The 144,179-nt window shown below is 41.2% G+C and overlaps 7 protein-coding genes across 9 annotated transcripts in view; 6 read left to right on the top strand and 1 right to left on the bottom strand.

The window, feature by feature from the left end:
• The window catches only part of LOC124146900, a 20,266-nt gene extending 1 nt beyond the window's left edge, over positions 1-20,265 (top strand). Inside the window, exons 1-3 of the mRNA XM_048381566.1 lie at positions 1-168; positions 13,801-13,938; positions 18,586-20,265. The exon at positions 1-168 is cut by the window's left edge and continues 1 nt beyond it. Coding sequence (XP_048237523.1) covers positions 13,810-13,938; positions 18,586-20,265 — 1,809 coding nt within the window. The 5' untranslated portion in view covers positions 1-168; positions 13,801-13,809. The remainder of the gene's footprint in view (positions 169-13,800; positions 13,939-18,585) is intronic.
• Positions 20,266-43,868: 23,603 nt separating this feature from the next.
• Positions 43,869-51,889, top strand: LOC124149337 (glutathione S-transferase A-like). Its single transcript, XM_048391879.1, has 6 exons — positions 43,869-44,141; positions 45,058-45,123; positions 46,243-46,323; positions 47,529-47,606; positions 49,104-49,172; positions 50,676-51,889. Exons 1-6 carry the CDS (start codon positions 43,974-43,976, stop codon positions 50,889-50,891), a joined length of 678 nt encoding a protein of 225 aa, XP_048247836.1. The 5' UTR covers positions 43,869-43,973; the 3' UTR covers positions 50,892-51,889.
• Positions 51,890-62,548: 10,659 nt separating this feature from the next.
• On the top strand, positions 62,549-71,598 carry LOC124149344 (glutathione S-transferase A-like). Of its 2 annotated transcripts, XM_046520878.2 has the most exons (7): positions 62,549-62,809; positions 63,707-63,772; positions 64,865-64,945; positions 66,144-66,221; positions 68,027-68,095; positions 70,437-70,672; positions 70,924-71,598. In XM_046520878.2, the coding sequence occupies exons 1-6, from the start codon at positions 62,642-62,644 to the stop codon at positions 70,650-70,652; spliced, it is 678 nt and encodes a 225-aa protein (XP_046376834.2). In that variant the 5' UTR covers positions 62,549-62,641; the 3' UTR covers positions 70,653-70,672; positions 70,924-71,598. The 2 variants fall into 2 exon arrangements, with proteins under 2 accessions (XP_046376834.2, XP_048247820.1); XM_048391863.1 differs by having other exon boundaries at positions 62,550-62,809; positions 70,437-71,598.
• Positions 71,599-76,311: 4,713 nt separating this feature from the next.
• On the top strand, positions 76,312-87,121 carry LOC124149361 (glutathione S-transferase A-like). The gene is made up of 6 exons (XM_046520901.2): positions 76,312-76,566; positions 77,380-77,445; positions 83,466-83,546; positions 84,220-84,297; positions 84,711-84,779; positions 86,012-87,121. Exons 1-6 carry the CDS (start codon positions 76,399-76,401, stop codon positions 86,225-86,227), a joined length of 678 nt encoding a protein of 225 aa, XP_046376857.2. The 5' UTR covers positions 76,312-76,398; the 3' UTR covers positions 86,228-87,121.
• An 816-nt stretch (positions 87,122-87,937) lies between these two features.
• Positions 87,938-97,779, top strand: LOC124149351 (glutathione S-transferase A-like). Its single transcript, XM_046520892.2, has 6 exons — positions 87,938-88,300; positions 89,236-89,301; positions 92,575-92,655; positions 94,355-94,432; positions 95,979-96,047; positions 96,714-97,779. Exons 1-6 carry the CDS (start codon positions 88,133-88,135, stop codon positions 96,927-96,929), a joined length of 678 nt encoding a protein of 225 aa, XP_046376848.2. The 5' UTR covers positions 87,938-88,132; the 3' UTR covers positions 96,930-97,779.
• Positions 97,780-99,831: 2,052 nt separating this feature from the next.
• Positions 99,832-106,211, top strand: LOC124149332 (glutathione S-transferase A-like). The gene is made up of 6 exons (XM_046520844.2): positions 99,832-100,203; positions 100,881-100,946; positions 101,929-102,009; positions 103,877-103,954; positions 104,078-104,146; positions 104,932-106,211. The coding sequence occupies exons 1-6, from the start codon at positions 99,943-99,945 to the stop codon at positions 105,145-105,147; spliced, it is 771 nt and encodes a 256-aa protein (XP_046376800.2). The 5' UTR covers positions 99,832-99,942; the 3' UTR covers positions 105,148-106,211.
• Positions 106,212-112,119: 5,908 nt separating this feature from the next.
• LOC124149318 (sodium/potassium-transporting ATPase subunit beta-1-interacting protein 3-like) lies at positions 112,120-143,218 on the bottom strand. Of its 2 annotated transcripts, XM_046520823.2 has the most exons (7): positions 143,015-143,218; positions 135,283-135,420; positions 124,225-124,305; positions 123,378-123,590; positions 122,807-122,867; positions 118,203-118,229; positions 112,120-116,936 (listed from the first exon to the last, which is right to left on the bottom strand). In XM_046520823.2, the coding sequence occupies exons 1-7, from the start codon at positions 143,084-143,086 to the stop codon at positions 116,569-116,571; spliced, it is 960 nt and encodes a 319-aa protein (XP_046376779.1). In that variant the 5' UTR covers positions 143,087-143,218; the 3' UTR covers positions 112,120-116,568. The 2 variants fall into 2 exon arrangements, with proteins under 2 accessions (XP_046376779.1, XP_046376787.1); XM_046520831.2 differs by lacking the exon at positions 118,203-118,229 and having other exon boundaries at positions 143,015-143,217.
• Between the last annotated feature and the right edge of the window lie 961 nt (positions 143,219-144,179).

Here is a 144,179-nt window from a genome sequence, read left to right as displayed (position 1 = left end):
TTGGCATTGTCTCGCACAACGCTACCCCAGATTCATGTATGCATTAAACATGGGCGGCGTAACGTATTTCATTTGTGGGAACCAAGGGGTGTAACGTATTTCATCTGTCGGAGCCACTTGTGCGATATCCACCAAGTGTCAATTTCTGATGCCAATGTCGAGGTGGAGGTGAGTTGTATATGTTTTCTAGAAACCAAAGAATATAATTATTTCTATTTCATATTCACATCACGGTTGACAATATTCTTGTATACACGACTGATGTTTTAGATCATATGCGGAATTGATGTTTATAGCATTCCAAACGCTTCTAATTTCACGCGTCTCAATGAAAGAAACAATGGAAAGTTGTATGTGTTTTCTCTTTAGGTAGAACATTAGTCAGACATGCCAGAGAAAGTCTTTATATAATATAGGGATGGCAGCATAGTTAAGATTTGTGAACTTGATAAAAGCATATATATAACTGATGTTCGGCCTATTCTGCTCAGTCTGAGCTTATAGAAGTTCTACCATACTCGTGCTCATGGGTTTCACCAATTGATAATTTTCTTAAAACGTCTATCGGGTAACTTTGTGCTTTACTCTCACACGAGTCTGACGCATATGCATTAATACTATTCAAAGCAGCGTTTAAGCAAATCATTGGTTTAGTCACATTCATATTGTTATTACCACGACAACCCAATGTCACAAGAAGGTTCATTGGAAATACCTGCACATACATCCACGACACAGATCTACTGATGTAAGAATGTACTGTGTATAACGTCACGTAGGATATCTGGCACTCCTTTCATTGCGAAGCTGTTTTTTTTAAACATACAAACGCGAAATATATAAATATATATTGAAGTCTTTTAAAGGTATTTAGAAGTGATAGACATAAGGAAGAGAAAGTATGAATGTCAACTTCTTTATAATGAGGAACACAACGTTTACTTACGCCTTCATCAGTTGAATAAATGCTATGAGGTCACCTGATGAAGGTGTAAGTATATACTCCGAAACGTTGTCTTCCTCATAATAAAGAAGTTACATCCATAAATTCTCCTCCTTATATAAACTGACGTCCAAAAGAAACTTTACCAACCGAAAATATAAATTTCAGACAAAGTATAAATTTTTTTTCGGTGAAGTCTATCTAAAACACATAACCTTAATACAACAATAGTGTATGCAGAAAATGTTAATCGTCTGTTACATGTTTGCGAGATAACACGCGAAAAAGTGAAAAACACGTGCACCACGGACAACTGCAAATGCACGTGCGGGTAAGGGTATAAAACGTTTGCTACGGCAAGTCAGACATCCACAGTGATAAAAAACACACAAAAGAAATGCCACGACTCACAGTCGAACAACGTGAACGAGCCTTGGGTATGGTACAGATGGGAGCCACCCACGCCCATATTGCACGAACCTTCGGTTGCTCCCGTGTTGCCGTTACCAACTTGATGCAACGTTACACACAGACAGGGCGGACCGCTGACAGGCCAAGAACAGGCAGACCCAGGGTGACCACGCCCCATGATGACCGGTACTTGCGTACCTTGCACCTCCGAAATCGCTTCCTGACAGTGACGTCATCGGCGACAAATGCCTTAGATCACAGGGTTAGTCGACAGACTGTGGCCAGGAGACTCAGGGCTCATGGAATCAGGGCTTTTAGACCATACAGAGGACAGCTATTGACAGCGCAACATCGTCGTCTGCGATTGAGATTGGCCCGGACTGTACGACGTTGGCAACGACGTGACTGGCAGAGGGTTGTCTTCACTGGCGAAAGTCGATTCTGTATGTTTAGGGTTGATGGAAGACAACGTGTTTACCGCCGAAGGGGTGAACGAACGGCGGCGTGTTGCGTGCAGGAGGTCGTAACATATGGTGGAGGGAGTGTCATGGTGTGGGGAGGGATCTGTGGGCAGGAGAGGACACCGCTGGTCATCGTTGACGGATACTTGACAGCTCAGCGTTACATGGATAACATTCTTCGTCCAGTTTTCCTACCATTTCTCCAACAGCAGCCATGTGGTGTCATTTATCAGCATGACAACGCTAGAGCCCATACAGCCAGAATTGTCACTAACTTCCTCGCAGCCAACAATGTCAACGTCCTGCCGTGGCCTGCACGCTCACCCGACATGTCCACCATAGAACACCTCTGGGACTTGATGGATCGTCGTGTTCGACAACGACCACACTCTCCAGCCAACCAGCAAGAACTGATCTTTGCCCTCCAAGAAGAATGGCGTCAAATCCCACGTGACCTCATCAGACGACTGACTTTTTCTGTGCGTCGAAGAGTTTTTGCGTGTATTGAGGCATTTAGTGGTCACAAACGCTACTAATGACTTGTCATTGAACGTGAGCGATTGTTTATGTACTCTGCCTCTTGTCCATGATTCTGAAAGCTCGAGTATTGTACCACACCCAACTTTGGGGGGCTCTGACGTCATTCTCGGTCGCGGTATGATTGTCATTTTCAGTGTTGATTATGTTGATATATTGATCTTCTCAATACACTTTACTTCATGCATGTGTGTTTTGTTGTTTATGAGCAAGAGTGATTTCAAACTCTGGTAAAGTTTATTTTGGACTGTACAGGAAGTGAGACGTAAATAAACAACTTCTCTCTTTCCCCCTGCTTGATATGTCTATCTTTGGAAAGTAAAAGCAAATTGCCGGTTCCCCAAAGTTTGTCCTCTGGTTTTGAGAAAGAACGATATTTCATTGTCATTGTCATTGAACGTCATTGATCATAGTACAAGCTGGATGCAAAAAAACATATTGTGGGTCCGCAGATCTGGTGTATCTACCTCTCAGAGATGAAATATGTATGTTTTGAAGCGCTGACTTTCGTCCGGTTGCGCTTAAACAGTTCATGACGACATGAAATGTGTCTCGTACCAAAGTACAACGATTTATATAACTTAAACCCCAAAATAATAATATTCGGCCTTAAATCGTGTTGCCAGTAGTGCACATGTTATTGGTTCATCGGTGTCATACAGATATAGTAATCACTGAAATAGTTTACACGAATCTATAAAACGCGTTATTCGTCCTTGTAGTTTTGTTCATTATTTTTTTTAAAAACGACAAGTGGGAGTTATTTATCGTACAATAAAACACTGCAGGGAGAATAAACCATGAGGGCCTCGGTACGATAAATAACTCCCTCATCGTATATTTCTTATATGAGATATCAACATTATGTAAAGTCTCTTTAAGGATGTTGAGGGCCAAGGGTCTCAATTCTGAACAGCACGCCTTTGACCACTTGAACACTCGTGCCCCTTAACTTCCATTTACGTTAATAAAACAACAGTTCTTAATTCAAACTCCCAGACAGTTAGACGTATTAGTAAGGATTAGACACAGTTCCATATCCTTTAAGGTACAGAGTAGAAAGATCGATCTTCATCGGAATAACCCGCATAAGGCACGGCTCGTTATTAAGTCCTACCCAACACAAATACCTTACTTAAACAGAAATCTAAAACTGTATTATGTTTTCTCATTAATCCTGCTTTCTTTCGCAAGGTAGCGTTAGATCTTAATTTGATTGTTGACATATTCTCAATCACTGATCAGGCCATACTGTAGTTAATATCAACCTGTCGATAAATCAATTACACTCCTCCCGGCATTGAGACGGGTTTACAGCAATGTGCTACCGCTTCTCTCAACGGTCGCCCAGCACAAGGAGATTTATACCGTACCTGAGTGTTCGCGAGGGTCGCACGAGAGCGTTGTATGACGTTCCAGGCCACGGATGAGAGTTCGTAAGCTGTATTAAATTTTCGGGGGTTGCAAGAAAGTCTGTTGTGTGACATAGGATTCAAAGTGAATCTGTATGTCATTGTTTTAATTTATAGTTATTTGTAAGACACTATTTATGTGTTTCTTGAAAGTAAAACATTTAACAATAGGACATTGTTAGATTGTTGTTAGATTTCATTGGATAATGACGTCACTGATTGGAATGTCGATATGGGGACTGGTTTGTATTCAGATTACTGTACAGTGATTAAGACTGACGGAGCAGTGACACTGTAACGGAGGGGATGTTCACTGCAGCAGTTGTAGATGATGAAGGGAACGCTGTAGTCGTTGCTCTGTGGCAGGGATGTGAGAAGTTAGACAGAACGACTTGTACGTCCGTGTCAGGTAGGTGCCGTTCATTTTCATAGTAGGTGAGGTGAGGTGAAATTGGGTTTAACGTCGCGTCCAAGATTATTGCACTTATATAGCGACGTCTATGCACGTGTGTGTGTGTGTGTGTGTTTGTGTGGCTGCTTGTACTAGTCCGGACTGATGCCGATTTATAGTGCTAGCCCACTGAGATATCATGCCGCAGTTTAACATGAATACCCCACTCAGACACAGTATACTGACTCCGAGCCGACCAGTCCTTGCTTTAGCCCCTTAATGCCAAGTGCCAGACAGGGTAACAACAAGTACCATCTTTTAACGTCTTTTGGTATGACGCGGTCGGGGATCGAACCCCGGACCTTCCGCTCTCCGGGCGGACGCTCTACCACTAGACCACGTAGGCGATATTTTCATAGTAGACTTTGTTTGACGTCTATGTTTGATGTTTGACACCGCAATATCCCAGCTATATCCAGGCCTGTACATAATCGAGTCTGAACCACACACACCAGTGATTGTCAGGGTGCGATGACACGCATTCAACCGAGTCATCGAACTTTTCCAGCCGATCCATTTAGCTACGACCAGCATAGATTGCTTAATTGGGACCTTCTCTAACCCGGAATCTCCACGGAAGCACTGTAGACACTTTTTACGAAATGTAATTAATATACCTTGTTATATTGTATTCAAACATGTGTTATTGTCAGCATAATAAACTATATTTTAACTACACTGTACATGCTTGAAAAGTGTCTCGTAATATTGGCTAGGTGCTCATAGTTTTGAAACTGTGAAATTACTATTGATTTATGTGCACGTGGAACTATTATAAACTCTTCTTCTTCTTCTTCTATAACTTAAATCCTCGAATAAACGCCTGTCTTGAATCAATGCCGGGTCGTATTTTAGTGTACGCTTCCCTGAAATTTTGAAGCGTGAAAATACCGTGAATCCTACCAATTACTGTCTGTAGGGGTCCCTGTCGTGTGGATGAGGGTGCGATACAGGACGTGAGAGAAAAAACCAAGGCTTTCATGTAAAAATTAAGTACAAATCCTCTTCTGAGACAAATAGACGCCAGTCTTGAATAAACACCCAGTCTCGGGATCTTCCGCAAAAAATAAACGCCGGTCGTTTGTTCAAGGATTTACATATTACCTAATGCTACTATCTTACTCAATGTTTACATTCCTGAAGTCATTTGGCGATCAGTGTTCACTACTACTATCATGTTGACGACAAGACGTGCGTTATAAGCAAGACAACCGTCTGAATATGGTTTTGGCTATTTCTCTATTACATAATAAATACATTGCACGTGATTCCGTGGCATTTGATCAGCTTCCCAAGCAATGTTTCAGTAAACCGAAACCACACCCACTAACAGACTACTGATTGGCCGATAATAGAATGGGCGGGGTTTATGTTACATTTTTGCACTGAACGATATCACTGTTCTTTTGTGTGTTAATGATCTGGCGAGAAAGCACTTGAAATATCAAAATTTACCGTAGCAATAACGATGTAGTACCGTCTTTCCCGTTGTTCTAGCGTTGTCCTACCGATGTAAGACCCGATGTGCTACCGAATACCACTTTTCTGTCACCTTAGTGTTTACCGACGCGCCGCCGATGTTATACCGATGTACCACCGTTGGCCGGAGCTGGAGCGGAGTGATACCGTTGCGCTGCCGATGTGACGGTGGAGCTCCGGTATTCGGTGGTATTCGGTAGTACTACAGTATCACATCGGTACCAGTATGGTACACACTGAGACCACCGGAGAGCCGCCGATCCATTCCGGGACGCTACCGGTGCTCTACCGACATTAACGAAGCCATACCGGAGTACTGTCGTTGTGCTGTCGTTGTACTGCCGTTGTAGTCCCATTGCTCGCTCCGGCAGCGCAACGGCGGACATGTTTGAGCATGTTAAAAAAATTCTACCGTCGCCTGCCGTTGCCAATTTTTTCGCCGATGATCTGACGATGTCCTGACGATGTACTACCGTTCTTAGCGATATGATACCATTGCGTTGCCGTACTGGTACCGATCCCCGAAAATCGCCAAATTTGTGCTCCGGCATAGCTCCGGCGACCCAAATCGCCTGGGAGTGACAGGCCCTTAACGCAAATAATACTGACGTCAATTCTTAAATGAAATATTTCTTAAGAAAATATTGAGCTACATTGTATATCTTTGGGCAGCAATAATGGAACTTCCTCGAAGAACTCATCGTGATTGAAGCGGGATCATGACTTATTATGTCAGTATTTATCTGTATGTTTTTAGAAGAACACCGGGAGTTGTCGAATCCATACCGCTATCGGAGTATCCTTCATTGCTTTGACACCATTGGTGTTTCAACGCAGATGCGTCTGTTAGTTTGTAATTTGAAAGTCAGGATACATCAACCGTTTAGGTTTATATGGTTGTTATTCCTCCTATATCGACAATCATACGAAATCTAAAAGCAGACTCCATTTTACGATTACGATTATACTATACACCTGTGTTTATGATTCACTAACAATTAATGATGATACCAGATATTCGCACAAAGGAGAACGCATCGTGCCCCACCGATGGCACCCGTAACAAACCCATGCAAAGACAAGTCAAGTATTCCTCTGCACAAACACGGGGACATATGGTACAAGTCAAAACAGGGAATTAAATCGGACATCAAGTTGGTCACTGATGCCTCAAAGTTGGAAATGTTCTTTTGAGGACGGCCAATATTGCCCACGGACGTAGGTATGCGTGGTGGCTTCCTAACTACATTTCATTACACATATACTTTCCTTATCATTCAACAAGTAACAATAAATTCATACGAAGCACACATGCATTGTTGACGTAATATGTAATGACGTCACAGTAGACGACGATGTCTTATCATTGTTATTGTTGACAATTTATCGACACAGTTTCAATAATTCCGTTCGTAAAAGGTCCCGTAAATCGGCCTCATCATGTTCTCTCTGTACTTGAAAAATCAGCATGACACGAGCGCAGTGAACAGAAATTAATGTATCATTATCATTGACATTCTTAACACCATCACTGACACAATCTCCAATGACGGTTATCGCAAGCATCCGTGCCTTGTTCGCAAAATACAAAATAATTTGTGACATATCTTCGTGAAGCTTGAGAATACTTTCAACTGCATACCAGCTAATATATTACGAAAATTGTAGACACGCATGGATCAGTAGTCTAACGCGCCGCAATTCGCAATGTAGAGGTGCGTCCCTTTGGCGTACCAGACACTTATAATTCACCCTTGGTCTATCAACCCTGAAGGGATTCCGGGTTAGAATTGGTCCTCAGCAATTTTATGCTGGTCGTAGGGGTCGACCAGATGGATATATAACTGAAATTCGGTTCGAATCGGCGTTAAACATCAGAAGGTATTATGCAAATGTATATAGTATACCATATTCTGTAAGGGGGGGGGGGGGGGGGGGGGGGGGGGGTCGGGGCCTAGAGGTAAAAGCGTTCGCTCGTCACGCCGAAGACCCGGGTTCGAATCCCGATATGGGTACAACGCCGTGATATTGCTGGAATATTCCTAAAGGCTGCGTGAAACATACTCACTCACTCGTATTATGTAATGGAAAGATTATATTTTATTGTGCAAATGCGTTTACCATATCCTGTAAGTAAACAAACTCTATATATATCTGAAAACGTTTTCTCTCACATCCAAGGGGCTAACGCACGTTTTCCTTGTGCAATTCATATGCAATGAACTTTCCCCCCCCCCTTGGTGTAGTGTTCCCTATAGTTGGTTGTCTGACGTGCGCGGTGGATGAGAAAATACTTCAGAGCACGGAATATGGCATGCTAGATGTTCATGCTTCAACAACGCTTCTCTAGATCTGACAGAAGATTGGAGATTCTATCTGTAGATCACAAAGGTGCTCAGATTATCAAAGGCGTGATAGATAAGGATCGATTTACTTCTTGTGATAATATTACATTACGTACATACATATATTCTTAATAATCTGGAGTGTTCCAGACACATTGTTAGTATCACGTAGATTCGATTTCGTTATCTCGAACCCCGTTATCTCGAAAGTACCGATTTATCGATCTAACTCTCTGGTCTCGACCGCCCCTCTATATAGATACATAAATCATAAATGTACCCACTTATCTAGAATTCGAGAAAAAAAATACATAGCGCTATCTCGAACCTTGAACTCGGTCCCAACTTGGACTTAACTATAGAATTTTGTACTTTATCTCGAAGTTGCCCTTTGCCCACAGATCGATGTATCTTTAAATTCAATTGCAATGGTTATCTTTATTGACAAAAACAACATCGCGAGTAGACATGAGCAAAAAGAGGACGGCACATCAAAAAGTGTTTATCGGGTTGGATTAAAGGAATCAAAGCCGAGTGACGCAATATCCAAGATATGAATTAACAAGCTTGAGGCGATAGTGGCAATTTGTTGTTTTTCACGCGGACAGGCTAAATAATGATTGCGGCTATGCCAAATAAGGTACATGTACATGGTACTTTGATTATTGCCGACGAAATACATTTCATTTTGTCATCGCATAAATGTACAGAGCTCTTTATACCTTGTTTGTGCAATCGTATTGCTATGTATCTATAATACTGTTGCTTGATCTGTCTGGATGTACATGTCTTGTTATCTCGAATGTCCGAATATCTTGAAGTTACAACACGGCCCCGCTAGGTTCGAGATAACGGGCTCGACTGTATAATATATACTTCTTTGAAACATATTCATGAAACAATACCATATAATAAAGACTGAAAACTCCTTGAATGAAAATAAGTCGATATTTTGTTGATATAAGCCATTACAATCCAAACCCAAGATAAATAACATTCGCTACTGTTCAAAATAAACGCCCACCACATCGCGACCGTGACGTGAAAATTACGCGTGGCGGTCGCGATTGTTGGTGCGATTGTTTTGACGAGTAGTGCAAAAATACGTACAACTTGCTGGAAGTGTTACTTAAGGTTTTTTATTAAACACCGGCGTGTTGAAATCATACCACTGTGTTGTGACTTATAGAATGTACAGTACTGTTCAAAACAAATGTCCCCTCAGCCGCGACCGTGGGGCGAAGTGTTCGCGTCCCGGTCGCTGCTGTTCTGATCATACGACACCTGGTGTTTACTTGTAATATATAACGTAACCTTCGTATTTCGGGAGTTGATTATATTGCTTGGCGCCAGACAATTTATAATAAACTATGCTTAGTTTTATTCAAATGCGTTTTGATGGTTAAAAAGACGTCATCTTGACGGATTTGCATATGGAAACCTTTTTCATAATCATAAGAACTCTCCGCTAAAAGTAGAGTCCACTGTGCGATTCTGACTGTATCATAAGCCTGTGTTTATGAATCACTATCAAATAACGATGATACCAGGTGTTTGCGAAAAGGTGAGTGTATCCTGCCCCACCAGTAGCACCCGTAACTTATTTACAGAAATACTGTCATTGCTTCAAATAAAATTAAGTCTTCTAAAGTGATTTGGTCAATTGGGTTTTACGAAGTTTTGAATGAACACTATTTAAGTTGTGTCGGATCGTAACAGCTTAATGTTGGAGGAAAGTGAAAGTAACACAGGTCTTAGATCCAAGAGCACGGTATGGTGTTGACCTAACTAGAGACAATATCAAGGCGAATCTGAGACTCAAACCCGCGACCATTGGATTAAGACGAGCATGTGATACGCACTGCGAATTGCAATGTCTCAGATGACTGGTCCACCTGTGACTCATATTCTGAAATAAGAGAGGCTGAAATGCACAATGGAATTTTTCTCAAATACATATTCACTATTCACAGACAGATAACGCACCAGAACTATTAAGACGTTATTGCAGTATTGAAAAGTAATACATGTCAATAATCTGGAATGAATGAGATTGCTGAAATATCGATTTCAATCAATATTTTCAATAGATAGCATCTACATATTTCTAAAACGAGGTCAAACTGAACCGACAAGATTACATTGTATATATTGTAAGTACTCGAAATCAATACCTATCCAGACCCCCCTCCACGCCCCTCCAACCCCCAACCCCCAACCCCCAACCCCAAACTATGTATCATGCGGGGACGCCCTTTATGGAGTTCATGTGTACGTGATACAACAGGCTGAGTTTTATAGGACTGTATGAAGGACGAGGCCTTGGCCAGATATTGACAGTTGAAGGGTTGACAGTGGTGATAAGATTATTCAGATTAAAGGATCCCGTGACTATCTTAGTGTGGAGGGAGACAGATTATATCAGGGACTAGATTGACAGCACACGGTTAAATGGGGTCCGTGAGGGTCTACATGCGTCGGTGACATTTTGAAGAGGACATGTTTGAGTATTAGCACCGTTGGATAAACCTTGTCGATCTACAGTCATTAATGAAAGAGTTGGGGACTTGAGGACTTAATGCATTTAATGCAGGACGTGTGTCGTGGCATTTGGATGAACATTCCTGTTATGCTAGGCTATAAATTGCATGTTCACGAATGACATGGTTAAGTGCATCGTGATACATGTCAAGGCACAAAACAGCTACAAATTGTAATCGGTATTCATCAACAAGTGTATGCTTCCCAAATGTCAAAATATACACAAAATCATCAACACAAAATCGTAGAACCAATCCAAACACGAATTCATCATTTAATCCTTACCAAATTCAACCTACAAGGAAGGACCAAACGATTGAGGCCACATCCAGCACCAGCACCAGCACCAGCACCAGCACCAGCACCAGCACAACCAGTAATGGTAACGTCAACACCAATACAACCACCAATGGTAACGTCAACACCAATACAACTACCAATGGTAACGTCAACACCAATACAACTACCAATGGTAAAGTCAACACTAATACAACCATCAAAGGTAACGTCAACACCAATACAACCATCAATGGTAACGTCAACACCATTACAACTACCAAATGGTAACGTCAAAACCAATACAACCACAAATGGTAACGTCAACACCAATACAACTACCAATGGTAACGTCAACACCAATACAACTACCAATGGTAAAGTCAACACTAATACAACCACCAATGGTAACGTAAACACCAATACAACCACCAATGGTAACGTCAACACCAATACAACCACCAATGGTTACGACAACACCGATGCAACCATCATGCTAACGTCAACACCAACACAACCACCAATGGTAACGTCAACACCAATACAACCACCAATGGTAACGTCAACACCAACACAACCACAAATGGTAACGTCAACACCAATACAACCACAAATGGTAACGTCAACACCAACACAACCACAAATGGTAACTTCAACACCAATGCAACCGCCAATGGTAACGTCAACACCAAAACAACCATTAACGCTAACGTAAACACCGATACAGCCATCAATGGTAACGTCAACACCGATACAACCATCAATAGTAACGTCAACACTCAAAAAACACCAATGGACGTTAACACCAATACCGCCATAAACATATTCACCTACACATCTTACAATAGTAAAGTTGTGTGTAATTTATACCAACTACACGCACGGACAGTCATGTGCCGGGCCTTTTAAAACGATCTTAGTGCCAAGGTCATTGTAACTTTTACATATTATCATAAACTTAAAGCTAAGGTTTCTTTGTGCACGTGTTCCCTGTGTAACTGCATATAGTATCGCAATTTGCTGAGTAACTGTTTCTCATTCCCAACACGAGTTGCCAATTAGATCATTCACTACTCCACTGAGCTCTGATGCGTTATCGTACCCCCAATGTCACTGATACCCTATCACCGACCTCAGACAATGATACAGGTGTCCGCGGTGTTCGTCTCGACATACCTGGATGGTCGACCAAGTCGGTAATTACATACCCCATTGTTAAGAAGACCTCGACACTGGGGATTACTGTTACTATGAACGTGGGCTACCATACAAACATTGATATCACCGCTGTTGAATAAACAACTGGAGATTGGATCATACTGTTAAAACGGGTTTCTAAATATACTGTGTGGATTTTGTTTCCCTTGCTACATACCTGTGCCTTTCATTAAGGAAATGCTCACTGCAGCTTTATATTAATACGCTGGATTAATGCCTCTGTTATGGGGGTTCGTCATGCGATCGAGTACAGAATGCTACGTTGTAATAACGCTGTCTCTGAATACCTGCTTGCGTTTGTTCCAAGGCATCATGCCGTGAAGACTTGCAGTAACGGTACTGAAATCGGAGCTTACACTCAACTAAACAACCTTGCGGTCATAACTTGTTGATGTTTGGAGTTAATCAATTGTCAGTTACCGTGAGAAGCTGAAGTGGATTTACCGTTTGTTCTTGGTCGTCACGGGGTAACGTTGGACAAGATAGTAAATCGTGGATCGTTTATAACCCTGGATGAACTTTAACGATTTGAACACGTCGACAACCTCGCTTGGGATTGCATATTAGCTTCCTGGGCACTTGGCATGGGTGATAAGATAAGATTATTCTCACGACATGCAAGTTGATAAATTGCGTGTATGGTTGCAATGCGGAATTTGGGATTAATGATTCATATCACGCTGCCTTTTGCAATATAAGCTGGCGTTATTCTTCAGCACCTGTACCCTGTAGGTCACACTGCCTCCAATGTGATCCTTCCGTGGCTCATAGGATGGCTTGCAGACATCGTGTCCACGCGTCCTGAAAGAACACGTGTCGAAGCAGTGCTGCTGTAAATGGACGCCACTGACGTCGAATATTGCGTTGTACGTCGGTCAGCGTTTCACTGAAATTTCGACAGCATCCCTTAGGTTGTACATATCCACCTTGGCAATTCATTCATTAATCCTTACCATTCAGGCTGTGATGTGCTGTCAGCGACTCTCAAGACACAGATTTGGTGATAGGCGATACGTAACGTTCAATAACAGGAAATTGTAACATTTTCTTGATAGCGTCGTATGAATCAGACTTCATGACCTGCAGTCAATAACTGCCGTGATTCAAAGGAGGCCGGAAGAATTAATGTCTGAAGAACTGGGATTAAGAGTTTAGTGTAGTTTGTATTGGTTATATTGACTCCAGTGGACCTGTGATTTGAATGCTAATCTGCGACTTATATTCGACTTTAGCTCGACTTCACGTGGTGAACACATTGATGTCTTTGATCAGTTGCTGGATGATGCTTTAGGATATTTATTATTCCGGAAGGAATATGAAGGAATACGAATCATGAAGAGGTTTATAAGTTTGGCTTGCTATTTCTGTGGTCCAAACAAAAGCCTGGAACTTTTGGGCTTAATCCAAATATCAAATTTCCAACCAAACCGACTTTAGCCTGTCGTGATGACAGATTTGTGTCAACCTCGAAGGCAACTCGGCCTTGACGTGTTCAGCAGGGGCTATCAATTAATCTAACCAATAAACTCATTCCCGTGGATTTATACTTCGATTAAAGGATATCGGTGAACATTAAAGACCATCGACACAGACTGCCCCCTCAGCCAACAATGTCCCTCCTGCCTGACCCCCCGGGGATCATGAATGTGGATGATCTGATTCACATGATCAACTATCAGTTCCCCCAGAAGGTAGGTCAAAGATTAATTATGTGTGTTTATTGCAGTTGTTCCTTATGCCGACCACGACCCGCTACCCCCGGGCACCGCCGGTCCCCCTCGACCTGGGGGATATAAAGAAGACTCAGAGGAGGGTGGCTGCTTTGCTGAGTGGGGCCACTCCAAGGGGTGGAATAGGGGCTGCAGTGAGTTGAAATTAAGTTGTGGCCAGAGATGCTTGCAATAATTGTGACGCAGATCCCCATACACTTGGACGTGACACCAGGTCCCCATACACTTGGACGTGACACCAGGTCCCCATACACTTGGACGTGACTCCAGGTCCCTAGATACATGGACCTGACTCCAGGTCCCCATACACTTGGACGTGACTCCAGGTCCCCATACACATGGACGTGACTCCAGGTCCCCATACACTTGGACGGGACTCCAGGTCCCCATACACATGGACGTGACTCCAGGTCCCCATACACTTGGACGGGACTCCAGGTCCCCATACACATGGACGTGACTCCAGGTCCCCATACACTTGGACGTGACACCAGGTCCCCATACACTTGGACATGACTCCAGGTCCCCATACACTTGGACGTGACTCCAGGTCCCTAGATACATGGACGTGACTCCAGGTCCCCATACACTTGGACGTAACACCCAGATGCTTGTACGTGACTCCAGGTCTCAATACACTTGGACGTGACTCCAGGTCCCAATACACTTGTACGTGACACCAGGTCCCAATACACTTGAACGTGACTCCAGATCCCAATACACTTGGACGTGACTCCAGGTCCCCATACACTTGGACGTGACACCAGATCCCCATACACTTGGACGTGACTCCAGGTCCCTAGATACTTGGCAGTGACTCCAGGTCCCTAGATACTTGGCAGTGACTCCAGGTCCCCAGATACATGGACCTGACTCCAGGTCCCCATACACTTGGACTTGACTCCAGGTCCCCATACACTTGGACTTGACTCCGGGTCCCCATACACTTGGACGTGACTCCAGGTCCCTAGATACTTGGCAGTGACTCCAGGTCCCTAGATACTTGGCAGTGACTCCAGGTCCCCAGATACATGGACCTGACTCCAGGTCCCCATACACTTGGACTTTACTCCAGGTCCCCATACACTTGGACTTGACTCCAGGTCCCCATACACTTGGACGTGACACCAGGTCCCCATACACTTGGACGTGACTCCAGGTCCCCATACACATGGACGTGACTCCAGGTCCCAATACACTTGGGCGTGACCCCAGGTCCAAATACACTTGGACGTGACGCAGGTCCCCATACACTTGGACGTGACACCAGGTCCCCATACACTTGGACTTGACTCCAGCTCCCCATACACTTGTACGTGACTCCAGGTCTCAATACACTTGGACTTGACTCCAGGTCCCAATACACTTGGACGTGAGTCCAGGTCCCCATACACTTGGACATGGCATCAGGTCCCCATACACATGGACGTGACTCCAGGTCCCCATACACATGGACGTGACTCCAGGTCCCCATACACTTGGACGTGACTCCAGGTCTCAATACACTTGGACTTGACTCCAGGTCCCAATACACTTGGACGTGACTCCAGGTCCCCATACACTTGGACATGGCATCAGGTCCCCATACACTTGGACGTGACTCCAGGTCCCCATACACATGGACGTGACTCCAGGTCCCCATACACTTGGACGTGACTCCAGGTCCCCATACACTTGGTGTGACTCCAGATCCCCATACACTTGGTGTGACTCCAGGTCCCCATACACTTGGACGTGACTCCAGGTCCCCATACACTTGGACTTGACTCCGGGTCCCCATACACTTGGACTTGACTCCAGGTCTCAATACACTTGGACTTGACTCCAGGTCCCAATACACTTGGACGTGAGTCCAGGTCCCCATACACTTGGACATGACACCAGGTCCCCATACACTTGGTGTGACTCCAGGTCCCCATACACTTGTACGTGACACCAGGTCCCATACACATGGACGTGACACCAGGTCCCCATACACTTGGTGTGACTCCAGGTCCCCATACACATGGACGTGACACCAGGTCCCCATACACTTGGTGTGACTCCAGGTCCCCATACACTTGTACGTGACACCAGGTCCCCATACACTTGGTGTGACACCAGGTCCCCATACACTTGGACATGACACCAGGTCCCCATACACTTGGTGTGACTCCAGGTCCCCATACACTTGGACGTGACACCAGGTCCCCATACACTTGTACGTGACACCAGGTCCCCATACACTTGGACATGACACCAGGTCCCCATACACTTGGTGTGACTCCAGGTCCCCATACACTTGGACGTGACACCAGGTCCCCATACACTTGTACGTGACACCAGGTCCCCATACACTTGTACGTGACTCCAGGTCCCCATACACTTGGACGTGACTCCAGGTCCCCATACACTTGTACGTGACACCAGGTCCCCATACACTTGTACGTGACACCAGGTCGCCATACACTTGGTGTGACTCCAGGTCCCCATACACTTGGTGTGACACCAGGTCCCCATACACTTGGACGTGACTCCAGGTCCCCATACACTTGGACATGGCAACAGGTCCCCATACACTTGGACGTGACACAATATGCCATGATAAAATATGATTGTCTTAAAACGCGAAAAAGTGTTGATTGGATGGTGAGAATGCTACCGTGGTCACTGATGACTCAATGATCAAGGTATTCGTAATTCCGTGTGCAGAGTTGCATCCCTTGGCATGCAAGGATCCAAGTTTCGTTTGTCCGAATCACAGGTTTATCCCGGGTATGATCCTGGATCCCCGTGTTCGTGGGTTATCAAACGTGTGGTAAACGTCAACGCCTCGCGATGATATAAATGCAATACTAATTAAAACACTACTCACTAAATCACTCACTCAGTATTCTATTGTATGAAACTCAAATGCGAACATCCATCGTTACCACTATTTTCCCATGTCCATATTTACAACACAGGAAGAAATCAATTGTACTACAAAACCTGCAGTATAATATTAAAAACATTCTGCCATGTCATATTTCCACGAGGATATGTATCCCTGATAAATGTTACTTGACACTGGGTATTACATTGGCATGAATTAGCACTGACATGATACATGCCCTGTATATCACGTCCTGAACCTACAGTGGACAATTAACATGTCGTTTAATATGAAATCATTTAAAGGGCAAGTTCACACGGAAATGAACCTATTTTTCTTGTACTTTTTCCACATTAAAAGTGTTAACCTAGAAGTGTCATAGACAAAAATATAAAAATATCACAATTAATTAACATATTTTTCGCATTAAAACGATTTATATTTTTCACATTTACCAAGTGTTCTATTTCCACAACAAAAACACCATGGCTTATGCCCCTTGCAATATGACGTCATTGGTGCCAATTGATAAACATTATGACGTCATCATGCTTTGTTAGAGCCGCTTCACGTGGTGTAGGTCCAGGTGTGTGATTCTAGCGTCTCAGATGCCAGCCAGCATAGTGTTATGCTGAGTCACCACTACGCCGGAGTGTGTGGTAGGCCATGTTGTTTTACCGCAAACTGGTACTTGATATCTTCTGCGTTGAGAATAGACAGGGGCCCAGTTGAATTGGCACCAATTACGTCATAATCTAAGGGGGATAACTCAGGCCTGTTTAGCTCGAAAAACGAAGGCCTCATAACGGCATATCATATTCACATTATTGTGAGCTTCCTACGTTCACTGTGAAAAAAATGAGTGTATATTTTCAAACACAGACACAAAAATGACAAGTTGTGATTGAACTGAAACTCTCTGACTGGTTGTGCTATTAAGAATACAAAAGGAAAAAAAGGAAAACTATTATGTAAATTATTTTAAGAGTATTAACGATTATGAATTGTATCAAAATTCTGCTTTAGGAGACCTGATATTTGAGTACATTTTTAGATAAGATTTACTCATATACGTGCTATACTAGTATTACATAGTGTTCCTACGAGCTCTTCTTGTATACACTCACCCGTGAAGATCCGGGGTAGAATAAGTTTTCAGCAACCCATGCTTGCTGTAAAAGGTGACTATGCTTGTCATGAGAGGCGACTAACGGGATCGGGGGTCAGACTCGCTAACTTGGTTAATGCGTGTCAACGTATCCCAATGGCGTGGATCGATGCTCATGATGTCAATCACTTGATTGTGTGGTCAAGACTCGATTATTCACAGACAGCCGTCATATAGCTGAGGCGTTAAACAACAAATAAACAAACAAATCTTGTATTCAAGACAGACCGCCTCCGTGGTCCAGTGGATGGGGCGTCATGTCGATGGTTCGATGCCTGGCCGCGTCATACCAAAAGACGTTAAACGAATGTACTTGTTACCGTGCCTGGCACTTGGCATTAAGGAGGTAAAACAAGGACTGGTCGGCTCGGAGTTAACTGTGTCTCAAAGGGGTATCCGTGTTGAACTGCGGCATGCTAGCTCAGTGGGCATTAGTCCTGACTAGTGCAAGCAGACACGCAATATATGTGCAATAAATTTGAACGCGACGACGTTAAACCCATTTCACCTCACTTGTATCCATGGCTATAAGTAACAAGGGCATGGCCTCAATGAGTCAATTGGACGATGAAGTCCGAAGGATTGCTGTTTCCATGCTTTATTTACAATAATTTATTTTTGACAACAGTTGGTATTGAAATCGGTGGATATCCTGGTCAAAATAAAAATTATCTCTGGACGGGTTATACTGCATTTTTACTGTTGAAAGAGATTAAATGAAATCGAAAGAACGTTTGCATTTATTAAATTCTCTTTCAGGTTCATCGCAAGCATATACCTCACAGCTTTTGCTATGTATGCAGTCGACTGGGTCCCGATGGCCGATATATGGGTAATCCCTACAGGTACCTGTTTGGAAAGGGGTACCTCCAGCGTTGTGAGCACTCGCCTCCGGCCCCCCACCCCACAATGTTGGCTTTCTCCCCTCCAAACACACCCGCGTCCGAAGACGGGAGGTTCTTTGATACGGCCGTCCTCAACAAGGATACGTTGCCTAGAGGAAACAAGAACAGGTTTCAGCTTCCTCCGATGTTCGAAAAAGATAAACAGATACATGGAGAAGATGGAAGGTTTCTTCCTCTTGTCAGCGAAAATACGTTCCTCACTACAAATCCTCCGGTGTCCAAAGAAAGGAAGAGGGCAGCGGAGGGGAGACTGAGCCTTCCGTCCTTGACAAATGAGAAGAGATCGATGATTGGTCGGAATGGTGAACTTGGTGGTAGGTCAAGGTCATTGTCCCAAGATGGCAGCGGAGTGTTGAATCGAAACGGTTCGTATACCTTAGGAGATGGTAACCATTACGATAGACGAGGAAGTGATACAAAAAGTAGAAATGGGGATGAAAGAAGGAAAAAGAAACCCAAAGAAGCATTCACACATCCTTCTGGTATCGAACTCTGGGGAGAGGAAGACCAAATGACTGGGGGAACCATCAAATACAAACACGGGAAGAAAGACGACTGGGCCAAATATGCAGGTCAGTCCAGTCCATTCAAAGAAAATATACGAGAAAATTCTAACTCCAGAGATCTTTCGTTTGAGTTTCATCGCAGAGGAACATTCAGCCTCTCCCCACCAGGACCACTTTCCATATCAAGGGAGACCACTCTGACGACTCCGGACTCGTTTCTGTTTTTAAGGATAAATTCAGCTAATTGGTGCGAGTGTCCCGATGTTGATACTGCGTTGCTAAGGTGTAAGGAGTGTTTCCAGACGGGAGGACATGAAAAATGGTGTGTGTCTAAAATGGGACTGTGCCCCCAGTGTGGCAAACCTGTTAGACGGAAGCATGCCCATGGTCGTCTCGATCGACATAGGACCAACACGCCTTTACCATCACCAGATAAAACAGCCACAGATCTATCCAGTACTTCCCACAACAGGCGAGAGTGTTCCAGCAAGCGGAAGGATGGCGACCACAAAGTCCGATTCAGCGAACAGAACACTTTTGTGAAGGAGAATAAAAAGGACCAGGGCGGAATTCTTAAGCACGACACAGATGTTAAGACGCTAAGTTACAGGGAGAAATTGGAAATAACTATGAAAACGAAACAGAGGAATAAACATAATCCTGCCTTACCAAAAGTCGACCCAAACGTCCACAAACAGGCTTACATGTTGGCACTTGCTGACGCAAGGATAAAGAAAATGAAGAGAGACCCTTGGGCGTTGGAGAACTCGAACAAGCGGCCTTATTTTTCTTATTTCCCTCTATACAAACACCCAGGGTATAAACCACCACAAAACCTACAGTTGGGCATTCGGAAAGAGGATGAGTCGAAAAAAGTGAAAATAAAAAAGGGCATGAAACACATCCTTGGCGACATCAAGCTGTCGGACTACTACCCACCGACAGGAAGCAAGGGGGTCAGGGAACAGGGGGTAAAGGGGGAGGGGGTCATAGAGGAGGGGGATGCGGAGAGCACCAGGCAACTGTGATGACATACTTATATCGCAGATGACCATAAATGAAGGCTAAGATTGGTTCATGGCCGCGTTCTTGTTGGCATCTTGAATCGTGTGAACTGAATATTAATTGTTTAATTCAATACAGCATTATGGGAAGAAGCTGATCGAAGAATAGATTTTATGGGTATCATGTTGAGAACTTGTCTCATTGTTGCCAAGGCAAGCAGGATATATTTAAAAGATTGACAATTTAAAATAACGTACAATTTAAAGTTTCTCCGGTTACCATCTGACAGTTTGATTTTAAGTTAAACATTGTTTTGGTATAAAATCTTGCGAGATATGATTTGGTTTGAACAGTGTGTTTCCACTACAGCTCATTGCAAACTAAACTGTGATTTAGCAAAAAGAGAAGAATCGTGGTTCGATGTCCCCGTGATTCTTGCTGGAGTAAAACCTAGTCACTCACTCACCCAGCTGTTAATTGTACGTGAGTGAGTGACACTAGGTTTGAGGACAATTTCATGTAACGTATTTTCAATGTGAAAGGAAGACCCGAAATTATGTACATTGAACAAGCGCGTTTCATCTTTGGTGAAACCCAAGAGCAAATTGTTGTGGTGGCAAATCAATGGTTTTAAGGATCAGTTGAAGGTTCAAATACTTATAGAAATCTTATGACACTGTTTTTTTCTTTTGGGATAATTTACTGTCCCAACAATATTTATTTATTTATTTATTTATTTATTTATTTATTTATTTATTTATTTATTTATTTATTTATTTATTTATTTATTTATTTATTTATTTATTTATTTATTTATTTATTTATTTATTTATTTATTTATTTATTTATTTATTGGGAATCAACAAAAACTATATCGTTGGTAAAGTGAAATAAAATACAAGAAACATCGTTCCAGTTAAATCCTCACAAACATTTACTATGATTTGCCTGGGTTTTTTCTTTCAAAAGATATATTTAAGGGAGTCAGTATGTTCACAATTATGTTTGTTTTCTTCTCCGTTTGTTGTAACAGTTGATTTTTCTGGTGGTGGTAACAAATCTTAAGGAACCAAGTTTTTATCTTAAAACGAACTTTTGAAGTGCAACCTTATTTTGGGTTGGTTTCTGGAAGTTAAGGGACATAACTGTGTCCGCCATGCCCGGCCCGCTCATTCTCCACATGTATGATGCTTTATTGTTCAATCAAAATGGAGTTGAAGCGGACTTTGATGACGTCATCCACCTGTTCGCGCCCACAAAGGTTTACCTTTGTTCCTGGTGTGCAATGCACCTGTCCTAGTGATGTCACGTTTATTAAAGGTGTGCATTGCTTTTAGTCAATTGCGGTTAACCCCTGATTCGCTTATCATTCATTGTCAACGGTTCTCTATGTTACTGGGGCGGTCGGGTAGCCTAGTGGTTAAAGCGTTCGCTCGTCACGCCGAAGACCCAGGTTCGATTCCCGACATGGGTACAATGTGTGAAGCCCATTTCTGGTGTCCCCCGCCGTGATATTGCTGGAATATTGCTAAAAGCGGCGTAAAACTCACTCACTCACTCACTCACTCTCTATGTTACTACAGGGAGCAACCGATCGACTCGTTACAAAGGTCGGTCAATGTGGGCTATAAGATACAGCCAATATACTAACTTCTTCATTATCACTTATCTCCAAATATGTTGACTTTCTTTCATTGAAAGTGAACTTTGAATAATGATTCCATATCAAAAACTGCACATTACGATTTTGGAAAAGACGATGGCGGTTAGCACGAAACATCTACAGGTTTTTGGTTTCATTCTGACTTGTTATTCTAAGTTTACTTTCGATGAAAAATGTAATCGATGACGGATTAGGAGATACGGTATCGGGAGCTATACGATTAGTATATGCCTTTTTTACGTGTCCACCAAAGCATGGACGAATATGACACATGAGTGAGTTTGGTTTGGCCGCCAGTATTTAACTGTAACGTGGCGTGTCACCTCATGTGGCAGGGACACACTGAGGCAGATAATGGACGACTACAACGTTGGGGAAGGTCGGAGATGGTCCTGACAGCATTATTCACAACCAGGGCGAATCTGTAGTTCTTTCCCATGATCAACCAACAGAAACGTACCAGTGACCATCTGTTGATCAACACATATAAACGTACCAGTGACCATCTGTTGATCAACACATATAAACGTACCAGTGACCCTCTAGTGGCCAACACATATAAACGTACCAGTGACCATCTGTTGATCAACACATATAAACGTACCAGTGACCCTCTATTGGCCAACACATATAAACGTACCAGTGACCCTCTATTGGCTAACACATATAAACGTACCAGTGACCCTCTATTGGCTAACACATATAAACGTACCAGTGACCCTCTATTGGCTAACACATGTAAACGTACCAGTGACCCTCTATTGGCTAACACATATAAACGTACCAGTGACCATCTGTTGATCAACAAACAGAAACGTACCAGTGACCCTCTATTGGCCAACACATATAAACGTACCAGTGACCATCTGTTGATCAACAAACAGAAACGTACCAGTGACCATCTGTTGATCAACAAACAAAAACGTACGAGTGACCATCTGTTGATCAACACATATTAACGTACCAGTGACCCTCTATTGGCCAACACATATAAACGTACCAGTGACCATCTGTTGATCAACAAACAGAAACGTACCAGTGACCATCTGTTGATCAACAAACAGAAACGTACAAGTGTCCCTCTGTTAATATACACATATAAACGTACCAGTGACCCTCTGTTGATATACAAATATAAACGTACCAGTGATCATCAGTTACAGGTATTACTTGTGATGTTCCTGGCCAGAGTAGTGCGTCATCATCCCCTACCTACGTGAGCTGATGTTCACTCTATCAAGCATTGGTTTATATGCTTCAGGCTCGATTAAACAAAACACTGAGACTAAATTACGATGACGCGAGGAAAAGACAATGAGACTTGAAAATATGTTCACGAATTTATTTGTTTAGACAGTGAAACTTAATTGTGACTTGAATTGTGTCCAATGATTCAGTCTGATCATCTTTAAATCGTACTCTGGTGACGTTAACATGAACGCGGTCACTTTCGTCCGTATTTTGGACTATCCGCTTACAAGCATCTAATTCGATTGACCATGTGATCAGTTTTCTTTACGTAAACAGGGGCGTGGTCGCAGACACAGAAATTACTTTAGAAAATCACGTAATGCCGCATAACGTCAACATCACGACGTCACGTGATGTGAACTCAGATCAGCAAGTCGTTTTGTGCGGGATGACTCGATGTCTAGAATTTCATCCAGCATGTTCCTTTGCTGAACCAGTCATCGTTGTCGTACTGGCACTCCAGACCCTTGTTTTCACAACACTGGGTAGTCCAGTACCCACACTTATCGCCGAAGTCCGCACACTTCTCACTACCCTTGCCTGACCGCTTCATCGCACGGGCAATGACATCAGACCTGAAACACAAATGGATAATGTCTAAATTATGAATATCTTCGTTAAATGTTTCATCTTTCGTCGTGTCGTAGTTCGAAAACGTTTTATTTACATGCATTAAAATAAGATGAATTCTACCTCATAATAAAGCTACAGTGAAATATAATTTTATCTTATGTTATTAATTTTTATTACATAGTTTACAATCTTTCCGAAGCAAGGGCATTGACTGACTTAAAGTCCAGTTTCCACCCTTGCCGAACTGGGCTGGAATTCCGGAGTTACATGTTGGCTGGACAAACGAGTCCATGCATCGTCCAATCAAAACCGCGTAACGACCTAAACATCCGGTTCGTAAACAACATGGATTTTCAACGTCCATATTTCGGTCGACTGCAGGATTTGCAAAGCATGGATACCGTCAAATAGACGTCGACAGATATTTTCCAAATCTTCTAACAAATAACTTCATTCTCTTTACATATACTCTTTAAAAAATGAAATGCAATACGGATATTTTTGGCCATAAAAGCAAAATAAGCAGACCAAGAAGTGAAAAATGAAGGTTTAATGTGTTGTAGTGTCAGTGACACAACAAGGACATGTAAACCATTAGTCGGGAAACACGTACGATTCGGAAAAACGCACCCAGTGCATTAACAAAAGGGCCATGGAGCTGCACAGGCAGTACGTGCAGCACTATGAACAGTATTAAAGTGCAGGGTTTTTGATTGCCTGGCGTCTGCGTCAATCGAACAGTGACAGTTCAACAACATGCCAGGGGAATCCCAATCAGCTGTAGATTTTCAATGGAGCGCCAAGCACCATCACAAGGCTTTGGGATCGGTTTCAACAGAATGGGTCAACACGTGTATTCTGAATGCATTAAGATCTAAATAATATCAGGGATCAAATGCTTGCCGTTCAATTGTTTCATTGTCTAAATTACATTTTATGGGAATAAAAGAGAAGCTGGTGAATTACACGGTTCCTGCGTCCAGGGTTGGTACTCGGCTTCGACAAGGAGACATCCAGACAGTTACAGGGGCCACGGGTGGCCCAGTCGTCTAAGGCGCCGCGATTCGCTGTGCAGAGTTGCGTCCCTTGGGCACGCCAGAAACTTATGATTTTGGGTTCGAATCCCGGTTCGCCCCGATTATGTTGCTAGGTTTGTCAGCACCATACCCGTGCTCGTGGGTTTCACCGAAGTGGTAAACGCCTGAGAACTGTATCAATTCGGGCTTTCCTCCCACATTAAGATGACACGCCGCGATATAACTGTAATACTGTTAAAAGAGGCGTTAAACTCACTCATTCACCCCAGACAGTTAAAGAATTGGAGACTTCTATATACATGCACGTGCACCGCAAGGTTTTTGCAGGGAGGGAATTTTACTCAACCTTAAGGGAATACCACCTATTGCCCATGTTCGATATTAAACTATAATTCTTGAGGCAGGGGTGGCCCAGTCGTCTATGTACCGGTGAAGATCCGGGGTAGAATAGGTCTTCAGCATCCCATGCTTGCCGTAAAAGGCAACTATGCTTGTAGTAAAAGGCGACTAACGGGATCGGCTGGTCAGGCCCGCTGACGTGGTTAATGCATGTCATCGTATCCCATTTGTTAGGATCGATGTTCATTATGTCAATCACTGGATTGTCTGGTCCAGACTCGATTATTTACAGACCGCCGTCATATAGCTGGAATACTGCTGAGTGCGGCGTTAAACAACAAACAAACAAACTGTCGTCTATGGCGGTGCAGAGTTACGTCCCTTAGACGTGCCAGAAACCAATGAACGTGGATTCAATTCCCGATGCACCTTGATTACGTTTGTATGTTTTGCCAGCACTATATTCGTGTTCTCGAGTTTCCCAAACTCAAACACTGAAAGCGGCGTGACACCACCCAATTATAACCCACTGACCACCCTACTCACACTGATCTCGCCTGTCGGGATACCTCGGCTGCTGCTCGATGGTCGGCGGACTCGGATTCTTCAAGTGAAAACAAAATATGGTTTAATAAAGTTTCACATTGTGATGGTAACAGATCTGGGTCATTATAAATTTTATTTGAACATCGTCAATACTTCGCTTCATACTGCGGTATTCCATTATCCATGAAAACCTACAGCCAATTCAATATCAGACAATGGTAGGCTTCACATAAAGTCCCTGCATGGAATAGATCTCATTTCACTAATAGACACACGTTACAGCTTCGCAATACATTGGCCGTGTAATCACGGTTGATGGTGGAGCGTAGTGTATACGAACCCACGAAGTAGGGATGATTATATTTTCAACTGTTTGGAAGTAAATTAAATCATCCTGTTATTATAATAAAGAATAAATTAATCTGACATCTTATTCGATTGATGTTCAACAGTGTGAAATCTTCATGATGTCTTTAAGCTAACGACAGTAAGCAACTTCTGCATGTTAATTTTTAAAATTTCGTGTTCCAGAATTAACATCTATTTGTAAATAATAATGGTCTTTTCTAGTTTCGGTTTGTAATGAACATATTTGAGTTATAAAATTGAAGTATTTCAACGCTTCTCATACAAGAAAACAAACAAATAGAACTTGGTAATATTTCAATGTTTGTTGCATCTTTCACAGCGACCTGGCTTGATGTATCGTACACAATGGCCTGTCTTAACCAATATGCATTCTGACATATTCTAATGAAAATGTAAATTGATATTCAGATTGTCGCCATATACTCGCTTGACTATCATAAGTTGCTGAGGACCAATTCTAACCTGGAATCCCAAAGGTTATATGAAGTGTACACCATAAGAAAATGCTCTACCACGTACCTTTCGCATCTGCCAATACAATCATCAAACCAACGACAGCAACAAAAGCAGCGAATTTGGCCATCTTCCTTGTCTGCGTCCTTTCACTGGAAGGGTCAGTTGAGATCTTTGAGATATCTGAATTCCTCTGTGACCTCCCTTATATACACGTAGTTCTCACAATTAGTGGATATTAAATTGCAGGAATATTATCGATGCAATCTACTCCCTGCCAAGATAACTACCGCATGCATTCTACTGAAGCCATCGTACTGCAGCCTCGCTCTGGGTGTCGCGAAGGTCACCGGAAGTACAGCTAGAATTGGCAGACATATCTGTCAAACTAGAGTGACACTTATTTTTCTATGTCTTCCTTTCGAGTATCTAATATTCTGTATTTTAACATGTTAGTCACATGACATAATGATAACATGTGATGGCTGAGAAACAAATGTAATGAATTAACTACCGAATACATGTATACCAATCGAGGTTCCGGGAGAATGTTTGTTGTGTTGACGAATGACAAATACATTGTGAGCATTGGTGTGAAATGTCAGGCATTCCGATGGCGTAGATTTGTTGTTTTTTGCATTCCAAAGGACACATATAATGTGGTATTTTCTTACAAGCGAATACGTAAAACAAGTGTTGTTATAATGAAGTGTTGTTGGTCTCAATTACTGTGATCTCCACATAGGTACAATGTACGAGGCCCATTTCTAGTGTCCGACCCAGTGCTATTGCTGGAATATTGCTGAAAGCGGAATAAAACCATACTCACACACTATTGCCTAGAACTCTTCATTGTCAGACACGACAAAGAGTGTATGAAACATGTAACACCCGGTTTTGAGGAAATTATCGACAGATACTACCAATACCCTCGACCATTCACTATCTATGACGGGTAGTACACTTTATAGACTGATACTACCAATACCCTCGACCATTCACCATCTATGACGGGTAGTACATTTTATAGACTGATACTACCAATACCCTCAACCATTCACCACATATGAGAGGTAGTACACTTTATAGACCGATACTACCAATACCCTCGACTATTCACCACATATCAGAGGTAGTACACTTTATAGACCGATACCACCAATACCCTCGACCATTCACCACCTATGACGGGTAGTACACTTTATAGACTGATACTACCAATACCCTCGACCATTCACCATCTATGAGAGGTAGTACACTTTATAGACTGATACTACCAATACTCTCGACCATTCACCATCTATGACGGGCAATACACTTTATAGACTGATACTACCAATACTCTCGACCATTCACCATCTATGACGGGCAATACACTTTATAGACTGATACTACCAATACCCTCGACCATTCACCATCTATGAGAGGTATTACACTTTATAGACTGATACTACCAATACCCTCGACCATTCACCATCTATGACGGGTAGTACACTTCATAGACTGATACTACCAATACCCTCGACCATTCACCATCTATGAGAGGTAGTACGCTTTATAGACTGATACTACCAATACCCTCGAGCATTCACCATCTATGACGGGTAGTACACTTTATAGACCGATACTACCAATACCCTCGACCATTCACCATCTATGAGAGGTAGTACACTTTATAGACTGATACTACCAATACCCTCGACCATTCACCACCTATGAGAGGTAGTACGCTTTATAGACTGATACTACCAATACCCTCGACCATTCACCACCTATGAGAGGTAGTACACTTTATAGACTGATACTACCAATACCCTCGAGCATTCACCACCTATGAGAGGTAGTACACTTTATAGACTGATACTACCAATACCCTCTACCATTCGCCATCTATGACGGGTAGTACACTTTATAGACTGATACTACCAATACCCTCGACCATTCACCATCTATGATGGGCAATACACTTTATAGACTGATACTACCAATACCCTCGACCATTCACCATCTATGACGGGTAGTACACTTCATAGGCTGATACTACCAATACCCTCGACCATTCACCATCTATGAGAGGTAGTACGCTTTATAGACTGATACTACCAATACCCTCGACCATTCACCATCTATGACGGGTAGTACACTTTATAGACCGAAACTACCAATACCCACGACCATTCACCATCTATGAGAGGTAGTACACTTCATAGACTGATACTACCAATACCCTCGACTATTCACCACATATCAGAGTTAGTACGCTTTATAGACTGATACTACCAAAACCCTCGACCATTCACCACCTATGAGAGGTAGTACACTTTATAGACTGATACTACCAATACCCTCGAGCATTCACCACCTATGAGAGGTAGTACACTTTATAGACTGATACTACCAATACCCTCGACCATTCACCATCTATGACGGGAAGTACACTATATAGACCGATACTACCAATACCCTCGACCCTTTACCACCTATGAGAGGTAGTACGCTTTAAAGACTGATACTACCAATACCCTCGACCATTCACCACCTATGAGAGGTAGTACACTTTATAGACTGATACTACCAATACCCTCGACCATTCACCATCTATGACGGGTAGTACACTTTATAGACCGATACTACCAATACCCTCGACCATTCACCATCTATGAGAGGTAGTACACTTTATAGACTGATACTACCAATACCCTCGACCATTCACCATCTATGAGAGGTAGTACGCTTTATAGACTGATACTACCAATACCCTCGACCATTCACCATCTATGACGGGTAGTACACTTTATAGACCGAAACTACCAATACCCTCGACCATTCACCATCTATGAGAGGTAGTACACTTCATAGACTGATACTACCAATACCCTCGACCATTCACCATCTATGATGGGCAATACACTTTATAGACTGATACTACCAATACCCTCGACCATTCAGCACCTATGAGAGGTAGTACACTTTATAGACTGATACTACCAATACCCTCGACCATTCACCCATCTATGACGGGAAGTACACTATATAGACCGATACTACCAATACCCTCGACCATTTACCACCTATGAGAGGTAGTACACTTTATAGCTATGAGAGGTAGTACGCTTTATAGACTGATACTACCAATACCCTCGACCATTCACCACCTATCGAGTACACTTCACTTTTTCTATAACCACCACAGAAATATACTTTATGCATCTCAAGTGAATTCCTGGATTAAGAGGTTGAGATTTGTAAATATTTGTTACACTAAAATATCAATTCCCTCTTGAGTGTTTATTCATACAAAGACCATTACAGGATGTATTACGGATGCGGCCATTCACTTCTTTCGGGAACACATATTTTCGGTCCAGATAGGAAACGAATCGCACCTTATATAACACGTTACTTGTGAAATGTACTACGTCGATGGCTTTAACTAGCATTGCTTGTTTTTCTTTAACTCTGTTCTCACTCATTCCTCCTATATGACGACGACCTGTACATAATCTAGTCCGGACCAGACAAACCAAGGGCTGATATCATGAGCAACGTTTCATGCTGTCGGGGTAGGGTGACACGTATTCAACCAAGCCTGACGACCCGACCCGTTTAGTTGTATCTGACGACCAGTGAGGTTACTGGGGACCAATTCTATCCCGGCGTCCCAAAGACGGCCCTCATTCGCATTGTAATAGCTGCTATAGTATTACGATATTTTGTTAGGGTACTAATGCAAGCCGAACAAGTGCTTTCTTTCACAAGTGTTCGTCCCTTTTACATAAGTGAGTGAGTGAACTACCCTTCATAGGTGGTGAATGGTCGAGGGTATTGGCAGTATCAGTCTATAAAGTGTACTACCTGTAACAGAGCAGAGTATGAGTATGGTTGTACGCCGCTTTTAGCAATATTCCAGAAATATCATGGCGGGGGACACCAGGAATGGGTTTCACACATTGTACCCATTTTGGGAATAGAACTCGAGTCTTCGGCATGACGAGCGAACGCTTTAACCACTAGGCTACCCCACCGCCCACCTTTTACATAAGCAAAGGTTCGCTTTTTACAGAAAACAACAACAACAAAACAAGAAAATATGTTGTATTCATCTTTATCAATAAAAATAGTTCAATGAATAGACTTATTGTCACTTGTTGATCACCAAACTCCTGTTGGGATACATCGATAGTTGTGTCGTGTCCCAGCGCATCTCTACCAGTCATACCAACAATGACCGGAAGTCCACGTCTCGTACTGACACGTCATTCCCTCACAACAGCCGCTAAACCAACCACATTCGTCCCCAAAATCCTGGCACTCGTCAGATCGGGTCACGACTTTCCCCTTGACCCTGTAATTATACGTCATCGAGAGATCATTGAACGACCTTAGTCACTCATTTCCAGCTATTTTATACGGACCTGTATCAATTTCATGTTATTACTTGAACCTTTGTAAATCATTGCACGGTAATGTTGCTACGCAACACACCTAGAACACAACCAGGTCGTTTATGGCATTCGAACTCCCGATCATACGTTTCTGTCACGTCTAAGGGAGGTCACTCTGCACACTAAATACCCTCACTGACTGGGCCACCCGTACCTTTAAAGAATGGTGATTTTTAACTTAAGTAGTAAAACCAATATACACTGCCAGACAAAAGAAAGTAATCACATGAAAATTGGATTTAACCAAAAAATTGAAAACGTTATCGAAAAGCTACTTGGCTGATGAACCAAGTCAAACTGATCATGGCAATGCCTGCTTCACTCTGCTAATGACATCACCATCGAATAACAATTTCTTGTTGTTTCATTTTAGCCACCATCAGACATTGGTGGAGACTTTTTTGCCCGGCAGTTTTGTACAATACAATGCTATAGTGACAGAAGTTCAAGTTACTATTGTGACCTAGTTAAAGTGATAATTCCAAAAGCATTATTTGATACATCAGATTCAGGCTCGAACCTATGAGCAAATAGTACGTAATTTCTCATGCGCGTTTGTTGCCGGAAATCTACGAGTGTTGATGAATGGTATAAACAGGACCACTCTCCTGATGCTGCAAAGGTCAGATTTCAGTCGCGTCAATTGTAGACAAATTCCCCCTGTAAGTGTTTGCGGATAATGACGGAATTCGGATGAACTAACAAGCTGAAAGGTCAATTACTATTGTATCTACATAAATCCTACATTCACCATGGAAATTGTTCTCACAATCTGAGAATCACACTTGCATGGCATTAAGTACTGCCGTGTGAACCATTTTGTTCATGCCGATTATCAACGTTTGGTTTTGTTCGGGTACTAATGTCCAGTTTAAATATAAGCTAACACCATGAATGTGAAGGTTTTATGACAAGGGTGATGGTTTCTTGCAATTATTCCACCATGGTTTATTATAATATTCCCACAAGTGGAAGGGGTTGTAAAAATAGTTTGTTCCAGTGCTCAGTGACATAGCGTCCAGCTGCATGTCCGTTTTCCCCTGGCGTATGGTAATGACGGTTTTGTGTTTGTTGCAATGTTCCAGCTGTATGACGGCGGTCTGTAAATAATCGAGCCTGGACCAGACAATCCAGTGATTGAAATCATGAGCTTCGATCCACGCAATTAGGATCAATGACATGCATCAACCAAGTCAGCGAGCCTTACCACCCGATCCCGTTAGTCGCCTCTTACGACAGGCATAGTCGCCTCTTACGACAAGCATAGTCGCCTCTTGTGGCAGGCATGGGTTGTTGATGATAATGAATGCGGAGAAGTGGCAATACTCAAGCTGTATGACGACGGCCCGTAAATGATCGAGTCTAGACCAGACAAACCAGTGATTGATATTATGAGCAACGTCCCATGCCGTCGGGGTACGATAACTCTAAAATAACCCAGTCACAGAGCCCGACCCATTTACGACATGCATTTGTGTTGCTAGGGACCAAGTCTATGAAATGGAATACCCAAGTTTTCTTGAATCTTAGAAGCTTTACACACAGGCGATATACAGTGTTATACCGGGGACTTCGTCCTTCGCGTTTAACTGGCCTTCAGAACAAAGATGACATACAGTTTTATCCCATATCCAATACTCACTGTTTGTTCGCTGCGCTGAGCGTCTTGTCGTCTTCCGCCACACTGTTGATGTGAGACCCCGTGACTAGAACAAGGAGAGAGACTCTTATTTCTCAGAATGACCAGAGCTAAACAACCTGTTTCTACAATACAAAAAACAATTCAACAGCACTTCTTATATGTGTTACAGTTATGTCTGAAATCTTCTGTTTTATTATGTCTGTGTTTTCAGGTTCATTTAAAAAAAACATTTTGTGGGATTTGGGGTAGTTTCATGGATAGTGTGTTCGATCATCACGCCGAGGGCCCGGGTTTCATTCCCTATATTTTCACAGTACAGTAAACTACGGTTATAACGAACACGCTTATAACGAACTGACCGATATAACGAACTTATTTTTAGCCCCGGCCATTTGTTGTATATATGCTGTATATATGCTTATAATGAGCTACGGTTATAACGAACTAAAATTAGTGGTCCCTTTGAGTTCGTTATAACCGTAGTTGACTGTATGTGTCAATTCTTGGAGACCTCAACCGTATTTTGGCTGGAATATTGATAAATGCGTACTCACACTCTCACAATATTAATAAAGTATCTGTGCGCCTATTGTACGTTATGTTAGTTAAAATATTGTTGGTGGATAGTTACTTCATCGATTCACAATCCTTACTGTAATTAAGCAGTTGTTAAAGCTAAGTCCCAACATTGTCTTATGTATCTTTACGTTAAACTAAACACCATTCATAGATATTATTAAAACAGAATAAGCTCTAACTCCAGTTACTCATTACATGACGCTGACATTCGCAGGTTACAATACACCACGGCATACTCGGAAAATTGTCTCTGCAACTGCGAGCTCAATTAGCCATTAACAATTACATACATCCATACAAGTGCCTGTAACATGATACGATAATAACACCTGTTGGTGATGCTGACATGAGAAGCCTTGTCAATTGCATCTGAATGACAGCTGTCCCGCGGAATGTTTTGTCATGTGTCCAGTTTTGAAGGGTGAAAGCAGACTAAAACGTTTTTACATTACTTTGGTGTTTCCAATGGCACTACCAGATCTAACACTACAGCTGTTGAGGGTTGTTACTAACTGAGCATATATTGGAATTTCGTGCAGGGTACTTACACAGTTCTATGCAGATAGTGAAACGGTAATTCCTTATGTACTGTGAATCTATTTGTTTTGTTTGTTTGTATGTTGTTTAACGCCGCACTCGGCAATGTTCTAGCTATATAACGGCGATACGTAAATAATCGAATCTGACCACATAATCTAGTGACTGACAGAGTTAGCATCAATCAACACTATTGGGATCCGATGACATGCATCAACCATGTCAGAGAGCCTGACCACCGAATCCCTTTGGTCGCCTCTTATGACTAGCATGGGTCATTGAAGATCAATTCTAACCCGGGTCTACACGGACACTGTGTAACTCATCAGTGTAAGCCCATAATAATAATTTGCACGATTTCCACACAAAATGGAGGTAGATTGAATTTGTTTTTCTATTTCCCAACGTCTCCAACCTAAATTCAGAATTGTACTAAATAAACAATGATATAAACGATTATTTGCAGAATCACGAACGGCATTACAGGTCGTTAGGATGGGCTACCTCAAGGCGTGCAACTTCGGAATGGAAAATAATAGTTACATATTTATACGGAACTAGTGATCAATTTAGCATGTGAAATATACACAAAATAAGAAAATCAGGGTCGGTCGTTGATGAGAAACGTGAAAAGACATAATATGGACTGATATGCTTGAGGTGTATACAGTCTGTTAGACAATAGTCAGTACCGGCTGATACAATATCGAGTAAAAGTAAAGACTCGTCTACAAAATCGGTTCTCATCACCCAGAAGTGTGTTTAATTTTAGTTTAATAAATGATTTTGCAGGTTTTTTGTTTTTTAAATCATAACTTAGCGTATTCCGAAATACACACTCAAATTTGTTGGGGGGTTTTCTGATTGACACACGTGGTCATCAGTTAGTGTCCTCAACATCAGCATAAAGCAAGGTCCTAAATTCGGTGCAATATACACTGTATATGTATGTATCTTTGTCTTTGAAAGGCATTTAGAAGTGATGCACAAAAGAAAGAGAATGAATGTCAATTACTATATTATGAGGTGAGGTGAAATGGGTTTAACGTCGCGTCCAAGATTATTGCACTTATATAGCGACGTGCATGTACGTGTGTGTGTTTGTGTGGCTGCTTGTACTAGTCCGGAATGATGCCGATTTATAGTGCTAGCTCACTGAGATACCATGCCGCAGTTTAACATGAATACCCCACTCAGACACAGTATACTGACTCCGAGCCGACCAGTCCTTGCTTTAGCCCCTTAATGCCGAGCGCCAGACAGGATAACAACAAGTGCCATCTTTTAACGTCTTTTGGTATGACGCGGTCGGGGATCGAACCCCTGACCTTCCGCTCTCCGGGCGGACGCTCTACCACAAGACCACGGAGGCGGTCTATATTATGAGGAACACAACGTTTCGGAATATATGCTTAGTCCTTCATCAGGTCAATGAAAGAATAAGCATATACCCCGAAACGTTGTGTTCCTCATAATAAATAAATTGACATCCATACATTCTCTTCCTTATGTCTTGTTTGCAAGACATAGCATTTCTCTTTGCACCAGCCTTTACTTTCCATAACGCCATGTAATGCACAGACGGAAGTGACTATTGCAATCCAAAAGATTCGCTTATAGCATCTGTGTAATTAACGGCAATGTACAGAAGGGGAGGCAGGATTGTTCTTCATCTTTTGAGAATTATTATTTCGAGGTTATTGTCTACACTGAGAACAAAAACCTAAAGGCCCATGTCCCAAATTGTGGCAGTCTAGTCCAGGTGCTTGTCGTGAGTGACAGCTCATGAACACTGGGCGGTTAAATATTTGAACAGGCTTATTTTATGTCATTGTGCCACAACGATCGTTGCTCATGTTTTCGATCAGTGGTTGCCTGCTGCAGACACGACTATTTACAAGCCACAGCGAGGTAGATGGGACATTAATGATTGCGACGTAAAACAATATCTACTCACCCACTCATTCCAAACGTGTTAGCATCTTGACATAATACAAGTATGAATAAACACTAAACTCTTGATACATAGAATCAGAGCTGTGCCTGCAATAATATGCCAAGGTCTTTAGAGTTCAGAATAAGTAGAACCTTTCTATATACCGCTGACGATATAACACAAGCACTGCAACCATATGCACAATTAATTATTAGTTTTAATGTGTTTTGAAATGAATCTAACTACATGTTTATGATATTTTGAATTTGTGTTGACTTGAATTCTTGTTGAAAAATGGTGTTAATGCTTTTTAAGGGATAGAATTATCAACAGCTAACAGAGTGACGTCACAGTTTGATAATCTTAGAGTTGGTATTTAACATTAAGTAATTGCGCATGTAAAGCAATATTCGCACTAATTAGCTAAGCCATCTTTCACGACCAAATTTAGGGGATTATTGGATCCATAATTAATCAAAAGGAATAAAGATTTTGTACCAACAAATCGTTCCAATGACAGACCGGAATCCAAGTTTTAATTTCTTGCATTCAAAAACGTATGTGTCAAGTATGGAAGTAATGTGAGTTTTTACGGTCTTTATGCAGTATACCTGAGAGTTGTGTTTTATATAGCATAAAGTCTGGAAAGAAACTTCTAAAGAGAACTCTATGAAGCTACTCAATGTTCTTACCCGTGCACGTCAAGAGCATCACGACCACGAGAAACATGCATACATCCATAGGAGGATTCATGATGTCGTCTTGCTGCTGGCACTGATCTGGTCGGAGTCTCGTCCTTTTAAACTCTGCCTGAGCAGACAGCAATTACCATAGTTTGTGTTTAAATGTCAAGAACCGGTACGGTAGTACTGCTGATATACGTCACGTCCGCCATGTCAAACATCATGAGTGAGTGAGTAAAGATGTTGTTAGTTAGAAGTTGCGTAGTCCTCAGTGTGTTCTGAAAGTAGCGTTATCCTTATGAGACGCCACCGAATTAGATGAAATAAACTATGATGTTGACACCACCTCGAGGGAATTAGCTCTTGGTGGAAATGAAAGACATTCATCTGCATCACCGTTCCCGAACATTTTGTGCACAATATATAAACAAGATAACAGCATCAATTTTTCACAGTTGCACAAAGTTAACACATCCAGGTATACAATATTACAGTTGATCATTTAACGGTAACGGATTAAGACTGAGTGAGTATGGTTTTACGTCGCTTTTAGCAATATTCCGGCAATATCACGGCGGGGGACACCCGGGTCTTCGGCGTGACGAGCGAACGCTTTAACCACTGGACTACCCGAAACATTATGAGACAAAATTAGGCGTTAGGTGTGGCCAGTTTCCACGTATTCACTAACAAGTAGCAACCACTATTTCACACAATGATATAACTTCATCTAAACCCCACCACAAATGATTTTTGTGTGAAAATAATGTTTCAGTGTAGGGTTTGCATTTTTTAACTAGATCTTTTTTTAATAATTGCTTTCCTAAAAAATACTAAACTCGAAGTGGGACTTATGACAATGTTGTATTTGGTCCATTACATTATTGCAATTGTTACCAGGGTCCACAACTCGTAACTCTCGCTACGTCTTCATGTAAAGCAACAGATGGGTTAGCATCTGCGTTGTTTTGGTCGCCACCAGTGATTCCACTGCGACACATGATACCGACTCCTAGCGGACCAGTCCTTGTTGTCTCCACTCTATGCCCAGTACCATGATTACTTTTGTTATGACGCGGCCAGGGATTCGAACCACAAACCTCCGGATCGTGGGTTCAAATCCCTGTTCGCCCCGATTATGTTTCTAGGTTTATCAGCACCTTACCCGTGCTCGAGGGTTTCACCAAACTGGTAAACGACTGAGACCTGCATCGCATCCGGCTTTCCTCGCACATTAAGCTGACACGCCGTGATGTAACTGTAATACTGTTCAAAGCGGCGTAAAACCAAATTCACTCACTCACTAAATGATCGTGTGACCGTCTTATGCAGTTACTAACGATCAACACTTTACTTTACACGTATCTCTTCTTTTAATGCTTACGGTACAGAAACCTTCCAGAGAATAAAGGTCGGAGTGTTAAATCCTTCTGCTCTCCCAAGCCTTTTTACACCAAGAACTCTATTCTTTGTTAATCAGGAGTTAATTAGAAAATGACTTAAAATTGCTATATTTATCAATGCGTAATTAAACTAACTACGGGGGTCTTTGTTTCGAAGCAACATAACTACATTTAATCTTTAAATGCGATATTCAGATCAGCTGAACTCTTTGACTGTATTAATGTCAAAGTAATTAGACTACTAAATGGTCTATTTCATATAAACACGTTGACGATACCACCAAAGAGAGTCCCGTCGTGATGAATTAATAAACTGGTCAGAGTTCTGTGAAGAATGAAATGTCTCCTTTGATTTATATCTGTATACTCCATAACTGTAATTCAAATGTGTTTATGGATACTCTGACGAAGTAAAGCCTTTGAAAGGCATTTAGAAGTGATACACATAAGGAAGAGAATATATGGATGTCAACTCCTTTAGTATGAGAAACACAACGTTTCAGAGTGTATGCTTACTCCTTCATCAGGTGAATGAATGCTATGAGCCTGAGAGCATATATATCTACATGTAAGAACAACAAAAGTAATAAGATAACAAAAGGTGGAAACTTAACAAGGGAAGCCAACAGATAATTGACGCTGATAGGTGATTAGCAATAGACAATGGAAGCCAACACTGTACATAAATATGCTCTCAGGCTCATAGCATTCACTCACCTGATGAAGGCGTAAGCATATGCTCCGAAACGTTATGTTCCTCATAATAAAGAAGTTGACATCCACAAATTCTCTTCCGACGAAGTGTTATATTTATTTCAAAAAGAATCAACGAAAATCGTTCAGCAACCTGCATTCCGCACATTCTAATATTCAACTCAACTTAAGTATTCACAAACATATATCTTATTTACACAAAGAAAAATACACTTTGTCATTTTAGGTGGATATTGTAGGTGGATTATCACGGATAAGGTAAACAGAGATTATTATACAAGCATGTGTGTTATGCTGATTTTACGAAACGAGTGTCACATTTCTCGTATTTACCGAACGAGAACGAGTGTAATACATGAATTCATTCACGAGTTTCATAAAATCACTTTGACACTTAAAATAATAACTTTATTTAAGAATTGACTTTCACTTCATACAGTTTGGCCCTCACGCTAGGAAGATCCATACTCCAATAAACTCACACAAAGTAAAAGTCAATTCTTATAATTCTTTATAGGCCTATCACTATTTTTTACCTCGAAAGATGTAGGTCTAGGCCTAAATTTATACACAACTTTATTTAGTAAGTGTGACTTCATGACAGCCATGCAACAACCAGCTGTATCGCGGAATAAAATAGTTCCTAAAAAAGAGAGGTGAGGTGAAATTGGGTTTAACGTCGCGTCAAAGATTATTGCACTTATATAGCGACGTGCATGCACGTGTATGTGTGGCTGCTTGTACTAGTCCGGACTGATGCCGATTTATAGTGCTAGCTCACTGAGATACCATGCCGCAGTTTAACATGAATACCCCACTCAGACACAGTATACTGACTCCGAGCCGACCAGTCCTTGTTTTAGCCCCTTAATGCCGAGCGCCAGACAGGGTAACAACAAGTAAATCTTTTAACGTCGTTTTGTAAGACGCGGCCCGGGATCGAACCCCTGACCTTCCGCTCTCCGGGCGGACGCTCTACCACTAGATCACGGAGGCGGTCCTAAAAAAGAGAGGTAACATGAGCGTATGTATGCTCGACTTGCTCTACAGGAACATCTGCTGTAGTTTGTTTACAACAAATGTTTTAACAAAATATCATCATGTGTGAAGTGATATTTGCACAAGTGCACATACGATTTTAATAACTCTAACCATATGGGTAATAAATGAACAATTTCTCTTCTGATCAAAATAAAAGGTAAACATTAAATTTATTTTTGGTCCGTCCTCATTTTTTCTTCATGAAATGAAAAATGAAAGCAAATATTGTTTTTAGGTAAACGTCATATTATCCATAAGGAATGGTTCCATACTGCGTGATTTACTGAATTTGGTTCCATTGAAAACGTTCCGTGTTTTTATCATTACGATGTACACTTTACGGGGATTGTGTCTTTATTTCTAATGCGTGTGGCTATTTCCTTTTTAAGTGTGTACATATTCCACAGTGTATTCGGCTGGTTTTCCTTGGTAAGCCTGAGTTACCTCCCTTAGATTATACTTCCCCCTTCCCCCTTTGTACTATATTTGTCACCGTGACACTCGATTTGTTGTCGCTTGTCTCCTTGAAATTTGAACTGGTACGCCGACCTGCAAACCTGCTTATCGACTGCAAACGAGCAGTGGGTCTACACTACTCTGTAAGACGAAACTGGCGATTGAGCGCTTCAAACATGTCGTCCAACATGTTTCTGTACTGGGGGTCTGGAAGCGTTAATTGCTGGAAGGTCATGATTGTGCTGGAAGAAAAGGGACTGGCGGGCTACCCGAATAAGAAGATTTCCTTCAGCGAGAAAGAAAACAAATTGGAAGAAATAGTGAAACTCACCCAGGCATGGGGCTCAAAAGTGCATCGACACCGTTTTCTGCCGAGACGATTGCACCAGTCAAAAATGTCATACCTGCACTATTTGGATTTTCTTTTGTTATTTTGTAGATATATTTGTAATCATTTGTACAACACACATCCATTATTCAAGAGAAACTTGCTGGTTTGGAGATCACTAAATTATCAGATGTTAAGATAGGCTTTAAAAACAAAACAATATTGTCTGCATGAACCCGTTAACAAACATGAGGTACCGTTCGCAACACATCTCCATGATTACGGAGTCTTGCAAATGTCGAATCAATTAATTAGGAATTCATCATCCTTTTGAATATTTGATTTATGTTGATATGGATATCATTATTTGTTCGTTCGAAGACCAACAAAATGCTTAGGAGGCAAACGAGTATATCCTGATAATGTCAATCTCTATTGCCTTACATTGGCTATGAAATTTGCTTCAGGTACCGACCCTCAAAGATGGCGACGTTGTTGTGAACGAGTCTGTTGCCATCAGCTTCTACCTTGAAGTAAGTTAAACACACATCAATTTTTTGGGCAAACATCTCTCTGCGCACGGTGGACCACTCGTCTGCATGCAGAGTTGCTTCCCTTAGGTGTGTCAGAGACCTGTGATCGCGGGTGCGAATCCTGTATTCGCCCTGAGTGTGTTTCTTGGTTTATTAGGGAGCATCCAACTGCAGGGGGTAATTTTGCCCCAGCTATATCTTACAAACTAATTATTTACTGAGCACCATCAATTAATCTATTCATTCCACAGATAACGCAAACTATTCATTTTGAGCACAATTCTGAACAAACTGTTCATTTAAAATGGACAAATGAATGTTCCTTTAGTAGCATCCCCGTGTTCGAGGGTAAAAACTGCATTACTTCAACAAACGGTCCCTGCTAAAAGTGACATACTGCTTGATAAAAATGTCCTCCATGTAACATTTTGGGTTTTATTTGTATCATATCTTGATATGTAGTTCAGTATGAGTTTTATGTCATCACTGTAACATCTTGCAGGGCCCTTTTGTCAGCATTCGAGTACTTTACATACGTGTCCATTGTTCATAGGGGGTCAAATTTGATATATGGGGGATATTTCATTTATTATATACTACAGTGTGAAAAACTGAGTTTTCCGAAGTTGAGAAAAGTGATATTTTCATTGCAGTGAACACAACACTTGATATTTCACTGCAGTGAACAAAACACTTTGACGGAACTGTTAACTCCCCTTACATTGTCTCCCGCAGTCGTAAGTGTCTGGCCCGTTCACAAACTGTTGACGTCCATTTTGCGTTAGTTCCACATTGACAAGGCAAAATAATAACAGATGTTCATTTATGCAGTTAATATCACTTCTTGTCGTTTGTTATTCTCTCTAAAATGTTTCGTTATAAACTGTAAAGCTCTCAGTTGACTCGTCAATTGAGACTGATCGTACACGAGTGAAGTGAAGGTCTTATGCAACGTAAATCCGTCAGTAAATCGGTGCATGGTGTATAGGGATGAATGGTGGCTGTTTGTTGCCTCCTATTTCACTTATGATGAACTAATAATTATTATGGCATTTTTAAATTTGTCAATATGAAAAAAACAAGAGCCTTTGTATTAGTGTTAATATATATATTATAATTCATGGGTACGAAAACCAACTTCAAATTTTCATCTTATAAATTTAAAGCAATATATTAATACTAATGTTCAATGTCTATAATGGTAATTGTATTAACATTGCCGTGCTTACATCCAGTTTGCTTTGACACCATGAAATGATTGTAACAGATAAAGGTCATTCTTAATTTCATTTGACCTTGCTTTTCATGTTTTATTATTCTGAACTGTTGTTACAAATTCCCACACAAACAAATAAATAAAGTTTCGTTATTTTCTCTTTACAGCAATATATATATCTGCATTGCACAATGTAATATTTGTGCCTACTACGACAAGAACACGGACAGACCATCAGTGAAAGCATCATGGCCGCCACACTGAGAGGCCTGTCAGCATCATAACGGTGCTCATGGTAAACATATGATGCTACCGCATTTAAGCAACACCCTGTGATGTGATTTAAATACTGTTCAAGGCGGCGTTATATTTTTAACTTATCCCCCTCACGTTTACTCCACACACTCTACACTTTCACCCTGGAATATTGCGGCGTTAAACAACAAACAAATAAACAAACAATACTCCGATTTCGTATCTGCAACGCTCATTCTTTCCGGAACAATTATTATGGCGATCTCATCTTGGTACTAACATTTATTTCAACAGTCTGGTTATGTTTAAGTTTTGTAAAGGTATTTGTTATGTGCAACAGAGACAAGTGTGTATAACCGTGTTTAAACAATTGTAGATGAAACTTTATGTTGGTGCTGTGGCTGTCTTGTGCCTTTTTTTATTGTCGTTTAATAAAAAGAAACATTCCATGTCCTCGCTTGTTGTTATTGGCTGGCTGCGACAATGGTGCTTTTTGATCAAGCAGTGACGTAAATAATCAAATGTGTCTTCTTATTTTCCCAGAACCATAGCCATTGGTTATACCGCGTACATATGGACGACCTCCGACAGTTACTTTCCTCCCATAGAACGCCAACTCGCCCTGTAGTGACGGACATCTGGCAATCGGCCGTTTGTCATAACCTATTTCAGCATGATGGTTATAACTTTCTCACTACATCGTTATGGCCCCGTGAGGTTCCGGTCATCCGATCCCGTTAGCCGCCTCTTACAGCAAGCATGGATTGCTGAAGACCTATTCTCTACCCGGATCTTCACGGGCCCGGTGACAAGGTATTAATCAAAGTATATATCCTTTGGAACGTAAACACACTTTGGGGAGTTGTTATCTATGACCCGTCGTTAAAATGCGGCTTTAAACGTCTTGAAACACAAATAGTGATTCCTCGCCTTAAGGGAATGAATGTTGTTTAACACTGCAGTCCGCAATATTACAACTATATCAAGACTGTCTGAACACACAGTAAACTACGTTTGTAACGAATACGCTTATAACGAACTTACTGATATAACGAACTTATTTTTTAGCCCCGACCATTTGTTGTATAAATGCTGTATATATGCTTATAACGAACTATGGTTATTACGAACTAAAATAAGTGGTCCCTTCGAGTTCGTTATAGCAGTAGTTTACTGTAATCGCATCTTGACCAAGTAAATCAGTGGATTGTACTGTGAGCACTGACCCATGTCCCCGGGGCACGGGTAAGTCGCCATTTTAACCACCCGATCCTCCTTTAGCCTGCTAGTACTACAGGAAGTGAGTACTGGGGACTCTGGCGTCGAATTGTAACTGTCTGCCTACTATTCTAAAGGTTTACTCAAAATGAGAATTTACTCCAAAGAAAAATATCTAACGTTGGTGCAGGTTAATCTGTGCGTCAGTTTACAGTCGCACATCAAACATCAGTAGTAATCGTAAAACAATTACAGTGTTTTCAGAACAATAAGAAAACAAAACGTATTACCAACAACATAAGATTCTAATGCTACAGTTACCTCCCTTACATTTCTCAGTTGGCCCCCACCGTCCTTGAATATATTTTTTTTTACACTGGCCTCGTTTCATATCTCTTGTCGCCCTAGACCTTTGAACTGACACACCTCCCCGAACACTCCCCTTGCCGACAGAGTGCATCGTGTACATACTGCACAGTGAGAAGAAATTGTAGAACGAGTGAGCGTTTCCAACATGTCGTCCAACATGTTTCTGTACTGGGGTTCTGGGAGCATTCCTTGTTGGAAGGCCATGATAGCGCTGGAAGAAAAGGGACTGGCGGGCTACCCGAATAAGAAGATTTCCTTCGGCGACAAGGAACACAAATCGGAGGAAATCTTGAAACTCAACCCTCGCGGACAGGTAGGTGTTTGTTGTCGTGGGCCTCAAAAGTGCATCGTCATCGACTTCGTTTGGAGTCGCTTTGGGTCCAATAATTGTTAATTATAGCATAATAAAAACACTAAATTTCGGAGTTCAAAGGCTGTGTACTTCCATACGTGTATTAATTGAGCTATTTAGGTCTGCCTAGACACATTAGAGTCTCTATGTACTTGCTTAAAATGCGACTAGACGTATGATAAAAATTCCTTTGTCATGGGTACTGTCATTTACAAAACATTTTGTTTCCTTTAAATCGAAATGTTATTTTTTAATCATAAGAAATATGTAATGGATAGAGAACATCGATTAGACATTATAAATATCAACGTTAAACGCAATACCCTTTCTTCCTTCTTCAACCCGAAGATTACAGACACTGCTAGCGGGTTGCATGACAGCATCCGTTTAACCATATACTCCATAATTCAAGAGACTTTTTGCCGAAATAACTAAATCATGAATAAGATGTTAACTTTTCAAAAACATTTGGTATGTTCATATGAATGAAGCGAAGCAAATTGTGCTCTCTCAGTTCAACCACAAATATCCATTCTTCAAGATTGATTTGCAATTGTCGAAATCGATAAATTATGAATAATATGTTAACAATGGCTTTCTAAATATTTTTCTTATTTAATATGAATACACATGTCGTCTGAAACTCATCAAAATGTGCTTTCCCGACTCAACCATACATCTTTTTTTTCCAGACTTTTTTTTGTCGAAATCGTTACATTGTAAATCAAAGGTTATTTTTTTTAAATATTTGTTAATTTTTTTATATGTATAAGTATATCTTTCTCCAGGAGACCATCATCTGCGCTGTAAATGAGCATATATCGTAAATAATAAATCTCTATTGTCTACATTGAATTGGGGATGAAATCTGTTTCAGGTACCGACCTTCAAAGATGGGGACGTTGTTGTGAACGAGTCTAATGCCATCTGCTTCTATCTTGAGGTAAACTAGAAATACATCAAATTTAATTGTAAAAACAAAATTTGAACCTGATTACAAACCAGGTGTGTGTGTGTGGGGGGGGGGGGGGGGGGGGGGGTGGGGGTCAGGGGGCGGATAGTATCATGTCAATTCTGTAACATCGTGATGGGGCGTTATGTTAGCAAGTTATCAACCGACTACATCGTATACAAGACGTTCACGTTGTTGTGCACGGGCGGGTCATGATAGTTGCCTGCGTTGTGTGGTTAGTCACAGTTATTTATCAGCCCTTATCAAACCGGTCGGCTTGCATTAGCTGCAAAACCGATAGACCAGTGGATGCATCCGTCACCACTCGCGTCATTCCAGAATGTTTTACAGATAACTGCGAGTGGTAATGAATTCGAACGTTTGTGACGTCATTTTGTTTATTTTTCATTCATGACCAACTATTGTCATTCCGGGACAATATTTTTTGTAGGTTACGGAAAGATGTCGCGTAGTCCTCAGTATGTTCTGAAAGTAGCGTTATCCTGTTGAGACGCCACTGAATTAGATGAAATAAACAATGATGTTGACACCACCTCGAGGGAATTAGCTCTTGGTGGAAATGAAAGACATTCATCTGCATCCCCGTTCCGGAACATTTTGTGCACAATATATAAACAAGATAACAGCATCAATTTTTCACAGTTGCACAAAGTTAACACATCCAGGTATACAATATTACAGTTGATCATTTAACGGTTACGGATTAAGAGTGAGTGAGTATGGTTTTACGCCGCTTTTAGCAAGATTCCAGGAATGTCACGGCGGGGGACACCAGAAATGAAATCAGACATTTTACCCTTGTCGGGAATCGAACCCGGGTTTTCGCTTTAACCACTAGGCCACCCGACCGCCCCTTACGGATTAAGATAATGTAAGATGGGGATTAAGCACTCAACAATGAGAATGGGCCTTGACTTGGGCTCTATTTTATACAAAGGGTTGGGTAACAATTGGCTGATAGTGTCGGAAGCAGTCATTTAACATATTAAACTGACACGGACCTAAATGGCAGTATACTTTACAAATCCATCAAACCCGACGGGTCAGCTCACAGTTTCAAAATATATAGATTTTTACTTTTTTTTGCAGAGAAAATTTCCAGGCCAAGGTACAAAGCTGGTACCAACCGACATCTCTGAGTATGCCCGAATCTTGCAGAGAGTTACCGAGGTGAGAGAAATCGGTCTACTTCGAAGTTCGAGATAGAAACAATGTAAACGTACAAAACATCTCGAACCTACTTGAAAACCCCTGTCTGTAAACGTTGTTTGTTATAACCAGAGATTGCATTCTAGCTTGTATCCGTTTGCTAGAAAACCGGTTAATTGTGAGTGAGTGAGTGAGTGAGCATGGTTTTACGCCGCTTTTAGCAATATTCCAGCAATATATCGGCGGGGGGACACCACAAATGGGCTTCACACATTGTACCCATGTGGGGAATCGAACCCGGGTCTTCGGCGTGACGAGCGAACGCTTTAACCACTAGACTACCCCACCGCCCCGGTTAATTGTGACTCAAGACTAGCTGATTGTAATTGTATACTACTGTACCAGATTATGGCTGCGACCTAGCAAATTGAGGCTGTATAATACCTGATTGTGACAAGAGTCCTGCCTTTGTATTCATACTATAGGTTACAAACGGCATATAAGGTTGTTGTGGCTGATTGCATTTGACACTGCACACGAGCTGATTGGGACTGCATACAGCTGACCTTGACACAGAAGGAATTGCGTAATTGTGAAGCGTTTTACTATGGACATTACATGATGTCACAGAGATAAGATAGCAAAACATTGAGGTGACGTGAGGTGAAATGGGGTTTAACGTCGCGTCCAAGATTATTGAACATATATAGCGACGTGCATGCACGTGTGTGTGTGGCTGTACTAGTCCGGACAAAACCGATTTATAGTGCTAGCTCACTGAGATACCATGTCGCAGTTTAACATGATTACCCCATTCAGACACAGAATACTGACTCCGAGCCGACCAGTCCTTGTTTTAGCCCCTTTATGCCGAGCGCCAGACAGGGTAACAACAAGTACCATCTTTAAACGTATTTTGGTGAGACGCGGCCGGGGATCGAACCCCGGGCCTTCTGCTCTCCGGGCGGACGCTCCACTGCTAGACCACGAAGGCGGTTGCAAAACATTGAGTCAACTGAGCTAATTGTTTCGTTGTGACAAGTCAGTTGAAAATCATATATGATCCCACTTTCAGGCAAGGCTCGGACAATAGCACTACTGCGTGTATGCGGACATGTATACATATTGGTAAACGCCCAATATATGTTCTATCAAAGTGTCGTACATTTTACATAGATTGCATACATTTGCATACATTTTATATCTGCTTATTTTGATTTCTGCAGGTGGAAAATTTGACCAGTTGCATCATCAAAAACCTCGCTCAATATAGATTCAGGACCCCTAAAGACAAACTTGATGAGGTAAGTTAAGGGGTTATAGCGTAGAACAGGTATATCCTGGTATCGCGCCGATTCTTATGTCGGGAGGCACCTGTTGGGGGATTGGATTTTGGTTACAAATAGAAAGGAAACTCCGAACAGCTCCACATTGTTTGACAGGACGTCCAGAATGTCCAGGGAACGATTGTAATTATCTAAAACCTGGAGGAACATGATAGTACAAATTATTTGAAAAAAAATCCAAGCTCCCCCTTTGAATGTGTGACCAGCGTCGAGGAAGACTGCCATCCTTGAATGAGTGACTACCACCATCCGTGAAGACCGTCCCTCTTGAATGAGTGACTACCACAATTCGTGAGACCGCCCCCTTGAATGAGTGACCACCACCATTCGTGAAGACCGCCCCCCTTGAATGAGTGACTACCACCATTCGTGAGACCGCCCCCCTTGAATGAGTGGCCACCACCATTCGTGGAGACCACCCCCCTTGAATGAGTGACCACCACCTTTCGTGGAGACCGCCCCCCTTGAATGAATGACCACCACCATTCGTGGAGACCGCCCCCCTTGAATGAGTGACTACAACCATTCGTGAGACCGCCCCCCTTGAATGAGGGACCACAACCATTCGTGGAGACCGCCCCCCTTGAATGAGTGACCACCACCTTTCGTGAAGACCGCCCCCCTTGAATGAATGACCACCACCATTCGTGAGACCGCCCCCCTTGAATGAGTGACCACCATCATTCGTGGAGACCGACCCCCTTGAATGAGTGACCACAACCATTCGTGAAGACCGCCCCCTTGAATGAGTGACCACCACCATTCGTGAAGACCCCCCCCCCTTGAATGAGTGACCACCACCATTCGTGAAGACCACCACCCCCTTGAATGAGTGACCAACACCATTCGTGAAGACCGCCCCCCTTGAATGAGTGACCACCACCATTCGTGAAGACCACCACCCCCTTGAATGAGTGACCACCACCATTCGTGAAGACCGCCCCCTTGAATGAGTGACCACCACCTTTCGTGAAGACCGCCCCCCTTGAATGAGTGACCACCATTCGTGAAGACCGCCCCCCTTGAATAAGTGACCACCACCATTCGTGAAGACCGCCCCCTTGTATGAGTGACCACCGCCATTCGTGAAGACCGCCCCCTTGTATGAGTGACCACCACCATTCGTGAAGACCGCCCCCTTGTATGAGTGACCGCTATCACTGGTGAAGCCAATCACCGTGAATAAGTGGCAACTACCATCGCTGACGATTACCACCCTTGAAAATGAGTGACCGCCGTTCATCGGGTGAAGATTACATGTCAGTCGCAGCATGACTGTCAGTGTGACATTTCGCCTCGGGATTGCTGCTCATGTCATCACCCACCAGTTTATCTTCTACAATTCATGTTTCAATTTTACGCATGAAGGGTAGATATGCCCATAACCAAACCCTTCCCTCTCTCCTTCCCTTTATCCCTGGTGCGATGTTGTTGATGTTGTTTCTTGTATTTCAGGAGCTGTTGAAGACGAAGTACGAGGATGTTCGGACTGAGTTGAAGAGATGGGAGGACTACCTCGCGGCTGTATGTACCGTTACTTATCATGCGGACCACGCCAGGGGTTGAATTGCTATACTCTGGATCCCTTACCCATGCCTTGTGTTTGATTTCCCCTATACCTGCTGCTTTATTTCCCAATACCTGCTGTTTGATTCTGCCATGTCTGCAGCTGGTGTTTGATTCCTCCATGCCTGCAGCTTGTGTTTGATTCCCCCATGTCTGCAGCTGGTGTTTGATTCTGCCATGTCTGCAGCTGGTGTTTGATTCCTCCATGCCTGCAGCTTGTGTTTGATTCCCCCATGTCTGCAGCTGGTGTTTGATTCCCCCATGTCTGCAGCTGGTGTTTGATTCCCCCATGTCTGCAGCTGGTGTTTGATCCCGCCATGTCTGCAGCTGGTGTTTGATTCCCCCCATGTCTGCAACTGGTGTTTAATTCCCCCATGTCTACAGCTGGTGTTTGATTCCCCCATGTCTGCAGCTGGTGTTTGATTCCCCCATGTCTGCAGCTGGTGTTTGATTCCCCCATGTCTGCAGCTGGTGTTTGATCCCGCCATGTCTGCAGCTGGTGTTTGATTCCCCCCATGTCTGCAACTGGTGTTTAATTCCCCCATGTCTACAGCTGGTGTTTGATTTCCCCATGTCTGCAGCTGGTGTTTGGTTCCCCCATGTCTGCAGCTGATGTTTGATTCCCCCATGTCTGCAGCTGGTGTTTGATTCCCCCATGTCTGCAGCTGGTGTTTGATTCCCCCATGTCTGCAGCTGATGTTTGATTCCCCCATGTCTACAGCTGGTGTTTGATTCCCCCATGTCTATACCTGGTGTTTGATCCCCCCATGTCTGCAGCTGGTTTTTGATTCCCCCATGTGTGCAGCTGGTGTTTGATTCCCCCATGTCTGCAGCTGGTGTTTGATTCCAAATACCCTGCGTTTGATTCCCCATATCTGGTGTTTGATTCCACACACCCAGTCTTTGATTTCCCATACCCAGAGTGTGATTCCCCACACCCAGTGTTTGATTCCCCCATGCTAGGTGTTTAATTCCCCACATCCCTTGTTCATTCCCCATACCGGGTGCTTAATTCCCCTATACCCAGTGTTTGATTCCCCTATACCCGGTGTTTGATTCTCATACACAGAGTGTGATTCCCCACACCCAGTGTTTGATGCCCAAAACCCAGTGTTTGATTCCCCCATGCCGGGTGTTTCATTCCCCATACCCAGTGTTTGATTCCCCATACCCAGTGTTTGATTCCCCTCACCTATTGTTTGATTCCCCATACCCAGTGTTTGATTCCCCCATACCCAGTGTTTGATCCCCTAAACCCAGTGTTTGATTCCCCCATACCCAGTGTTTGATCCCCTAAACCCAGTGTTTGATTCCCCATACCCGTTGTTTGATTCTGCATACGCCATACATTTCAAATTATGTAAGCTTTTCCTAAGGCTTTTCTAGTTACTTGACGCCAAGCTTGTTATGTGTAAATACTAGAAGAATACAGTGATTATTATATGTGGTCACTTGCTACAGAGCGGAGGGTACGTGGTCGGCAGCAACTTCACAATGGCGGATGTCTTCTTCTTCCCGTATGTCGCCTTCGGGGTGAGACTCGGCCTTGACGTCTCGAAATATCCCGCCATTGGTGCCTACTACGACAAGGTCAAGGACAGGCCATCCGTGAAAGCAACATGGCCGCCACACTGGGCTGACGGACCCGGCGACTCTTCCATCATGGGACCCGTGTGAGGAGTTTTGGTCCAGAATGACGACAGAGGTGGCTGCTTTCCAGCATGTTATGCAACGCCATCTTCAGCATTAGTTATGCTTCAGTAACAATCATATTATCTGTATATCGCAGTTGATGGTTTACGTGATGTACCTATGTTTTGCGTTTGTACTTAATATTGCTTTAAACACTAATCTAAAACTAGTGAAACATACGACGGGTGGGGCAGTGGACCAAAGCGCAGAACTGCACATAGTTACCTCCCCTAGTAGTGACTTCACAACCAAAATTCGTCACGATTATAATCCTTGGACCGTCAGTACTAAAGCCTTGCTCTTGGTAACTTCTACTACAACGCATTCAACCAACACGCCGCAATAAATACTGGGGGCACGGGTTGCCCAGTCGTCTAAGGCGCCGCGTTAAGCTGTGCAGAGTTGCGTCCCTTGGGCACGCCAGAAACCTATGTTTGTGGGTTCGAATCCCGGTTCGCCCCGATTATGTTTCTAGGTTTGTCAGGACCATACCCTTGCTCGCGAGTTTCACCGAAGTGGTTAACGTCTGAGACCTCTATCACTTCGGGCTTTCCTCCCACATTAAGCCGCGATATAACTGGAATACTGTTAAAAGCGGCGTTAAACCCAACTCACTCACTCACTCAATAAATACTATTCGAAGCTACTTAAAAACTATTCGATGTGACTTAAATACTGTTCCAAGCGACTTAAATACTCTTCGAAGCGGCGTTATATGTTCATGAAAACCACACCAAAGACGACATCCACGGCAGCAACGCAAATTTTTATCAAAAACATTTATGAGACTATGATTATAATACCCACTATTTTCATTATACTTACATGTATTTCAGATGTTTTGACAGAATGGTAGTGTCTATTTTTTTATGTTCAATGAATAGAGGGAAACGATGTTGTTTAAAAGACCGAGTTTGGGAAACGTTACGATTGTGCTGTGAGTTCTTGCGCTTTCATTGTTGTTTTAATAAAATAATAAATTCAATAAACTCTTTGTTATTATGTTGCTGGCTAGCTGCGACTGTGACACTGCTCGTGATTTAGATACATTTGCAGTGTGTATGTTCTTATGATCTAGACCGTCCTTAGATGGATGACAAACTGTGTAAACTGTGTAAAATGCATCTCAGAAACCTTAGAAAATTGTATCCAATTAAACCTTTGAAATGATGATTACCGCCGCGATAGCTTTAATGAAGTTGTTGCCTTGTACATAATGTTGGTGACAGAAACTCGGGGTTTCGAAGGGAATCAATAGAGAAAGGACATTTCCTTTTTATCATCGGATTGTTTCCACGTGGTCGTCGATTAGTTTATAAATCTGCAAGAGGTAGAACACTTTCATCTTTAAAATCCCTTGTGAGTAAGAAAATCAGAGAGATGTTCAATCGGACACTGGGCACCGGTATTTGTCCGATTGCGACACACAGGAGTTCATGGTCAGATCTAACTTTTAACGAATAAAATTGAGGTATTATAACATGTGGCAAAGAAAGGTCAAAATTCGATAACCTTAAAAAGATTACCTTAGCACTGAGTGGAACGGGCTTTGTCAGCGACTGAATTAAATCCCGTTTTCACAATCTGTGACGAGTGTTTTCACAATGCCTGTCTTGTTTAGAAGTTGTATTTAGAGTGTGGACTTATTTGTTTGTTTGTTTGTTGTTTAACGCCGCACTCAGCAATATTCCAGCTATATGACGGCGGTCTGTAAGTAATCGTGTCTGGACTAGGCAATCCAATGATTGACAGTATGAGCATTGATCCACGCATTTGGGGTCGATGACATGCATCAACCAAGTCAGCGAGCCTGACCACCGGATCCCGTTAGTCGCCTTTTACCGAAAGCATGGGTTGCTGAAGACCTATTCTACCCCTAATCTTCACGGGCCGAGGGTGGACTGAAGCGTTATTAAACTAGTGTGATCACAACAAGGACATGCAAACGATTAGTCGGAAAACGCGTACGATTCGGAAAAACACACCTGGTGCATTAATAAAAGGGCCATGGAGCTGCACGTAATGCACGTGCAGCAGCACTATGAACGGTTTTGAAATGTAGGGGTGTTGATTGCCTGGAATCTGCGTCAATCGAACAGTGACAGTTCAACAACATGCCAAGATTTACAGAAGTGCAGAGAAACAACGTCATAGGCCGTTTGTAGGCAGGGGAATACCGATCAGCTGTAGCCAGGGTTTTCAATGTAGCGCCCAGCACCATCACAAGGCTATGGGATCGGTTTCAACAGCATGGGTCAACACGTGACCGGCCAAGGTCGGGACGACCAAGAGTAACCACCCTCGCCCAAGATCACTCCATCCGACTGCGCCACCTACGTGAAAGGACGACCACAGCCACCTCAACCGCATCCCAAATACCCGGACTGCGCAGAATCTCCGACCAGACCGTACGAAACCGCTTAAGAGCAACAGGTCTACGAGAAAGACGTCCTGTTCGACGCATCACATTGAGTGGACAACATCGTCAACAACGACTGCATTGGTGTCGTCAAGACAGGGTATGACCTCAACTGCGATGGAGAGATGTCTGGTTTAGCGACGAATCAAGATTTCTCCTCCGTCGAGGGGATGGAAGAGAACGGGACAACAACAGCCTGTCTATACAACAACAACGTTGATGTTCTCCCCTGGCCTTCCAGATCCCCGGATTTGAACCCGATAGAGCTGTGGGATGAATTGGATGGACGGCTACGCCGACGTCAACCACAACCCCAGACGTTGCAGCAGTTGGCTTTTGCGTTGCAGGCCGAGTGGGCTACCATTTCCCAAGGATGTGATTCGGACACCCGTCTCTTCCATGGGTAGATGTCAGGCCGCTATCGATTCCAACACGGGACATACGCGTTATTGATGGTAGATGACCTTCACCTTGGACTTTTCCTGTGTACCGATAACTGAGATGACTACAATCACAAAGTGTTCTCTCCACACAATTTTTGCTAAATACCATGTACGGTCCTCGTATAAATGTATTTTCCTACCTCACACAAATCTGTCTTTGTGTTTCTTTGAAGAGTATATTTTGTCGTATTTGTGTTAATTTTCGATGAATTACCGTCTAGAAAATACAGTATGTTTGGATCAGATGAATAATAAAGTCAAAGTGTTGATATATTTCCAGGCAATTACTTTTCCAAGAATGAACGGCCACAGTCTTCCAGCCATGACTTGATAACCTTTGGACTTTGCACGAATTCCAGTATGATATAAAAAAGTAATTGTTTGATAGGCATTCCTTAGAAGTTGACGGATGACAAAGTAGACAACGATATAAGGATCGCACACACATAGTATTCCTGCATTTTGAATATTTTCAAAGAAATTGAATCTTAATTACTTTTGCTAGCCCACTGCATCTGTTGTTGTCGATTCCCAAACTGAAACAGTATGTGAACCCAGAAATGTAAAACGAACCTAGTGTGAAACCGACAAGCAACCAACAAATGGAATACAAATGTTAAATGTGTTAAACTGATTCCCATATTTGCATGATATCAAACTGCTGTAATTTAAATAATAAAAACAAAACACACAAATGTATAACCAAAATACCTTGGTTAACAAATCAATAAAAATCATATCAAATATACAAATACAGTGGTGATAGCCAAAATCAGTGACAATAGAATATTCACTTAGTGGCGACAGTTGTTGAGCTTCCGAGAAAGGCCTAGGCAGGGAATCAGGAATGATTAGTGACCTTCACACGAAAGCTGGTCTTGATATAATGAAATATGTGAGAGAGATACGATAGGAACGCTCTTGTCCCCTACAGTCTAACTAGCTTCTGGAAATTTCCACACAGTGGCCTCACAACATAGAATATTCCACATGTTTCTGATCTCTCTCTATCTCAATGCGCTGTATTCCGGAAGTTTACACATGACACTAGCATCTAAATATATTAACTTCCTCAAAACTGCTTAAATTAACAAGTACTTAATTCCTGGCAACCAATCACGGTCGAAATACAATGCAATGAGCTTCTACCGAATGAAATAAACAATGATGTTGACACCACCTCGAGGGAATTAGCTCTTGGTGGAAATGAAAGACATTCATTTGCATCACCGTTCCGGAACATTTTATGCACACTATATAAACAAGGTAACAACATCAAAGTTTGTACAGTTGAACAAAGTTAACACATCCAGGAATAAATGTTACAGTTGATCATGTAACGGTTACGGATTAAGAGTGACTGAGTATGGTTTTACGCCGCTTTTAGCAATAGTCCAGCAATATCACGGCGGGGGACACCCATGTCGGGAATCGAACCCGGATCTTCGGCGTGACGAGCGAACGCTTTAACCACTGGGCTACCCGAAACATCATGAGACAACGTTAGGCAAGTTTGGTGTGGCCAGTTTCCACGTATTCACTAGAAAGTAGCAACCACTATTTCACACAATGATATAACTTCATCGAAACCCCACCACAAATTATTATTGTGTGATAATAATGTTTCAGTTTAGGGTTTGAACTGTTTAATTGTATCCTTTTTTAAAAATTGCTTTTCTACAAATTACTGAACTCGAAGTGGGACTTATGACAATGTTGTATTTGGTCAATTACATTATTGCAACTGTTACAAGGGTCCACAACCCGTAAGTCTCGCTACGTCTTCATGTAAAGTAACAGATGGGTTATCATCTGCGTTGTTGTGGTCACCACCAGTGATTCCACTGCGACACATGATACCGACTCCTAGTGGACCAGTCCTTGTTGTCTCCACTCTCTATGCCCAGTACCATGATTACTTTTGTTATGACGCGGATTCGAACCACAAACCTCCGATTATGTTTCTAGGTTTATCAGCACCTTACCCGTGCTCGAGGGTTTCACCAAACTGGTAAACGTCTGAGACCTGCATCGCATCCGGCTTTCCTCGCACATTAAGCTGACACGCTGTGATGTAACTGAAATACTGTTCAAAGTGGCGTAAAACCAAATTCACTCACTCACTAAATGATTGTGTGACCATCTTATGCAGGTACTAACGGTCAACACTATACACGTATCTCTTATTTTAATGCTTACGGTACAGAAACCTTCCAGAGAATAAAGGTCGGAGTGTAAAATCCTTCTGCTCTCCCAAGCCGTTTTACACCAAGAACTCTATGCCTTTGTTAATCAGGAGTTTATTAGAACATGACTAAAAATTGCTATATTTATCAATGCGTAATTAAACTAACTACGGAGGTCTTTGTTTCGAAGCAACATAACTACATTTAATCTTTAATTACGATATTCAGATCAGCTGAACTCTTTGACTGTATAAATGTTAAGGTAATTAGAGAACTAAATGGTCTATTTCATGTAAACACGTTGACGGTACTACCAACGAGAGTCCCGTCGTGATGAATTAATAAACTGGTCAGAGTTCTGTGAAGAATGAAATGTCTCCTTTGATTTATATCTATATACTCCATAACTATAATTCAAATGTGTTTATGGATACTTGGACGAAGTAAAGCCTTTGAAAGGCATTTAGAAGTGATACACATATGGAAGAGAAATTATCAATGTCAACTTCTTTATTATGAGGAACACAACGTTTCGGAGTATACGCTTGCTCCTTCATCAGGTGAATGAATGCTATGAGCCTGAGAGCATATATATCTACATGTAAGAACAACAAAATTAATAAGATAACAAAAGGTGGAAACTTAACAAGGGAAGCCAACATATAATTGGCGCTGATAGGTGATTAGCAATAGGCATTTGAAGCCAACACTGTATATATATATGCTCTAAAGCTCATAGCATTCATTCTCCCGATGAACGAGTAGGCATATGCTCCGAAACGTTGTGTTCCTCATAATAAAAAAGTTGAAACTTCCTTGGACGAAGTGTTATATTTATTTCAAAAAGAATCAACGAAAATCGTTCAGCAACCTGCATTCCGCACATTCTAATATTCAACTCAACTAAAGTATTCACAAACATATATCTTATTTACACAAAGAAAAATACACTTTGTCATTTTTAGGTGGATATTGTAGGTGGATTATCACGGATAAGGTAAACAGAGATTATTATACAAGCATGTGTGTTATGCTGATTTTACGAAACGAGTGTCACATTTCTCGTATTTACCGAACGAGAACGAGTGTAATACATGAATTCATTCACGAATTTCATGAAATCAGTATGACACTTAAAATAATAACTTTATTTAAGAATCGACTTTCACTTCAATTCAGTTTGGTACTCATTCTAGGAAGGTCCATACTCCAATGAACTCACACAATGTGAAAGTAAATTCTTATAATTCTTTATAGGCCTATCACTATTTTTTACCTCGAAGGATGTAGGTCAATGCCTAAATTTATACACAACTTTTTTTAGTATGTGTGACTTCATGTTTACACTGACAGCCATGCAACAACTAGCTGTATCGCGGAATAAAATAGTTCCTAAAAGAGAGAGGTAACATGAGCGTATGTATGCTCGACTTGCTCTACAGGAACATATGCTGTAGTTTGTAGAATGTATTAACAAAATATCATCATGCGTGAAGTGATATTTGCACAAGTGCACATACGATTTCAATAACTCTAACCATATGGGTAATAAATGAACAATTTCTCTTCTGATCAAAATAAAATGTAAACGTAATAAATTTATTTTTTCTCCGTCTTCATTTTTCCTTCATAAAATGAAAAATGAAAGCAAATATTGTTTTTAGGTAAACGTCATATTATCCATAAGGAATGGTTCCATGCTGCGTGATTTACTGAATTTGGTTCCATTGAAAACATTCCGTGTTTTTATCATTACGATGTACACTTTACGGGAATTGTGTCTTTATTTCTAATGCGTGTGGCTATTTCCATTTTAAGTGTGTACATATTCCACAGTTTGAGAGCTCTCGGCTGGTTTTCCTTGGTAAGCCTGAGTTACCTCCCTTAGATTATACTTCCCTCTGTGTGCCACAGTTTATACTATATTTGTCACCGTGACACTCGATTTGTTGTCGCTTGTCTCCTTTGAATTTGAACTGGTACGCCTACCTGCAAACCTGCATATCGACTGCAAACGAGCAGCGGGTCTACAATACTCTGTTTAAGCCCCCTTTACACAGGGCTGCGACCTTTGTGCCACCTTTGAGCTATCAAAAACCTGCTAGGACGCTCAATGGTCGCCTGAACCCAGAAAATCACGTATCTATGTAACTGCTCCAGCAGTTGTTTAGCAGTAACTGCTCGAGTTGTTCAGCGTCTGCAAACACAGTGAAACGCTGCAGGTACAAACCCTCTATTTATAGGCAGGCTGAGGAGGCACTGCAGGTAGCTCAAAGGAAGCAGAAAAGAGGCAGAAGCATTGCCTAGGTGTCTCAAGGGTTGCCGTGGTCGCCGAATGGAGGCACAGCGGTCGCCAGTCATCGTTCAATGCACGGTGTTGGTCGCCCAGAGGAGGCACAAGGGAGGCAGAAGCATCGCCCAGATCGACGGGAAAAATTTGCAACAGCACGTATCTTTTACCTGGCGACTATTCGACGACCACTGTGCCTTCATTCTGCAACAACGGCAATGCTTGTGCTACCCTTCTACCTCCTTTGAGCAACCAACCTCCTCAGCGACCTTTGTGCGACTGTTTTAAACATGTTCAAAAATTCACGGCGACCATGGCGTCCATGGCGATGTCTGAACCTCCTGTGTACCACCTTGGAACGACCTAGGCAACCATTCTGCCTCCTTTGAGCCTCCAACGACGTCCTGGCAAATTGTATGGTCGTACACGGGAGGCACAAAGGTCGCCATCCTGTGTAAAGGGCAGGCCCCATAAGACGAAACTGGCGATTGAGCGCTTCCAACATGTCGTCCAACATGTTTCTGTACTGGGGGTCTGGAAGCGTTAATTGCTGGGTGGCCATGATTGTGCTGGAAGAAAAGGGACTGGCGGGCTACCCGAATAAGAAGATTTCTTTCAGCGAGAAAGAAAACAAATTGGAAGAAATAGTGAAACTCACTCAGGCATGGGGCTCAAAAGTGCATCGTCACCGTTTTCTGCCGAGACGATTGCACCAGTCAAAAATGTTATACCTGCACTATTTGGATTTTGTTTTGTTATTTTGCAGATATATTTTTAATCATTTGAACAACACACATCCATTATTCAAGAGAAACTTGCTGTTTTGGAGATCACTAAATTATCAGATGTTAAGATAGGCTTTAAAAACAAAACAATATTGTCTGCATGAACCCGTTAACAAACATGAGGTACCGTTCGCAACACATCTCCATGATTACGGAGTCTTGCAAATGTCGAAACAATTAATTAGGAATTCATTATCCTTTTGAATATTTGATTTATGTTGATATGGATATTATTATTTGTTCGTTCGAAGACCAGCAAAATGCTTAGGAGGCAAACGAGCATATCCTGATAATGTCCATCTCTACTGAACACCATCAAATAATCTATTCATTTCACAGATAACGCAAACTATTCATTTTGAGCACAATTCTGAACAAACTGTTCATTTAAAATGGACAAATGAATGTCCCTTTAGTAGCATCCCCGTGTTCGAGGGTAAAAACTGCATCACTTCAACAAACGGTCCATGCTAAAAGTGACATACTGCTTGATTATAAAATGTCCTCCATGTAACATTTTGGGTTTTATTGGTATCATATCTTGATATTTATGATATTTGATATTTATACTAAGTTCAGTATGATACCATGTCACATGTCTGACCAGTGACAAGTTTTATGTCATCACTGTGACAGCTTGCAGGGCCTTTATGTCATTTTGTTTGCGGTAAATTCTTGTTCTCAAACTGTGGAGACAAGAACAACATCCAGCTGGGTGAGTCCGTCAGTAATGTTTATCCCTACCTGTTGTGGTAGCCGTGATTTAATGAATGAATGTTGTGTTCCTTATTAATTGTATATGGTATATGGATTGTACTTGAATCAACGTTTGACCGCCTCCGTGGTCTAGTGGTGGAGCGTCCGACCGGAGAGCGGAAAGTCCGGGGTTCGATCCCCGACCGCGTCATACCAAAAGACGTTAAAACATGGTACTTGTCACCCTGTCTGGCTGGTTTTGGTTTGGTTGGTTTGTTGTTTTACGCCGCACTCAGCAATATTCCAGCTATATGACGGCGGTCTGTAAATGATTGAGTCTGGACCAGACAATCCAGTGATTTACATCATGAACATCGATCCACGCAATTGGGATCGATGACATGCATCAACCAAGTCAGCGAGCCTGTCCACTCGATCCCGTTAGTCGCCTTTTACGACAAGCATAGTCGCCTTTACTGGCGCTCGGCATTGAGGAGCTAAAACAAGGACTGGTCGGCATGGAATCAGTATACTATGTCTGAGTTGGGTATCCATGTCAAACTGCGGCATGGTATATCAGTGTGCTATAGCGCTAGCACTATAAATCGGCATCAGTACGGACTAGTACAGGCAGCCACACACACACACACACACACACACACACACGTGCATGCACGTCGCTATAAGTGCAATAATCCTGGGCGCGACGTTAAACCCCATTTCACCTCACCTCACCTTGGATCCAAGTTTCAAAGAACAGCTTGTAGTAAATTCTTAAAGATGATTAATATTTTTAGATGACCATTGATATATATCCTCAGTAATCTGCGCTGGTCGTAGCGGGCGACTGGAAAGCGTGACATCGTTGCCCGACGGCGTGGGTTGTTGCTTAAATATCAATAGTCCAAACTCGATTATATACAGGCCGTTACAGACGCAAACAAATAATCTAATATATGTCTTCCCTTACTTCAGAGCGGAGACTACGTTGCTTCTGAATGTGTCGCATTCGCGGTGAGACTCGGCCTTGACGTCTCGAAATATCTCGCCATTCCGTGCCTACTACGACAAGGTCAAGGACAGACCATCATGGAAAGCATCATGGCCGCCACACTGAGCGCCTGTCAGCATCACAACGGTGCTCGTGGTAAACATATGATGCTACCGCATTTAAGCAACACCCTGTGATGTGATTTAAATACTGTTCAAGGCGGCGTTATATTTTTAACTTATCCCACTCACGTTTACTCCACCCGCTCTACACTTCCACCCTGGAATAATGCTGAGTGCGGCAACAATTCTCCGATTTCCGTATCTGCAACGCTCATTCTTTCCGGAACAATTATTATGGCGATCTCATGTTGGTACTAACATTTATTTCAACAGTCTGGTTATGTTTAAGTTTTGTAAAGGTATTTGTTATGTGCAACAAGTGAGTGAGTGAGTGAGTGAGTATGGTTTTACGCCGCTTTTAGCAATATTCCAGCAATATCACGGCGGGGGACACCAGAAATGGGCTTCACACATTGTACCCATGTCGGGAATCGAACCCGGGTCTCCGGCGTGACGAGCCAACGCTTTAACCACTAGGCCACCCGACCGCCCCTTATGTGCAACATACAAAGACACGAAACTTTATGTTGGTGCTGTAGCTGCCGTGTGCCCTTTTTTATTGTTTAATAAATAGAAACATTCCATGACCTCGCTTGTTCTGATTGGCTGGCTGCGACAATGGTGCTGTTTGATCAAGCAGTGACGTAAATAATCAAATGTGTCTTCTTATTTTCCCAGAACCATAGCCATTTGTTATACCGCGTACATATGGACGATCTCCGACAGTTACCTTTCCTCCCATATCACTCTAGTGACTGACATCTGGCAATCGGCTGTTTGTCATAACCTATTTCAACATGATGGTCATAACTCTCTCACTACATCGTTATTGCCCCGTGAAGTTCCGAACACCCGATCCAATTAGTCGCCTCTCACAAGGACAGTCGCATCTTACAGCAAGCATGGATTGCTGAAGACCTATTCTCTACCCGGATCTTCACGGGTCCGGTGACAAGGTATTAGTCAACGTATATATCCTTTGGAACGTAAACACAGTTTGGGGAGTTGTTATCTATGACCCGTCGTTAAAATGCGACTTTAAACGTCTTGAAACACAAATAGTGATTCCTCGCCTGAAGGGAATGAATGCTGTTTAACACTGCAGTCCTCAATATTACAAGGCTGTCTGAACATACAGTAAACCACGTTTTTAAAGAACACGCTTATAACGAACTTATTTTTTAGTCCCGACCATTTGTTGTATAAATGCTGTATATATGCTTGTAACGAACTATGGTTATTACGAACTAAAATTAGTGGTCCCTTCGAGTTCGTTATAACAGTAGTTTACTGTTATCGCATCTTGACCAAGTAAATCAGTGGATTGTACTGTGAGCATTGACCCATGTCCCCGGGGCACGGGTAAGTCGCCATTTTAACCACCCGATCCTCCTTTAGGCTGCTAGTACTTTAACTTTAATTCTAAAGGTTTACTCAAAATGAGAATTTACTCCCAAGAAAAATATCTAACTTTGATGCAGGTTAATCTGTGCGTCAGTTTACAGTCGCACATCAAACATCAGTAGTAATAGTAAAACAATTACAGTGTTTTCAGAACAATAAGAAAACAAAACGTATTACCAACAACATAAGATTCTAATGCTACAGTTACCTCCCTTACATTTCTCAGTTGGCCCCCACCGTCCTTGAATATTTTTTTTTTTACACTGGCCTCGTTTCATATCTCTTGTCGCCCTTGACCTTTGAACTGACACACCTCCCCGAACACTCCCCTTGCCGACAGTGCATTGTGTACATACTGCATAGTGAGAAGAAATTGTAGAACGAGTGAGCGTTTCCAACATGTCGTCCAACATGTTGCTGTTCTGGGTTTCTGGGAGCATTCCTTGCTGGAAGGCCATGATAGCGCTGGAAGAAAAGGGACTGGCGGGCTACCCGAATAAGAAGATTTCCTTCAGCGAGAAGGAACACAAATCGCAGGAAATCTTGAAACTCAACCCTCGCGGACAGGTAGGTGGCTTAATGTCATGGGCCTCAAAAGTGCATCGTCATGGACTTCGTTTGGGGTCGCTTTTGGTCCAATAATTGTTAATTATAGCATAATAAAAACACTGAATATCGGAGTTCAAAGGCTGTGTACTTCCATACGTGTATTAATTGAGCTATTTAGGTCTGCCTAGACACATTAGAGTCTCTATGTACTTGCTTAAAATGCGACTAGACGTATGATAAAAATTGCTTTGTCATGAGTACTGTCATTTACAAAACATTTTGTTTCCTTTAAATCGAAATGTTATTTTTTAATCATAAGAAATATGTAATGGATAGAGAACATCGATTAGACATTATAAATATCAACGTAAAACGCAATACCCTTTCTTCCTTCTTCAACCCGAAGATTATAGACACTGCTAGCGGGTTGCATGGCAGCATCCGTTTAACCATATACTCCATAATTCAAGAGACTTTTTGCCGAAATAACTAAATCATGAATAAGATGTTAACTTTTCAAAAACATTTGGTATGTTCATATGAATGAAGCGAAGCAAATTGTGCCCTCTCAGTTCAACTACAAATATTGTAATTGTCGAAATCGATAAATTATGAATAATATGTTAACAATGGCTTTCTAAATATTTTTGTTATTTAATATGAATACACATGTTGTCTGAAACTCATCAAAAAGTGCTTTCCCGACTCAACCATACATCTTTTTTTTCCAGACTTTTCTTTGTCGAAATCGTTACATTGTAAATCAAAGGTTATTTTTTTAAATATTTGTTAACTTTTTTATATGTATAAGTTTATCTTTCTCCGGGAGACCATCATCTGCGCTGTAAAAGAGCATATATCGTAAATAATAAATCTCTATTGTCTACATTGAATTGGGGATGAAATCTGTTTCAGGTACCGACCTTCAAAGATGGCGACGTTGTTGTGAACGAGTCCAATGCCATCTGCTTCTATCTTGAGGTAAACTAGAAATACATCAAATTTTATTGTAAAAACAAAATTTGAACCTGATTACAAACCAGGTGTGTGTGTGGGGGGAGGGGGGCGGATAATATCATGTCAATTCTGTAACATCGTGATGGGGCGTTATGTTAGCAAGTTAGCAACCGACTACATCGTACACAAGACGTTCACGTTGTTGTGCACGGGCGGGTCATGATAGTTGCCTGCGTTGTGTGGTTAGTCACAGTTATTTATCAGCGCTTATCAAACCGGTCGGCTTGCAGTAGCTGCAAAACCGATAGACTAGTGGATGCATCCGTCAGCTCTCGCGTCATTCCAGAATGTTTTACAGATAACTGCGAGTGGTAATGAATTCGAAAGTTTGTGACGTCATTTTGTTTATTTTTCATTCATTCATTCAGTCATTCCGGGACAATATTTCCTGTAGGTTACGGAAAGATGTCGCGTAGTCCTCAGTTTGTTCTGAAAGTAACGTTATCCTGTTGAGACGCCACTGAATTAGATGAAATAAACAATGATGTTGACACCACCTCGAGGGAATTAGCTCTTGGTGGAAATGAAAGACATTCATCTGCATCCCCGTTCCGGAACATTTTGTGCACAATATATAAACAAGATAACAGCATCAATTTTTCACAGTTGCACAAAGTTAACACATCCAGGTATACAATATTACAGTTGATCATTTAACGGTAACGGATTAAGAGTGAGTGAGTATGGTTTTACGCCGCTTTTAGCAATATTCCAGTAATGTCACGGCGGGGGACACCAGAAATGAAATCAGACATTTTACCCTTGTCGGGAATCGAACCCGCGTCTTCGCTTTAACCACTAGGCCACCCGACCGCCCCTTACGGATTAAGATAATGTTAGATGGGGATTAAGCACTCAACAATGAGAATGGGCCTTGACTTGGGCTCTATTTTATACAAAGGGTTGGGTAACAATTGGCTGATAGTGACAAGGAAGCAGTCATATAACATATTAAACTGACACGGACCTAAATGGCAGTATACTTTACAAATCCATCAAACCCGACGGGTCAGCTCACAGTTTCAAAATATATGGATTTGTACTTTTTTTTCGCAGAGAAAATTTCCAGGCCAAGGTACGAAGCTGGTACCAACCGACATCTCTGAGTATGCCCGAGTCTTGCAGAGAGTTACCGAGGTGAGAGAAATCGGTCTACTTCGAAGTTCGAGATAGAAACAATGTAAACGTACACAACATCTCGAACCTGCTTGAAAACCCCTGCCTGTAAACGTTGTTTGTTATAACCAGAGATTACATTCTAGCTTGTATCCGTTTGCTAGAAAACCTGTTAATTGTGAGTGAGTGAGTATGGTTTTACGCCGCTTTTAGCAATATTCCAGCAATATCACGGCGGGGGGAAACCACAAATGGGCTTCACACATTGTACCCATGTGGGGAATCGAATCCGGGTCTTCGGCGTGACGAGCGAACGCTTTAACCACGAGACTACCCCACCGCCCCGGTTAATTGTGACTCAAGACTAGCTGATTGTAATTGTATACTACTGTACCAGATTATTGCTGCGACCTAGCAAACTGAGGCTGTATAATACCTGATTGTGACAAGAGTCCTGCCTTTGTATGCATACTATAGGTTACAAACGGCATATTAGGTTGTTGTGGCTGATTGCATTTGACACTGCACACGAGCTGATTGGGACTGCATACAGCTGACCTTGACACAGAAGGAATTGCGTAATTGTGAAGCGTTTTGCTATGGACATTACATGATGTCACAGAGATAAGATAGCAAAACATTGAGGTGACGTGAGGTGAAATGGGGTTTAACGTCGCGTCCAAGATTATTGAACATATATAGCGACGTGCATGCACGTGTGTGTGTGGCTGTACTAGTCCGGACAAAACCGATTTATAGTGCTAGCTCACTGAGATACCATGTCGCAGTTTAACATGAATACCCCATTCAGACACAGAATACTGACTTCGAGCCGACCAGTCCTTGCTTTAGCCCCTTTATGCCGAGCGCCAGACAGGGTAACAACAAGTACCATCTTTTAACGTATTTTGGTGTGACGCGGCCGGGGATCGAACCCCGGGCCTTCTGCTCTCCGGGCGGACGCTCCACTGCTAGACCACGAAAGCTGTTGCAAAACATTGCGTCAACTGAGCTAATTGTTTCGTTGTGACAAGTCAGTTGAAAATCATATATGATCCCACTTTCAGGGCAAGGCTCGGACGATAGCACCAATGCGTGTATGCGGACATGTATACATATTGGTAAACGCCCAATATATGTTCTACCACAGTGTCGTACATTTTACATAGATTGCATACATTTGCATACATTTTATATCTGCTTATTTTGATTTCTGCAGGTGGAAAATTTGACCAGTTGCATCATCCAAAACCTCGCTAAATATAGAATCAGGACTCCTAAAGACAAACTTGATGAGGTAAGTTAAGGGGATATAGCGTAGAACAGGTATATCCTGGTATCGCGCCGATTCTTATGTCGGAGGCACCTGTTGGGGGATTGGATTTTGGTTACAAATAGAAAGGAAACTCCGAACAGCTCCACATTGTTTGACAGGACGTCTAGAATGTCCAGGGAACGATTGTACTTATCTAAAACCTGGAGGAACATAATACTACAAATAATTTGAAAAAAAATCCAAGCTCCCCCTTTGAATGTGTGACCACCGTCGAGGAAGACTGCCATCCTTGAATGAGTGACTACCACCATCCGTGAAGACCGCCCCCCTTGAATGAGTGACCACCACCATTCGTGAGACCGCCCCCCTTGAATGAGTGACCACCACCATTCGTGAAGACCGCCCCCCTTCAATGAGTGACCACCACCATTCGTGAAGACCGCCCCCTTGAATGAGTGACCACCACCATTCGAGAAGACTGCCCCCCTTGAAAGAGTGACTACCACCATTCGTGGAGACCGCCCCCCTTCAATGAGTGACCACCACCATTCGAGAAGACCGCAACCCTTGAATGAGTGACCACCACCATTCGTGGAGACCGCCCCCCTTGAATGAGTGACCACCACCATTCGTGAGACCGCCCCCTTGAATGAGTGACCACCACCATTCGTGAGACCGCCCCCTTGAATGAGTGACCACCACCATTCGGGGAGACCGCCCCCATTGAATGAGTGACTACCATCATTCGTGAAGACCGCCCCCCTTCAATGAGTGACCACCACCATTCGTGAAGACCGCCCCCCTTGAATGAGTGACCACCACCATTCGTGAGACCGCCCTCCTTGAATGAGTGACTACCACCATTCGTGAGACCGCCCTCCTTGAATGAGTGACCACCACCATTCGTGAGATCGCCCCCTTGAATGAGTGACCACCACCATTCGGGGAGACCGCCCCCCTTGAATGAGTGACTACCATCATTCGTGAAGACCGCCCCCCTTCAATGAGTGACCACCACCATTCGTGAAGACCGCCCCCCTTGAATGAGTGACCACCACCATTCGTGAGACCGCCCCCCTTGAATGAGTAAACACCACCATTCGTGAAGACCGCCCCCCTTGAATGAGTGACTACCACCATTCGTGAAGACCGCCCCCTTGAATGAGTGACCACCACCATTCGTGAGACCTCCCCCCTTGAATGAGTGACCACCACCATTCGTGGAGACCGCCCCCCTTGAATGAGTGACCACCACCATTCGTGAAGACCGCCCCCCTTGTATGAGTGGCCACCACCATTCGTGAGACCGCCCCCCTTGAATGAGTGACCACCACCATTCGTGAAGACCGCTCCCCTTGTATGAGTGACCGCCACCATTCGTGAGACCGCCACCCTTGAATGAGTGACCACAACCATTCGTGAAGACCGCCCCCCTTGAATGAGTGACCACCACCATTCGTGAAGACCGCCCCCCTTGAATGAGTGACTACCACCATTCGTGAAACCGCCACCCTTGAATGAGTGACCACAACCATTCGTGAAGACCGCCCCCCTTGAGTGAGTGACCACCACATTTCGTGAAGACCGCCCCCCTTGTATGAGTGACCACCACCATTCGTGAAGACCGCCCCCCTTGTATGAGTGACCACCATTCGGGGAGACCGCCCCCCTTGTATGAGTGACCACCATTCGTGAAGACCGCCCCCCTTGAATGAGTGACCGCTATCACTGGTGAAGCCCATCACCTTGAATAAGTGGCAACTACCATCGCTGACGATTACCACCCTTGACGCCCGATGTTGTTGATGTTGTTTCTTGTATTTCAGGAGCTGTTGAAGACGAAGTACGAGGATGTTCGGACTGAGTTGAAGAGATGGGAGGACTACCTCGCGGCTGTATGTACCGTTACTTATCATGCGGACCACGCCAGGGGTTGTATTACTATACTCTGGATCCCTTACCCGTACCTGGTGTTTAATTTCCTTATACCTGGTTTTTTATTTCCCCTTACCTGGTGTTTGATTTCCCCATATCTGGTGTTTGATTTCCCCATATCTGGTGTTTGATTTCCCCTTACCTGGTGTTTGATTTCCCCTTACCTGGTGTTTGATTTCCCCATATCTGGTGTTTGATTTCCCCATACCTGGTGTTTGATTTCCCCTTACCTGGTGTTTGATTTCCCCTTACCTGGTGTTTGATTTCCTCATATCTGGTGTTTGATTTCCCCATACCTGGTGTTTGATTTCCCCATATCTGGTGTTTGATTTCCCCTTACCTGGTGTTTGATTTCCCCTTACCTGGTGTTTGATTTCCCCTTATCTGGTGTTTGATTTCCCCATATCTGGTGTTTGATTTCCCCATATCTGGTGTTTGATTTCCCTATACCTGGTGTTATATTTCCCAATACCTGTTGTTTGATTCTGCCATGTCTGCAGCTGGGTTTGATTCCACCATGCCTGCAGCTGGTGTTTGATTCCCCCATGTCTGCAGCTGGTGATTGATTCTGCCAAATCTGCAGCTGGTGTTTGATCCCCCCATGTCTGCAGCTGGTGACTGATTCCCCCATGTTCACACCTGGTGTTTGATTCCCCCATGTCTACACCTGGTGTTTGATTCTCCCATGTCTACACCTGGTGTTTGATTCTCCCATGTCTACACCTGGTGTTTGATTCCCCCATGTCTACACCTGGTGTTTGATTCTCCCATGTCTACACCTGGTGTTTGATTCTCCCATGTCTACACCTGGTGTTTGATTCTCCCATGTCTACACCTGGTGTTTGATTCCCCCATGTCTACACCTGGTGTTTGATTCCCCCATGTCTACACCTGGTGTTTGATTCCCCCATGTGTACACCTGGTGATTGATTCCTCCATGTCTGCAGCTGGTGTTTGACTCCCCTATGTCTGCAGCTGGTGATTGATTCCTCGATGTCTGCAGCTGGTGTTTGACTCCCCTATGTCTGCAGCTGGTGTTTGGTTCCCCCATGTCTACACCTGGTTTTTGATTCCCCCATGTCTACACCTCCATGTCTACACCTGGTGTTTGATTCTGCCAAATTTGCAGCTGGTGTTTGATTCCCCCATGTCTGCAGCTGGTGATTGATTCCCCCTGTCTGCAGCTGGTGTTTGATTCCCCATGTCTGCAGCTGGTGATTGATTCCCCCATGTCTGCAGCTGGTGTTTGATTCCCCCATGTCTGCAGCTGCTGTTTGATTCCCCCATGTCTACACCTGGTGTTTGATTCCCACATGTCTACACCTGGTGTTTGGTTCCTCCATGTCTTCAGCTGGTGTTTGATTCCCCCATGTCTACAGCTGGTGATTGATTCCCCGTATCTGCAGCTGGTGTTTGTTTCCCCGTATCTGCAGCTGGTGTTTGATTCTCCCATGTCTACAGCTGGTGTTTGATTCCCCCGTGTCTGCAGCTGGTGATTGATTCCCCCATATCTGCAGCTGGTGTTTGATTCCCCCGCGTCTGCAGCCGGTGATTGATTCCCCCATGTCTGCAGCTGGTGTTTGATTCCCCGTATCTGCAGTGGTGTTAGATTCCCCCATATCTACAGCCGGTGTTTGATTCCCCAGTGTCTGCAGCTGGTGTTTGATTCCCCCATGTCTGCAGCTGGTGTTTGATTCCCCCCATGTCTGCAGCTGCTGTTTGATTCCCCCATGTCTGCAGCTGCTGTTTGATTCGAAATACCCTATGTTTTATTCCCCATATCTGGTGTTTGATTCCCCACACCCAGTCTTTGATTTCCCATACCCAGTGTTTCATTCCCCCATACCCGGTGTTTGATTCTCATACCCAGAGTGTGATTCCCCACACCCAGTCTTTGATGCCCAATACCCAGTGTTTGATTCCCCCATGCCGGGTGTTTAATTCCCCATATCCATTGTTTCATTCCCCATACCCAGTGTTTCATTCCCCATACCGGGTGCTGAATTCCCTCATACCCAGTGTTTGATTCCCCATACCGGGTGCTTAATTCCCCCTCACCTATTGTTTGATTCCCGATACCCAGTGTTTGATACCCCTTACCTACTGTTTGATTCTCCATACCCAGTGTTTGATCCCCCATACCCAGTATTTGTTTCCCCACACCCGTTGTTAGATTTAAATTATGTAGGCTTTTCCTAAGGCCTTTTCTAATTACTTGACGCCAAACTTGTTATGTGTAAATACTCGAAGAAAACGGTGATTATTATTTGTGGTCATTATTAAATGTCTCACTTGCTACAGAGCGGAGGGTACGTGGTCGGCAGCAACTTCACAATGGCGGATGTCTTCTTCTTCCCGCATGTCGCCTTAGGGGTAAGATTCGGCCTTGACGTCTCGAAATATCCCGCCATTGGTGCCTACTACGACAAGGTCAAGGATAGGCCATCCGTGAAAGCAACATGGCCGCCACACTGGGCTGACGGACCCGGCGACTCTTCCATCATGGGACCCGTGTGAGGAGTTTTGGTCCAGAATGACGACAGAGGTGGCTGCTTTCCAGCATGTTATGCAACGCCATCTTCAGCTTTAGTTCTGCTTCAGTAACAATCATATTATCTGTATATCGCAGTTGATGGTTTACGTGATGTACCTATGTTTTGCGTTGGTACTTAATATTGCTTTAAACACAAATCTAAAACTAGTGTAATATACGACGGGTGAGGCAGTGGACCAAAGCGCAGAACTGCACATAGTTACCTCGGCTAGTCGTGACTTCACAACCAAAATTCGTCACGATTATAATCCTTGGCCCGTCAGTACTAAAGCCTTGCTTTTGGTAACTTCTACTACAACGCATTCAACCAACACGCCGCAATAAATACTGGGGGCACGGGTTGCCCAGTCGTCTAAGGCGCCGCGTTAAGCTGTGCAGAGTTGCGTCCCTTGGGCACGCCAGAAACCTATGATTGTGGGTTCGAATCCCGGTTCGCCCCGATTATGTTTCTAGGTTTGTCAGGACCATAACCTTGCTCGCGAGTTTCACCGAAGTGGTTAACGTCTGAGACCTTAAAAGCGGCGTTAAACCCAACTCACTCACTCACTCAATAAATACTATTCGAAGCTACTTAAAAACTATTCGAAGCGACTTAGATACTGTTCCAAGCGACTTAAATACTCTTCGAAGCGGCGTTATATGTTCCTGAAAACCACACCAAAGACGACATCCACGGCAGCAACGCATATTTTTATCAAAAACATTTATGAGACTATGATTATAATACTCACTTTTTTCATTATACTTACATGTATTTCAGATGTTTTGACAGAATGGTAGTGTCTATTTGTTTATGTTCAATGAATAGAGGGAAACGATGTTGTTTAAAAGACCGAGTTTGGGAAACGTTACGATTGTGCTGTGAGTTCTTGCGCTTTCATTGTTGTTTTAATAAAATAATAAATTCCATAAACTCTTTGATATTATGTTGCTGGATGGCTACGACTGTGACACTGCTCGTGAATTAGATACATTTGCAGTGTGTATGTTCTTATGATCTAGACCGTCCTCAGATGGATGACAAACTGTGTAAACTGTGTAAAATGCATCTCAGAAACCTTAGAAAATTGTATCCAATTAAACCTTTGAAATGATGATTACCGCCGCGATAGCTTCAATGAAGTTGTTGCCTTGTACATAATGTTGGTGACAGAAACTCGGGGTTTCGAAGGGAATCAATAGAGAAAGGACATTTCCTTTTTATTATCGGATTATTTCCACGTGGTCGCGGATTAGTTTATTAATCTGCAAGAGGTAGAACACTTTCATCTTTAAAATCCCTTGTGAGTAGGAAAATCAGAGAGATGTTCAATCGGTCACGTGGGCACCGGTATTTGTCCGATTGCGATACACATGAGTTCATGGTCAGATCTAACTTTTAACGAATAAAATTGAGGTATTATAACATGTGGCAAAGAAAGGTCAAAATTCGATAACCTTAAAGAGATTACCTTAGCACTGAGTGGAACGGGCTTTGTCAGCGACTGAAGTAAATCCCGTTTTCACAATCTGTGACGAGTGTTTTCACAATGCCTGTCTTGTTTAGAAGTTGTATTTAGGGGATGGACTTATTTGTTTGTTTGTTGTTTGTTTAACGCCTCACTCAGCAATATTCAAGGTATATGACGGCGGTCTGTAAGTAATCGTGTCTGGACCAGACAATCCAGTGATTGACAGTATGAGCATTGATCCATGCAATTGGGGTCGATAACATGCATCAACCAAGTCAGCGAGCCTGACCACCCGATCCCGTTAGTCGCTTCTTACAAGCATAGTCGCCTTTTACCGCAAGCATGGGTTGCTGAAGACCTATTCTACCCCGGATCTTCACGGGCGGAGGGTGGACTGAAGCGTTATTAAAGTAGTGTGATCACAACAAGGACATGCAAACCATTAGTCGGAAAACGCGTACGATTCGGAAAAACACACCTGGTGGATAAATAAAAGGGCCATGGAGCTGCACGTAATGCACGTGCAGCAGCACTATTAACGGTATTAAAATGTAGGGGTGTTGATTGCCTGGAATCTGCGTCAATCGAACAATGACAGTTCAACAACATGCCAAGATTTACAGAAGTGCAAAGAAACAACGTCATAGGCCGTTTGTAGGCAGGGGAATCCCGATCAGCTGTAGCCAGGGTTTTCAATGTAGCGCACAAGGCTATGGGATCGGTTTCAACAGCATGGGTCAACACGTGACCGGCCAAGGTCGGGACGACCAAGAGTAACCACCCTCGCCCAAGATCACTCCATCCGACTGCGCCACCTACGTGAAAGGACGACCACAGCCACCTCAACCGCATCCCAAATACCCGGACTGCGCAGAATCTCCGACCAGACCGTACGAAACCGCTTAAGAGCAACAGGTCTACGAGAAAGACGTCCTGTTCGACGCATCACATTGAGTGGACAACATCGTCAACAACGACTGCATTGGTGTCGTCAAGACAGGGTATGACCTCAACTGCGATGGAGAGATGTCTGGTTTAGCGACGAATCAAGATTTCTCCTCCGTCGAGGGGATGGAAGAGCACGGGTCTACAGACGTCGGGGAGACCGTTACGCCAGAAACTGCGTACAGGAAGTGGACACGTTTGGTAGGGGTGGGTTATGATGTGGGAGGCTTTCTCTCATCATGGCAGTATAGGTTTGGTCCATGTCAGGGCAGTCTTACGGCTCAACGATACATCAACGAAATTCCCCTACCACACGTCCTCCCAATTGCAGCCAACGGCAACGGTGTATTCCAGCAGGACAACGCCAGACCGCATACAGCACGGACCACAACAGCCTGTCTGCACAACAACAACGTTGATGTTCTCCCCTGGCCCTGCAGATCCCCGGAGTTGAACCCGATAGAGCTGTGGGATGAATTGGATGGACGGCTACGCCGACGTCAACCACAACCCCGGACGTTGCAGCAGTTGGCTTTTGCGTTGCAGGCCGAGTGGGCTACCATTTCCCCAGGATGTGATTCGGACACCCGTCTCTTCCATGGGTAGGAGATGTCAGGCCGCTATCGATTCCAACACGGGACATGCGCGTTATTGATGGTAGATGACCTTCACCTTGGACTTTACCTGTGTACCGATAACTGAGATGACGACAATCACAAAGTGTTCTCTCCACACAATTTTGGCTCAATACCTTGTACGGTTCCTCGTAAAAATGTATTTTCCTACCTCACACAAATCTGTCTTTGTGTTTCTTTGAAGAGTATATTTTGTCGTATTTTTGTTAATTTTCGATGAATTACCGTTTAGAAAATACAGTATGTTTGGATCAGATGAATAATAAAGTCAAAGTGTTGATATATTTCCAGGCAAATACTTTTCCAAGAATGAACGGCCACAGTCTTCCAGCCATGACTTGATAACCTTTGGACTTTGCACGAATTCCAGTATGATATAAAATAGTAATTGTTTGATAGGCATCCCTTAGAAGTTGACGAAGTAGAAGTAGACAACGATATAAGGATCTATACCGAAACGTCGCCTTTACAGTAATTAAAGAACTTGTTATCCATAAATTGTGTCCACTTTGATATAAAATATCATCACTCGTATAGACATATGGTGTTAGAAATATCTACATATGTAATATATTTGAAATTAAAATGATATATTGTCAGCTTTATCTTTGTATTGATACCCTTGACACAAGTCAAATACCCATAAACAAAAGCTAGTAGCTTTGGTTACTGTTTATATCAGTGTGGCTGTAATACTGTTGAATTCTGCCTGAATCTCTCTGGAAACAGACAGTGCATGTGCTGGACATGAGAATCTAGTCTCTGCTAGCAGATGATTATTTGCTTAGATAAGGCAGCCACCTTGTAACTAAGCATTGTGAAAGGGTATCAGATGATCACATCTGCACCATTACACAATACAGACTTTCCCTCATTTATAGCAAAACTCTGAAAAGCAAGGATAAATATCATGACTGTAAATCTTTTACATATTAATTTACATAAATTAAAGATACGTAAAAGGGAAATATATGTGTATATGGAGGTAGCTTTTCTAAAAGTAGTAAAATAATAACATACAGTTTAATCTACTCATTTTACAGAACGTAAGTACTGGTATTGTTCTTTCGAGGATATGTTCATATTTTCAAGGAAATTCAAACTAGGAAGTTATTCAGAAAACGTACAACTATATGGATAACAACTTCTGGTTTATTGCAATATAGATTCTTAACGTTATCAAGCTGGAATATTTGTAATTAAACACACCACGCACGCACGCGCGCATACGTACTCACATAGTATTCCTGCATTTTGAATATTTTCAAAGAAATTGAATCTTAATTACTGTTGCTAGCCCACTGCATCTGTTGTTACGTGTCGATTCCCAAACTGAAACAGTTTGTGAACCCAGAAATGTAAAACGAACCTAGTGTGAAACCGACAAGCAACCAACAAATGGAATACAAATGTTAAATGTGTTAAACTGATTCCCATATTTGCATGATATCAAACTGCTGTAATTTAAATAATAAAAACAAAACACACAAATGTATAACCAAAATACCTTGGTTAACAAATCAATAAATATCATATCAAATATACAAATACAGTGGTGATAGCCAAAATCAGTGATAATAGAATATTCACTTAGTGGCGACAGTGGTTGAGCTTCCGAGAAAGGCCTAGGCAGGGAATCAGGAATGATTAGTGACCTTCACACGAAAGCTGGTCTTGATATAATGAAATATGTGAGAGAGATACGATAGGAACGCTCTTGTCCCCTACAGTCTAACTAGCTTCTGGAAATTTCCACACAGTGGCCTCACAACATAGAATATTCCACATGTTTCTGATCTCACTCTATCTCAATGCGCTGTATTCCGGAAGTTTACACATGACACTAGCATCTAAATATATTAACTTCCTCAAAACTGCTTAAATTAACAAGTACTTAATTCCTGGCAACCAATCACGGTCCAAATACAATGCAATGAGCTTCTACCGAATCTCAACAGAAACAATGTGATACAGTTACAATCATTGTTTAACAATAAAATACACTGCCATATAACTATATGTTTTAAGAATAATTTCAGTTTCCTGACTATGTAAGAGTATTCAGAAAGAAATAATAATCTCTTACATAAACATTATTTTTATTGGTATTCCAGGAGATGTATACCTTTGTGTTACACTTGAAATTGGTGATTCCAGGGTTACATTTCTCACAGGGATATCTATCTATCTATCTATCTATCTATCTATCTATCTATCTATCTATCTATCTATCTATCTATCACAGAGATAAATGGCATATTCCAAGGAGTAATGCAATCAGTATATACTGCTGGCGATTTCAGTTAATTAAATGTGAAAATAATAAAAAAGCCAGTTCACATATACTCCAGTATGCCATGGAAGCGTACATTGCTGGAAGGCCATGTTGGTGCTGGCAGAAATGGGACTACCGAATAAGAAGTTTTTCTTCAGCGAGAACGATGGCGGGGAATCCCGAAGTGCTGCAGGTCTTACACGTTACTACTTTGATGAAACCCATGAGCACGTGTGTTGATGTCTTGACCCTAGGACCATATCGCGGCTCTCGGCTATTGTCGCCCTAGACCTATGACCTATGAACTGACACACCTCCCAGAACACTCCCCATGACTATACAGTACTTCAGGTCCAAACCACACTCTTGAGGAGAAACTGTATAACGACTGAGCGTTTCCAACATGTCGTCCAACATGTTTCTGTACTGGGGTTCTGGGAGCATTCCTTGCTGGAAGGCCATGATAGCGCTGGAAGAAAAGGGACTGGCTGGCTACCCGAATAAGAAGATTTCCTTCAGCGAGAAGGAACACAAATCTGAGGAAATCTTGAAACTCAACCCTCGCGGACAGGTAGGTGTTTAATGTCATGGGCCTCAAAAGTGCATCGTCGTCGACTTCGTTTGGAGTCGCTTTGGGTCCAATAATTGTTAATTATAGCATAATAATAACACTAAATATCGGAATTGAAGAGCTGTGTACTTAAATACATATTTTTATTGAGCTATTTAGGTCAGCCTTGACACCGTAGAGTCACTATATATGTACATGCTTTAGATGCAACTATACCTATAAAAGGAATTTGCAACGGGAATCTTATAAACAATCATAAGAAATATGTAATGGATAGAGAACATCGATTAGACATTATAAATATTAATTTGAAACGCAATACCCTTTCTTCCATCTTCAACCCGAAGATAACAGACACTGCTAGCGGGTTGCATGGCGGCATCCGTTTAACCACATACTCCATTAATCAAGAGACATTTTGTCGAAATAGCTTAATCATGAATAAGACGTTACTTTTTCTAAATATTTTGGTACGTTGAAGCGTACTCGTCTGAAGCGAAGCAAATTGTGCTCTCACAATTCAACCACAGATGTCAATTATTCAAGATGGAAATGTTTATATGAATACATATGTCGTCTGAAGCTTAGCAAAATGTGCTTTCTCAATCCAACACACATCTCTATTGTTCATACTTTCTTTTGCCGAAATCGTTACATTATACATAATAAGTTAGTTTTGTAAATGTTTGTTAAAATATGTCTTTTACACAAATATATCTATCTCCAGAATCCCATCATCTGCGCCCAAAATGTGGATATTTCATATATAATAAGTCTCTAGTGCATCAATTAAATTGATTCAATTTGTTTCAGGTGCCGACCTTCAAAGATGGTGACGTTGTTGTGAACGAGTCCAACGCCATCTGCTTCTATCTTGAGGTAAACCAGAAACACATCAATGTTTTGTGAAAACAAAATTTGAACCTGTTTATATTTATCAGGATAGGGGCAGCACAGGGTGGAGTGTGTGTGGGGTTGGGGTTGGGGTTTGGGGGGCAGGCAATAGTATCATGTGAGTACTGTAACATTGTTAAGGGCGTTATGTTTACAACCGACTACATCACATACAATAGTTCACGTTGTTGAGGGCGGGTCATGCCAGATAGCTGTGTTGTGTGGTAGCTGAGTTAGTCACAGTTCTTTATCAGCCCTTATCAAACCTGCTGGAATTTTCATTTCTGGCGTCATTTTCATTCGTGACTGACTTTTATCATTCCGGGACAATTCTTCTTGTGGGGTACGGGGGGATGCTTTTAGTTACAAGTCGCGTAGTCCTCAATATGTCCTGAAAGTAACGTTTTCTTGTAGAGACTCCACTGAAATAGACGAAATAAACAATGATGTTGACGCCACCTCGAGGGAATTAGCTCTTGGTGGAAATGAAAGACAATCATCTGCATCACCGTTCCTTTATGCTCAAATTATGAACAAAATTAACATCAACAACATTATATTTTGTACAGCCCTTGTTGATGGGTTGAAATAACTCAAAGGGGTACAGGTTGAAATAACGTGACAGAACGCACACCGGGACAGTGTGGCCAATGTTCCCGGATGCGGTGACCTGCCGTACGATGTGTCCGCTTCTGTCGATGATCTGGGCCCGTCTCTCTGATTGACCATGTTAGTTAGGTTTTGTAGATACATTTAGTTGTAAAATATAACGGGGGGCAAGGTCGGTGACGCACGTACATGTACATACTAGTCCAGGCAATCTACGCCATTTTATTGCTCAAATCGCAGAGAGTTTACTTCACAGCAATGCTTTGCTACACGGTCCTAACAACAAGATTCTAGTCCCAAGCAATCCCAGTTTGGTAAATATGTCTAATTTACATAATGCAATATGGCCATCAATTATCAATATATCTTCCACATTTGAGATGACGTCCAGTATATGGTACTGCGAAATAGCCATATCATGTTTCTAAAAAGATATTCACAAGTACAGAACGTTTTCGACTATTGACAAATCAAGAAAAATTCAAGATGGCCGCCAATTTCAAGATGGCCGACATGTTTCATAAACATGTGTTTAGGATGTTGAAACTTTTAACTCTAAAACAGTATGCTAGGATTCATATTGATTTAAACTTATTTAAATCACAAAAAGTGAATGGGGTTGGGTACAAGTTCTCCAACGTAGGGCACCTTCTCCCAGATATTTACACAACTGATTTACAATTTGTAATAAACATGCACGGAACAGAAGGAAAGAAATGAATAGGAAAGATAAGGTAACAGTAAGAAAAATATAGTTTACATAAATCTCTTTGTATTACGTTTATAACTTTTTTATACATTTTTATGTCATCTTGTTCTGGTAAATCCCAATTTCCATTGAATATCAAATTGAGATCAGTTAGTGTATTTTCGGCTACACTAATGTTTCATAGTAGAATGCCACTTTCTTCAATAAACGAGTCACATTCAAAGAAAACATGATATACATTTTCACTTTTACTACCACATAAACATTCTGCTGTATCTTTTATACTAGTCTCATAATTTATTTGACTAGCCTCATGCCTTAGCTTACTATGTATAATATTATGATTTCTCTGTCCAAAAGAGAAGTACGAAGGGGCCTTGGGCTCACTTTGACTTATAAGTATCTTCAAATGTTGAGTTCAACCACAAGTTATTTCATTTAATGGTATATCATTCCACAGCTTGATAGTAGATGGTTGAAGAGAATAATGTGGAGGTTTTAATCTCGTGATGGGAATTTGGAATTAGGATTCATATGCATATAGCTTGGCACACTTACTCACTGTAGAATACTTTACACTTTTTGATAAGAAACTCCGTCACCAGAGCCCCCTGGTGGCCCAAAAATCCAAAGATAAGAGATTGATGGATCAAGTACTCTACATGCGTCCTTGGGTCTGTTTACCACAATGTAGCAGTTCAAATCACTCATATATGTCATCAGAGACCAACGGTGTATTGACATTCCATGTATGTCCATCAATCTCTTATCTTTGGATTTTTGGGCCACCAGGGGGCTCTGGTGACGGAGTTTCTTATCAAAAAGTGAAAAGTATTCTACAGTGAGTAAGTGTGCCAAGCTATATGCATATGAATCCTAATTCCAAATTCCCCTCACGAGATTAAAACCTCCACATTATTCTTTTTACCCATCTACTATCAAGCTGTGGAATGATATACCATTAAATGAAATAACTTGTGGTTGAACTCAACATTTGAAGATACTTATAAGTCAAAGTGAGCCCAAGGCCCCTTCGTACTTCTCTTTTGGACAGAGAAATCATAATATTATACATAGTAAGCTAAGGCATAAGGCTAGTCAAATAAATTATGAGACTAGAATAAAAGATACAGCAGAATGTTTATGTGGTAGTCCAATGACCATCAAATATTAATATTTATGTCTAAAATGTTTTGTTAGTTTAAATATCAATGCTGTTTGTTATTGTCTGTATCTAGTTATTACCATGACAATAAAACTATAACAAGTTTTGTTTTCATTCATATACATACTTCTTGGAAAGAAGTATGACCGGATTATGTCCTCCCAGAATTAAGCCCAACCAGTTGTTTCACAAGTAGTCTTTGAGTTATCTCCCATGTAGTTCATTTATGGAAATGCTAAATAGCCACCAAATACCAATATTTGATTAAATCGGAAAAAGTCTGATCCAATGTTTGATTATATGATTGTGTGATTCATGAACAATATTACGTGAAGAACTGTGAAAAAGTTGTATCGGTGAACGCTGTAGGTAGTCGTGGCAGGGTTCATCTTCCCGAGGCAAGGCTCGTAAATCCAGTTTTCTCCCTTGCCAAACTACGCTGGAATTTCTGGGCTTGATCGAAGCGCCACCAGTGGCTATTACAAGTTATGTCCCTTCTATATCTCTCCTCTTGACCAATCAGATTCCACCTCTCATATCAATTGCATTTGCTTTAAACAAAATGGTGGCGCCCAGTCAGGACGATCTGGTCGATAATCAAGATCTTTTTTGTAATACTAAGGTTCTTACTTCGCAATGTGCATCAAATTACGTGAGCACCTTGATTAAAAACGTGAAAAGGTTTGGAAAATATCCGTTGACGCCAAAATGGGGGTACACATGTTTTGCAAATCCTGTAATCGACCGAAACCTGCACGGCAGTTTACGTACCGGATGTTGATTTCGTTACGCAATTTTGATTGGACTATGCAAAGACTCGTAAGTCCAGTCGATACGTACTCCATAAGTCCAGCCTAGTTCGACAGGGCTGGAAACTGGATTTATAAAGTCAGTAAACTCTCTTGCCTCGGGAAGATGCGAAGAAGGTAGTATTCTTGAACAACGCAAACAAATCAGCTCTTTATTGCTCATCTGGGTGACAAACTGAATTAGACCTGGGTGCAGATCTGTACATGCGAAACAGGTGAACATTAACTTGTGTCTTTATATGGCGGGCCGCCTCCGTGGTCATGTGGTAGAGCGTCCGCCCGGAGAGCGGAAGGTCCGGGGTTCGATCCCCGGTCGCGTCATACCAAAAGACGTTAAAAGATGGTACTTGTTGTTACCCTGTCTGGCGCTCGACATTAAGGGGCTATAACAAGGACTGGCTCGGAGTCAGTATACTGTGTCTGAGTGGGGTATTCATGTTAAACTGCGGCATGGTATGTCAGTGAGCTAGCACTATAAATCGGCATCAGTCCGAACTAGTACAAGCAGCCACACACACACACGTACATGCACGTCGCTATATAAGTGCAATAATCTTGGACGCGACGTTAAACCCAATTTCACCTCACCTCACCTTTATATGGCGGATGTAAGGAGATGGAGGGATAGCTTAAGGTACAAGGGATTTTGTGACGAAGAACCTATCACATGTAGAAGCACACACACTGCCACCATCCTCTGCAGCCACAAGATACCACAGCCCCCATGTCTACTACCAGATAATGGCCTGGGAATCGTTCAATATGAATCCATTGGAGTGAGGATGGCAGATGACAGATGGACGGTGCTTACCAATACAGACAGATCAGCCCGCAGCACCTTCAGCACTTATGGACATCATCTGCTGTCATTGCAGAAGAGATTGTAAGACAAGAAAGGGCACTTGCCAGACATGTGGTTTCATTTAAGTGTTATGTGCGGGGAATGCCATGGAACAAGCTGATGATGACAAAGCTGTTGAGGCTTTCGAGGTGTAATGATCATGCAACGTCTAGCTTCAACATTCACCCTGACAATTTTCCACTATTCTTCACATAATAATGATCATGCAACGTCTAACGTCGACATTCACCCTGACTACCTTCCACTATCTTCACATAATGATCATGCAACGTCTAGCTTCAACATTCACCCTGACAACTTTCCACTATTCTTCACATAATAATGATCATGCAACGTCTAACGTCGACATTCACCCTGACAACCTTCCACTATTCTTCACATAATAATGATCATGCAACGTCTAGCTTCGACATTCACCCTGACAACCTTCCACTATTCTTCACATAATAATGATCATGCAACGTCTAGCTTCGACATTCACCCTGACAACCTTCCACTATTCTTCACATAATAATGATCATGCAACGTCTTGCTTCGACATTCACCCTGACAACCTTCCACTATTCTTCACATAATAATGATCATGCAACGTCTAGCTTCGACATTCACCCTGACAACCTTCCACTATTCTTCACATAATAATGATCATGAATCACCCAATCATGTAAACGAATGAGCTGTGGGTCAAATCTTTTTCAGATTTATTTTCAAATATTGGTATTTGGTGGTTATAATGGATTTCCGCAAATGAACCACAAGGGACATAACTCACCAACTACTTGTAAACAAAACTGTTGGGGTTTTTTTTGGAAAATTCTGAGAGGACCTAATGTGGACATACTTTTTTCCATTAAGTATTTACATGAATGAAAACCAAACTTGTTACAGTTTTTAAAATAACTAGATACTGACAATAACAAACAACAATGATATTTAAACTCACCAAAACATGTCATTTTAGACATAAATATTAATATTTTGTGGCCATATTGGACTTATGCAAATGATCAAGTACTCTACATGCGTCCTTGGGTCTGTTTGCCACAATGTAGCAGTTTAAATCACTCATAGTGTATTCCAACAGTGATATTCTATGTCTATCCATCAATCTTTTGGCGTCCATCTTGGAAGTTTTGGTCCACCAGAGGGATCTGGTGACTGAGTTTCGAATTTAAAAGTGTTAACTATACGACAGTGAGTTAGTGTGCCAAGTTATTATTATGCATATCAGCAATACACACTCTTTTAAGAGTTAAAAGATTCCACAGTTTATTCTCACAGTTAGGAAACTTGTCGGCCATCTTGAAATTGGCGTCCAAATTGATTTGTCAATCGTTCAGTAGTTGTGAATATCTTTTTAGAAACATAATATGGTTCTTTCGCAATACAACACATGCTTTTTTCATCAATATATGGGACCTAATCTCAAATATGGAAGATTTATTGATTTTTGATGGCCATATTGCATTACGCAAATACGTTACTTGCTTGAGATACGCCGAACGTTTCCTGTACATTAAACAGACAAAGGGGATAGCATTTCGGTCAGTCATTTTACCCGTGTCGGGAATCGAACCCGGGTCTTCGCTTTAACCACTAGGCCACCCGACCGCCCCTTGCGGATTAAGATAATGTTAGATGGGGATTAAGCACTCAACAATGAGAATGGGCCTTGACTTGGGCTCTATTTTATACAAAGGGTTGGGTACAATTGGCTGGCATTGACAAGGAAGCAGTCATATAACATTTTAAACTGACACGGACCTAAATTACAGTATACTTTACAAATACATCAAACCCGACGGGTCAGCTCACAGTTTCAAAATATAATGATGTTTACTTTTTTTGCAGAGAAAATTTCCAGGCCAAGGTACAAAGCTGGTACCAACCGACATCTCTGAGTATGCCCGAGTCTTGCAGAGAGTTGCCGAGGTGAGAGAAATCGGTCTACTTCGAAGTTCGAGATAGAAACAATGTAAACGTACACAGCATCTCGAACCTACTTGAAAACCCCTGTCTGTAAACGTTGTGTCTATTGTAATCAGAGACTGCATTCTAGCTTATTGTCCATTTGAGAGAAAAGAAAACATGTTAATTGTGACTCAAGACTAGGTGATTGTGACTATATACTTGTATATCAGATTATGACTGCGACAAAACACACTGAGGCTGTATAATACCTGATTGTGACAAGAGTCCTGCCTTTGTATTCATACTATAGGTTACAAACGGAATGTTAGGTTGTTGTGGCTGATTGCATTTGACACTGCACACGAGCTGATTACGACTGCATACAGCTGACCTTGACACAGAAGGAATTGCGTAATAGTGAAATGGTTTGCTGTGGAAATTACATATGTCACAAAGGTATATCCACAAAATATGGGTCAACTGAGCATATTGTTTCGCTGTGATTAGTCAGTTAAAGAAGGGTCTGTGACCTTTGGAAAATGGACACTCTCATATATGATCCCACTTTCAGGGTGAGGCTCGGACAATAGCACTAATACATTTATGCGGACGTATATCGTATTGAACACGCTCAATATGTGTTCTCTCAAAGTGTCGTACACGTTAGCTTTATTTGTTTCTTCTGATTCTGCAGGTGGATACCTTGAACAGTTGCGTCGTCATAAACCTCGTTCAATATAGTTCCAGGACTCCCAAAGACAAGCTGGATGAGGTGCGTTAAGCGGTTATAGTGTAGAACGGCTATATCTTGGGATCGTGCCGATTATAATTCGGGGGGCACCTGGGGTTGGGGTGGGATTTTGGTTACAAATAGAGAGAAGAATCCGAACAGTTTCACGTTTCTATTTTCGGAACGTCTAGAATGTCCAGTGAACAATCTCTCGTGTTTAAAACCTTGAGCAAAATATAAGAAAATTATTTGAAAGCAAAAATCCAAGCTCCCGATCATCGGGTAAAGATTACATGCATGTCAGTCGCTGCATGACTGTTTATGGGAGATTTCGCCCCTGGATTGTTGCTCACATCATCACCCACCAGTTTATCTTCCACGACACATGTTTACATTGTATGATATGCCCCTCTATCCCTGGCGCGATGTTGTAGATGTTGTTTCTTGTATTCCAGGAGCTGTTGAAGACGAAGTACGAGGATGTTCGGACTGAGTTGAAGAGATGGGAGGACTACCTCGCGGCTGTATGTACCGTTACTTATCATGCGGACCACGCCAGGGGTTGTACTACTATACTCTGGATCCCTTACCCGTACCTGGTGTTTAATTTCCTTATACCTGTTTTTTTATTTCCCCATACCTGGTGTTTAATTTCCTTATACCTGGTTTTTTATTTCCCCATACCTGGTGTTTGATTTCCCCATATCTGGTGTTTGATTTCCCCATATCTTGTGTTTGATTTCCCCATACCTGGTGTTTGATTTCCCCTTACCTGGTGTTTGATTTCCCCATACCTGGTGTTTGATTTCCCCATACCTAATGTTTGATTTCCCGATACCTGGTGTTTGATTTCCCCATACCTGGTGTTTGATTTCCCCATATCTGGTGTTTGATTTCTCCATACCTGGTGTTTGGTTCCCCATATCTGGTGTTTGATTTCTCCATACCTGGTCTTTTATTTCCCCATACCTGGTTTTTGATTTCCCCATACCTGGTGTTTGACTTTCCCATACCTGGTGTTTGATTTCCCTATACCTTGTGTTTGATTTCCCCATACCCGGCCTTTGCTCCCCCATTCCCAGTGTTTGATTCCCCATAACGGGTGTTTGATCCCCCATACCCAGTGTTTGATTCCCATACACAGCCTTTGATTCCCAATACTCGATGTTTAATTCCCCTACCCCGTCTTTGATTCTCCAAATTCAGTGTTTGATTCCCAATACCTGGTGTTTGATTCCTAATACCCGGTGTTTAATTCCCTTACCCGGTGTTTTATTCCGCATAAAGGGTGTTTGATTCTGCATACTCGGCGTTAGATTCCCCATACCCAGTTTTTAAGTCCCAATACCCGGGGTTTGATTCCTTATACCCGGTGTTTGAGTCCCCAATTCCAGTGTTTGATTCCCCATTTCCAGTGTTTGATTCCCCATACCCGTTGTTTAATTCCCCATTTCCAGTGTTTGATTCCCCAATACCCGGTGTTTAATTCCCAAATTCCAGTGTTTGATTCCCCAATTCCAGTGTTTGATTCCCCATACCCGTTGTTTAATTCCCCATTTCCAGTGTTTGATTCCCCACACCCGTTGTTTGATTCTGCATACGCCATAAATTTATATATAAGTACGCTATTCCGATGGCTTTTCTAATTACTTGACGCCATGTTACAACCGTATCAGAATAGCTTGTTATGTGTAAATACTAGAAGAAAACGGGGATTATTATTTGTGGTCACTATTATATGTCTCACTTGCTATAGAGCGGAGGGTACGTGGCCGGCAGCAACTTCACAATGGCGGATGTCTTCTTCTTCCCGTATGTCGCCTTCGGGGTGAGACTCGGCATTGACATCTCGAAATATCACGCCATTAGTGCCTACTACGACAAGGTCAAGGACAGGCCATCAGTGAAAGCAACATGGCCGCCACACTGGGCTGACGGACCCGGCGACTCTTCCATCATGGGACCCGTGTGAGGAGCGGTGGTCCAGAATGACGACAGAGGTCGCTGCCTTCCAGCATATTCTACAACGCCTATATTTCTTCAGCTTTAGTTACGCTTCAGTAACAATCATATTATATGTATATCGCACTTAATGGTTTACGTGATGTTCCTATGGTTTGTGTTGGTACTTAATATTGCTTTTAACGCTAATCTAGAATTATTGTAACACACGAACATTTAGTGATAAACATGGTACACGGGTGGTCCAGCAGACTAAGGCTGCATAGGGGTTACGCCCGCTAATCGTGGGTTCATCCCACGAAGAAAACAGTTGGTTTTTCTGAGCGGGAGAATCAATCTCCTATACCCCGCCACGAAGAAAAAACGCGCGTCAATGAAAGTCAAGTGACACAGCACAAGTTACTCGAACAGCGGTTTTCTATCAGTTTCAATTAGTAATTCTTTTAAAATGGCAGATTGAAACATGTCGGTAAGATACATTTGTTGCAGCAGTATCACTCGGGGTATATGCGGTTTTATGCGTCCCTCGACTGCTACACGTCTAGTTTACTACAATACACGCCGCTATAGATACTGTTCCAAGCGAATTACTGTTCCAAGCAGCGTTACATGTTTATCCAAACTCACGCTCACACACTCACTCCAAACCAAAGACGACATCCGTGGCAGAAACGCATTTATTTATCAAAAACATTCATAAGACTATGATTATAATAACCACTTTTTTCATTATAATCATAGTCTTATGAATGTTTTGACAGAATAGTTGTGTCTATTTTTTTATGTTCAATGAATAGAGGGAAATGTTTAATGATGTTTAAAAGACCGTGTTTGGGAAACGTTACGATTGTGCTGTGAGATAGTGTGCGTTCATTGTTGTTTTAATAAAATAATAAATTCCAAACCCGCTTTGGTATTATGCTGTTGGCTTGCTGCCGCTGTGACATTGCTTGTGAACTTGATACGTTAGCAATGTGTATTTTCCAATGATTGTGATCGTCCTCCAATGGAGAATGAGCTTTTTTGGGTATAATGGTAATTAAATATGCAAATTAAGAATGAAAGAGTGAATAGTGTAAGGTCAGTATCAGCAATACTCAAGCTCTAGCACGACCACCTGTAAATATTCTCTATTAAATTCGATTCTAGACCAGGCAAACCAGTGATTGATAACATGAGAATCCGCACATGCCAACCGGGTACTAATGATACGTAACACTTCTCGAAATAGGAGGGGCCGCGGGTGGCCCAGTCGTCTAAGGCGCCACGATTCGTTGTGCAGAGTTGCGTCCCTTTGGAACGCCAAACCTATGATTGTGGGTTCGAATCCCGGTTCGCCCCGATTATGTTTCACGGATTGTCAGCATCATACCCGTGCTCGTGGGTTTCACCGAAGTGGTAAACGTCTGAGACCTGCATCACTTCGGGCTTTCATCCCATATTAAGCTGATACGCCGTGATATAACTGGAATACTGTTAAAAGCGGCGTTAAACCCAACTCACTCACTCAAAACAGGAAAGGTTTGTCTTTTTATCATCGAAATTTAATAACAGTGTGTATACAACAATTAGAAAACAAAACTTAATATATATCCACATGTCAAAATATGAGTTTCAAAGGCAGTATCAACATTCAAAGATGGACTGCGAGCGTACAGCTCATGGCTGCTGTTGCGTGTAACTCTACAGTTACCTCCCTTTGACTGTACTTTTAAGTTGACAATGCGACATTTCATCCATTCACCTGACATCGTGACACTGGCCTTGTCTGACATAGCTTGTCGTCCTTGACCTTTCAACAGACACACTTCCGTGAACACTCGCGCATAGACCACACTGCTTCAACGGGTCCACATTACTCTGATCAAGGGGCGAACTGTAGGGCGAAACTATATAAGCACTGAGCGTTTCCAACATGTCGTCCAACATGTTTCTGTACTGGGGTTCTGGGAGCATTCCTTGTTGGAAGCCCATGTTGGTTCTGGAAGAAAAGGGACTGGCGGGCTACCCGAATAAGAAGATTTCCTTCAGCGACAAGGAACACAAATCGGAGGAAGTCTTGAAACTCAACCCTCGCGGACAGGTAGGTGTTTAATGTCATGGGCCTCAAAACTGCGTCATCACCGGCACAGTAATTGCGCTGAACATCGAAAAGAGGTCATATTGAAACACCGAAGTTCAAGGACTCATGGGAGTAAAAGATGCGTTGTCACCGGTTTCTGCCGAGTCATTTTGGAGAGACCATAAAAAATATAGTCTGTTTAATTTCATGGTTTTGGTTTCACAATTGTAGAATTTCAGTGAATCATGTTTAAACAATAGCACTAAACACCGAAAAGATCGTTTTGAGGCATTCAAATTTCAAGGACCGGGTACTTGTGTACTTATTGACAAAGTCAAGTCAAGTCAAATTTTAGTGTCACTACGTGCAGACTCCATATTCGTATGAAAGAAATTAAAGATTGTTTTGTCATGAATAAATTGTTATTATCAATCAGAATGCATTATTTCCTTGCATTATTTCCTTTGATTATATATTTCGTCTGAAGCTAATAAAATTGTGCTTTCACGGTACATTATACAAGACAAATTTCCCATGGACAAAATCACTAAATTATGAATAAGAATGTTAATATTGACTTTTTCATTAGGTTTTGGTTTGTTTTTTTAGTTTAACGCCGTTTAGCGCCACGGTCACAAATATTCCAGCTATGTGACGGCGCTCTGTAGATAATCGAGTGTGGACCTGACAATCCAGTGATTGACATATCGATCATGAACATCGATTTGTTTATAAATATTAAGAGAGCAAAAACTTAGCCTTCTCGGGTCAACCACACACTTACATTATTCAAGTCAGGTTTTAAAATATTGTCATGCTAATATAAATAAATATTCTGAAGCCGAGCAAAATGTGCTGTCATTGCACCAGATTAAAGTGATAACGAGGAAGTAAATGAGCGTATTGTGATGATGTTTATCTCATTTGTTTACACTTGGATATGAAATTTGTTTTAGGTACCGACCTTCAAAGATGGCGAGATTGTTGTGAACGAGTCCGGCGCCATCTGCTTTTACCTTGAGGTAAAGTAGAACTTGTAACTTGATAACAGCAGAAATGTAATCATTGTGACGAGCCGGACACATGTATCAATTGTCTTTGGTACGCAGATTCAACATTTAGATTTTAGATTTTTGAATCTTGTATATATTTTATTTTAGTATTAAGGTGTCAGGGGTGAGCGAATGAGAGTAAAACATTAAATGGTATTCGGGATTCAGGGGAGGGGTGTTTCGCACCCTCATTTATCATACGTTGATATGGTACTTGTTACACATGCCATTTATCGCATAATGTACACCCAGTGTGTGTGGCAACAATGACGTCGCGCCTAAATATTGACCCGTGAAATATTGGGTCAGTAGTATCATGTGTGTATTGTAACATCGTGCAGGGGCTGTCTGTTAACGACCGAGTACATTCCATACACCATGTTCACGTTGTTAAGGGCGGGGCATGTCTGACAGGTATATCTGGCAGTGGTATGTGGTTGTTGAGCTAGTTATCATTCAGTTAAATGTATTAAACCTGCCGTATAGACTAGTTGATGCATTTATACTGCTCGCGGCATTCCGGAATGTGGTCTTTCCAGGTCATTTGATTGGCTAACCAAGCAATACTTTTGTCGTTTAGCATAAACTGAAAAGTAGGCCACGTGGATAAGGTGAGGTGAAATGGGGTTTGACGTCGCGTCCAAGATGATAGCGACGTACATGCTTGTACATGCTTGTGCACATGTGACTGCTTGTACTAGTCCGGACTGATGCCGATTTTATAATGCTAGCCTACTGAGATATCATGCCGCAGTTTTACATGAATAACCCACTCAGGCACAGTATACATACTCCGAGCCTACCAGTCCTTGTTTTAGCCCCTTAATGCCGTGATCCAGGCTGGGCAACAAAAGTACCATCTTGTAACGTTTTTTGGTATGACACTGCCGGGGATCGAACCCCTGACCTTCCTCTAGACCACGGAGGCGGTCGCCACGTCCACTAATATAACGGACTATTGTTCCCTGATGGATCATAATAGAATTGGCGGAGCTTGTGTTGTATTATTGCGGTGAACGATGTAGATATATCTACCTGATCTCGTATTGTTTCTGTTTCTGTTTTAATGAACAAGTAATCGGTCTGTGGAGTCATTATTGTTGGCCTATTTATTTATACCAGTTGGCTTCAATATAGATTTTCGGGGTTGATTTTTTGTGTTTATGAATGTATAAACGGAAACGTATACAACCGGTGTGCACACTTTGCATAAATCCATAAATTCTTCAGTACATCCTCAAGTACCCAGTCGGAGATCCGGGTAAGGTCCCCGGGAATCTACGTGTATGCTGAAAGGTCGTAAGGAGCAGGAATCTACGTGTATGCTGAAAGGTCGTAAGGGGCAGGAATCTACGTGTATGCTGAAGGTCGTAAGGGGCAGGAATCTACGTGTATGCTGAACGGTCGTAAGGAGCAGGAATCTACGTGTATGCTGAAAGGTCGTAAGGGGCAGGAATCTACGTGTATGCTGAAGGTCGTAAGGGGCAGGAATCTACGTGTATACTGAAGGTCGTAAGGGGCAGGAATCTACGTGTATGCTGAAAGGTCGTAAGGAGCAGGAATCTACGTGTATGCTGAAAGGTCGTAAGGAGCAGGAATCTACGTGTATGCTGAAAGGTCGTAAGGAGCAGGAATCTACGTGTATGCTGAAGGTCGTAAGGGGCAGGAATCTACGTGTATGCTGAAGGTCGTTAGGGGCAGGAATCCACGTGCATACTGAAGGTCGTAAGGGGCAGGAATCCACGTGCATACTGAAGGTCGTAAGGGGCAGGAATCTACGTGTATGCTGAAGGTCGTAAGGGGCAGGAATCTACGTGTATGCTGAAGGTCGTAAGGGGCAGGAATCCACGTGCATACTGAAGGTCGTAAGGGGCAGGAATCCACGTGCATACTGAAGGTCGTAAGGGGCAGGAATCTACGTGTATGCTGAAGGTCGTAAGGGGCAGGAATCTACGTGTATGCTGAAGGTCGTAAGGGGCAGGAATCTACGTGTATGCTGAAGGTCGTAAGGGGCAGGAATCCACGTGCATACTGAAGGTCGTAAGGGGCAGGAATCCACGTGCATACTGAAGGTCGTAAGGGGCAGGAATCTACGTGTATGCTGAAAGGTCGTAAGGGGCGAGTCCTCAAAGACGTTGATTGCGCGTCATCGTACCTCAAGGGGGTCGTTGAGCGCGTGGATGAAAAGACAAGATGCACGAGAGTTTATTTATAGCTTCTGTTTTGGTGGTGTTGGTTTTTCGCATACTTGTTTCAAGTACACAAGATGCATTATCAGGGAGCTCATTTTCTCTCTAGAGTTTCAGATACATTAATAACTCATTATGTATTAAATATTCTCTAATCAGTTAATTTTATTGCTGGGATTTCTAAATTAAGCGTACATGGAAATGAATCCACTAGCTGTTTCCGCCCCGTGAAGATTCCGGGGTAGAATAGGTCTTCAGCAACCCATGCTTGCTGTTAAAGGCGACTATGCTTGTCGTAAAAGGCGACTAACGGGATTGGGTGGTCAGGCTCGCTGACTTGGTTGATGCATGTCATCGATCCCAATTGCGTGGATCGATGGCATCTCATGATATCAATCACTGGATTGTCTGGTCCAGACTCGATTATTTACAGACCGCCGTCATATAGCTGAAATATTGCTGAGTGCGGCGTTAAACAACAAACCAACCAACCAACCAACCAACCAACCAACCAACTAGCTGTTTCCAGATCACTAAGGACCTAATTGCGCCAGCACAATATAACCAATGTTGAATTTACTGACCAACAGCGTCAGATCTTTTGAGTCCGACGCAATGTGATACACTCTGGCCAATCGGAATCGATTATTCATAGAAGTCAGAGTTATTATTTTGCGGTTGTCTTTGAAGATTTGTTCTATTGTAACACAGTTAGCATGTGTCATAATCAACTGGTCTAAATGTTATCATGTCCTTTAGGGCGAAATAATAAATGAGAGTTTAGCAGTACGTGTATAGAAACTATCTTACTGTAATTGTTAGCGCTGTACTTCGTTTGAAATCCCGACCTGTCTGCACACTGTTGCATATAGTAAATAGTTATAAAAACAGATCAGATCGGAGTCCGACACATATTCATGGAACGACACTCTGACCAATCAGGGGACGTGGGAACGCTTTAACCACTAGGCTACCCTATCGCACAAACTGGAGAGAGAGAGAGAGAGAGAGTTGTGCGGGAATGTATTGTATTCGAAATGATTTTATTTTGCAGCACAAACTTTCAGACAAAGGAACGAAACTGCTGCCAGACGACAATGCCCAGCGTGCCCGAGTCTTGCAGAGAGTGTTCGAGGTATATGTCGAAGTTCGAGATAGAAACAATGTAGACACAATATCTCCTACCTATTTGAAACTCCTGGATGTAAGCATGTTCATTCATTGTAATTGTTTGACCTTCACAACAGTGACTGCACTTATTGCTGCTGCAAGCTAGCTACCGAATTATTGTCCGATTTCCAGAAAACTAGTTAATTGAGGCTCAATACCAGCTGTTTGTGACTGTTCGCTGGTCGAGCTGATTTTAATTGCGACCCAGCAATTTGAGACTATGATACCTGTCAGTGACAACAGAATTGCCATTATATGCTTGCTATAAACAACGTCATATTAGCTTGCGACTCCCTACGGGGTGTTTGTAAGTCAAGACAAGCCAATACTGTGGCGACCTGTGAAGATCCCGGGTAGAATAGGTCTTCAGCAACCCATGCTTGCCGTAAAAGCCGAGTATGCTTGTCGTAAGAGGCGACTAACGGGATCGGGTGGTCAGGCTCGCTGACTTGCTTGATGCATGTCATCGTATCCCAATGGCGTGGATGGATGCTCATGATATTAATCACTGGATTGTCTGGTCCAGACTCGATTATTTACAGACCGCCGTCATACAGCTGGAATATTGCTGAGTGTGGCGTTAAACAACAAACCAACCAACCAACAATATTGTGACAGCCTACAGCTTGTTGTGACTGTATTGTTGCCGATTCTGAATCCAGACTAGTTTGTTGTGACTGGTTGTATTTGTAACTGCATACTACCTTGTGACTACATACAGCTGATTGTCAATCCAGACTGGTGACCGCATGCAAATATCGTGATCGCATATTAATATCGTGATCGCATATTAATATCGTGACCGCATACAAATCAATGTGAGTGTAGAATAACTGGGTGAGCTTATTGTGACTGCATACCAACCAATTCTGGCTCAAGACAAGCATACTATAGCTTATTGTGACTCAGCACAGGCCTTTTGTGACTCGAGGCTGGCATATTGTGACTAAACTATGGTTTATTGTGACTCAAAACTAGAATATTGTGACTGTATAATATAGCTTATTGTGACTCAAGACGAGCTTGTTGTGACTGCACACTAACGGATTCTGACTCACTACTAGTTTATTGCCACTGTACACTAGCCGGTTCTGAACCACTACTAGTTTATTGCGACTGCACACTAGCGGATTCTGAATCACTACTAATTTATTGCCACTGTACACTAGCCGATTCTGACTCACTACTAGTGTATTGCGACTGCATACTAGCCGATTCTGAATCACTAATAGTTTATTGCCACTGTACACTAGCCGATTCTGACTCACTACTAGTTTATTGCGACTGCATACTAGCCGATTCTGAATCACTAATAGTTTATTGCCACTGTACACTAGCCGATTCTGACTCACTACTAGTGTATTGCGACTGCATACTAGCGGATTCTGAATCACTAATAGTTTATTGCCACTGTACACTAGCCGATTCTGACTCACTACTAGTTTATTGCGACTGCATACTAGCCGATTCTGAATCACTGCTAGTTTATTGCGACTGCATACTAGCCGATTCTGAATCACTGCTAGTTGATTGCCACTGTACACCTGCCGATTCCGTTGTGAGGCAGGACTAGCATATTGGACATTCACTCTCACACGTCTCAGGGACGACTGTGGAACTGCAGGTATACTGTTTTAGTAAACGTCGATTTGCTTATTCTGCAGGTGTCTAACGTGGACAGCAGCATCATCACAAACCTGGTTCACTATAGATTCAGGACTCCTAAAGACGAGCTTGATGAGGTAAGTCATGTCAGATCATGGGGGTGATATATCACCCCAGCTTGATAACGTGCAAGAATCTACATCAAAACGTCGCTATGTGCAATAAACCAGACGTTATCCTTACAGCTGCATGTTTTCTAACTTGCTCACCAGCTTCTAGACTGCCAGTCAAAGTCATGTCCGATCTGTCCCTCAGTGTCCACCCTTGTGACTAGAGCCCATAACAGGTCTACCATAGGTACCAACCATTTACAATGTTAGGGGCTTCAAGACATATAATTGAACTTTCTTTCTGAAAGAGAAGCCATACAATTACTGTTTTATCACAAACAAAATCAGGCCATCCAGCACGTTCAGCGTAATTTATTTCGTAAAACGAAGGGCACAAAAATTGGCACAAAATATTTTTTTCAAATATTTTATCTTGCCGGTCATACCAAAAGCCGCTGAAATATGTATACATGCTGTTACCATAGTTGGCGCCCGGCATAAAGGACATGACACAAGGACTGGTCAGCTGGGAGTCTGTATATGTGTCGGATATGAGTCTGTGTCGTATCTCAGTGGGCTCGCACCATAACATGGTACACAGTACAACAGGCATCCTTACACAAGCCTGCTTTTCACCCCTTTGGCTTTAGCTGACCCACCTAGAATCATAAACAGCTAGCGGATCCTGTACTGAGTGAGTGAGTGAGTTGGGTTTAACGCCGCTTTTAACAGTATTCCAGTTATATCACGGCGTGTCAGCTTATTGTGGGAGGAAAGCCCGAAGTGATGCAGGTCTCAGACGTTTACCACTTCGATGAAACCCACGAGCACGGGTATGGTGCTGACAAACCTAGAAACATAATCGGGGCGAACCGGGGTTCGAACCCACAATCATAGGTTTCTGGCGTACCCAAGGGACGCAACTCTGCACAGCGAATCGCGGCGCCTTAGACGACTGGGCCACCCGTGCCCCCGATCCTGTACTGAAGTAAGGGACGCAATTCGCAAATCAAGGTTCTATATCTGACCATGCTGCAAGACAGGCTGAAGTAAATTACGGTCTGGTGTTGAAATATTTGAATAACTGACCACCATGAACAGTCTGACCGTTTCTCCTCGGGACTGTTGCTCACACTATCGGCCACCGGTTTGTGTCCTCAATGCTCACAATACATATTTCCATTATATGCACGAAGGAAAGATATACCTCCCTCCCCCACCATCCCTCCCTTCATCCACTATGTACTGAGGGGGCACGGGTGGCCCAGTCGTCTAAGGCGCCGCGATTCGCTGTGCAGAGTTGCGTCCCTTGGGCACGCCAGAAACCTATGATTGTGGGTTCGAATCCCGGTTCGCCCCAATTATGTTTGTAGGTTTGTCATCACCATACCCGTGCTCGTGGTTTTCACCGAAGTGGTTAACGTCTCAGACCTGCATCACTTCGGGCTTTCCTCCCACATTAAGCTGACACGCCGTGATATAACTGGAATACTGTTAAAAGCGGCGTTAAACCCAACTCACTCACTCACTCACTCACTGTGTACTGGCTTAGATGTTGTTTCTTGTATTTCAGGAGCTGTTGAAGACGAAGTACGAGGCTGTTCGGACTGAGTTGAAGAAATGGGAGGATCACCTGGCGGCTGTAAGTACTGTTACTTATCCCGCGGACGACACAAGGGCCCGTTGCTCAAAGCGTTCTTAGCGCTACACCTATCTGAGCCTATGTTAAAGTTTGGGAGTTGCGATCACCTTGATGCTGAGATCATTTTGTGCAACTGTGCCCAAGGGTGGAATTCTCAATATCGGCAGTCCATTTTTCATACCCAATGTTATATTCCCCATACCTGTCGGAATATTCCGGGAAAAATATAGACCCCCCAGCAACCTATGCTTGTTGGAAGAGGCGACTAAATGGATCAGGAGGTCATTTGCGTGGATCGATGCTCGTGATGTCAATCACTAGTTTGTCGAGTCTAGACTCGATTATTTTCAGACTGCAGCTGGAACAAACAAGACATACTATTGCTCGATAACTTGGGTCGTTTTCCCCATAACAAGGCGTTGATTCCCAAATTCCATGGATCATTCAGAATATCCTGGGATCGATTTCCAATACCTTAGATCGATTCCCCATTCTGTTTGACCCCCCTTACCCCATGAATATTTGTGAGCTTTGTATATTTTAAAAATTACTTGAAGCCCTGTTAAGGTCATATCATAATACCTTGTTTTTTTTGTAAATACAAGAAACTGGTGATTGTTATTATTTTGAGGAGACTATTCTAATAAATGCATTCAATTACTACAGAGCCAAGGCTATGTTGTCGGCAGCAACTTCACAATGGCGGATGTCTTCTTCTTCCCGTATGTCGCCTTCGGGGTGAGACTCGGCCTTGACATCTCGAAATATCCCGCCATTAGTGCCTACTACGACAAGGTCAAGGACAGGCCATCAGTGAAAGCAACATGGCCGCCACACTGGGCTGACGGACCCGGCGACTCTTCCATCATGGGACCCGTGTGAGGAGCTGTGGCTCAGAATGACGACAGAGGTCGCTTCTTTCCAGCCTGTTATGCAACGCCATTTTCAATTTGGCATTAGTCATGCTTCAGTCATAATCATATTGTCCCTATATTGCAAAAGATGTATAGTTTTACATAATACACTGGCGTATGGTTTGTGTTTGGCTCTATAATTTACGCCCTTAACGGTAAACTGACTTACGATAACCTAACTTTGTATGACACGTGGGGCGGCGGGGTAGCCTATTGGTTAAAGTGTTCGACCCGGTTCGATTGCCAACATGGGTACAATGTGTGAAGCCCATTTATTGTGTTCCCCACCAAGATATTTTTTCGAATATTGCTAAAAGCGGTGTGCCTCACTCACTCACGCAACACGTTTTATTCAAACCATGGTACACGAGTAAGCCAGTGGAATAAGTGGGCCTGGGCTTAGTAATTCGCTGTGCGTCGGTTGTAAGTTGAAATCCAAGCTTCTGTCAACATCAAAACAATGCTCGTGCTAGACTACTAATGTTACCACAATCATCTGACGCCAAGAGGTGTTGAGCCGGCGCCTAACTCAATTGTTACTTCAAACCCTAGACATCGGTGTCTGCAACGTTTCTTTTTCTATCGAAAAACATTTACAAATATTGGATTATAATGGCAATTGTTTCATTATACTAGATTTATTTCAGCATTATTTACATTCTGGTTATGCTGGTGGTTTGGTTTCGTTGTAAAGGCATTATTTATGTTAAGCAAAGAGGGAAAGGTTTTATGGTTATGTGTAAAGAAGTTGTTGGAGAATTGTTACATTTGTGCTGTGTAATGTAGTGCTGTCATTTAATAAAATAATACACTCCATATCTTCCCGTGTTCTTATGCTGTTGGCTGGCTGTGACTCTCACAGAGATGGACGGGCTCGTTAACTTACAGATAGCTGATCGTGTGTTCCGGTAGCCGACGAGGGACGTTGCTGATGTTATCAATCACTTGATATTTAAGAAATACAAAATGTCTTTCATTGATTCTGTCGTGTTTAAGTTAGGTTATTTGGGCTGAGGTAGACACGACCACTCGTCCGTTAGTCCGAGGGTAGTGAAAATCTAGAGGGAGAAATTGTTTTATTCAAAAATCAAGTTATTATACAAAAACCACTAGTCCCGTTTGGGTATAATGATCAAAATATTTACAAATTTAGAACGAATGAGTGAATTGTGTTTAACGCCAGTATCAGAAATATTCAAGCTATAGCACGACTACCTGTAGATAACCTATTCTCAACCAGACAAACCAGTGATTGATATCATGAAAAACGATCCATACCAACGGGGTAATCTCCATGGGAGGCAAATACAACTGATAAAGGATAAGCCATACCAGTGTGAAAGTGTTAAGTTATCTCACCGGAAAACTTACCTTTTTATCGACGACATCTACACTGTAAAATGAGAAATTCACCATCTTAGAAAACTCCAATGAAAGCTAGGTGTGTCGAAATGACAGGACGTACCATGGCTATAGAAATCCCTTAACGTGTGAAGATCCTCCGACAGAAAGCTTCCATTCAGAACATTTAGTCGACTGTCTCATTCTGTGTGTGGTGATAAACGTAAGTGAGGTAAAAGGAGTCCTCTCTCCAGCACGTCTTCTTGATGTACTGCTGTGTCATGTCGAGAAGAGTATTATATCACAGCCATACAGTTCATGGGAATGCTATGTAGAAGTCCGCCTCACCAAGCAAACCTGCTATGTAACGTGTTTTTTAGAAGTCAGCTGCTAGACATTTTATGTTTGAAGTAGATCTTGCTTCTTCTCTTCTGAGACAAGCAGACACGCCATGGCCCAGGCTCACAAAATACTCTCAGCGCCAAGACGATCGCGACTCTTATAATAACAATTGACTCTCAGCAATTGAGACGAGCAAACACACTATGTATAGTCCAGTTCCACAAAATACTCTCAGCGCCAAGACGCTCTCAACTCCTTAAATAACAATTGCCTCTTAGCAGTTGAGACTAGCAGATACACCATGTACTTACCAGTTACATAAAGCACTCTCAGGTAAAAGATGAAACAGACATATTCCAGCGGTAAATCACTTTCATGCAAAGGTGTACCAGTCGTGGATGTTGACTTTGTGAAACGTTGTCTAATTGGACTATCGATATGTGCGATAGGCCAATCATATTTAGCACAGGAAAGTTGGCTTGATGTGGCAAGGGTGGAAACAAGACTTTGATAAAAAGGCTAGTGGTCGCTCTTCCCTAGGGAAGATGGTTATGTGTCAAATATTAACATATTGGCTAATAAAAGAGAAAAAATCACAAGACTCATAAGTTTAGTCGTATTATTTTCATCTCCAACAGCATCCCGGATCAACACATCCGGTTGAACGAGCGCCATGACGTCTGTGCAGAGTTGCGTATCTTAGGCCAGCCAGATGCGTATTAATCTGGGTTCGAATCCTAGATTCGCAATGAATTGGTTTTTTCAACTGCTTGAATGGACATGTGTCTAAATGTTTTATGGCTCTGTACACAAACACTCTGATGGGACGTAGAATTATTTCAATGTCAAACAAAAGAAAACAATGCCCATTATTTACAAAATGATGATTATATATATTCCGCATTATCATTTTCATAATCATCTTAAATTACGTTGTGAAAGTATACGTATACTCCGAATCCCCATCTGTCACCTATTCTGTATAATAGCCTGTGAATTGAACCATATGACATACCGACCCCAATACTGCAATAAAGGGGGTTTCTTTTTTTCAACCACGGCACTTACCAGGTTTCGCTAGAGGAAAGGATGACCAGGACATGTAAAACGATGGTATTTAACTATTTTAGATTTATAAACACATTAACCTGTATTTAGTCAAGAGTGGATACCCCAGTAAGGTATTTAGAGTTACCTCCCCTGTTCCACACTCAAGCCCGTCTCAATTTGCCTTTCGGTCAAAACTGTGAACATCTCATTCCGAGTATTTAGGCCACCTATACCAATGGTCAGTCAGCATGTTGGGTTATGTATGTCGACAAATCGGGCTCAGAGTTACTTCTCAGCAACTTAAACGAGTTTGCAGCCGCAAGTGCTCGTCAGTGACCGGTGCGTCATCAGACATGCACCTGCACTGGGCGTCAGGGAGTGCTCCGTGTTGGAAGGTGATGCTCGTCCTGGAGGAGAAGGGAGTGAGAGATTATCCCAACAAGAGGCTTAGGTTTACGCTGGAGGACCTCAAGTCTGATGAGGTTGTCAAACTGAATCCGCGAGGGCAGGTAAGATACAAGGCTTCATATATCATAGGCTGTGTTTTCAATCGTCACCGCTTTGCCGTGTCTAGTTGTGAAACAATTCAATCAAACGAGATCTTTCACTCCGGCACGACAACGCACATGAAGAGACGAATCGCAGCGAAATAAACGATATTTTTATTAGATTCACTTTAGATATCACAACAAACACATTACACTTTAGTCGTTGTTCTGAATTATTGATAAGGGTATTTCTTGTTATGTTATAAATCTATGGAATGTATTCAGAAACAAAAGCCTCTAGATCTATATGTTTTAAAAAACGCCGGGTTTGTTTCTGTCTTAATATTGGGTAAATCATCCGATTATTGTTCAGATTTGGAAAATGAAAATGAGTCTGATAATGCAAGAATGATGTCTTATTTACACTTTGGGTTGTTCAGAATTGTAACTTATATCAAGAATATTTAAATATTGTAACTATTAATCAAATGTAGCTCAAGGAATATTCATTCAAACTTTCAGAAAGTTACTTGATAACAGTTAAACATGATTTTTTGTCAAAACAAAATAAATACGATTGCATGAACACACATGAGGGAAAGAGCAAGGTAAACATTCAGCAACATTTTATGGTACTAAAAGAATACTTACTTGTACCAAGTGATACACTTCTGGACTAATCTATTGTTTTCTCTCAGGTGCCGATCTTCCAAGATGGCAGCACTGTGTTAAAGGAATCCGGTGCCGTATGTCTATACCTGGAGGTAGCTCTGTCATTGGGTGTACTCAGGACACGTTAGGGGTGATAAATAGGACACGGGCAGCCCATTAGTGTAAGTGGCCGCAATTCGCTGTGCAGAGTTGCGTCCCTTACTGATGCCAGGATCATATGATCGCTGATTGTGTGATCCAGACACGATTATTTACAGGCCGCCGTCATATAGCTGAAACATCGCTAAGTGCGGCGTGAAACAACAAACAAGCAACATTTATTTTAGATTTATCTCCAAATAAGAAGTAAATTACATTACACTTGGGAACAGTGTTAGCCCAGTTGGCTCTGCCACCACATTTCAGGTTTCATGTCGTATGTTTTACTCAAATACATGAAGATCTGACGAGGACACCTCAAATAGGAGGTCGCACCAGGCGAAGCATGAGGGAACTTTGACCCTCGAATTAAGGCTTCATGGGTTCTTGAGCCAATTGGTGGTCAGCTTTCAAAAACGGTTTCATTTCTTTACCACTTCGATTCGGATCGCACACCCTTTTGGGTGAAGATACCATGGTGCTCAGAAACGACACGATGTATAAAATATCAACAACAATGTGATAGTGCGGCTTCAGTATTTTGCATTCCGAACTCACCGATTAGGTTCCTTTTGGCGATACAGAAATCAGAAATGCATGTCTAAATGCTTCCCTCACTTTTAAAGGGAATTTATAAGCTTCGTCGATGCTTGGCTGAAAATAAAGTTCACCTGACGCGACCCCCTATTAGGATGTCCTCAGATCTTACTTTGAGAAGTATGGTGTAGGAGTAACGGATTGCATGTCCTTTAGCTATCCATATTCACTGGTTGTGGGTTCCAACTCCAGATTCAACACGATTCTTGTGTGAACACCATGCTCCCTTTCAAGGATATACCTCTACGACCTCTCCTTCACAACATAGCAACCCAGTGACGTAATATGACACGTCCTTACGTAAGCATGATGAAGTACATGATTCTCTTTTATTCCAAGCACAAGTTTCAGAAGCAGGGCACCACTCTCCTCCCTGATGATTACTCACTCCGAGGCGCGGTGCTGCAGAGGATGTTTGAGGTGGGTGTGGAGAACCTAGCATGCAGGGGTGGTGAAATGTTTTCCCCTGCACATGCATAAGTCACTGGCTCATGTCTGGATATTTCCAAGTATCATTTCTTTAGTTATGTCTCCGCCCTCAAAGGGAGAGGAGACATACTGCTTTTGGCCTGGTTCCCATTGACACCAGAGTCGATGTCCGCGCTCCCATCCTTTTTAGAGCCATAATTGAAAATCGTACAATGTTTTTCACGGAAACGTGGCATATGCATTGCTCATCATCTGAACTGGTGCATTTTGCTATTTTTAAAAAAATATCAAATAATTTTTTTTTTATGTTTCCATGGAAACAATTCAACTTAGTCTCAAACAAGGTTAGGGTTTGTTTCAAGAGGAACAACTTGAAAACATTTCAACGAAACTTGGCATATGCATTGCTCATCAGCGTAACTGGTGCCTTTTGCTATTTTGAAGTTTGTCTAATTTATATTGTGTTACGTTTCCGTAGAAACAATTTGTACTTAGTCTCAAACAACTCTAGGCTTCGTTTCCAAGCCATAACTCTGAAACCAATAAATATTTTTTTCATGATGCTATACATGTGTAATAGCCACATGCTCAGATCATTCCTTTTCATATTTTTCAAGTTTTGATTTCTTTAATTTGTTGTGTTTCCATGGAAACATTTTGAACCATGTTCTGTGGGTGTGAAGGAAGGAGGGTGGGGTAGCGGTTGTATGGACCCGTGGTTAGACTGTTTGTGAGGGTTGCCATTCGGGATATTTACCAAGTATCAATTCATTATTCTAATATTCATGAGGAAGTAGGGGGTTGTGGGAGTGGAAGTGAGAATGTGTGTGGGTGGGGTGAGGGTCGGGTGTGTGAAGGCGAGGCTTGGGGGTGGGGGTGTTGGGGTGGAGATGTTGTATGGGTGTGAAGGTGAGGGTGGGGTGTGTGAAGGCAAGGCTGTGTGGGGGTGTTGGGGTGGAGATGTTGTATGGGTGTGAAGGTGAGGGTGGGGTGTGTGAAGGTGATGCTGTGTAGGGGTGTTGGGGTGGAGATGTTGTATGGGTGTGAAGGTCAGGGTGGGGTGTGTGAAGGCGAGGCTTGGGGGTGGGGGTGTTGGGGTGGAGATGTTGTATGGGTGTGAAGGTGAGGTTCGGGTGTGTAAAGGCGAGGTTGTGTAGGGGTGTTAGGGTGGATATGTTGTATGGGTGTGAAGGTGAGGGTGGGGTGTGTGAAGGCGAGGCTGTGTGGGGGTGTTGGGGTGGAGATGATGTATGGGTGTGAAGGTGAGGGTCGGGTGTGTGAAGGCGAGGATTGGGGGTGGGGGTGTTGGGGTGGAGATGTTGTATGGGTGTGAAGGTGAGGGTGGGGTGTGTGAAGGCAAGGCTGTGTGGGGGTGTTGGGGTGGAGATGTTGTATGGGTGTGAAGGTGAGGGTGGGGTGTGTGAAGGCGAGGCTTGGGTGGGGGTGTTGGGGTGGAGATGTTGTATGGGTGTGAAGGTGAGGGTGGGGTGTGTGAAGGCGAGGCTGTGTGGGGGTGTTGGGGTGGAGATGTTGTATGGGTGTGAAGGTGAGGGTCGGGTGTGTGAAGGCGAGACTGTGTGGGGGTGTTGGGGTGGAGATGTTGTATGGGTGTGAAGGTGAGGGTGGGGTGTGTGAAGGCGAGGCTTGGGTGGGGGTGTTGGGGTGGAGATGTTGTATGGGTGTGAAGGTGAGGGTGGGGTGTGTGAAGGTGGTGCTGTGTAGGGGTGGGGGAGGAGGTGACATGTTGGGCGGAGGTAAGACTGGGTGGGGTGGAGGACAAACATCAACAATATTCTCATGTCATATCATTTACAACGGTTATTATATGTAATGTTAACCTCTTCTGACAACCTCCCAGACAGACAACATTGGCCTCATCATCATGAAGAAGGTCGCTCATGTGCGGTTCCTCTTCCCCAAGGACAAGATTGACGAGGTAGGTTATTCCGCATCAGACATTACACAAACACTGATACTAAACTACTCTGTATCATACTATAACGTGTCCCCTGGTCAAACAAGCAAGCGGAAACATTGTAATAACTGCTTCTATTTCCAGGACAAAATGATACCCAAATACAAGGCTGCTCGGAGAGAGCTGCTTCTGTGGGAAGGCTATTTGTCAGACGTAAGTAACGACACACGCAATTTTAAGTCGTCAATGTAATATAAGCATCACCTGTCTTACAATAACGGCGTGGGTGACTCACAGCCCCAGGTGTCACAGACAATAGTTTATTAACGTCTCACTCCTGTACATATATAAAACAGCTTTATACAACCTTACATAGATAAAATGTACAGAACCATTCAATAGAATTATGAGAGACGAATTATCACAGAATTTATACATAAATGATATAAAGATGATATAGTAAAAAGTTATCCATATAAAAGATGTTTTCTACGATTAAGAATTAAAAAGCAGACTTTGGCAAGTATAAAACACACACTGGAGTCACTGAAAATAAAACAAAGTTTGTCGATATCAGGTATATCTAAAAAATTATAAGATTTAGCAATACATTCATTAAAAAGAGTTGCCCTGATATCATCATATAATGCGCAGTGAAACAACATCTTATCCTTACTTAGCACCCCAACTTCTAAATGCCTCTCAAATGTTGCTTGTTGTAAAAGGCGACTGAATAGGAACTGGGGGCTAGGCTCGATGGCGTGAATCGTCCATGTTTGCCTTCAATGTTTTGCCTGGTCCAGATTCGATCAATTCAGATACAGTATACCGACATATGACCTCTGGTCATTTGCAGGCAGCAGTGAAAAGCTGGAATTTTGCTTATTGCGCCATTAAACACCTTTCATACATTTACTCACGTGATCATAAGACTGTTTAGCAAATGGTGACATATGACTTGGTCTTATGGTACACAATGCATTTGGATTTTGTTTCAGAAAAGTGATTTTCTCGTCGGAAATAACTTTACCATGGCGGATGTCTTTCTGTTTCCATATGTGGCTTTCTTTGTACGATATGGCCTTGACATTGAAAAATACCCCGCGATGCAGGCCTATTACAACAAGGTCAAGGACAGACCATCAGTGAAGACAACGTGGCCACCCCACTGGACTAATGGACAAGGTGACTCGTCCGTGTTAGGATCCATATGAAGAGATGGTCGAAAAGTATAGAGGATTGAGATAAACTGATACTACAAGCACAGGGGGTTATGAACGGCTTGGTGGTATCTGTTTTGAAATAGGCACCGTTTCAAAGGGAGACCCATCAAGGCTTGCACAAGTGATTATATTCTGTATTAAACCTACCGAGAATATAAGTGGGGTTACAGCCGGACAAGGTAGCTGATGGGCCATTTTTGCTCTTCGGATATTGATCAAATAATTGAATAAATTAGGAATATTTTTACAAATAATCATGACGGTTGTGTGTTCACTTGTATGAGAATTCGACGTTGTTCATTTCGTCTTTTGCATGTTAGGACTGGTAACAATGCTGAATGAATGGGTTGGGGTGTGCCGACCAGTCTTACCAATTTGATTTTCTTTCGAGATAAAATGGTAAAAACATAGAAAAACAATATTCATCTTGGATCACGGAATTGCTCATCATTACAAGTTCGAAAACTTCCCCAGCTTGAATAATAGACATTTCCAGTGACCAACTAGGGCCTTCATGCTACCTTGTTCTGTGGGCCTGCTATTCCAACACTGACCACGCATACGGCCTCATCTACGTCATGCTGTATCACCTAACAGTATTATGAAGGTCGCCGACACTGACCCAATATGACGATTGGATATAGAATCGAGAGATACAGATGGTCGAGTCATAAAATATTATGTATATTTGTGTAAAAGTGTGTATGTTTTGTTTTGATAATAAATAATGTTTTAAATACAAACAGGCGGGTGTATATAAGGTCATTTTTGGAATGTTCTACGTCTTTACACTAAGACAAACATCGTTTGTTTTTTTACGAGTGGGAGAAGGTTCTTACAGACAGAAGCTGGCTTCTTCGTAAGAGTTAATGACAGTTGGGAGTTAATAAATAGTTCGGGTCTGTATTTCCTGTGATGTTGCAAAACTACTGATGCTGTCTCTGTTCAATTAGGCCAATTAGTAATCATTGCTAGATCGATCTCGATCAGATAGATTTTTCTCAACAGTAATGTATATTGTTAAACAATAAACCAAGCTCGTGCTCTCACTTTGACCTTCTATTCAGTTATCTATCCCGGAAAAGCATTGACCAATGTATAACTGTTCAGAATTCTCAGTTCTGGTGGAGATCGTTACGTGATCGGCTAAGATTCCAATTACAAAACATGGATTATCACGTTTCGGAAGATTATCTCTTCGTGACTATAACGCGTTATGGGAACCGCACAATACACCCCAGGCTTCAATAACGAAAATATCAATAGAAAACAACTTTGTAATTTGTAATAGCTTGCATTGTTTTCGCCCTTCACGTTTCGCCTTGAACTAACGCTCCAGTCAGTATACATCGATTTTCCATCGCATCAATCAGACAATCGATCTTGTCTCGGGAAACGTAACTTCGACCACGATGCTCAATCCGGTACGGCTGACTGGCATTAACTTCATGAATATATGTCGAGCTTTCAGCTTTGAAAACTCGCAAATTATGCACACGATACTTACATTATTTCATGAATATGTTTCAACATTTTATGACTTGTAATTTAACTATGCTATTATAACAAGTAGGAATATCCAGCCATGTGACCATATCTGACAGATATGCAACAGTGTTCAGTGTCGGTAACGACGTTATTATCACGAGTTCGTGTACAGATGAAAACTGAGGGTAAACAGTTAATGAAAACCACCAAGTCTGCTTTATGTAAAATGCATGTCACATTGCGCGTCCATCAATATTAGGTAAACTCACCACGATTCAGTAAGCATTCGTCTCTCTGACGTGGCATGCTCCGGATCAACCATTTGGTCAACAAACAGACATTTGGGGTATTGATATAATGCTTATTTCGTTAAAATTGAAACATTAATGACAAACGGTGTCGCATCTTCCCGAAGCAAGGGAGTTAAAAGTCCATTTTCCACCCTTGCCAAACTAGGCTGGAATTCCTGGGCTCGATCATAGCGCAACCAGTGGCTATTACGAGCTATGTTCCTTCTATATATATCCTACTGACCAATCAGAGTCCATCTCTCATATCACTTGCATTTGCTTCAAACAAAATGGCTGTGCACAGCGAAGAAGGTCTGATCGATAATCAAGATCTATGTTGTAATAAAACGGGTTTTACTACGAGAAGTGCATCAAATCACGTAAACACCTTGATAAAAAAAAACATGAAAAAGATTTTGATAATATCTGTTGACGCTAAGTTGATGGTACGCATGCTTTGCAAATCCAGTAATTGACCGAAATCTGCACGACAGTTTAAGAACCGGGTGTCGATTTTGTTACGCTACTGAACTATCCATAAACTTGTTAGTCCAGCCAAAATATAACTCCACAATTCCAACCTAGTTCGGCAAGTATGGGAAATGGACTTTTATAGTCAGTTAACTCCCTTGCCTCGGGAAGATGGCGGTATCTCTGATCAATGTCAGATAGCGGCGAGTAGGAATAACACAAATAGTACGCTTGAACCATTTATTGAAGCCTCAACTGTCCATGTCCAGGCTGACTCACAACAGTATGTAGACCCCTAGACCCCTAGGCCCCTAGACTGCTAACACCGCTCTCAAGGGGCAACCGATCTCACTAAAATCAGACCTTAGTTCTCGCTACCGCTAAACACAGATCTGAGGACATTCCATTAGACATCAGAACGACCTTTCATCATACAAGTCAGAGCGTCGCTTACCAGATGAGGAAACAATCGAAATACGTTTTCCAATCATGCAACCTCGAAAATGCTTACACGGGGTATTCCGAACGACTGCTACGGCCTGTACGACTGGTTCCGCCCAAATCATCGTCTATCTCTCGCTTCAATAGGATAAACATTTGAACGGAAGAGAAATTGCATATAACCTGGGAAGTACTGCAATACAATCTCGACTCTATATTAAACGTAAAAGAATGTTCTTTTGTTCAGTTTTCAAATTTTAAATCAAGAACTTAGTCAAGCTAAGTCTGAAATTGAAGTCGCCAGTTTGAAACTAGTCCCGTAAAGCTTGAGAAAGTTGCTTTCTGACGGGGTAATGTTCTTGCTAGTCATTTCATTGGTCGGACAAAGTTCGCGAAGGGTCGCTCTCACGGGACGCGTTATGCAGTCTTTGTTTAGCGGCAGCCAATGAGATTGGGAGACTCCATATTGCGACTGTCCGGAGCTGTAAATCCTACGAATTAACCCTTACCTCACACCATACGAACTCTACACATCAATTTACATCTCACATTTACGTGAATTGTACATGAGCTACATACATAAAATCCTTAAACTTTGAGCTCTATCTTTTATTGAAAAAGATCCATGTTTTGATATCCTCGTCACACTAACAAGGGATACATCAGTTGGCCTGTTTAAAGTCTGTCCGTTTCATGAAATAGTTTATACATGTACAAAACACCACATCAACACACTCGCTGTTAGATTCCAGAGACAATAACGTTACTTCATTTCGTTTTTGTATTTGACCAAAATGTTAAATTGTGTCTCATATTTGATAAAGGAAGTTTGATAATGTTTGCGTTGTAACAATAAAAAAAATTGAAGAGATTTGGACTACTTCTTTATAAGCATGAAGTGAACAAGGTTCAAGCAGTTTGGACTATATGTTTGCGTTGTAACAATAAAAATATTTTGAAGAGATTTGGACTACTTCTTTATAAGCATGAAGTGAACAAGGTTCAAGCAGTTTGGACTATATTTAAATCCAAACCTGTATACTATCCCATTCCTCCTTTAGGTGGCCCAGTCGTTTAAGGCGCCGCGATTTGCTGTGCCGAAACCTATGATTGTGGGCTCGAATCCCGGTTCGCCCCGATAATGTTTCTAGGTTTGTCAGCACCATACCCGTGCTCGTGGGTTTCACCGAAGTGGTAAACGTCTGAGACCTACATTACTTCGGGCTTTCTCCCACATTAAGCTGACACGCCGTGATATAACTGGAATACTGTTAAAAGCGGCGTAAAACCCAACCCACTCACACCTTTAACGAAGGCCTAGTTTATCTCGCTTGGCGCGGAGGGCGAGGTACACATGTTCCAGATCTGTTCGTTGGGGAAAGATGGGTGTCAGTGCTGGTCAGCGTAATGGGATAATGTTCTGCGATGGCAAAGTGGCACCAACCATCAAAAATAGGTCCCGGTACTTCCTCGTGATCCATCCATGTACGATGTATAAAGGCCCCCAGTGACTACGTTGTCTGTACCATTGGCACCAGGTTGCGATGTGGAGATCAATCAAACGTGGACTTCGAACGTGGGTTTTTGGGTTATTTATCACATTCATTGGTAATAGGTGTTGACTGAAATCTCGTTTCTGAATAATATCGTACTATTTTCGATATCCCCTCCGTCATGAAAATAATTCATGAAAGTTTCACATTGTAATATCCATGCATTTTTGTAAGGTATTTCGTTTTTGACGTTAGTCTGTATCCAAACCTAATGTTAACGGCTAAAAGGGTTACACCAAAATGGATATTACTGGTCGCCAAAACGCAGTTTAACAAACGACCATGGAACAAATCCCGAATGTTTTCCATGAAAATTAAAATTCACATGCATTTCCTTGTGGCCTTTCTGATAAACGGCACCCCTACAACATTCTTGTATCGATACTAGCGCCATGCCAAGACTTCAGAGAAACCAGGCCGGTCAGACTGCACGAGTGGTTGCCAATACTGTTGATGTCCACGTGAGGACCATCTACAGATTACAGAAACGATACCAGGTCACCAACAGCATGCAGTTGTCATCAAGCCTGGTTTCTCTGATTTGGATACAGATTAATGTCAAAAACGAGATATCGAAGAACAATCCATTGACATTTCTATGGGAAACTTTCATGAAATAATTTAATGAAGTGACGTGTCTTTTGAGGTCCATAAAATTATTTATCTTGTTTAACACCCAAATCAGCAATATATACACCTCGTCAAAAGTATCGCACCACCAAATTTGAAGTGTAATTGAGAGTACATTTTCAACGGAGATTTTCAAAGGGTAAACTGTGTGTTGACACATCATCTGCATGCCTGTAGAATGGTAACCAGCTTAACTGCCGAACCTCGTTGATGCGTTAATGCGAGCCGTATGCACACTAAAGGGGTATCTATAGAGAAAATCATGCTTGATGACAAAGTTTATGCGTCTTTACTTCTATTAATTTGGAATGGAAATTATATCAATTTGACAGTCTGTGTTTGGAACGATTGTTACTGAAATGCCTAAGCATACTATCCAAGAAAATCAAAGATGACAAATCAGTGGCATGCACCAAGTGGCATGTCATGTCAAGCTATTGCCACCGTGCTGAACATTAATCATACTGTACTCAGTCGACTCATTAGAAAACACACATTGACAACCCATGTGAGGACTTGCCGAGATCAGGACGTCCACGGAAGACCAGTTGCGGCTCAGAGAGGACAGTGTCCTTCTACGCCAGGCAAAACGGCCGCCAACTTCAACTTGCACTGTTCTTCGCCATCACTGGCATACCCACAACAAAGTGTCCCTCACCACCTTCAGGCGTCGACAGAATGCAGCAGGATTAAGGGTCAGAAGACGTCCACTCGGTTCGCCCCGATACATGCGGGACCGTTTAGACTGGTGTCAGCCTCGAGCACACTGGAACTTGAGATCATGGAGGAGGATCCATTGGTCTGACGAGAGTCGGCTTTTATTGCACCACACTGATGGTAGGAACCGTGTTTGTAAGAGGAATAATTTATCAGCGCAGCATCCAGGGAACGGTGGCATGTGGTGGCGGCTCATTGATGGTTTGGGGATGTTGCTCCTTTGATTGTCAACTTGATTGTCAACTTGATTGGGTCACAGTGCAGGGGACATTAAATGAACAAAGGTACCAAGATACCACATTTGACGGTTGTGTTGTGCCTCATTTTGATAATCATGCACTTGCCACACATCCAGTCTTCATGAACGACAATGTCCGACCCCACCGAGCACGAGCTGTGACGGACAATCTCCCGAACAACGCCATTGAGACTCTGCATTGGCCTTATCGAAGCCCAGACCTGAATCCATTCGAGCATCTATGGGATCAGTTTGGGCGTAGGGTTAGAGCCGGGGATCCTGCAGTACAGAATCACCAAGAATTGACCCAGGAATCGCATCGGGAATGGCAACACATCCCTCAGTTGAGGACTAGGCGTCTGATTTTGAGCATGACGTCTCGCAGATATGATCATTATACCGGGTGGCAACAGCTGATATTGACTTACACTGTTGATCATTTAACTGTGCCATGGATACAAGGTTACAAAGACATACGTGTTCATGTGTCCATCTCATTCCTGACGGTTACCATACTTATCTGCCTCTATTTGTCCCCAATCACAGACCTTGTAGTTGCTGGTGAATAAAGTTGCTTTTTCTCTTTGCAAATGCTCACTTTTTCTATTATTCGTAAAATTAACTTCTTATTTGTCATTTAGACATTTGATTGTTTTTCTTTGGCTTTCCAGCTTCTCCTTACCCATCTCTTTTCTGATAATTATAAAGTCTTGGTGGTGCGATACTTTTGACAAGGTGTATACTTCTTTGATAACGGTGTTGTTTGTTTGTTCTTTAACGCCACACTCAGCAATATTCAAGCTATATGACCGCTGTCTGTAAATAATCAAGTCTGGACCAGACAATCCAGTGATCGACATCATGAGCATCGAGCCACGAAATTTGGATACGATGACATGCATCAACCAAGTCAGCGAGCCTGACCACCCTGATAGTCACCTCTTACAATAAGCATTGTCGCCTTTTACTGTGTTAAGTAAGTAATCGACGCTGATATAGACAAACCACTGTTGCATTTTAAGCAACGTTTTCCGCAATCCCTTTTCTTTGAGACAATAAAACATGATTAAACATTTTTGCCTCCTTTTGGCAAACATGGTAATTGAAGATAACATTCAAGAAAAAAAACACTGACTTCAAGACAATGATAGTTTTATTTGTGAACAATGCTCAAAATACAGCAGCATACCCAAGCTCACAATGCATACATGTAAAATGATTCACCACTGGATAGATGACACTTTTGGTCAGGTGCAAGTCCATACAAGGTGTTGACAAACACCTTCACCACAGCCTATCTATACCAGAGTTCAAGATTTCTTATCTCCACCCAACCCTCCCTCTGCAACATATGATTGAGCAGTTTCGCAACTCTTTGTAACCCAAAATAGTTGCTTGGAAAAGGTCTTGCCATCAATACGATCTGATACTACCCATCCTAACTCTGCCTTCAGAAAAATTATAAGAAAACGTCATGAGAAGCCACAACAAAAAAACATGGCCATGTTCACAAGTGAGTGGCAAAATGAATGTTTACAGCCACAAAGCTAACATTAACTTTTGTTAGAAAAACATCCACTGATGTTTACTTGCATCAGTGTTGCTCAGCCAATCTTCAATCCTAGTATAGGTCTACAGTACAGCAAGAATAATGAATCCACCCAAGTTATATATAGAATACTCCAGCCATATGTTGAGTGGTGGACAACACTTATATATGTGATAAACCTACATGGTTTGTGCAGTTGAGTCAGGACCCTCTCATATCTAGTAAATTTCTGTACAGTGACAAATAGGTCTCCCTCCTCATCAAGAATGTCCTGACCTGGACCGTCACGATATGGCTGAAATATTGCCAATGTGATGTTAAATATTAACTCACTCACCCTGACCTGGAGGTAGTGTACAACAGCAGTGCAAACCTGGAGAGAGTTACACATGTGGCTCTCCTCTCCCTCTATCACAGATGTGCTGCCAGAGCTCCTGCACCAAACTGCAGTCAGTACACACAATCCTGTATCCACTGACGATTGTACCTTGGGGGACAAATACCTACCTCCCTATGAGGGAATACAATGGAATGGAAGGGCTATCCCCAATGAGTGAAATGTCTGAGTGTTTGACTGACCTTCTGGCTGATGCAGGAGCCCACCTCAAATAATTAGCATGAAATTGACAATTACCTGTGAAATTCTAGTCAACACCTAAGTGAATGGTTGAGTAAGGTGGGTTTAACAATGCCTTGAACAGTATATGAACTACAACTCTGCACAGCAAAATGCAGCACCTTCAGACACCAACAACCCTTAAGCCCAAGCTGAGCATTTCTAAATCAAGGCAAAGACAGACACATTCATAAATACATTGGAGGAAAGTTGCAAGACCCAAACAATGGCAGATTGAACTCCTAAAGGCTGAACTATGCATGGGCTGATGAGATGAACTGATGGCAAAACTACATGGTAATTTCACAAACACTAAAACATAGCCTGCGTCATTAAAAGTCAATCATCTGACTTGTCTATAAGATGGCAAGATTTAAAAACAACAAAAGGTCAATGTTGGCTGGACACTGTCCTCATCCAACATATGAACACTGAGTAATTGAATCTACAATATAACAGTCTATGATGAATCTGTTTGATAATATCACAATAATGTAAGTACAAATGAGCACAGTATATTACAATGAAGTTGACACAACATGGTTAAAAGGAACGTGATCCCAACTATTCCTACAAAAGACTTACGTAGATGCTAACAGTCAACAAAGGAAACAAACTGTGAAATGGCCAAAATGGTAAAACAAATTTTGGTGAAAAGAGAGACTGGTTATTTTGATTATGTGTATGTGTTTGATAATCAAAACATTTCCACTTCCAAAATTTTTCATTAACAACATACCACACATATTCTTTGAAATCCTGGATAGCTACATAAAACCATACACTTATGAAGCTAGTTTTGATAAACATAAACATCAGATATTCTATCATTGTACAGACTTTTCTTTTTACAAATCACAACCAAGAAAAATCACCATAACTTACATGGCAAATAAAGAGTGTTAAAATTAACATAAAGGAATGATCATTATACCCATGGCTGAAAAAAACCCAGAATAGCCTTGACAAGCAGTAAACGTAAGGTTGTGATGAAACTCTACATTAACCCCCAAAGCACAATATACAGCATGGTGTTAGTAGAAATAATTGTGAGTGACGTTATAAATAATCAACGACATACCTGCATGACGGTCATATTCAATAGTGTGAAATCATATTTACAATTATCAATATATAATTCAACATGTTGTGTGTAACAAGTGAGATTAACATTGTCCATTGCAGCAAGGACACTCTTTACAGTAGTGAAATGTCTGTTGAGTGCTTCTGAACAAACTTGAAGCACAATGACATTTCAGCGCATTGGAAACCAGAATGTACACATACACCTCTACCATCCTGATTGTGATGCTGACTTGTGCTGAAATTTTGGTGGTTCTTTTTCTCAAAACCCATTTTTTCACAAGAAACTATAATCTCTTAACTGTATGAGTGACTCAATTAAATTTTGGTGGTTCTTTTTCTCAAAAAACATTTTTTCACAAGAAACTATAATCTCTTAGCTGTATGAGTGACTAAATTAAATGTACTAGAGGTTACCAATGTGGCAATAACCTATATACAAGCAAGAACATAGATAAAAAGCTATCAAAACAGTACTTATCAAATATTTGCTGAACATGTTCGCAGACTTTATAGTTAGTCATCAAGAAATGCTTACCAAGCAGTGGAAGACAGTTTAGGTAGATAAATATATATACTTTAGATAATGTTCTAAAACTGTTTCTACAACAATCTTGCAGTCTGTACAGCTGTTGAAGTTCATAAATATATTTTATTACGAAAATGCTTCATGTTCAAAATATATCTAACAGAAACAAACAACTGTCATATTATTGCAACGAAATAATTGTGTTACCCTAGTTTGCCCTAGTCAATAAAATCAACAAATCTCAAACCAAATACAATACAAGTTCCTGGAATGCTTATTGAAACACTCTACAGACATAAAACAGGAAACTAATTCCTTTCCACGCTTGTTTTCAACACAAATGGTTGACAAGAGCAAAGTACTTTGAATAAAAAATAAAAGCTTTTACAGATCAAATGAGCCCCCTGTTACTTCAAACTAGTCTAATACAGTCTGTCAGAACATTGGAAGAAATTCTAAGCCTATAAAACGTCTCGAGAATCTTATCACACTTCAGCTGTAAATACCTATAAACATAGCCAGTTGTATTGCACTGCCTTAAGAAAGCCATCAGAACAGAGAGCTTGTCATGATCCTAACCTGAAATAACTGTACTTGCAGATGAGCTGTCCATGAAGCATAAGCCATAGCCCCATCTCGTAATGCTGCACAATGTATACATGTATATGCACTTATCATCTAAAACTTACAGAAGATAACAACGGTCCAGCACTTACCAGAGGTTAGTCATCATGTTTCAACAAGGTTAATAAATTATTATAATGCAGGGGTGTGGAAATATCAACATGGTGAGGTTATCCCTGGTCAAGTGAACAATAAAAATTTACTTGTCTAGAGACAAACTTGACTTGTCCTGATTATTGACCAAAAATGGTTATCACACTTGTCTTTCACTGCCTTTGATTGAATCAGTTGATGTAGCTCCACGATTTCCCCCACCACTAATAAAGAAAATCATCCATTGCTAGGCCGTGATGCAACTCAAACCACTTGTCTTGAGCAGCCAGTGTGGTCTGCCATGAACAATTGGCTATGTGGTACTGTGATCAACCAATCAGAGAGCATATCACAAAGTGCCATCGCAACCAGAACAAGGAAGTAAACAATACACTGACGTCAGTTGGATTGGTCATACTGGCAATGTTTACACGTTTCCAAGGTATATTTAGTATCTGTTATAATATTTTATCAAACTCGACTAAAGGTCTGACAAATTTTAAGGTTGTCCACAGACAAAGCTGATTTGGGCCATCTTGCGTAACATTGATTTTCCACACCCCTGTATATCCATTTACTGATTCCAAACTTCACTGTAACTTTTGTTGCAAACTGATTTTCAAAGATTTACCACCTACAACATAAGACCACAGCAGGTAGTGAGGCAAGTTTACCACGCCATGATCCCCAAGGTCATGTTTTGTGACATAAACAACAACAGGAGGGAAAACACTGACATGTCCTATGACGAGGTTTGAGATCACTGTAAAAGGTTGCCATGGTAACCAGTCACTTGCCATCAACCTTGAGGTACAGAATTCATGCAAATCTGGTCCATCCTCACCTGCATCATATCACATCACACACAAAGGAACAGCACTGTTTTCACATACATACATCTCAAGGACTAAATTATCACATCTCCAAAAACATAGCTCCAGAGGTCAAAGGTCAGTGACATGTGCAGCATTCGAGGAAACTTCATCTCCGAACTGATCAAGGTGGGTTGTGGAAATGGTTTGACTCCTCTCTTCCACATATAAGTTAAAACACATTGAAGCACAAAATCCTGTATGATATGACATGTACGTTATGGGTAATTCCTGTGATGATTGTTGTCCCCATGAGCAGATGGTGTGATCTGAACCCATGGCAGTTCCTCCCTCCGTTCATAGTTATTGTTTATAGGGGTTGTCCCATTGCGATGGATGGATCTCTTGGACCGCGTGCTTGCCTTGCTGCGAACACTCTGCCTATCAGAAGCGTAGTACAGGTTGGCAGCGGTCGTGTCCGCAAGGCTGTTGTCCCTCATCGTGGTGTCGTAACTAGGGGGCATCTCCAGCGTGGTAAACTCGGACATGTTTACGTGGTCAAATGTCTGATTGTCTCTGTAAGCGTTGTGTGCTGGGGAGCGGTATCGCATCTTGACAAACTCCAGTTCATCATTGGCTGGACTGGCTGCAATACGATTGTCACACAGATTAAACATGAGGTTCATGTTCCACACACAAGATAATTACACGCAGGTGACTACATCTGAAGCAAGCTCTTTCTAGCAAGGACAAACATAAACACTCAGTATTAATCTGTAAGTATGATATGATCGTGAAGGGTAAGAGATCTTGTGGCTGATCGTGTTGACGTCTGAAATTACCATGAATTATTTCTGGAATCTGCTGTCAACAAAATAACATTTCTGTGCAGAAAAACAAAGAATGGATCTCATAAACTTCTCATGCTAAAAGGCTTCAAATTTAGATGTAAAAATAAAAAAAATTAAATTAAAAATTTCACTTGCTTGAAACAATGTATTTGTAAATTCAGTTGAGCATACAAAATGTACATCAAAAGCTTTGTCCAAATCATAACCTACTGATTATCACAATAAATAAATAAATATTTAGTTAATAGTTATCATGGTTATAAATATGGTCTGCATTCACATAACTATTTATTCATGCCTTTTTGTCAAAACTATATCTGATAATGATGATAAAAAGATTTCACTCATGTCATCTAGTTGTCTACAATTGTTAGAAATAGCATTCACAACAATGCCTCTTGTAAAATATTGTTTAATGCAAACAGTATGATCATATTTGCATGTCTACTGTAAAAATGCCTACGTAAAACAGCTATGACGCTACTACGCAGTAACACAACTAGCGCATAATATGCTCAGAAATATGATAAAACTCAAAATTTCTTCTCACTTCCTGACCAAATTTGTGTTTCGTCAAAATTATTCTTGATAAGCATTTGCAAGATAAACAATTGTAGTTATCTCTGCACATGGCCTAACATGCACCTAAACGATGTGTAAGAGATACAAAAGCCAACTTAATATCTGCAATAAGGTCAACAAAATGCACGTGTGGCATGGCATACAGTAAAGAATCGGGTGACAGAGTAAAAAAAACATAATCGTCCATGCAAAAAGTCCGAAAGCCTCAGCAGAGAAAACACATTGTGCAATACCAGTGACATTTTCAGACAGTTACACTTTCATCCTGTTTACAAATATGTACATACCATGACAAAGATCACTACAATGCGAACACAGAAGTAAACAAGCAAACACCCTCGGACAAACAATGGCCAACTGAAATGATGGGGGTTAGTGGGATTAGAATGAGAGTACTGCTGGCGAATGGGTGACTAGGAGGTGAGGGTTACAAACGATAACAAAATATGGAGTGCTGCCCGTGACGGGGGTAAGGTTACCTTCTGTGTAACGGATGTACTGATCATCTGAAAACATTAACACTTTACATTATGTCTTAGCGCTCTCTCAATGCTCCAGTCCAATGTCATGTCTACCATCTTTGATCTGAGCCCAATGTTACACTATCATCTTTGATCTTGAGTCTAATGGAAGAAGCAAGATCTTAGTTCCAGTGTTATAATTAAATCTATGATCTATATATACTATGTTTGACACATAATCAATTTGATTTAAGTCTAATAGTTATATACTGTATGTCCAATTAATATTCATAAAATCAAACCATGTACATAGTTACTAGTAATACTGGTTAAACCCCCATAATAATAATAAATATTCATGCAAAACTATCAACAACTAACGCCTTCCGCGATAAGTTCTTCAATCAAATATCTGCCATGACAGCTTTACAGTTGTTTCTTGTTTAGCAGTTCTGTAGAAATTAGTTGAGAAAAACAAAAGTCGCATTGAATTATCAAAAACTTGTGGAAACCAATTTTTATCTATTATATCCAGAGAAGTTCCAATCTCCATTAAATAATAAAACACCAAAGACCCTAATGGAAGATTAAAAGAGTAATCGTTACGTCAATGCATGTATCTTGTATCAGGACCTTCAAATATCCTAGAAAGACAAAAACAGCATATTCTACCTTGAGCCTGTTAAAGAGAGATATAAACAGCAAATGACAAGAAAGGAACTGACATGTCAAAGGTAAAAGGGAAAAACAGCTTAGTGTATGAACTGAAAGCAAAGGCAGCCATTTACATTCACTAATTATTAAAATAATAGGTCAACATGACCTACAAGGTCAGGTCAACGTGACCTAAATATTGCCATTCAGGGATATGGGTAATGTGAGCTTGCCGTCTTGAAATATGAAGCTGCAATCATTCATTATAAGGGGAGGATGGTAAATATGAAATGTGGAAAATACGAAAACAGAGCCGAAAAGAAAATGAAAGCCACAGAACCAAAAAGAAAATCCAAGAACGGAATATCACGTGGTAAACATGGATATTATCTAGGAAATAAGGTTCTAAAATTTGGGCAACCAGGAAGAGTTAGTCATCAAGGCAACTCAAGATGCTAACAGGTCAATTTGAAAATGAAACCTTTAAATTTTAGTTGTATCTGTAAAAAGAGGCTGCAGTTGCATATAGGAGGCCCTGATGGCAGCTAGATCAGAGGGATTTGTGTCATACCCGTGGATAAAATCAACTGCAAAGAGAAAGATGGACAGATATTGTCAACAAAATGATTGGAACTAAAATGACAGCAGTGACAGTGAGATAGGGTGGAGACTCAACCTGACGGTAAACAACCGTCTGTGCTAGGAATTAACAACATTTAGTGCTGGGCACTGCAAGAGCTTGAAACAGGTTCAGGAGGAGATGGAACCTGGTGATGTTTCTCTATTAACAGTAATGATAACCGGTGCAAACTGACACGAGTCCAAGTGTGTCTAATGATAAAGGTATTAAGGGGCTAGAATAATTTATGATTTTTAATAATGGGGTCGTAATTTGTCATCACTATTTGGACTAGCATGCGTTTTTGATTGGCCTGCATGAAATTTGGAACAGCGGTTGTTTTGTCATTATACGACAATAATTTTTCCACCAGAAAAAAAACAATCAGATTGTACTTGTGACAATCTTAAGATTTTTGGTAGGGGCGACAAGCATATATCAGTGTTTTGTCCAGATGAGACCTAAGGTAAGGCATCAATTATATCTAACTATTACATTTAATATGTTTCACTCATTGCAGCTCTAGTTGTTTAGCTTGGCACAGTATTAACCCACCGGTACAGGTTATACACTACACACCCTTAGAGTGTGTAGGGTTATTTCCCTTACATTAGACTGATCAGGCTTCAAAGGATGTTTCATAAACAAGAGATTCCAACATATGGAAATCACAGTCAGAGTCACATTCACAAATATCAGAAAAGAAAAACTTTATAAAAAAAAATTAAATAAAGATCTTATTAAAGAATGGAGAAAAGAGTATTAAAAAGTAAATGTCCTGACATCTGGATTTCATTATTCACAGTTTATGCTACAAAACATTGTTCTCATTAATCTGTCTACTGATTCATACCGTTACACGGAACAGCCATTGCTATTTCTCATAACCATCATGCTTCCATGATTTACTGCATAAACTGTCCACAATTTCCTCTTTGCTGGCTCAATTCTTGTCCTTGTCAGAAGCTAGCTCCTCCCTATGAACGATTTTGATATTGGCTTGTCAGTACTCAGAGCTACAGGCTGTTTCATAGAGTTTTCCTGATAGAATCCAGATTTGAAACATACCACACCAACATCCCTGCCATAATGTACATGAATATTAATCCCACAATTACTGCAACACGATTCGCTTCAAAAAACACTTGCCTTCAAAGACGTGTACTTAATATTTTAGATCATGCAACTTTCTATGAACTTATCAGGTTCGAATCATCGAGAGGGTGTGGATTTTTGGCCGCAATCTTCACCTCAGTAATGGCAGATTAAAAATCTTTCCTGGTTCGGTTTCCAAATCGAAAAGTAAATATATTGCTGCATGATCATTATATAAGTACTCGTGTTGAGTTGACATATGCACTTCGCTGAAGCATATAAAGAGCAATGCAGATTTGGATCGGGATCTATCAGGTAAACAGTGAGACAGCTCGTAGCTCTGTGTATCGACAAGTCAATATCAAAATCGTTTATCGGGAGTAGCAGCGAGATACAGTTACCGCAGCTAGTCAGAACCCTGATGATCCAATCCGAAGCAGTGTATTGGATCTTACCAACAGTAACAACGTACACAGTATTGTCCCTTGGCACTAAGCAATAAGAATGATGTTTCTCATATGTTGTTTAATGCATATTCCAGCTACAACACTGCAGCATGTAAATAATCAGGCCACGATCAGATAAACCAGTGATTGATGCATCCAATAGTGTTAGGATGCATCATGCCATAACATGCAATCAGCCACACTAAAGAGTCTGAGCATCCAGTTAAGTTCAGTCGCCTCATACAATAAAACAGGTTGCTGGGACCTCTTACTACCAGGAATGCCCAATGGGCAATCAGGATGATGTGAGAAGCTATGGACATATGAGAAAACAGCCAGTGAAAGTCCTGTGGGCAGCTCCTCCTGCTCTACAACAGTGTTGCAAAAGAAATCAGTTTCCTCTGTCAAAAGTTTACCATTTCAAACAGAAGGCTAGAAGACAGCTGTCACCAAATTCTGTCCATTCAACATGATGATTTTAATAAAAGAAAAAAAACTATTTAAATGGATTTCTATTGGTGAGATCTATTGAAGTGATTTCTATATGACCTGAAGTGAGCAAAGCTTGAGAGAATGGACTCTTCCAAACCAGCATAACATTTATACTGTAAATTCCATCTTAACAAGGATGGACACCCAGGGTTTACAGCCATGGCAGATTAAATTTTAATGAAGTGAAGGTGAAAAACTGTTGTTGTGAAAGCAGTGCTGGTTTAGATAGCTTCCGCAGCTGGCTACAACAGGCACTTGTGTCTTCAGTACATAAGTTTTATCAAAATTTGAAAAGCGTAACAGCCCTATAAGGCATCTTACAGCAATGGAAATGCAACAAAAATGCCTGTTATTCAGGTAACAATTGGAGTTGATTTCACTAAATATTCTGGGTTACAAAATAGTTTACCATGATTCATATTGACGATCCATAGTTTAGTTAAGCTTACACTTGGTGGATTGGTAATAATGAACAAAGGTCTTGGCTGACTGGTACTATTTTAGATAATCATGTCATAGATAACAAGAGATAATACCATATTCGCAGTATCAAACGTCCTGCTCAAATTAGCGTCCTTTGACCAAATTCTTGACCAATCTGTAAATAACCTTTATAAGCGCACCCTACTCAGACCGAAAAAATTTTCTTGTGCATATTACAGAAAACAAAAGCATTGTATGTTGTAACTGATATCAAAAACATTTTCGTTCCATCAACGTTGAACTTAATTTGCTCACTTCCGCTGATATCCAGGGGGCATATTACGGCGAATATGGTAAATCAGGTTTAACTTCTACCAAGTTTGGACATCAGAGCAGGGTATGACACCAGCTAAGGGATTACAGCTTCGGATGACAGGGTACAAGGGGATTGAATACAAAATGGATAAAATGAATAAAATGAAGATCTGAGTTCAAATACAATTTCAAAATAAGCAAATTTATGAAAACCACCAACAATATTAAGTTAGTTCCCCTCCCAATGCAGACCAGGACCGTCAACTCCAATGTTTACCACTAGCAGCACTGTAGCAGACAGTAGGGAGAGGGAGCACCTCACCAATGAAATCAATTTTTGGCAAAATAAACGAACCTGAAACTGACTAGCTTGAAGGCGGCTGCTCGACCAGCGAGCAACCATTCAAATCATGCTTCGGACTGATTTGGAGCAGGGTTCTGATTGGACCATTCAATACTGTCCGTGTATGAGACGTATGTCGGGAGACACCAGCTGTCACGCACCTGCACTGGTTGGTACTTGGCCACGGCGCTCACTTTTGGGCGGTTATAAGTACGAGATTTGGCAATGTACTTACAAGACTCCTCTTCTTCTGTGTAGGCGTAGATTGTCACACACGACACCACAAAACCCAGGAGCTGCAAGCAACACAGCAACATGGGTTCTATTATATCACATTTCAAACTTCCTTTTGACTACGATGCAGGCATGGAGACATGGTAAAACTATCACTTTTCACTCGTATGTCAATACTAAAACGGGTACTTGCAGGTTTTTGGTTAAAGTATCATAATCTGAGGACCCCCAACTATACAATTAGGCTCACGACAAGGACATGCTAATTTTATACACATAAACTGTATACTGTATTTAATGTGTCCACCCTCGAAAGTACTTACCTCAGGAAATGCCATCAAGTGCCATAGATTTATTATTTTAATGATATTGTTTGACTTAAAAGGAAGTAGAAATGAAGTTTCCCACTTCTATTCTTTATTCTTATTTTGGGACACATGCCTGTCGTTAAACATATTTTTTCTTCTTTTTGTCCTCAACACAATTTAGCCCTTGTTGCAAGAAGCATATTCTTTCAAGTTTCCCAAATACCATGTTTTACCCAAATATTGTTTGGCAACTGGAGGACTCACCGATAACAGACACTGCACAGCAGCATGGATTACTTCAACATAATAGTACTGCAGGATACAGCCGTCCACAAATTCCTCTGGGGGGATGGGGCGGCTGGCCTCGGGTGGCACTGAGCTCATCCATGAAGTGTTGGTCACGGTGCACCCAACTCCATGTTCCAACCACCAACTCTTATTTTTTGTTCCAATTGTTAAAATGTACAACTCTTTATCCTGAAACAAAATGCAGCAAATATTTTCATATATCCATATCTTAATTTATACTTTTGAGTTCTGTCTATGATAATACATGCCTGAAAGATAGTTTATTTTATGCCAAAACTTGAATGGGTATGATAGTTTCCAGTTTTTACCAAAATAAAATCAACAATAAATGTTTTGAAGCTGTTTCCAATAGTTCAATAGACACACTTGGTAAGCCACAACTACTAGTAATGATACCAATTCCAAAATGACCATTACTTTAAAACATTTTTATGTCTTTTACGTCGTAACAGTTGCAAGTTATCATAATGCATAAATCCCCTATAATATGGATCTAGCAAGGTCTATCCTATCCGGGTTTACCATGTGCTTCATGCATGTTTTTCTACACTGATCATGAAATTCCAGCCTACCAACCACAAGGCTATACCACCCCTTCTCACAACGCAGTGATGTACACCACTGAAGCTAATGCCAAATATTTACTCTTAACTTCATTTTATTTCCTAGGACAGAGCATTTGTGGTGAATCTGACTCATTCGAAGTGCAGGTACACCTGTCTTCACAAACATTAGGCAAGTACAGCGAGCCTTCATTTCTCCACTTGCCTGGCTAGTCCCGACAGACAGCATCACAACTTACCCTCCTCAATACTCCCACCTCCAGATAGATGCAGATAACAAAGAGGTTCCAGCCCAGCCATAACAAGCTCCAGACTGTATACTGAAACACAAAATATTAGTGTTGAGATCATTCATCAACATAAAAAATCTTTCTTCTTCTCACTCATCATCAAACTCCATTTACAGTCGCCCTGAGAAACACCTTGGCTGAATGATTAACGATTAATGATTAATGGGTACCGTCAACCCTGTTATCAGTTATAGTTATTCGGATAACATCCAAGGATTCATCTACTGCATTCAATTATTCACATCCAGTTTCGGAGGGAGGTCTGCTCTGATTTATCTTCAGGATGATATTTGCATATGGTCACGGGTCACAAATTGCTAATTATTTTCACTTCACATAAACAATGATAAATGATCTTCTGTTGTATCTTTTAGTTTTACAGACCCCAGAGCATACAGTAATAATATTATCACCCCCATTCTATTCTAATCCCCTTCTCAGGTCAAACAGGCTGAACCATCCAACTTTATTTCCATCAGTCTGCTTCTGAGTTGCAATCTATTATAGCTAAAATGGATAGAATTATCATAAAACCGCCCGCATGTTATAAAGAAAAAGCAGGCCACTGTAACTTGATAATGCCCTCATATTGCTTGATGATGGGCCATTATCACGCCTGTTGTTAGGTGACGTCATAGGATAGGGATAGGTGACGTCACGTTCAATAGTGCCGTCATCTGGTTTGTTCTATGACGTTTCCATATTTGTAAAAGTCGGTCAGTGACATTCATGTTGATTGCAAAAACATTTCAAAACTGATATTGTTGTTTCTTTTTATATGATAACAAATTCCATCAATTTTAGCTATAATAACAGTAACGCTATTTCAGGGCATTATCATTTGCAGAAGCCCTCAGTCATTTCAACTGCCCTCCTTAATGGAAGACCTCGGGCTGCTGCAAATGATAATGCCCTGAAAAATAGCGTTACCCTTATAGTAGCCCACAAGACCTTTCTGAATTTTTCAAGTCTTAGACTAGCAGACATGTAGCAGACTAGCAGACATGGTCTGAATGGACACAATTGTCTCTTCTAACAATATGTATAATAATAAATGGATAAAAAACTTACTGGTGGTGTTTAGTTACATCTAACAAAACTACCAATTATCTAGCATGTAGTAACCATGGTAATAAACTATGACCTTCAAGTGTTCAATATATTGCCATGCACCATTAAGTTGATCTATGGTTACAACCAAACTAAGGATCGAAGGGAAGTGTTTCATTTCAGATGTATCACTGATAACGAAACTCACCACTGCAAAATACCAAATCATTCCAGAGTATTTCAGCAGGGTAAAAATACGATTCAACCATAAGGTCGACCAACATGCAGGGATTGATTTGGGTTGCAATTCCAAGATATTTTCACATAGTTGTCATAGATTTTGCATCAACATTCATTCAGCGTGACTTAAAAGTCGCATACATCTAACAGTTACACTTTCAATAGTATCATCTACATTGACACTCACATTGACACAACAAGAATAAAACAATGTTGCATTGCTTAAATACAATTATCCACCACACCTTTTACAACAGTCGCTATTTCATGTCATCACTCTGAATATATTAAATTACGACTTTTACAAAGTGTCTCCTACATGCCAATGAAATGAACAGCTGAACGATATATAAATGTACTCATTCCTCTTAAAGTCGACAATAAACAGAACTACACAAGTATGATGTAATTTCTCCTAGGTAGACAATCAACAGAAATACATAAATATAAATGTAATTAGTATTTTTTTCAGTTGACAGTGCACATTATCATCATGATCATAACCCTTTATGTTATAATTCAAAGACTGAGGGGAGTTGCCTGGATAATGTTAACCTACTATCATGTACTATAGGGGCAAACCTTAATGATACCCCTAAATTTTAAACACTGTTCATACCAAAATCTACTGAAAATGATTCCAAGATAAAATTTTGGGCTGTATCAGTATGACTTTAATAAAGGTTAAAAGTTATGATTTCTTAGAAAAACCCTTAAAATGCGGCCTGCATGTTATGATAACATCACCGGGGATAATATGTCATCCCAGACTTAGCTATCTACTTAACATGCTTAGCAAGCATCAAGGAAATAACATTCAACATCCATGTCTGTTCCTGCTCTGCATGTCCGCATGACATTGAGTCAATAAGCTTCACAAATATAACTCACTTTATGAGAAATATACTATGTAACAGTCAATAAACTTTCCCTTAGTTCCATGCTGAGTGAAAGATGGCAACAGGTGTGCATGGGTGTTTGCAGTTTCTCTAAATGTTGGAGACAAATATTGCTATTGCTTTTAATGTAGAATAATTAGATCTCATATGATTAGATTTAACTCATTGCTAGATTAATTTTCTGAGGTTGTAAACATGTTGTGTATAATGAAACTTCTTCTAGGTATTGATATGGATAGCCTGTATTAGTCATACTGGGGCAAGTCAAGAGAAGTCAGAGCAGCGTACAATACCTATGCAGTCCTGTTCACCCAAGGCTACGAGGGGCAGCTGAAAGGTTCTGAGCCAAACTATGACGAATGAATGGTACGCCCTGAACAATTTGCATGTACAAAGCACAATACGTCCCATGTTTACAGGTTGCATATGAACAAAATACACAACCAGAAAGCATATTCCTGCAGGTATCAAAGTGAATAGGTATATCCTGTTAATGAAAATAGACAAAATGGGCTACCAGACAGTCATCAAGTTTCTCCAACTAAAAGGGCTAACTCCAACAGCCATCCAAGCACACATGGCGTCATCAGTCAAAGGTCAGACCATTAATAGCTAACATTATGCTAATCTGCTTAGGCAACAGCGTGAGAACACAAGGCTCAACATCAGAAAAACCTATGCACAAGTCTGTTGGTGCAAAGCATATTGATCTCACTGAACATCCTCCATCTTCACCAAATTTCCACCTATTCCCAAACTTGCCATTCATTGACACAAATGATGACATTATTTCAGTCGTAGAAGACTTCCGACACTGCCAGGAAAAGCGTTCAACACCCGTGGGATCCAGGCACTCCAGAAGTTGGCAGAAGTGCCTGGATCTCGGAGAGGATATGATAAAATATGATTTGCAACCACCTTCATCAACGCAGTCCATCATAGTTCGGTTCAGAACTTTTCAGGCACCCCTCGCATTTCATATCAAATGGACTAGTCTAAATCAATTTGATTTATCCAGATACACTAGTAGCAATTTTTATCACTCACCACTTATCTTATTATATCCTTCAAATGACACGATAATTTTCACAACCAGGACAAAGTTAATTCTTTTCATCACAGACACATTTCAAGCCAGTTCTGAAGAAACTAGTACTAAACACAACCAGGTTAGCCATTCCTATTTGTTTAAGGTGCAAAGTTCAGTAGGCTAATGTGTTTGGCCAAATTGGTACATAAAGGGCTTGTGAAATATCAGGTGAGGTGATGTTCTGCGTTCGAAGATTATGTGTGGCTGCTTGCACTAGTCTGAAATTATGTCGGTTTATAGCCCACTGAGATACCAAGCAGCAGTTTAACATGGATACCCCACTCAGACATGTTATACAGGCTCCAAGCCCAACTTATCCATGTCTTATTTCAATAATGATCAAGAACAGGCAGGGTAACAACATCTTTTAACATCTTTTGGTATGACACAGTCAGGAATCAAACCCCAAATCTCTCAGGGGGGGGGGAACACTATGAGAACTGCTAAAGCCCAAGTGTCAGTATGTGTGTATTGCATGCTTGAGTCTATGTTATCCCTCTTTCCTTTAGACCTTGAACTGCCATATCAACAACCCAGACAGAACCTATTCATACTTTCATACATTCCAGTGTGCAATATCTTATCATGCTTTATAGTCAAGTAAACATGAATGCATCAAGTTAAATGTAGGTATGATTATTTAATGGGAGGATAAATTCATTTGTTTATTCTTCTTGTTTAGAATTACCTCACAACCTGATGGATCGCTGCAAAGTTGTGGCAAATGTTTGGTCCCACAGTGTAGCCTTACAAAGTTGAGTCACTGGGAAGTGAGCTAACCCTTTCAGGGACATAAATAGGCCCCTATAATTGTCACTAACTGACTAATGTGGCTTTCGCATACTGATGTGCAATTCTAAACCATTATTTGCTCAGCATGAATTCATTCAGGCTGACATCATTGTGAGATTATTTTCCTCAAGGGATAATATATGTATGTGACAGACAAAAGTGAATAGACACTTCCTTTGCAACAATGACAACCTGATGTGACCTTTCAAAAACAGTGCTTGCAGTGAACATAAATTTGACTTCAACAGTTTAAATTATACAATGCTTTCCAGTAAGCAAAGGCTGCTCTGGTCATAAAAACATGACTATTCACTCCCAGTGTTTCAAATTAGGAATGCAGTCTGTGTCAATAACATGGGCCTACTAGCCTGAATAAGTATAAGGGCATTATTTTCAGTATTATTTAACCTTAGCATATTGAGTCCAGGGCTAGTAGAAGCTGATCTCACTGAACCACAAGACATTTTACTTGACATGGATGAGAAACTAAGGACTCTGTCAATGATAATAATATAGACTCATGGCTGAGTGACTACATGCACCCTTTACAACAGCTTCAATCTAATTGGACTTCTGTCAGTGATCTTAAGTTTACCAACTAGGACCAATCATTTGCACAACTGTCTTTAGTTTCATTAACCAAGTGAGTGAGGGGCTACAAGCACCATACAAGTCTTATTTTGAATTTTTAAACATTGAGAAAAACATTTTGTATACCACCCAACATGCTAAAGCAATCATCATCTATGACATTTTACATGACATTCTGGCACATATATCATATCCCTGGAAGGAAAACATCAAGTTCACCAAAAAAGTGCTTGACAAGACTTCTTAACCACCTAACAATGCTAACTCTCAATTCAACATGTTCACATTGAATCATCAGGGACAGACACAGCAAGCACTCTATTTTTCCAATACTAGTGAAGATTTCACAAGATTTAAGAAGTGTTCTCACAAAATCTAGTTACTTAACATAAACCACCAGTCCAAAATGAGAGGTGGACTATATCGATTTGACCACTGGTGTCTACCCTTGGATTCATCACAGAAATGACAGTCTTGAACATGCAAACTATTTGAGCTACAGATCAGGTACTTTCTAGTCAAGTTCCATGTGTCAGAGATAATCATGTGTAGGGATTTAGGGTAAAAATACAGTTCCCCAGCAATCCTGAAGCGACTAAATGAATCCGGTGGTCAGACTCGATGACTTGGTTGATTGTGTACCATCGTATCACAATTGTGTGGATCAATGTCAATAATGTCAATCACTGGATTATTTGGATATTTACAGACTACCATCTTTCCGAGTTCGACATTCAACAACAAACACATGCGTGGATGAATATCTCTGGCCAACACCCCCACACACTCAAACAAACAAACAAACAAACAAACACACACCTATTTGATGTAATAATGCTAGACACTTAGAGAGCTATATCGGTTAGTGACATGACCTAGACACAACACAGCATGTCCATCGACACAATGGTGTTAGGAAAGAAGAATAATTTATAGTTTTAATGATCCAGTTCTTCCCTAGCAAGCTATCTCTTCCTAGCCTGATAGAGACCACAGCTAATCACATACACAGAGTGGACTTTGGACTCAGCTGGATTCCGTGGGGGCAATCTACAGCATAGAGGCAGCTTGTGGTAATGGGACAATATTCTCTCATGCAATGCAAAGGGTTTATTGATTTCCAAATGTTTAATTCAAGCTGGCCTTAGTTACAATGGCAATAAATATGATAAAGTAAAAATGGTACGAAATGACTTCAAGCATTTGTTTATGTAGGCACTTGAGGAGGTACATGAATATTTATTCAGTAATGCAAGATCTTCAAGCATGGAATTTCTGTGGCCATTGTAGTTTTTTGTACATTGTTTTAATGAAAAAACAAGTGTTTATTGAGAAACTGACCGAAACGATCATGATAGATTTTTATAACATATAATCCATGAATTACCGAAGCACAGTATTCCCACTGCAGTTTTCAAAATGGCAACATGAAACGGTTGCAATATTCCTACCAGTATCAAACTGCTTGAGTACTTATCATGATATATTACGATGGTAACCTTTAGAGTACTTCATAATACTGTTATTACTTTACCATCTTAGGTTTTCCCCACTGTTAAATGAGTGTTAGTGCTGCAGTCTTTGAAATTAGCCCATAGTCCAAAGATGAGACCAGAAAAATGTATGTCTTAGCTTAGCTCTGCTCATACCTTGGACTAACATTCAGTCTATGAAATCTTACATTACACAATACCCTTCTCGACACTAATATTAAACAATAATTTTCCCGAAGTTGATTTCATATATGGAATAGAGCTAGCAAGAGCTGGCTAGGCTTGCTTTTCTATACATATCTAGATTGTTGTTTTTTTTCTCATAAAATCAATATATTCCAGAGTCATGGTGCAGGACTACTATGTCAAGGTTCATGGGTTCACATCATAATCCAGTGACCAGGCAACAGGAAAATTCAGGCTGGAAGATATCTAGTGAAGATAATGACAAGCAGACACACCAAAGATTACTAAACTAGTACCAAGATTTCTATGAGGATTAACATGATTAAAACAATTCAATCAAAGATTGCTTCTGATCAATTGACCAAATCCTACTGTGTCATGGTTTAACTCTCAATAGATGTTGAATAATATATGAAGCACTAGCAATCAAATGCATGGAAACAAACTAACACATCTGATGCTTTGGCTGAGTAGCTAATGTAGTAACTTCTACTAACAGATGTCTATCAAGAATTTAAAAAAATACCTTATCTGAACTCAATATTGAACAGTCCGACAAAAAGCACTCACCTCACACAAACTTAAATCAAGAAAGGTAAAGACCCCACCATGATCACACAGTTTAAAAAAATGCAAAACATGATGAATACATAAATATCACTGTGTAAAATCAGTCGAAGTTCATACTGAAGGGGAAATACAAAAGGGAAATACAAATAAATGTGTGTAAATCACATCCTTTTCTCAAGATGACTGCCTATATTACATTCAAATTAGTTTCATTTGCAAATCGGTCTGAAGAAATAAATGTGGAGCCTAATGCGCATAGTGAGCATGATTATAGAATTCATTGAGATCTTTGCAATACATTTACATTACACCCAAGAAGCTTATGGAATTTCAATCAAATATGTGAAAGATTATGCCACTTATTTCACATGGGCATCAAACATTGTGTCAAAATCATTATGGTACGGTAAATTCATGTTAAATATAACTCTTATCAAACAAGTAAACGTTCATTCCAGTTGAGCAAATAACAAAATCTGCATTTACAAAGTAACTTCCTGAAAGAAACCACGTAATTGATTATCCATATGTTGAGCCTGTCTTCCACAAAACAAGTCCCAATTGAACATGTTGAACAAACAGTTACTTGTTTTATCAATCATGGCTAGTTCCTAAGGAAAATAAACAAATCCCAATCACCAACATGACTAAATATAATTTAACAAACAATCTATTTGTCTTTTTTCAACCAAGGAAGGAAATCCTGTAGGAAATCACCCACAGCCAACGTAAGCATTTTACATTTATCCAAAAGATAACATATCACCAGATCTTGCTTTATATATGCTGAACTGTTTCATCAGTTACATGATTAACTAACGTCACTGATGTGGATTGAGGTAGGAATTCCACGCACTGTGTACAACATGCTCGTCTCAGTGTCCCTGTATGTCTCCACATGTTGGATGATGGGAGTAGGGATTATCCTGCCAGATTATAACAGATCATCCTTAATCCACCTCCAGTGGTCACCCACATCAAGTGCCACATAGCCTTTTCTCACACAGCTGCAGTGCTACACATGTTCAATACACCTAATCCTATTAGCATAAGAAGTCAAGGCTAGTCCAAACATCTTAGCATGCAGGAGCTGTCAATATTTACATTGCATTTCAACATGTATTCAGCCATATAATGTTAGAGAACAATGAATATCAGACCTTACTCTAACCAACAACATTGAATAAGGTGATCAGCTAGAGGGGCCTCTTGACAGGATCAAGTTTTACTTGCCCTAACAATGTCAAAGATATCTTTAGTATGGGACAGATTGCCACATGTGACTAATCCGATCCCTTAGTCAATTAGACTACAGCTGATCCACAAAAGCTAGTAGTCTAGTGCAAGCCAGATTACCTACCTACCTGGGCATCTGATCATGTTAATGAACCAAATCAATTAAACTTCTTATCACTGGCCAAAAATATGTCACATCAGCACTTTGTTCAAACATTTCCTTCCACTTAAAAAATTAAATGAGTAGAGCACATTTATTCCCTCACAACACACTATGGCACATCATAAATGCAGTCTGTGCCAAAATCAATTGAGTCTTCTCGAACATGACAGTAAATAATCAAAATTTTCAATTTCCTTCGGGTTAATGATTATTCCTTCAGTCGGCAATCAATGAATATCCAATAAATGTCAACATTTATTTTCATATGATCCAGATCATCCAATACTAACGGGGATTAACAATTACTTAACTACCCCTTGGCTTGTAAAACTGAGTAGTATACCTCAGGGACATGCATCCAGATTGGGATCAACAGTTGTACCAAGTATCTCGGCTGTGTGACTTACCAGAACAATCTTCATACATCATAAATCTACATATAGAAGCAGCTGAGGACCATGTTCCTGCTATGGTAATTAACCATGATGCTGATACCAATGAGTATTGATTTCCCCTATCCAAGACATATCACCACCGTAACCTGGCGTACGTCATTCCACAAGGACATATCTACCCACATAAGGTATTTCAGTTGAAGTGAACCCAACCAATAACAGCTCACAGTACAGCCTTCAACTTTATCTGGGCAAAGTCAGAGCACCTTAACTTCAGGGAACAATTTTTTGATGCTTCAGGATAATAAACAGCTAGGTGTCAACATGGTTAAAAAAAGATAAGTGAAACCTAGAATGGTCAGGGCTTAAAATGCAAACTTCCCTCTCTTTCACCATGTTCATATCCTGAAGAGATCTTTAATTTGCCTTGCTGCTTGTGATTATATGTGAAGCAGTGGCACATCAGCTTGTAGTAGGAGTAGCTAAGGGTGAAACGATACACCGATATTCCGATGCATCGCGATACTTGACCTACGATACAATATACGATAACCGTGGGCCCATTTATCGATACGCCACGATACGGAACGCAAATCTCAAGTACAGCGTTTCCTCGGTATTGTGCCTTTCAATAAACCGCTAACTTGGTTATAGCGCGCGCTAACGCATGGCTCCCCAAAACTTACTTACATTTTTAATAAGCTCAGGTTTTACACCGACAGATGTTTTTCCTCATCTCATAAAACATTATCAGCTGATCACCGCAAGCACATAACACCGAAAATACCAGTCAGCAAATCCGAACTGAAGTACGCAATTCAATACCATTATTATACTATCTTGTTATTAAAACGTGTTCATTGTATATCTGGACTTGTGTTTGTAATATATTTTATAAATTTTATTCAAAATTTCATTTAATATTGTTTTCATTAAGTTATGTGAAATCGTGTGTGAAGAGATACAGCAACCACGGTCAGATTACCGCTTTTGACGCATTGAAACAAACTTTAGTTGTCCGAGAATGGATACATATATTAAAAATGCCATACTTTGACTCGTTAAAAGTCATATTTGTGGCAATTTGGCTAATATATGTCAACATAACGTTATCGCAATCGAAATACATGTAGCACGGGAAGTCCCTACCTAGGGTGACTGGTCAAATTGTTCCATACGTAAAAATATCCTGCAACAGCAATCACCAGTACCAAAATGCTACACTTGTGGTTCTTATAATTATAAATATATTATTATATAGTAAAAGCTGCAACTAACATGACTAAGGTAACACGATATTGGAATAAATTATTCCTGATAAAACAATAATTTCAGATACAATGTCTTCGACCATTGCATCAAAATTCTTTGAAGTTGTATCACTGGTGGAGTACATTAATTATTTTCTGGTGTTTGAACTTTGAATTGTTTTGAAGGAAAGTTGAACAACTTCAGTAGTCTTGTTATTATAAAATAATTTTGACTGTTCCAAAATCATGAAAGGTTCAATCTTTACATGCTTTAAGTCTTGTTTTTTTTTTATCATTGCGTATCGAGATGCGTATCGTATCGTGACCAGAATATCGAGATGCGTATTGTATTGTGACCTTCCTGTATCGTTGCAGCCCTAGGAGTAGCATCTATCAAAATATTTCTGTGAGAGCAAGTAGGTTCAAAGTTACAATGCATAAAAAACACTGCACCTAATCCTATGAAAAGGGGTCTAGAGCATGTAGAACCTGCGAGTAGGCTTCATCTTCACGAGGCAAGAGAGTTAACTGACCATAAAAGTCTAGTTTCCACCCTTGCCGAACTTGGTTGGAATTATGGAGTAATATTGTGGCTGGAGTAACGAGTCTATGCATAGTCCAATCAAACATCCAAACAAAATTGACATTCAGTTCATAAACAACATGGCAACTGCAGAGAAGATTTCAGTCAATTGCAGGATTTGCAGAGCATGTGGACAGATGTTTACCAAATCTTTTCATGTTTTTTAATCAAGGTGCTCAAGTGGTTTGATGTGCTTTGCGAGGTAAGATCTATTTTATGACAAAATAGATCTTGTCAGTTGATTATCGATCAGACTGTCTTGAATGGGTGCCACCATTTTGTTTGAAGCAAATGCAAGTCAAATGACAGGTGGAATCGGATAGGCGCGATATAGAAGGGACATAACTTCTAATTGCCACTGGTGGCGCTCAATCGAGCACCGAAATTCAAGCCTAATTCAGCAAGGGTGGAAGCTGGACTTTTACAGTCCCTTGCCTTAGATGGTAGGCCTAAGTGACCAGTGACTCACCACAATTATAAACCTTGGTCTGTACTGACAGGTGCCGAACAGGCCAATGATGACACAAAACAGCTGGAAAAAGTTGCCAATGATGGGCGCCCACATGAAGCCAAGAAAGTCGAACACCTGCCTCTCAACTGTGCTCACCTGTAACAAAAAAAGAGGATGAAAATATCAGCCATAACAGTACATGTCACCCACCTTGGGATAACAATACGAGGCAATTATATACCCTGCTGGCTACATACAAATTTCTTGTTAAATCTACCACTGATCTACACAAGATAAGTGCAAGTACACAAGAAAATATGTTTTCAACATGCTCCAACTGCTAATTGCAATATGAACACCATTTTTTGAAACAGGACCCTGATCAAATTCAGCTTATCAATGAAAGAATTACCATATATTTATAAATAACTGTATGATTAACATAATGTTGATTCCAACATGCAAGGCTATTCATGCAGGTTGAGTGGTTTACACCCACTTTCAGTTATTGACATAAATGTTTCCTGTATGTTCAGAATAATGGTCTTTCCTTAAAACATATCGTGATCCAAAAATCTAGACCACATACACCCTCAGTCTCACAAATTATACTGTCATATCAATCCACTTATTTAAGACTAATGTCTTACTTCCCACACCATGTTAACGTATCAAACGAAGCCTCACAAAATAATCTGGTGATGGTTAACAATGTCTACCTCATCACATTTAGAACTACCAGAATCTCCAAGTCTTAATCTTGTTCCTGTTTTTCTGGCCTCAGTATTGACAGATAAATAAACTGGTAAATACAAAGTGTTCCTAAACAAGTACACCAAATTTATTTATTAAGGAAACATTCTGCAGTGTACAAAATTTGAGAGGTCGTGGGGCCCTTGAGGTCTTCTCCTGTGGTTACCAGGTATTTGAATCTGGTTACCCCCAACACATGAACACATGCCCCCAATCCTGATCTTTTAACATAAGGGTTATGAGAAGAACCCTTTGACTTTTATGCTTAATTATGACCTGTCAATATCGGCTAGAAGATGATACAATATGCAGCGGAGTTAGACAGAGTTAGATATAATTCAGAGTGACTGACAATCCTAGACACTTGATCACATTAAAACAGTGATTTCCACATTAGCTAGTATGCATATTGTCTTGACATTTTGTAATCTGTAGACTAATCGACTTAGATGGGTCACTGCCAACATCCAAGAATGTGTGTGGAGAAGCATTCACAACAAAGTTTATTTAACACAGACAGACCAAAATAGTAGTGAAAATCAATACTTCTGTCCTTGGAGAGTATTTTTTTCAAGAATGTATCTTAACTTTTATATACATGATGTATGCATACATGCAAGTTAACTATGGCCATAATACAAGGCCATATGTAATACTTCCAAAGGAAGGAAAGGGTCAAACAAAACAAGATTTCTGAGTTAATACATTGTTACAATACAGTTATTTTACCATGTCTACAGTAGAAAAGGTAACTGCCTAAAATAAAAAAAATAATGATTCAGAACAGTTGTCAGGAAACAATAAATTCATCATTTATTCTCCCACACTACAGCATGGATAACAAACACGCTCAAGATGATCTTTTTTTTTAAAAAAAGAAGAAGACTACCCTGTCAGAGCAGTAACTGATTGGATGTCAGAAACTTTACCTCAACCATCTTAAAAAATGTTAAAACCTCACCAACTGATGAGGGCAAAGAAAATAAACCAATGAGACATTACTGTCTGATAATGATTTTAGCTTTAATGCCCTTCTGCAGCAAATTTGCAGAGACTGCTTTGACACCAGCCCCTATGCCACAGGCACAGTTGGCATGAAAGATGATTGTAGCTTGAGAAAGTGAGATTGTAACCAATTCCAGAAGAAGTGTGTTATCATGAGTATCTATTTTATTTATTTATGCTAATACCTATATGTCCAGTTACCTCTGATTTGGTTAATTTAAAACCAGCTTAAATACTGATTCTATGACTATCACCATCCATAACTACAAGGACCAGGTCCTGACATACAAGCTCTTGAACATGCTCAAAGTCTTTATATCATCAATTGCTTTTATAAGTAATCTCTCATTGACAATGTCCTCCTCTACTGCCTAGTGTCCTTCATCATGTTTACACATGAATATCATATCACTGCTGTGTACATAGTAGTATACCACAAGAGACTTGACCAACTAGACTTTGATGTTTACATATGACGAAACCTGGTTAACCTACATGTGTGACAAAATAGTTCGTATACATATTTCCATGCACATGTAGTTTGTTTTTTATTACACTTTACAAACCAGTTAGAAGCAAGATCTGACTCCGTGCAAATTGCAACAATCTAAACCATCAAATCTGCAGCTGGTAACTATGTCCTAATATACTGTGTTGAATAAATTGAAAACATAAAATGACGCCCCCAAAACATATTGGAGAAACAAAAGCCATATCAATTATCCATATTGCTTTCATAGTCATAAACATTGATGTTGACAGAGTAGTGCACTTGTCATGGTACATGGGCATGACGCAGATACATATTTCTGAATGAATTCTATTCAGTAACGTAGAGAGTTAGACACAGCCATTTGTCTGGCACTGGGGAAAATGTGGAGTTTTTTCTTCTCTAAAATCAAGTTATGTTACCATGATTTAATCATTTACATAAGCCACTTAAAAAAGACCAATCTCATATGAGGATCATCTGATCATTTGGATTTATCTGATGGCCTTTTTCGTCAACATTATCTGACGATCATTTTTGGCAACATTTGTAAAACCAAGTTTAGAGCAAGATCAGTGCAATTATAAGCAAGATAAAATACGTCCACATATACATGACATAGTGACACGTCAGCATGTAATTTGGAATATTCAGAAATGTACAGTGTAGTTGGTGAATTATACCAGCCATCTGACCATGCTAACACCAGTCACATGTCTCAACCTGGTACCAGTGTTTACACATGGGTGCACCACACTGCACACCGGCACATCCACAGGGAGGTGCAATGGGGGCGCACACCCTATTTATTTACAGGTTACTTGTCAGCTTATGTGTATTTGTTTATGTTGTGACTCTGGATTGACCTCTGCTACATTCAGTGCAAACAGACAACAGCTATAAGCAGCTAGTGCTGGTCTCTGAACCTAAGTGGGTGTTACCTCTTATAAAAATACACATTGCAGCTATTGCACAGGACATACAAATAACTTTTATACCTAACATACATCAAATGCTTAACAAGCAAACAAATAAAACACTCAGGTTTTATAACTATTCTCTCCCTATACTGTATACCACAGATAATATGTTGGTTGGCCAGGCAATAAATTTCATCATATTTTAACGTAATTTTCATGAATCTTCACAGGAAGGTCATTAGTTCTATTTGTTGAAAAGCAGATTATTTTCTGCTAAAGCCATTTTCAACTTGATCCCATTTGGACTCAAACACCACAGATGAATCCAGTGGATACAGGAGTTGACCTTGTTCCCTAGACTAACATCTAGACTCTGAAATGAACATATCGTACAGAAAAAAAACAACAGTTGTTAAATTATCTTAATAAAAAATAATATTCAAAGGAGCCCAGAGACGCTCTTCATTTTCAGATACTGCAGTAATCTAGACTTGCCAAAAATTATAGACTTGCATGGGCTGTATTTGATATAATCGTATCAGGGTCTGTAACACAGACCACATGTTCCCATTGTCTATAGCAAAGCTTTGGAGTTTTCAGAAGATAACAGGATTAATTTCGTCGAAATCTCTGTATCAAGGGCAAGAGATATGTTATCGTTATGCATGGGATCAGCTATTATGAATGACTGATTAAATATCAACTTAAAATTGAGCATCAAATTATCTTGGTTTTAAAAAAACCCACAGTAATCACAAAACATCTTGCCTGTGTCATGTGTTGGTGGGAAAAACAAAGTATAAATTATGATTTTTATTTGTTTTTCCGTATTTGACAAAAATAAGATCAGTGGATCCTTGATTCAACATATAAATAAACAATAGCCTAGCAAGTAAAATACAGGGGCAGTCAGTTATTGAAAATCCAAATATTGGGGGGAGAGGACTTGTAACCTGATTACAAGGACGATTACAACTTAGACATGTTATACAATATCATAATTCACATTACAACCCATTGTAATCCACTGGCAAACTGCCATGGATCCATTCACAACCCATACAAATGTTCTCTACAGACCCGGTGTGCTTCTCCATGGTCACTATAATGCGACTTGTGTTTATTTTGTGTGTTTGAGACATTCAGCCCTTGAATGTGCAGGGCACATTGTGCAAATACTGGAGGAGTAACACTGCCACACAAGGACAGGGAGTTGACCAATCAACTCTTACTCACCGGATCCTTCTCATAAACAGGGTGTGACCATCACCATACGGATCTGAGAGATACTGAATTTATCACATACACACAGTATAGACATGATGTAATACTATCCAAATTTCCTTTACTACGTCACAGTGTGTATCACAGTATTTATTGGGCAAATTTTGGGTCCTCTTTGGAATCTAGGATACGACCCCCAAAAACTTTTACTTTTAACAGTCAACATGTCTGGGCTATGACAAAGATCCAAAAATATACATACAAATGAAAATGTTATATCATCCTTATGTATACTACTGAAAAGACAGTTAACTATAGTAATATAAAAGAATCGGGTGTTACATAACTTCTTTTGAGTAGTATAATAATTAAACATGATAAACTCAAATACAGAATGACAATGTCTAAAATTTACGTTTTTTCACATGCAGATGCTTTACCACACTTACCGGTAACATCAAAATCAGTTGACACTTATGTGAGGACAGATTTTACATGAACTTGGCTTACATATCCGCCAATTCTCAAATATTGAATTACTCAAACACGTTGAAAATGTATCTTCAAAACAATGAATTACGACTAATCATAAGAAAAATAAAAACATATTTTGAAATTGATAAAAAAAATTCAACCTGGCACCCATTTCCCAAAAAAGAAAAAGACTGAAATGACCAAGTTTTCATGTGAAGTAACAAATCACACCACATGACCAACAATCCAAACAGGCATGAAGCAAGCCAGAACATTGTACTGTCCCCGTTTAAAATTGACCCTTGTTGGAATGTCAGTGACCCTGACCTGACCCCCTTCTCCCAATCTCACTGACAATGGGGGACCTGACAATGTGGGTGTTTTCAGTGCCTTACAGTGTAATACTGATAACATCTTTCTCTTTCCTTGCCTTTCAGTTTGCATCTTTCTAACAATAATCCCAGATTACCCAAGGGAAGGACTAAACTGTATTGACATTTATATGAACCATGTGAATTTGAATATATAGATTTGTATTGTATCATACTTGGAACAGTTTGAACATGTTGAATATTGTCTATATAATATTGAATATAGTAAACATCTGTCTCCATCAGGCAGCTACTTAATTGCAGAAATATAACAGTAAATATACTTGTACGCTTATAAAATGTTGATAGTCGGTCACTTAGTTGTCACTAGTCAGCACATCTTAAAAAGTACTACTACGAAAATAATCTTCTTTAAGAAATGACAAAATTCCCGAATGAATTTTGTAGTCAGCAAGATCTCAGTAGTCTGAAAATAATCAAGCAGGAAAACCAGAGTTTGGCAGTAAGCATTGTAACCATTTCATCACCAGCCTTGTACAACAAGTATGTAATACTTGGAACACATTCTGATAAAAAAAAAATATATATTCCATGAAAAGATGAAAATATTAAACCATGTAAACTGAATATCAGTTAGTGTAGATGTCGTAGATATTTAGTGCACAATAAGGTACCCTGGTCTGTACACAATGGGTGTTGGTTCAAATATTCAGACATTTCAACTTGCATTAAACATAACATATCTGAATAAGTCAGTACAAAAAAGTCTAAACCTAACCAAGTAACACAAGAAACAGCTATTGTCCTGAGCCAACAATGTCACAATTGAGAGCTATACACTACAACCAGCAGTAACAGTACTTCTGGGAATAGCCCAGGGCTGGCAGTAAAGGCATGTTATCAGATTATTGCATGGATCAGTGAGCACAATACTGCTCTACAGGTCTACCTGTGCTAATTGCCACAATTTCACAGGCCCCACGAATGAAGTTAGCAGGAAACAGGACCTCTTTCTGTGCCTTACTACTGTTGCCAGCCACAAAATATGTGACTAAAGCGAAAGCTGCGTTTAAATTTAAGCATGACAGTCATGGGGTCCTTGTCAACCATGATAACAACAATGTTAAAAGCTAAAGATCATGAGATCCCTAGACTCAAATATTATAGCCAAAACTCTTAAGGACCCCAGGCCCCACCTTGCATTCGAACACTGTAGAGGATTTACACTTTAACATGGACAACTCTTACAAATATCTTAGCAGCATTCAATAGGTTCAAATTTAAGCATAAAAAATCAAGATTACTCTTCATAACATTTCTGTTAACATTGGTTAATGGATGAACCACTGTTGAAAAGGGCTTTCAGGCTTCGGCCATTTTGTTGGCAGGTGACACTGATTACAATTTGGCGATTGAGAATGATTTATTGTAATTTCTGTGTCTACTACTGTCTACCAAGTCTACTGTCAATCATTACAGACACTGTGAGCAGATACAGGTATGTGATTAGTCATAACACTACCAGTATCATTTGCTAACATTAACCCATAGATTTGTTAACACTAACCAATACAAAATTGGTTGATATCAGAAAATTAAAACTAAAAAATTCAGAAACTTTTTCATAATCATTTCAGTCACTAAAAAAACAAACATTTATATTCATCTGTGGAAACTAAACTTTGTTCAGGTTAATTATACTGTTTTTCATCTGAGTATAAACATGATGAATAACCATTCTCTTAGCATGATGAAATCTTGTCAGTAAATTCAAGTATTCATTGTGAATATGTTCAACTGTTCTGGTGTGGTATGCCAAAATGCTAACAAAAAAGTATGTTTAAATATCCACATGATCTCTGCGCTGGCTGAAGCATGTGCACATACTACTTGTGATAGGTGAATTTACACTGACATACGTTACTTTGTCACAGTGTGCATAGGCTATAGCATGATAATTTATATAGTTTTGGTTGTAATAGGGCAGATGTGTGGTTAAACACAGGGCTTTGGCATATTGTAAATCAAGGAAGATATCATATCTCATGGATGTATCATTAACAAGCTAGTCCGTTGATTCATCAATAATTAGGCCTCGCAGTTGTAATTGAATTAGGATCTGACATGATTTGGGTTTCAGATAAAATCAATAGTTCGCAAGAGCAGCAATAATACAAAAATCGGGCCGCAAAACGATACACACTGTGCACGTAAGGTTTGAAAACCACAATAAACATATAAATAGGCCAATATTTTATCCGTTTTTCAAGGAGCGCCACACCCTCTCATGCGCGTCAACTTAGAGAGTGTTTTGACATTAGGTGCGCTCAAGATCACTATTTGACGTAATGACATACCGGGGCAGTGATAAGTAAACCAGTACTTTGATGGCTTAGAAGGCCCCTAGGTAACGAGTTTGATCAACTTTATGTCAGTAACAGTGTCCTGCTTCCATGCCTACGAGCCAACATAGTTTGTTTTTAAACTCGACCCCTTATTTGCGATTTGTGAATCATCTCGAGACGAGATTCAAGTCGCATATTTCAACTCACCAGTTGAACGCTGAACATCACGATCAACGTCGTGTGAACAGCTCTTGTGAAACACTTCTCCGATGACCCCATGATGATTGTTCACGTGAAATCCAGCAAGGAAATGTTCAAAATCATATTCAAAGTAAACCTACAATCTTCAGGTATTCATCTCATGTCGACTCCATCATGGTCACACCACCGTTCTGAGCCTCGGACTCGCCGCCGATCGTGTGAAAACGTAGTCCGCTTGTTTTGAGAAAAAAGTCTCACTATGAATTTGCAAATATATTTTTCATGTATATAAATAATATAATTTCATATTATACCAGCAGTGTCTATAAATATTTACCCCCGAACAATACTTCAATTCGGATTTGTGGCTGTTTGTGGCTGCATTTTTTAGATAGCAAAGGCGTAGTAATACGTAGGACTAGTTAGTCGTTCTCAGCCGGTTTGTAAACAAATGAAAACATTGGATAAACATGTGTCTGGGGCGTGTCAACACCTATCGCAACCATTTGACGAATAATGCATTTAATTTAAGGGCTAGCTGGTGATTAAATGTTATATATAAAAGAGATCGTAAAGAAATCGAGGAATGTGACAAAAGTCAACATTTTCAATGAAGCCAGTACGAGTTGTCTGTCTACTATTTTCCTACCACCGATAGTACTATAACAACTTCCTACACATGAGTGACATAAGATCCGATGATTTTTAACACGTTATACGATATGCAATTGACAAAAATATCAGTTCCTTATCACAAAAATATTTTTGTATTTTATTTAGTACTTTTTAGAAAATGAAATCGTTTCTGAAGCATTTAGATTTGTCTCAAAAACGCTCGTAAATCCACCTACAATAATCACAAGCGCAATACAATATTTTATTTTACAGCTGTATCGTTTTATGAGTTCTTAAGGTCGCTTTAAAATGTAATAATCTGTTGCCAAATGGAAATATAAAGAGCATTGTTTATTTCAACATTGGCATGTCTGTGACTAATATAACTTTCGGGATCTTTTTTTTTTTTGGCGAAATTTGAACATGAGCAATTGTTTGCTTGTTGTTTAACGCCGCGCTCAGCAATATTCCAGCTATACGATGGCGACCTGTAAACAATCGATTCACGTATCTGGGAAACGGTGACATGCAATCAACAAAGCCTCTTTCAAGCAAA

The sequence above is a fragment of the Haliotis rufescens genome, unplaced genomic scaffold (assembly GCF_023055435.1).
Source record: "Haliotis rufescens isolate VD_foot unplaced genomic scaffold, xgHalRufe1.0.p SCAF_1, whole genome shotgun sequence".
NCBI lineage: Eukaryota > Metazoa > Mollusca > Gastropoda > Lepetellida > Haliotidae > Haliotis > Haliotis rufescens.
Note: the sequence above shows the minus strand (reverse complement) of the source record. Positions and strands in the feature narration are given on the sequence as shown.

Bases quoted from the DNA above. Each gene is read 5' to 3' on its own strand.
- LOC124149361 (XM_046520901.2), top strand. From the start codon at position 76,399: ATGTCGTCCAACATGTTTCTGTACTGGGGTTCTGGGAGCATTCCTTGC. The intron at 77,446-83,465 runs GTAAACCAGAAA...CTTTTTTTGCAG, and splicing joins CCATCTGCTTCTATCTTGAG to AGAAAATTTCCAGGCCAAGG. The intron at 83,547-84,219 runs GTGAGAGAAATC...CTGATTCTGCAG, and splicing joins TCTTGCAGAGAGTTGCCGAG to GTGGATACCTTGAACAGTTG.
- LOC124149344 (XM_046520878.2), top strand. From the start codon at position 62,642: ATGTCGTCCAACATGTTGCTGTTCTGGGTTTCTGGGAGCATTCCTTGC. The intron at 62,810-63,706 runs GTAGGTGGCTTA...AATCTGTTTCAG, and splicing joins AACTCAACCCTCGCGGACAG to GTACCGACCTTCAAAGATGG. The intron at 66,222-68,026 runs GTAAGTTAAGGG...CTTGTATTTCAG, and splicing joins CTAAAGACAAACTTGATGAG to GAGCTGTTGAAGACGAAGTA.
- LOC124149318 (XM_046520823.2), bottom strand. From the start codon at position 143,086: ATGGGGTCATCGGAGAAGTGTTTCACAAGAGCTGTTCACACGACGTTG. The intron at 123,591-124,224 runs GTAAGTTGTGAT...ATTTTGTTTCAG, and splicing joins AGGTGGGAGTATTGAGGAGG to GATAAAGAGTTGTACATTTT. The intron at 118,230-122,806 runs GTAAGTACATTG...TAATGTTTTCAG, and splicing joins CACAGAAGAAGAGGAGTCTT to ATGATCAGTACATCCGTTAC.
- LOC124149332 (XM_046520844.2), top strand. From the start codon at position 99,943: ATGTTGGGTTATGTATGTCGACAAATCGGGCTCAGAGTTACTTCTCAG. The intron at 100,204-100,880 runs GTAAGATACAAG...GTTTTCTCTCAG, and splicing joins AACTGAATCCGCGAGGGCAG to GTGCCGATCTTCCAAGATGG. The intron at 102,010-103,876 runs GTGGGTGTGGAG...ACAACCTCCCAG, and splicing joins TGCTGCAGAGGATGTTTGAG to ACAGACAACATTGGCCTCAT.
- LOC124149337 (XM_048391879.1), top strand. From the start codon at position 43,974: ATGTCGTCCAACATGTTTCTGTACTGGGGTTCTGGGAGCATTCCTTGT. The intron at 44,142-45,057 runs GTAGGTGTTTGT...AATCTGTTTCAG, and splicing joins AACTCAACCCTCGCGGACAG to GTACCGACCTTCAAAGATGG. The intron at 47,607-49,103 runs GTAAGTTAAGGG...CTTGTATTTCAG, and splicing joins CTAAAGACAAACTTGATGAG to GAGCTGTTGAAGACGAAGTA.
- LOC124149351 (XM_046520892.2), top strand. From the start codon at position 88,133: ATGTCGTCCAACATGTTTCTGTACTGGGGTTCTGGGAGCATTCCTTGT. The intron at 89,302-92,574 runs GTAAAGTAGAAC...TTTATTTTGCAG, and splicing joins CCATCTGCTTTTACCTTGAG to CACAAACTTTCAGACAAAGG. The intron at 96,048-96,713 runs GTAAGTACTGTT...CAATTACTACAG, and splicing joins GGGAGGATCACCTGGCGGCT to AGCCAAGGCTATGTTGTCGG.